General features: G+C 47.1%; 6 protein-coding genes across 21 annotated transcripts in view; 3 read left to right on the top strand and 3 right to left on the bottom strand.

Moving 5' to 3' along the window:
- Window positions 1-1427, bottom strand: part of RPLP2 (ribosomal protein lateral stalk subunit P2) — a 4873-nt gene extending 3446 nt beyond the window's left edge. The window contains exons 1-2 of the mRNA XM_082058527.1: window positions 1270-1427; window positions 609-732 (exon numbers count right to left, since the gene is read on the bottom strand). Coding sequence (XP_081914653.1) covers window positions 609-731 — 123 coding nt within the window. The 5' untranslated portion in view covers window position 732; window positions 1270-1427. The remainder of the gene's footprint in view (window positions 1-608; window positions 733-1269) is intronic.
- A 1299-nt stretch (window positions 1428-2726) lies between these two features.
- Window positions 2727-20596, top strand: PIDD1 (p53-induced death domain protein 1). Of its 3 annotated transcripts, none has more exons than XM_082057453.1 (16): window positions 2727-2832; window positions 4558-4929; window positions 6300-6713; window positions 7407-7610; window positions 8462-8516; window positions 8719-8920; window positions 9581-9706; window positions 10025-10204; window positions 11543-11690; window positions 12709-12844; window positions 13076-13226; window positions 14751-14874; window positions 16042-16160; window positions 16561-16668; window positions 17600-17805; window positions 18545-20596. In XM_082057453.1, exons 2-16 carry the CDS (start codon window positions 4656-4658, stop codon window positions 18780-18782), a joined length of 2685 nt encoding a protein of 894 aa, XP_081913579.1. In that variant the 5' UTR covers window positions 2727-2832; window positions 4558-4655; the 3' UTR covers window positions 18783-20596. The 3 variants fall into 3 exon arrangements, with proteins under 3 accessions (XP_081913579.1, XP_081913577.1, XP_081913578.1); XM_082057451.1 differs by having other exon boundaries at window positions 9578-9706; XM_082057452.1 differs by having other exon boundaries at window positions 2736-2821; window positions 9578-9706.
- Window positions 20597-29701: 9105 nt separating this feature from the next.
- Window positions 29702-85475, top strand: SLC25A22 (solute carrier family 25 member 22). Of its 7 annotated transcripts, XM_082058966.1 has the most exons (11): window positions 29708-29783; window positions 30448-30549; window positions 50828-50943; window positions 56924-57049; window positions 58748-58803; window positions 64455-64545; window positions 77604-77722; window positions 79569-79740; window positions 80555-80709; window positions 81516-81591; window positions 82452-85475. In XM_082058966.1, the coding sequence occupies exons 3-11, from the start codon at window positions 50924-50926 to the stop codon at window positions 82603-82605; spliced, it is 969 nt and encodes a 322-aa protein (XP_081915092.1). In that variant the 5' UTR covers window positions 29708-29783; window positions 30448-30549; window positions 50828-50923; the 3' UTR covers window positions 82606-85475. The 7 variants fall into 7 exon arrangements, with proteins under 7 accessions (XP_081915090.1, XP_081915092.1, XP_081915096.1 ...); XM_082058964.1 differs by lacking the exon at window positions 30448-30549 and having other exon boundaries at window positions 29702-29783; XM_082058967.1 differs by lacking the exons at window positions 29708-29783; window positions 30448-30549 and adding an exon at window positions 33415-33532.
- A 1708-nt stretch (window positions 85476-87183) lies between these two features.
- On the top strand, window positions 87184-90750 carry IRF7 (interferon regulatory factor 7). The gene is made up of 10 exons (XM_082057697.1): window positions 87184-87307; window positions 87400-87562; window positions 87698-87857; window positions 87967-88034; window positions 88224-88263; window positions 88368-88700; window positions 88828-88938; window positions 89067-89447; window positions 89544-89662; window positions 90321-90750. The coding sequence occupies exons 1-10, from the start codon at window positions 87285-87287 to the stop codon at window positions 90465-90467; spliced, it is 1545 nt and encodes a 514-aa protein (XP_081913823.1). The 5' UTR covers window positions 87184-87284; the 3' UTR covers window positions 90468-90750.
- A 140-nt stretch (window positions 90751-90890) lies between these two features.
- Window positions 90891-98876, bottom strand: LOC309442136 (malignant fibrous histiocytoma-amplified sequence 1 homolog). Of its 5 annotated transcripts, none has more exons than XR_014184550.1 (11): window positions 98808-98876; window positions 96917-97796; window positions 96027-96318; window positions 95403-95589; window positions 94043-94233; window positions 93452-93939; window positions 92680-92837; window positions 92048-92207; window positions 91534-91621; window positions 91321-91427; window positions 90891-91091 (listed from the first exon to the last, which is right to left on the bottom strand). XR_014184550.1 is itself a non-coding variant. In XM_082057693.1 (11 exons), exons 1-11 carry the CDS (start codon window positions 98824-98826, stop codon window positions 91074-91076), a joined length of 2571 nt encoding a protein of 856 aa, XP_081913819.1. In that variant the 5' UTR covers window positions 98827-98876; the 3' UTR covers window positions 90891-91073. The 5 variants fall into 5 exon arrangements, 4 of the variants coding, with proteins under 4 accessions (XP_081913819.1, XP_081913818.1, XP_081913821.1 ...); XM_082057693.1 differs by having other exon boundaries at window positions 91534-91604; XM_082057692.1 differs by lacking the exon at window positions 90891-91091 and having other exon boundaries at window positions 91100-91427; window positions 91534-91604.
- A 2058-nt stretch (window positions 98877-100934) lies between these two features.
- PHRF1 (PHD and ring finger domains 1) lies at window positions 100935-131373 on the bottom strand. 4 transcript variants are annotated; one of them, XM_082058015.1, is made up of 18 exons: window positions 131246-131373; window positions 125288-125402; window positions 124859-124963; window positions 123087-123313; window positions 122416-122499; window positions 121293-121423; window positions 117308-117405; window positions 116584-116759; window positions 113843-113972; window positions 113340-113479; window positions 112335-112522; window positions 111426-111545; window positions 109471-109625; window positions 105914-108673; window positions 105142-105218; window positions 104278-104538; window positions 103085-103213; window positions 100935-101892 (listed from the first exon to the last, which is right to left on the bottom strand). In XM_082058015.1, exons 2-18 carry the CDS (start codon window positions 125376-125378, stop codon window positions 101758-101760), a joined length of 5007 nt encoding a protein of 1668 aa, XP_081914141.1. In that variant the 5' UTR covers window positions 125379-125402; window positions 131246-131373; the 3' UTR covers window positions 100935-101757. The 4 variants fall into 4 exon arrangements, with proteins under 4 accessions (XP_081914141.1, XP_081914143.1, XP_081914142.1 ...); XM_082058017.1 differs by having other exon boundaries at window positions 113352-113479; XM_082058016.1 differs by having other exon boundaries at window positions 116584-116753.
- Window positions 131374-139203: the final 7830 nt, after the last annotated feature.

The following is a 139203-nucleotide window of genomic DNA, read 5'->3' as shown; positions in this document are numbered from 1 at the left end:
CCATTTATTTTTAATTCCAAGAAACATCCTAATTATGATACTGTCTTCTTAAAAAGCCTGTTTTTCAATATTTTTTCAGTATTTCCAAAAATTTCCTACGTATTATTACTGAATACATATATATTGAATAACTTTAACATCCATGTTATAACTTCCCTATGTTTCCTGGTAAATGAACAAATCCTTCTTTGCCGTACACTATGTAAGAATTTATTACTGAATATCAGGGCTTCAAAAGTGTTAGCTTTGAATCAATACTGACCAAAAGCCAAAATGAAACATAAACTGTAAACTAAAAATTATGTCATGACAGAACTTATTTTCAATACATACTTATCTGTAGCCACCATCCCATTGAAAATTCTTAGGCTAAGTAATCAGAAGTCAGCAACAACTGACAGATGTCTTTGCGGAGGACAGGTGTTAAATAAGAAAGCTTCTACAAATAGTTCTGACTAGTTAAACAAGGGTTTAGAAATCAAACAAGCAATGATAAGTGAACATATCAACAAAATAAGGCTAGATGACCAGCAAGGCAACTAAAGAAACAGCTGCAACGTCTGGTGCTGACTAGGACATGACTATCTGGCATTAGGAGACAATACCACCTTGTTCATACGTTCATCGTCCGTCTCAATGCCAACGCTGTCGAGGATCTTTTTCAAGTCCTTTGATGTGGGAGACTCATTGCCACCGAGGACTGCTAGAAGGTAAGCTGCAACGTAACGCATCCTGGAAAACAGGACAATTAATGGGGTCTTCGGTGTTAATGCTAATTACACGTTCAGGGAAGCTTCTCTCCTCACTGAGGGAAGCCAAACTCATCATCCCGGCTACTACTGTTTTGCTCTACTTCAGAATGAAAACCCACGACCTGCGAGGCCGCGAACCGGCCCCGCACACGGCAGCCCGTTACACACGGCGGAGCCGCAGCGACCCCCGCCCCGCGCCGGGCTTCGCTGTCTGCAGGCCCCGGCAGCCAGGCGGCCTGAAACCGCTGCCACCGCGCACCGCTCCCGGAGGAACGCGGCACCGCGACCTCCTGAACACCTCTTAGCGCCCCAGACAGCATCCCCGCCCCGGGTCCCCGCGGCGTTCGCCCGAGCCTGGGCCCAGGAGGAGAGAGCACATGGCCGCCATTTCCCCGCTCCCCTCCCGCCCAAAGTGGTCTCGCCCAAGGTCCGCTGGCGGCAGCGGGTGTGGGTGTCGGGAGCGACCATTCCCGCGGGAAAGAGGGGAGGGGGGGGGGAGGAACCTCCGCGCGCTTACTTGAGAGGAGGTGGCAGCGCGGGAGACAGGCCTAAGACGTGCGCTCGCGATGGCAGCGCGGCAGCGAAAGGGAAGGGGCAGTAAGTCGGGAACGCCTTCTTCCCGTCACCTCTCAACAACACGCGCTGCCATTGGGCCACACCGGGGACGAGCGGGCAGGCCAATGGGAAGCTGCGGGCTTTGCTGCTGCTGCTGCTGCCGCCGCGCGAACAGACGCCGCGCAGACGGTGGCGCATGCGCAGAGCGGGGCTGGCGCCGCCTCAGCGCGGGGTCTCGGTCACTCACTGTCTGTGGCTATTTTGTTGCACCCGAGCTGCGGCCTGGGCGGTGCCACTCGTTGTTCGCTGCCGGGGTCGGCGTGGCCTCCCGGGGCGCCCAGGCCTCTCCGCACAGGAGGAGTTGCGCACGGGAGGGAGCGGGTAGCCCGCCCTAGGCCGGGGAGGCCGGGGGTTAGAAGCCCAGCGGCAAGGGCTAGCTGTGGATCAACGGAGTTACAGCCCGCGTTTGGTTTGCTTGGTTTCTTCCTGGAGTAGCGGAATGAATAAAAGTGAAAAGTTAATGTTGTACCAAAATGAACTGAACCCAAACAAAGCAGAACTGTGGTGGTTTGGCTGCGAGGAGGCTTTGGCTATCGCTGCTATACTGCCCTGGGGGCTCCACGGCAGCTGCCTGCGTGGGTGAGAGCACCCTGCTGCTCCGGTCACTGCGGTGCCATCACAAAGTGACCAGGCTCGCAGTTTCAGAACTGAGGAAGTGCTTCAGAGAAGCAGTCAGCAGTTAGTGTTTGCTCCCTGTGAGAACAGACATTTCTCTTGGGGTACTGTGCAGCTTGTGTTCAGTTTTAAGCAAGGGACACTTCTCCAGGGCATTAATACAGCAGCACTGCTGTGGCATAGTGTTGTGGCACCAGCCAGAAACTCATTGTTACAGGAAAACCCGGCTTTGCTCCTCCAAGCAAAATGGAGAGCAGCACAAATGCTGTGGGGCCTCACCAGGATGCAGTGTTAGACCAAATGGTGTCCTGTGCTGCAAGGCAGCTAGCTGAAGGGCTGTGCCCTCCTGGAGCCCAGCTCTGGCAGAGCCCCATGGCTCTGGCAGGACCGAGGGCTGGATCTGCAGCACCCAGCACTGTGCCCTTCCAGCCGTGTAGCTCCAGCTTCTGCTGCATTTCTCTCCTCGAATTTGCAGTGAATGAGCATAAGACCAGGAGCTGCCTGTACCTCCTGCTCTCTGCAGGCTGAGCTCAGGTTTGAGCCCAGGGAAGCTGCACAAGGGCCAGCTAGGGTGCCAGGCAGTGTTAGGAAAATATCATTTAGTGACATTTTTGTGACACTGGGATGCCTGGGCCTGGTCACCCAGACCTGCCTGCCCCATGTCTCCCTGCGTCTGGCACCTCCTCCGGCTTGTCCCGCCCCGGCAGCGCCGCTCGCCTGCAAACTTTGCAGGAAGTGCCTGAGCTGAGCTGAGCTGAGCCGAGCTGTGCCACGCTAAGGCGAGCCAAACGGAGCACGGCCGGGCTTTCAAGACCCAGGTGTTGTGTGCCAGGGACCAGGTGCAGAGGGGGTGAGATAAGTGCAGCAGTGCTCATCAGAGCATGGTGCATGTGGCCTAGCTGCCCTACTGTCCGTCCTGCTGGGGGGCATCCTTGGGGGCTGAGCCTCGGCTTGGGGGCCGGTGTGGGTGTGGGCTAGTGGAGGCCTGGGGTCACCAGAGCTGGTGACAGGGCAGGCAAGGACAGCTGGGGTGAGTGTGTGTGTGCGTGTGCATGCCCGTGTGTCTGTGCACAAGGGTGCCTGGCTATGTCCTGTACATGTGGCTGATGCTGCATTTGTGGTCTCTGAGCCTCTCCAACCTGGCAAGTTCAGAGCTGCTCTCTGGTTTGTTCACCATCAATAGCTTTACAAAGCTATAGCAGATGGTCTTTTTGCCTACACACATCTGTAAGAAAGCTGTGTATCTGTTGTGTACAGCCTTTTTAAAATAAATGCTCACCTTTTTACTAAAGCAATAGTTTCCATTTACCTGTTCTTCCTGTCCTTACGTGTCTGTAAGATTTATGCTCTTTCAGGGAGATAGCTGTGACACCTCCCTCCAGCCTGTGCCTCAGGAACATCAGTGCTGCTGTGTTCCACAGGTTAACAGTAAAAAGTACTGCTCCTCAGAGTGTTGCAGAGGCATTAGCTTGCATCTGGCCTTAGACATTAAAACTGTTTCAAGTTTTCTGTAGTTTTGCATCACTCACTCCAAAGAAACTTCTTTTCACCTACTTGATACATGGCAGGGTTTCGAAAGAACTCCTGATATTCACACCATATGCTCGTTTAATTGCCAAGCTCAGGAAGAGTTGCAGAAGATAAAGGAAGTGGAAAGATCAGGAAATGGGTGGCTTGGAAGTATGGGACTAATGGTATAAAAACAAGCGCGGGCCTCTGTGCATGCAGTACCACTGAGCTATGATGATAGTGGCCAATTTTGAAAGTCCTAGGTGGACAGAGGCTTCTTCACACTAAGAAGGCAGAGGAATAATTAATTTCTTCAAATTCCATACCTCTGCTTCTTTAGGTTTAAATCCTTCATAGCATGCACTATGTGATATCTACTTTTCTCTTTTCTGTGGAGGGTGCTGTGAGGGGAGGAAACAAAGACTAGCTCGTATCTAGCTGGCCATGGCTTTGTGCCCAGTTTGCTGCATTAGAGCATCCTTACAGAGGCCAATCTGCAAGAGCCCCAGTCTCACTGCACAGGCCAGTGCTCCTGTCCCATGGATGTGCCTTTTCTATCCACTTCCCTGGCCCTGCCATGTTTGCTCTGCTGCCCTTTGCCTGTTTTCACCTATGCTCACTTTCATCCCATTGGCACCTGCTGTCAAAACCGTGTTCAATGAACACCCATCGCAGCCTGTAAGCAGACTCTGGGTTCTGCTTCTGGCTTGGCTCTCTCTGCCCCAGTTTCCCCCTCCACTTGTAAAGGTTCCTGCTAAGGCCCTTTAAAATCTGCAAAAGGCATAGGAATTCACATTTGTATCTTTTAAAGTTAATATTGCTGTTTATTCTGATGGTGGGTAATTGCTGTTCCCTGCTGAGTTGTTGGCTGGGAGAACTCAGAGGTTTTCCCTAGGAGGAGAAACATCCATGGCATCTGTCACCCTGCATTTCTGTGCTCTCTGCCCACAAAGCTTTCAGTAACACGCGTGTAATCCCTCCTGCCCTCTTGCTGTGATTATAAACTGCTTCCAGCTGCACTGGGCTGGGGTAGGAGGCCTTCTTCATGACTTGTATTCTCTTTCAGAGCCATCTTTCTGCCTCCTCCTTGTCCCGGCTGCATTGTGGTGCCGCCAGTGCCTGCCTGCCTGGCAAGTCAGAGCATGTCCAGACCCCGTGGACAAGATGCAGAAGATGGCAGAGCTGCTGGGGCTCGGGGACGAGTGCAGGGAGGGGACTCCGGAGGCTCCTGCTCTTGCTGGCTCCTGCCTTGCAGACAACAGACTGAACTTGGATGTTTATCCTGACGGCTGCCGCTGGTTCCTCCAGCTGTTCGAGAGGCGACGGGGAGAGGTGGTCCAGGTGGAGTTCCTCCGTCTCAGCAGCAACGATCACCTCCTTGGCACTACCCTGGGCATCCTTCCTCATCTGAAGCACCTGAAATCCCTGGTGCTCAAAGGTAAATTCTGGGGCCTGTCACCATCCGACTTTTCTAGGCTCAGCTTTTTTTTTCTTCTGTCCACATCTGCAGGACAAACTGCCCTTGGTTTTGTTTTGTCCTAGTGCCCCTCACTACAGCTTTGTCTCTTAGCCTTTCTCAGAGCTGTATGCAGATTTCAACAAGATCCAGCTTCTAGACTCTTATTTCCTTCCTTTGTTTCTACAGTTGCCTGGGGACTGGTTTTTGGAGTCTGGTTGGGCTGATGCTGCACCATTTTCTTTAGCCATCCTCTAGAAGAAGAGCATTTTCTGCACAGCGGTACAAGGAGAGGGGAATTGAAAAGTGTTGGATTTTTTTGGTAAATGTTCAGCCCCTCTTTCATTTTTGGGAGTATAATGAGGTGTCTTTGTTGCCTTTCCATCTGAATCAATCCTAGCTTAGTCCTTGCTTAGTGTCAGTGAGTGTAGGTGTAGCAGAGTTCAAGACAGACCAGAAGAGGTTGCTCAACATTTTATCAAAAGTATCCTGAAGTGCGATAAAATAGTCACTAAGATTTTCTTATGTGTGAAGTGTGATGTGTCTGTTAGTTTGATTGTTCTTATTTTTTACCATTATGCAGCATAAAAAATGTTTGGTGCCATCTGCTGTATGTGTATACAAATAGACAACAGTGGAAGGAGAGTAGGAAACGGTGAAGAAATGGAGTTTTGAAAGTTTCCTTTTGTTTGCTTCACTTATTTTCCATGGGTGCAGCCCTTTTCCTATTTCATTGTCACAGGCTGGCATGGGGGGACTTGCACCATTCCCTCTCTGTGCTGTCTGGCCTACACAGTCCTGAATTACCTGCTTTTTTTTTTTTCCCCCACATTTTCACTGCTTTCCTCATGTCTGCTCTGCAGTCTTGCAAGGGCAGGTCTCAGTCCTCAGAGCTGTTTGTCCCTCAACAGCATGGAGAAAGCCTGGAGGCTGAGGAATGTCTCCTTAGTCCAGAAAGTGTTGTGTGTTGGCCACTGGTGCTGTTGGGGGGGAGGTGGGGAAGGAGAGTGAGAGGCTTGGAGGGGTATGGGCTAACCTGCTGAAGGGTTTGTAGACGTGTGGAGTGGCCTGGCTCTTTCTGAGCTTTGACTTGAGGTGTCTTTAGCAGAGCCCTACTGGTTGACTGTAGCATCTCTTGATTTCATAACAGGTCTTCACCATTATACTCCTTTCACTGATCAGGAAACTGAGACAAGGAGCAGAAACCCCACTTGTCTACTTTGTAATCAGAACTGCTCACTATGATCAGTAGCTCCACATCTTCTGGTCTCTGTGCTAACGTGTCTCACGTGAGGCTGGTGAGGTGTCCCTGTAGCATACTGACCTCTTCCTCCACTTACCTCCACATCCAGGTGGCCATGCCAGGGATGAATTTGGTTCATGTCAGCATGGCTCCCTGACAAGCTTGCCACCAGACATTGGGAACCTGAGGTGTCTCACCCACCTGGATCTCAGCTTCAACAGTCTCTCCACCTTGCCCAGCTGCATCCTCCACCTCCCTAGCCTCTGTGTGCTCCTGGTGAGCCACAACAGCCTGGTGGCACTCCCCAAGAACTTTGGCTCTCTGAGCAAGCTGACTTTCTTCTCTGCTATGAAAAATCAGCTGAAGGACTTACCTCAGAGCATTGGGGAGCTGGCAGTGCTGCAGAACCTGGATCTCTCAGAAAATGCTTTGGAATTCCTTCCTGAAGAAGTTGGCAATCTGCACAACTGCACAGAGCTGGATCTCTCTGGGAATCACTTATCAAGCATCCCAGATTCCTTAGGTAAGTATTTTCTAGGGAAAAAGAAGGACATGGGCTTGCCGAGCTTTTGGTACAGTCTAGGATCCCTGGGGCCCTGGGTCTCTATCCCCACAATTGTTAGCACAAACCATCTAATACATTAGAGGCAAGTGGAAGGGATATCGAAAAGAAAGGTACTTGGTTCAGTCAGTCCCTTTGAGCATTAATGGCACTCCGGACCACACTTTCTGCTTCTGTGGATCGGCAAGACTGCTAAGATTTCAATAACATTTACAGTAGCCAAGCATCTGACCTGTCTCATTTTGGGTAGCACCCAGGACTGGAAACAGAATAGCTGGGGTTTAATGGGGTGCAAATCTGGACTTGAAATCATGCTGACCAGTGTGGATCAGTCAATGGAACCAGGCTCTGACTTCTGCTGCCCAGCTTCCTGGTCCTGTATTTGTGCCCAGGGTTTTCATTGATGCTGTTACAGAAGCATCTTATGTTAATTTTCATAGCTGGGTGCTGAAAAGCAGAGGACAGAGGAGGCTGCATTGCCTCTCAGCTAATTCCCTGGACCCTTTTATTTTGTGAGCTGAAGGGAGGTTGGGCTCTTGTGCTTTTCCCGTATTGTGTGTACATGTGATGAGGAGAGTGGTGGGGGAGCTTAGAGCTGATGTGCAATGCAATTAACAGCACAGATGGGGGGTCATTTATTGTTCTAACCTACAGCCAATTTGAAGTCTCTGCGGCGGCTGCATCTCCACAGCAATCTCCTGGTGACAGTCCCTGCCTCGCTTGCCAGCCTGCCCAACTTGTCTAGACTTGATCTGCAGAACAATTGCCTCCGTGCTGTCCCCCCTGAGATCCAGACCTCACCATTCGTGCACCTCCGAGGCAATCCCTTAGGAGAAACTGAGCCATCCCCACAGGCTGGTAATTGCAATGCTTCTGCTGCTGTAGGTTCTGCCCAGCTGTTCCCTCACTCAGCTCAGCATGGTGTGGATGGGTTTGGATTAGAGAAAACAAGCAGAGGGGAATCAGATCATTATTTACTTGTCTGGAATAATTATTAAGTTGTAAGGATACAGAGAGTACTAGTTCTGTTTTTATGAGCCCGAGCCCGGCCTGAAGGGATCAGTGGTCTCTGGAATTGGGCTTGCTAGGAAAAATTTTATAGTGGAAGTGAAAATGGGATTCACAGGAAATGGATCAGAAGTGGCCCCCAAAGGGTTCCAGCCTTTTTAGCAGAGGTGAGCACCAGTTCTTGGACTTGCTGCATGGCCCTGAGTCTGCGGTGGCTCATGCTAGAAGCTCAGAGAGCAATAAGAGGTTATTCTGCTGTGCAGTTACCTCCTGCTTTCCTGTGGTTCCCAGGAGCAGCTTTTTGTCCAAGATGAAGGTGATGAATGAGCAGAAATCTGAGCAGGGTTTCCCAATGGTGCCCACGTGCACAAGAGCAATCTCTGATTTCCAGGGCTGGCCCCAGGTGATCAAACATGTCCCTGAGAGCAGCAGGGGTGGCAGGTTGAAACATTTTCTAATTTTCCCTGCTTCTGAGTTTACCTGGAGAGAGTCAGCATTTCCAGTGTTTCTTGGGACCTGTAGACCTCTTCCTGTCCTCCTGCTGCTTGTTCTGAAGCCTGCTGAAGTGTGAGCAGGGTTCTGTTAGTGACTTCTGTCAGATTAGGATTAAGCCAAACCTGAAATGCAAGTTCAGCCTTTCTTGTCTACCCCCATTTAAGTAACTTCTGTATCCTCCTACCCAAACCTTCTTATTGCATCAGATGAATCCAGTGCCGGAGAGCTACGAAGACTTTTCCTTGCATCAGGAGAGGACAGGTAAACCTCTGTTAGTGAGAACATATTACAGTGGTGTAACAAGGTCCCAAACAAGATTGGGGCATAGTGGTTATTGCATGGTTGTGTAGGAGCATGTGGCCTCAACGGACCAGTCAAACACAAGGTAGGAGATTCCTCTATTGATTTTTGGAGTGCTGAAGTCATTGCACAGTGTCATACATTCATGCATTTCTTCTGGAAGCTTTACTGTCACCTCTGAAGGCTGCAAAGTGGTCCTGGCCTGTGGCATTCGTTTCTACTTTCCACCGGGGGCTGCCTCTGACCCTCTACAGATCTACTTCCGAACCCTGGCACCAGACCCTCAATGCGTAAAGCTGAGACACCATGATGTCCTGCTAAGTAGAGTCCTGGAGCTGCAGCCTCATGGGGTCAAATTCCAGCAGGTGAGGACACATCCAGGCTACCTCCTCATCAATCTGCTTCTGCAATAGCTCAGCAGAGTCTTTTGGGACTTTTGAGACAGCTATCCTAATCACTGGTGCTTTTAAGTACCTGCAGGACTGCCTTTCAAAGATGTCCTGCTGCAAAGACTCAGAAAGGACACAGCCAGTTTCCCTAGCACTGTGCTGGTTTGGCTCCTTTGCCTGCCCTACTGCTCTTGCTTGAGCTGAGCTCTAACCGTACTTGCTCACAACCCTCTTCCTGTGCCAGAGTTGTTCCAGCATGTGGTCTTAGCCTGCAAGGAGAATGGTTTGCATCCTTCTCTAAAAGTCTGACTGTGTGTTTTTTATTCAAGCTGGTGAGTACTTACACCATCAGCCCCATCATGGCTGACAGCAACTCACTGCAGAAGTTTCTTTGCCCTTACTTCCCACAAGCTGCTGAACTTTTCCTGCCGTTACACTACATAGTAGACCTGATATCTCCTGTCACCTCCCTGGAGGCTGCAGGACAGAGCAGGTTCCTATCTCCTCCTCCACTCCCTTCATACAGGCCATGCTTTGCCCTTCCCATTCTTGTCTGCACAGGAAGTCACAGAGCAGAGCTAGTCTTGGTTTTATCCTTTCTATTGGTATCTCACAGGAGTGCTTTTTTTCCAGAAGGTGCAGATCTGGATGCCATATGCCTCCCCTCAAACCCTTCACCAGCGTGAGGTGGTAGTTCGGACCTTCAGTGGGCAGAACTGGAGTGACCTGAGCACAAGAGTGAAGCAGAAGAGAAAATCAAAGGTAAGCAGATTGGAATGACCAGTGACACACATTGTTCCTGTTCCCCTCTTTGATTTTGCCCAGCCAAGTGTGAACCCATTTGAAACATCTAATGAGATGTGTTTTGAGTAGCTGCTCTAAAATGTAGTGGATTTCAGCTCCAGGTTTCCTGTGTCATGGAGGTGTGTCTCCTGAAGGTGATGAGTTGAAGCCTACCATGCTTCATCCCCATTCTAGTGCTTTCATCTGCTTGGTGGTTATTGTCACTTATTTTCCTACCTTTATTGTATTATGTTAAATGCTTATATGTTTTCTCTTCTTCTCTGTCTTCTGTGACAGAAGCACATGGCTCACTGTAGCGTCCTTCACTTCTCTTGGTTCCTCGTTGTGTCTCGACTTGTGCAAAATGAATGCAAAGTGCCAACAGAGGGGACATTGCTCTTTTCCAGTGTGGATCCAAACATCAAAGTGACCTTTCCCCCTGGAGTCACTGAAGAGACTCGCAATGTCAAGCTGCAGGTATGCATGCTTTCAAAAACAAGCTTTGGTAAGCCCTAGTGCAGCTGTTGTCCCATGCCAAGTAGTGCAGCTGAAGGTGAGATGTCCACCCTAGAATAATTAATGTCTGACATGGACGCTTCATGGGCTGACCTATTTCAGATCACCTTCTTTCTTAGCTTCCCTGCCTGCAAAATGGGCTGTGCTCCAAGCTGCCCTCTGTGGGAAAGGGATCACCTCACAGCTCTGCCAGTGCTCCCTCCAGCAGATCAGCAGGTAGCTGCTGTGAAGGGAACGCAAGGCGATTTTGCCTCTTGTTCCCTTGCAAAATCATAGAATCCTTTTGGTTGGAAGGGACCCTCAGGATCATCGAGTCCAACCATAGCCTAACTCTAGCACTAAACCATGTCCCTAAGAACCTCGTCTAAATGCCTTTTAAACACTTCCAGGGATGGTGACTCTACCACTTCCCTGGGCAGCCTGTTCCAATGCCTGACAACCCTTTCCATGATGAATTTTTTACTGATATCCAATCTAAACCTCCCCTGGTGCAACTTGAGACCATTTCCTCTTGTCCTGTCTCTTGCTACTTGGGAGAAGAGACCAACACCCTCCATGCTACAACCTCCTTTCAGGTAGTTGTAGGCAGCGATAAGGTCTCCCCTCAGCCTCCTTTTCTCCCCAGTTCCAGCCCCAGTTCCCTCAGCTGCTTCTCATAAGACTTGTGCTCCAGGCCCCTCAGCAGCTTTGTCACCCTCCTCTGCAGTCTTTCTAGTATTTCCTTATGATGAGGGTCCCAAAACTGAACACAGTGTTTAAGGTGGGGCCTCACCAGCACCAAGTACAGGGGGATCCTGCTGGCCACACTATTCCTGATGCAAGCCAGGATGCTGTTGGCCTTTTTTGCCACCTGGGCACACTGCTGGCTCATGTTCAGCCAGCTGTCAGTCAACATCCCCAGATCCTTTTCTGCCAGGCAGCTTTCCAACCACTCTTCCCTGAGCCTGTAGTGCTGCCTGGGGTTGTTGAGACCCAAAGATACTAAGCCTGAGCTCAGTGAGTGAGACTTGAGGGAGATTATTTACATGGATCTAATTCTAAAGGCACCCCACTAAAATTTGTTGTTTTGTAGAGTTGCTAGATAGTGCTAAATACTTTTTTAATACCTTGACCTGTCCAAGCTTGCCAGGTTGACACCAGTATTAGAGTAGACTTCAACCAAAGTGCACTGTGCTTCCATTTCTCACCAGGCCCTGAGCAAAGAGCAGCATTTGCCTGCTGGATGCTGGGAAACTGAGTGAGCAATGCATGAATTTGGGTGTTGACTGTTCTGCTCACCATGCTGTCTTCCACATCCAGGTGCTGCCAATCTCTGCAGAAGAGATAGAGGAAATCACAGCCGATGCAGGATGCAGAGCCAGTCCCTTGCTCTGCCTCTCCCAGGACTCCCTGGTGGATTTTCTCAGGCCAGTGAGAATTCAGCTGCCCCTCCCACCTGGGGTCACAGGTCAGTTTATTCTGATAACTGACAAAAAGAAACACCATATGTGGAAAAGCACAAATGGCAAGCTAGGAATTTTGTTTGCCTCTTCTGTTAATAATAAAGCTTGCTGCTTTACCTGCAGGAACAGCAAGGTATGTCTGCTGAGTGAGTAGTGGTGCAGGGTGCTGGAGCTGAAGGTAGTTCAGGTCCTGCAGACCAGGGCTGGGCTTCACAGGCCAGCAGCACAAGCTGGGCCTTGGCACATGGGTTTCTCTGCTGAACTGCATGTGTATTTAGACTGCTGGGGTTGGTATGATGGGTTGGAGAGGCACTCCTTCCAACTGAGGAGATATAAAAGGGATGTGATTCATGATTGGGAATAGCTTGAAGCAGGTAATGAAGATGCTGCCTCGAGGGGTCTGCCTTCTCTCTTACTTCCTTGCTCATGAATCAGGTGCTAAGACACCACAGTTAAAAGTGTGCGATCACACACTAAGCAGTCTCCCACTCTGAATACTGCAATAAACAGCCTCGGCCTTGACAGGTATTCTTCTGTTTGGGTGCTGAGTACCCTGTATCTCCTAATTCTTATTTTCTTTGACCTTTCCTGGCTTTCTTGTGAAGAAGTAACATCTTTCTGGGTAGAGCTTGGCCTTCATTGTAACACTGCCTGGTATTTGTATGTCTAAAGTACATCACGACTGGAAAGTCTGTGGCGTGTACATTTAGAAAGAGAGAGAACTTAATTAATAACCCTAGATAAGGGTAATGGGAATTGTCTAATGAATCTATTGCTGGAAATCAGCTCACTATCACTTTAAATCTGCATGTTCTGCCTGAATATCCTGGAAGCATTAGGGTAGCCTCATTCTTTTATTGCTGCTTGTGTTTCACCAAAGTTCAGTTCTGGATGAAGAGAAGGCCATGAACCTTAATTTGGTGCTTTTAAAAATTGAATCACCTGAAACTGTGGCTGGGTTTGTAAAACCATGAATAAAGGCTTCTGCTGCATATAGCGTCTCTTTATCTTTGTTGTCTTTAGGGCTAAATTTGGATCAGTCAAGGCTGCATCTTCTCCATGGCGACCTGGAGGGCAAAACCTGGGATGACATTACCAGTCAGGTGGTGCTGGAATTCACCCATCTTTATGCAGTGTTTGAAGTCACTCACTTCTCATGGTAAGTGCAGGATTGGTCCTGAGGAGAAGATGGGATGTTCCTCTGCCTTGCTTTTCCCACTCTCTGACCAGGGGTCATGCAATTAACCCTACCTGTTCCCTTTTCTCTTTGCAAGTCAGGCCCAGCTAAGCACTTTGTTTCTACTTATCATTTTTTACAGTCTTGTGGGTGTGACACTGGCTCCTCTTGCAAGGCAGGATCCCTCCTTTTTCTTAATTCCCTGTCTGCCAGGTACTGGCTGTGGTACACCACCAAGACCTACATTGGAGGCATTGCCAAGAAAGTCTATGAACGGCTGCGTATGTACCAGGTGAACTTCATTGCTCTGCAGAGGAAGAAGGACCCCGAGCAAGTCCTACTACAGTGTGTCCCCAAGCACAAGGTCTGATCTGTGTTGCATTATCTTGCTCCTGAGCTCCCAGGGCCTCCCTTTGCAAGATGTAAGGGCAACAGTGCACCAAATGGTCCTGTTCACTGCCCCAGGGTCACAGCTGGGGTATGCTGCCACCACACTGGGTTGGTAGTGTGATACTGGCTCACTGGGAGATGGGGAAGAAGGCAAACTCATTCTACGCAATGGTGGATGTCATGCAGTGCTTTCCATTCCTGCAAACCTTGAGGGCTAGGCTGCTAAAATCAGAGAAGCCGCAATAACTGGCCATGTGTGGGCTGTTAGCATCCAGCAAACATGAGGCAAAACATCTGGCTTAAACTTCAGTCAAATGTATTAAAGTTAACATGTCACTTGTCTGACGTGGGCTAGTAGTGTGGGCAGAAGCGCTACTTTGATTTCAGCTGGAGTGGTTAGAAATGGTACTCTCCCTGATGTTCCTTACTGTTTACAGTTCAAGCAGTGGAACAGAGCATATGAGTCCTCCTTAATCTGCTTCAGTGCAACATCAGATTAGTTTGTGCTATTAGTTTGAGCTAATCTGGCTGATTTTATACGGAAGGGGAGGAGAAGGAGATAGGAGGTGCTTGCGCATTCTCTTCTGCCACCTCTGCCCTAGGGGTATCAGCCTTTATCAGTGTTGCTTCAGATTTTAGCAAAATAAGCATCAATCTCTGCTTGTAGAACCTGTGTCTTGACAGATAGTGCAGCTCAATGAGGTGAGGGTGATTTTATCAGACTGCCACAACTGGGCTGTGTATCTAACTCTGCATAATCCTCTGGTCTACTTGATCCTTTTTTTCTTTATTTGTTCTCCTGTATTGAAATGACCTATGGGCATAACATCTGTAAGGATTCTATATATCTTGGGTTCTGGGCTAAAATTGTTTTCAGGATAGGCAGCAATGAGATGGAGGCTTGGGGGTGTCTGCCAGGGATGGTCATGGGGTGAGAGAGGAGGTTTACTGTTACAAATAGAAGGAAGAATAGACACCTCTGCTCTAGGCTGACTCTTGCACTGCCTCTGAGACCAGAGATCTGACAGTGTGATCACAGACTGCAAAACCAAAATGCACTTTCTGGTGTTCTCAGCTGTGTGCTATTGTAGCATGTGTTTTTTTTCAGAGAAAATGTATTTTAATGGCATACTGTGAATAGGATAAAGTAGCAAGTAAGTCCCTCCCTGTCTTTTATCTTTACTAACCTGTTAAAAAGATAGAGACGTAGCTGAAAATGCATTTTTAATGGCAGTTTTGGGATGGCCTCTCTTTTTCTGCTTATTACTCAAGAAGAGAAATAGGGAAGACACAAAACACAGAGCACCACTTCCTTGTCTGTAGTGAATGTACCTGGGATAGGAGGGGGTGTTTGTTCATTTGTTTGTATCCTTTCCATGTAAAATGGACTTTCCACGTTGAAGGTTAGTGAAAGGAACATCATGCGTGTAGGGACATGGGTCAAGGGACAGACATGCTTCACACCAAACATGGGGTCCTGTGTTGTATTCCTCATCAGGTTGATCCAGTGCTAAAGAAGCTTCAGGATCGCTATCAAGGACCTGAGCCATCCGACATGGTGGAGATGTTTGAGGGAGAGCAATTTTTTGCAGCTTTTGAGCGAGGCATCAGCATTGACATGGGTATGTTATTACTGGGCTCCTTTCTGCTCCTACCTCTTGTGCTTGTCTAGCCCTAGGGGTGTTTCTGCTGGGGGCTGTACTCCTCCATGGCACTCCTCTCTTGTCTTCAGCTTGCCCACTACTCAGAGCAGCCAGCCCATGGACTTGTCACATTTTCTGGTCACCCAACTTTTGTGCCTACTTTCCCTATTAAAGTGCTGTGTGGAGGCTGTCATTTCCTCTCATGCTGTTGTAGCCTGTAGAGGGCAATAGCCAAGTGTATTTGTTTTATGACTGATCTGCTTCTTCAGCCAGCTATGCCCTGGCATCTTAGACTGGAATGCCCGTGGTGATCTAATTAATGTTGCCCATTTCTGAGAGAACACATATAAAGATTTTGTCTTTTAAAGGTATTTCTGAAATAATCCAAAGCAAATAATTCCTCCTATTGGAGCCATTAGAAGAGAAGGAAAGAGGGAGCAGGACCAAAACTCAAGATTATGTTTTATGCCTCAATGTGTCTGCACCTGTTACAGCTGCAAACAGAGCCATTTTCTGCAAAACTTGAATGTACAGTTTTATTGGTGTAAATTAAGCGCAGCTCTATGGAGAATAATAAAGTGCACTGGTCTTTCAGTGGAGTTCATGAGGCCAGAGTCTGTCCCTCTGTCCTTAAGTTAGGCTGGACTCTAACTTCATTTCTAGATAACTACATATATGAATGTTGTACCTGATTATATTTTATGCCCTTTAGCTCTATTTGTCTTTCTGCACCCAGTGCAGAAATGGTGAAGAGATAGGTGACCTATTTTTGTGCATTATATAGGATGCTAGTGCAGCTGATTCTACCCTCCAAGAGGCAGAATGGACCAAGGATGGAAGTGCCAAGGTTGGACTTGACTCCATCTGAATGTCTTGTCCTGCCTTGCCTTCCATTCTTGAACTTGATCTCCACCTTGTGGCCATTCTTCTTTTTTACCTGTAGGACCTGCTTTCTCCACAGCCAGTGTTTTCTGCTTTCCTGTGTCACCCAGCGAGGAAGTGGGGGTTACAATCTTTGAGGCATGAGTAGAAGGAATAGATAGTATTATAGCGTGCAGGCTGTTAGTGGATGATGGGCTGTTGGCCAGGCTTGAAAAGCTGCACACTTTTATGCACAAATTGAGTGTTTGCTGCTTCTCTGCATAGATCGCCCTGATTGTGTGGATGGACGTCTCTCATTTATTTTTTACTCCCACTTGAAGAACATGAAGGAAATCTATGTGACCTCCCCTGTAGACAGGAAAGGCCAAGCTGTCAAAGGCCAGGTGAGCAAACAGTTCCACTAACTTCTTATTTCCTCCTTCATCAGGATCATTGCTCTCTGAGTGCCAGGCATGACTCTTTTTCTCACTTCTTTCCCTGGGCTTTGCATTCCACTGACTAAACTCTGAATAAACAAGAAGAGTAGTCTTGGAAGGATCACTCATCACTTAGATCTCTGACTTACATTCCTGCCATTAACTCTTTGGGTGTTGGCAGTGGGTCCAGCCTTTATGGCAGAAACTCAGTGCTCCTCTCAGTTGCACTTGAGAATCCATATTTATGGACTGAGGATAGGCCACAAATGCTAAATTCATTCTTTCCCAGATAGAAAAGGCAGAGTGCGAACAGGCTTGGCCACTGTGCTTGAATCTGAGCCTCACTGCATGCTTTCTGTTTGTAAAGGTCTCTTTCTACCGAGGGGCAGTACCCGACAGCATCCCTGAAGATGCCAGCAGGAGGAGGAAAGGACCAGACTCCCTCTGGCTCGCTACCTTGCCCATCAAACTACCTGTGAGTTGTTTTGTCCCCCAAAAAAAAAATGAATCTAGACGGAGTAAGAGCACAGCCTTCCTACTCAGCTAATTTTGTCTTCCTCCATGAGAATGGATGCAATGAATGACTGCAAGAAATGGCTGCTCCACCTCGCCACGTGGAGACTTCCTACTCCCCTGAGCTCTTCTGAAAAGAGAAACATTAATAACTGGGAGTGGTCTCCATCTCTCCTGCTTATCTAGCCAGGCTTGTTGGATGGGTGGTCAGAGAGGGTGGATCCTTTGAACAAATGAGGGATGTAGAACAGGAGGAAGCTCTCTATAATTAGAGGAAGCGTCTGTTTTGTTTATAAATTTCTTAGTCACACAGCTCACACAGCAGGAAAAAGGAAAGATCTAGGATGGGGTAGTTAGGCTGGATTTGAATACAGGTGTTGAATGTAAGTATTCTGGTGTGAGCCACTGGCCTTTAAGGCTAGGCTGTATGTTACAGTGAGAAATGCAATTTTTGTTTCTTGAATTTAATTGATTTTTGAGAAGCTTAAAACAATAAATACCTTTGTAGACTGAATGCTTCCCTTCAGATGTTCCATGATCTCACATCCCTTTCTGACACATGTAACCTCAACTACAAATCTAGACTTAAGTGCTCTCTTACAGCCGAGGCAACTATGCTTTTGGGAGGTGGCTCGTTGAAAAATGCTCTTTAAAGACAAGAAAGGGAACTTCCAGTGTGAGCTATGACTGAACACTATAATCTGATATTTTTCAGAGGCAGTGTACATTGCTAGTGTGAGTGCTCCTTGCTGATTACTGACTCTTCATCCCCAAGATCTTCCTTCCTCCCCAAGAGGAAGGAAATTTCAGTGTGGAGACTGAATGGCCAGACGCTATCTTCTACAAAAACAATTTGTTTAGCATGTTCTCTCTCTCCCTTCTCTGTGATACAGCGATTGAAACCCCGCTGGGGTGAGAACCGAGGTCCCCCAAATGGTTTCTCCTTCCCTCCCTTGAACCTGGGCAATGCTGAGACTGGCTACCTGACACAGACAAACCTGCTGAGCATTGCCAGGCGTGTAGGAGCTGACTGGCAGACCATCGGCCTGAACCTTGGCTTGACATACCAGCAGATTGAGCGCATAGGATACAATAACAGGTCAGATAGGACACAGGGATCAATAGTGATGCATTATGTCTATCTGGCTATCTATCTATCTGCAGTATAATAGTATAAATTAATGACTGACTGGTTTAAACTTTTCTCACTGGAAATTTTTCACTGCATAAAGGATGGGTGGACTATTTTTTCTTCTCAGAACATTACCTTATTTATGGAAAACTGGTTATTTTCTCAGGCCATTATAAAACAAAGCTTTATGTTTGAAAACAAAATTGGGAAATAACAAACCTGATGAGCTCTGTAGTTCAGATGAGTTGCATTCCTGTTTTGTTCTGTGTTCTGTGATCTGGATTCCTGGCCAGACGCCATCTCTAACAATGAGCAGTGGTCTATGGCATTAATTTTGAATATAATCTTTATTCGAAAAGAGCTTGTGGTATGTCATGGGACATTGCATCTGACCAAAACCCAGAGCAGTAGGAGAGAATGAGACTTGTTATGACCAAACTACTGTTCCTATGGGGAATTTACATTCAAAAGCAGACTGTTTTAATTTGATATTTCAATTAGGAAAAAAAGAAATATAGAGAGATTTTAGTGCAGAAACTGCAACTCTTGTGTGATGGGTGGGGAAAAGGCAGGCCCACTGAGTGCTTTTTGTGTCGTGATGTCTTCTTTGGGGCTCCAGTCATGGGCTAGGACTCAGGCAAGGCCTCTTTGGGTTTCCAGTCAGGAAGTGTGTGTTTGTTACTTCTGTGTTTCACTCTTTCTTTAGAGAGGACCTTGATAAGCAGATCCTGGACATGCTTTTCTCATGGGCTCAGCAAAACTCAGAGGATCCTGACTGTGTGAGCAAGTTGATTACAGCCATGAAAGAGAGTGGCCGCCAGGACATCGCTGATGAGGTTGAAACCATCATTGAGCTGGGACAGCAGAAATACAGGGAGTCCATCCGCCGTGTGGGCTTGGAGCAGGAGAGCAGCACTGAGGACTCTGCAATAGCCATGATGTAGCACCTAGCATAAAGAACTGGGTTTCGTACAGGATCCCTCTATGTACCTGGAGTGACATTGTCTTGGGGCTGCTCCCACCTCAAGGACTAGTGTCTTCCTGAGGAGCTGGACGTTGATTTAATAGTGAGCAAACTATGGAAGTCTCTTGAGTCTATACTCACATGCCATGTCTGGCAACCTCTGCCAGTTTAGAGTGCATTTATGAGCCTTTTTTGTGCTTCCGCTTCTTGACCTTGAGCTTTAGATTTCAGAAATAGAGAGAAATTCAGAGATTGAAGTGTCTGTCAGTTGAGTAGTGGCTAAAGTGGCTCTTAATGAATTAATACTTGTGTTATGTGTATTTATTTATAACTTAGCACTGAAACCGTGTTCTGCTGGAAATACTGGGTGTGAGTATTTGCATCTTTTTGTTCTCCAGTGCTTGATGGGAAAGTGGAGGTGCAGTCGTGTTATGAAGGTCTGTTGTACGGTGGGGACTATTCAGCTATTTCTGTTAATGATGTGTTTTGCTCACGTGAAAATGTGAACTATATTTCCCATGAAAATGTTTTCTATTTCCTGTCAAATCTCTTCCTGTTCCCCCAAGCCCCAAACCAAACGTAAGTATTCACGGGGGAAGAAGAAACTAATTTATAGCAAAACTGCTCTTGCTTTTTGGTTTTGCTCCAAAAGCTATTTTGGAACAAATAAAATCTCACCTTGTCCCAGGCTGCTGCACCTGCCAGGCTTTTTAGATAAGACCTACATGCTGCTGGTCTTTGACAGAGTTCCAGTTTTTTTTACAAATAAGCAAAAATCCATAACCCTGCTGTTCTGGGAGAGAGTAATTGAAGTAAAATTTCCCTTGCAGTTTCAAAGGGATATTCCTCACATCCTCCCAGTGAAATATGCCTGTGTAGTAGTGAAGGTGTGACCCCTTGTGAAGTTTGGTGGAAAGCATGACTTAAATTTGCATTTAAAAAACTGGTCTGACCAGCTGTGAAATAGACACTGTTGTGGGATTGGCATGAACTGCACTGAGCTAACCTCGCGGTTTTGCAGTCTGAACATCTCGTATAAGGCTGGAAATGTTTATTGCTTTTTAATTGCACAATCATTGACTACTGAGGTGCCCTTCTCTTCCAGTTCCCTATCTCATAATGGGCCTCAACTAATGACCCACGAATGCCAGTGGGAAATTTCATGCAAGATTTTTGAAAGACTACTGTCATCTACATAAATTCAACTCTTGAAAGACAGATTTGCATTTCAGTATATGCCACACTCTAAGCAATATTTAAAGGACTGATCTCAGTCTGGAAAACGAAAGTCTTTATGGAAATGTCAGGTTGCAAACACTCCAAGTCAACCTGCAGCTGCAGGTCTGAGAAATCCTGATGTTCCCCCTGTGAGGAATCACCTGTGGTTTCCCTGATGCTGTGTTTCAGGCCTACCATCAGTACAATTGAAAGAAAAGCATAAAATAATTATGCTTGTTTGTTTTTTGGTTTATTTGTTTTTAAGGCTATTCTAATATCTCAGGCCACAGACTGATTAGTGTCCAGTTCAGAGCACTGGACAAGGACCTGCAGACTTAAGAGCCCTGGCAACTTCCTCAGATCTGATTTCTTAGGCCGTGCTTCCCCTCAAGTCTCATGTTGTGTTCAAGTAAGCAATTCTCTATTGAATGTACGTTTTCTCTGGTAGTCTGTGTCATATGTTCTTGTCTGTAATTTTGATGTATACCAATGAGGTATGTGTTCCTTCCTTCAGTTTTGGAGAGATGCATTTGGGCATATTGCTCTCACTGGGAATAAAATAAGCACTTAACTGTTTCACGGCATAGTCTGCTAATCCATAAATGGCTTGAGGTGTTAAAGAAAGACAGGTCCCTTTAAACCTGCTGGCAGAAAGACAGAGGTGAACTTGGCCATGCTGCACAGAAATGGGAAATGTTTCGGTACTGCTGACTGCAAAGCACAGGACAGATTGCAGCTGAGTTTATATCCCTGTAGCCTGGCTTTGCTACAGTGGGGCTAAGATGGGAAACTCAACATTTGGGCATGGGTTTGACTAGCTGAGCGTGTGAGTAGAGGTCAGGTGGTGTAGGTTTAGGGAGCAACAAAGTTAGTCTAGAGGTGACAGTACATAGGCTTAGCTTGGCCCCCGGCAAAGGTGCAGGAGGCTTTTGGCTAGGCAAAGATAGGCTAAGGAAGTCTACAGGTAGCATAAGGTAGCATCCACAGCTACAACAGAATGAAGCCAAGCTGCACTTAGTTTTCTGTTTGTGATGGCCACACAACAGCTGAGTTAGGCAATGCCGAAATAAGGGTTGGTGGGCTGGACTCTATGGAAGGCTCATCCAGGTATCAGCAGAGCTACAGCTCTTCCAGATAACAGACTGGACTAGGAGAGAGGGAGGCTAGTACTAAGTTGTTTAGCTTACTCTAGGTATGGGCTACAATCAGGGCAGGTGACAGGACATGCCAAACCCTAGACAGCATCATCATTAGAACAGTTCTTCAGGATTTGGGCTGATAACTTAAAGAAAGTTAAGTAACTACCACAGACAAGTATTGTTATCTTCAGTCTTTCACTGCCTAGTGCCAGCCACTGGGCTGGGCTGCCTTTCTGGCATCTGTTTTTCTCCTTGCAGTGACATCAGAGCAAGCACCCAGCTGAGGATACAGTGGTGCTGGTGGGCAATCAGAGCAACAACATGACTGCTTTTTCCTTCAGCTGACTTGGCAGCAAATATCTGAGCTGGATGAGAGTCAATGGAAAGCATGTTATTTTTCGGGTGTGTTATCTTTATCAATAAACTCTTTGAGGCACAGTAACTCCTTTGTAAGCCTGTAGTTGCTATGGCCAGGAAACACTGATTACAGTTGCAGTAGATGGTTGAAGCAGCAAAAAACCACACAACATGGCAAATATAACCTATCAAACTGGATACAAAACTGAGGGAGCATTGGAAGATACCCTGCCAATTCAGAAGATTTTCTGCTGGTTTAGTACCCTACAGTGTCTGTACTTGACAATGTCATGCTGCTGTAGCTTTTAAAAGGGAAAGGAAATCTGATGGTCCTTAAATTCACTGTTTTCCTCCAAAAGGAGGATCAAAGCATACTTTAGACTGGTCAGCCTCACATCTGTCCCTGGGAAAGTAATGGAACAGCTTATCCTTGGTGCCATCTCAAGGCATATCAAGGATAAGAGGGTTATCAGGGGCAGTCAGCATGGTTTTACCAGGGGTAGGTCATGCTTGACCAATCTCATAGCCTTTTATGAGAATGTAACAAGGTGGATGGATGATGGCAGAGCAGTGGATGTGGTCTACCTTGACTGACTTCAGTAACGCCTTTGACACAGTCTCCCACAGCATCCTCACAGCTAAGTTGAGGAGGTGTGGTCTAGACAATAGAGTAGTGAGGTGGGTTGCAAACTGGCTTAAGGAGAGAAGCCAGAGAGTGGTAGTCAATGGTGCGGAGTCTAGTTGGAGGCCAGTATCTAGTGGAGTGCCTCAGGGGTCAGTACTGGGGCCAATATTATTCAATATATTCATTAACGATTTGGACAAGGGAATAGAGTGTACTATCAGCAAGTTTGCTGATGACACTAAGCTGGGAGGAGTGGCTGACACGCCAGAAGGCTGTGCTGCCATCCAGCGGGACCTGGACAAGCTGGAGAGTTGGGCGGGGAATAACCTGATGAAATTTAACAAGGGAAAGTGTAGAGTCCTGCATCTGGGCAGGAACAACCCCAGGTTCCAGTATAGGTTGGGAAATTACATATTAGAGAGCAGTGTAGGGGAAAGGGACCTGGGGGTCCTGGTGGACAACAGGATGACCATGAGCCAGCACTGTGCCCTTGTGGCCAGGAAGGCCAATGGCATCCTGGGGTGTATTAGAAGGGGGGTGGTTAGTAGGTTGAGAGAGGTCCTCCTTCCCCTCTACTCCGCCCTGGTGAGACCTCATCTAGAATATTGTGTCCAGTTCTGGGCCCTTCAGTTCAAGAAGGACAGGGAACTGCTGGAGAGGGTCCAGCGTAGGGCAACAAAGATGATTAAGGGAGTGGAGCACCTCCCTTATGAAGAAAGGCTGAGGGAGCTGGGTCTCTTTAGTTTGGAGAAGAGGAGACTGAGGGGTGACCTTATTAATGTTTATAAATATACAAAGGGTGAGTGCCATGAGGATGGAGCCAGGCTCTTCTCGGTGACAAACAATGATAGGACAAGGGGTAATGGGATCAAGCTGGAACACAAGAGGTTCCACTTAAATTTGAGAAAAAACTTCTTCTCAGTGAGGGTGACAGAACACTGGAACAGGCTGCCCAGGGGGGTTGTGGAGTCTCCTTCTCTGGAGACATTCAAAACCCGCCTGAACATATTCCTGTGTGACCTCACCTAGGCATTCCTGCTCCAGCAGGGGGATTGAACTAGATGATCTTTTGAGGTCCCTTCCAATCCCAAACATACTGTGATACTGTGAAAGCCAAGAGTTGTTTTCACTGGGAAAGGTGTGGGGCTGGTTTCCAGACACCAGTACATCAGAACCTCAGCCCAGGGCTGCTGCGAAGTAAGCCCACCCTGCCTATCAGTTGTTAAAATGAAAAAAAACAGCCTTTGCTACAATTGAGTGTGTGTCCATTTCCTGAACTCCGCAGAAAGAAATTGTATGTTCTTAAAGCACTGTTCTTCTGTGAATCTGTGTGGCTTGAAAATCCACAGGGAGAGTTTGGGGCTTGTTCCACTTCTCAGCTACCTTGAAGGAATTTGTTGACTTTGGGATATATGGAAACCAGGTAGGCGCCATGATGATGGAAAATTTAGCCACTACCTTTTTACAGCAGAGTATTATATCTCCTGGGAAAAGATGAAGACTGTGAATAGATGGTTGCCATCCACTGTTTCTCAACTAGGTGGCACCATATGAAATAATCCAACATCATCTGCAAATAAGAAAAAGGAATTACTTTTTTTCCCACTGCCATAGTTCTAACACTGGCTCGTTGCTGTGAGATCTGTGTTGCATTCAGAAAGTAATTGATTAAATTGGTGAGAAAAAGATCCTCTAAAAAGCAAATTAATATAGAAAGCTGGATGCATTCCCACATGGAAGGAGTGAGAGATTGGGGCTGCCTTTCTCAAGCAGGAGGTAAGATGTCAGCAACAGAGTATGTGGAGAAACAAAGCAGAGGAGGCAGATCAGACAACTCTACTTGCTTTCTTTAGAAAAGCAATGAAGTTGCAAGTTTTGCTTGCATGGGTGGGAGGTGGCTGTTGCCTGAACCCTTCCTTGGAGCCATATGTGAAGTTTTGCTCCTGGACTGAGAATTTTGGTGGTGACCCATAACAAACTAGGCAGCACGGCCCAAAGGAAGAAATGGGATTTCTACCTAGGATATGTAAAGTTTGAAAAATTCTGCTCTGCCTTGATTTCACTGCATCTCAGCAGGGAGCTGCAGCTGGAAGTATCTCTGGGCACCTCCTAGCTGGGCACAAGAAGTCCCAGGTACTGGGGCACTGTTCTCATGCACTGGGTCACCAGGGGCATCTTGGGGAAGGCCTTGTGTGCCCATCAGATGCTGGGTTGCAGGAGGCCACCAGGGAATTAGGTTTGTCACAGAGGATACGGGACAGCCTCACACGTCATGGAGAAGTTGGGAAAGTCTGATGTAGCTAACAGGACATGAGAGCTTGAGGGATGCTGTCTGCAGACATTTAGTGACTGACATGGGAAAACAGCAAGTTGATATTTCTTATCTTTTAGTTGCTCAAGCTGCCATAAGTTTCCATGCTTTCACCATCCCATCAGCCCTCTGCTTGAACCAGCAAGAGTAAACCTTGGTATTTCTAGCAAAAACACAAATAGCTTGAGAAATTTCTGAGTTTTCTTCCTTCCCAATGCAGAAAACCTTTTTTCCTGATAAAAAAGGTACCAGAGTGCTGCAGGTCCACCCGTGGGATGGCTCGAAGGCAAGCACCAAGAGCTCAGAACTTTGGGTATGAAAAAGAGATGGCAATACACAGTGATCTCAGTAACCACAGATGTGTCCCAGCCAAGCCAGCTCTGCCAGGTCTCTGCCATGGGCCAGACCTTGTCTTCTGGAGGTGTTTAGCATCACCAGGTTTTGAAACAGCAAATCTGCATGTCCAGCAGGGAGCGATGCTCATGCAGGGGGTGGCTGTAGCCCCTATGGAGTTGCCCATTTCTCCCCACCATGTCAAGAAAGGACCTGGCTGATGAACCTGGGTGATTGGGCTGCTAATTATGCTTTGCTGGGCTGATGAAGAGAAGCTTTAGATTACAGTGAGAAGTGGGACAGGAGAGCTGGCTGAGGGAAGGCAGTAACAGGATAGCTGGGGGAGGACATGAGCTTAGGTATGAATCTTCACCTTGCTGCTTCTTCAGCCCAGTCCTCGGAGGATTTTACTCCTTCTGGAAGCAGCAACGGCTCGAGACAAATGTTTTCAGTTTTCTTCCTTCCACTTTGGAGGAAAAGGAGATCCCTGTGCTTCTTAGCTTTTCCCTGAGGCCAGAGCTGAGAACAAGCACGGATTGTAATGCTGGTTGTAGATGCTCCCTCCCAAGACTGCAGGTTACTGGCTCCTGGGGCCTGGCACGTCCTTCATGTGCTGTAGGAGCATCCAGCTGAGTGACAGTCCCAGTGAGGCTTTCATCCTGGTGCATTGAGAAGAGTGAGAAAACAGTGTCTCCCCCTTAAAAATCCCTTACATGAGATGATTTGGTCACAGCCCAGGCAGGGAAAAGAAGATCCTGCTCCTTAAACAGACTATTTTGTGACAACTGCTGTGCATCAATGATGGCTGGAGGGCAGAAGCAGTCACAAATGGATCCATCACCTTTTTGCAGTCTCAAAATAACGTGGCCCTGAAGGAGCTGGCAGCAGCTTTTGGTGAAGCAGTGACCCTGGGAAGTTGTGACTCTCCCTGTGAGTCATGATGTTTCATTTTCATCCATAGCAGGATGGCATTGCCCTCGGTGTCCACTCCACCCTCCAGCCTGGCGGCATGGAGCCATCTCACCTTTCTGCTCCTAAGAAGCAGCAAAGCAGGTTAATGTGGCTGCAGATTTCCCTTAGTTGTTTGCCAGTGCTGTAAGGGCAGATGAACAAAGGAGCTGTGGAGAGTGGGGAACACTCTAAAATCCTGGAGCAAATGGCACTGTTTGGCATTGCTCAGCCGCATACTCCAGGGAAGGAGTGGTGCTCCCTGTCCTGCAATGCCCCATAAATCCAATGCCACCTCTTTATGAAGGCAGATGTGGATGGTGGGATGCTGTGGGGTAGTTTCTCCCTGGCATGAGGGGATAAGGCCTGCCAAAAGGCTCCTGTGGTGGCTGCAGCTGCAGGCTCCACACCAGCAGCTGTGCCTTAAGTGGGATCTGGAGGCCAATCTCATAGCTAAGACAGCACCATTCATCAGGACTCGATAAAAAGAAGTGCCTTGCTCTTTTATCTGGGAGATAAGCACACAGGGCATGAGATTGCTTTCCCTTGCACTTTCTGTGCCGAGCGTGGGAGCCTGTGTTGGCTGCCAAAGGACCCAGGGCACCCCAGCTGTGTGACACGCTGCAGATGGGCACACAGGAAGAGGGGCTGCTGAAGGCCGGGCAGCCCTGAGGCTGGAGCCCCATGGGTGCTAGGCATGGTAAGATGAATGCTACCGGAGCTTGCCAGCCCTGTGGGGCATGTTGCATGAGCTGGGTCATTTTGCAAGCCAGCTCATTACATATTACCTGTTAGCACTCCTGCAGCTCTAAAAGTTATTTACAAAAGAAAGAAAATGGTATTTTTATGTCTTTTTGGCTTTTGATAATCAATGATGGAAGCCTGAAAGCTTTTTTTTTTTTTTTTTTTCTTCAGAGACTAACATTGCTGAGCCTTGATTTCTCTGTTTTTGATGGAGAAAAGTGGCTGGAGAGCAGGTTTAATATCCACACTCATCAGGCACTCAGGGATTTCATTGGCATTTCACGATTTATTAAAAGAGAAAGTAACGCAAATGGGGAAGTGTTGGAGCAAATAAAGGACTCAGCATTCTGATTCAATGTGAATCACACAAAGCCATTTATTACAGAAACAAGCCTCCTTATATATGCAGTTATTTCCTGATCATGCTTCCATACTCCAAGCATGCATTAACTGATTGGACATCATCTATGTTCACGAGCTGTCCACGCACCTGAGTCTCACTGTTAATAGGTCTGTCGATTTATATCATATTGCTGTTGAATTGTTTTACTTCCACAGCAGATCCTGCTTTCAGCTTTCCAAGGTGGCCTTTGGGCCTGGCTAGTTCAATAACAAACCTCCATCTAATAGAAACCCATCCACAGGGAAGGAAGCTGAAAAAACACAGCTTTGTGAAAGCCTCTTTCTTTGCCAGCAGACTGAACTTGACCTGTGTCCTTGGCAGGGCAAGATCAGCCCACAGCCCCTCTGGTAGCCAGGCTGAAAGCAGCCCAGGATTTTGAGGCTCTTGCAGGGGGAGCTTTGTGACAAGCTGAGCACAAACCTGGTGTAATGCTCCCATGTGTACCATGATGATGACAACTTTGCCTCGTAGGTCCTGAGCTCTGCTCTTCAACTTGTGTTAGATGCAGACATTGCTGCTTTTGAAGCTCCATTTTGTACCGAATGGTTTTAAATCCATCTTGTATCTGTCAGAAGAAAAAAAAATCATGTCTGAGAGCAGAGGAAACCTTGACAACCTGGCACTCTCTGAATGCAAACTTGCTTCCTCTGCTTTTTTTTAATCCCCGCTTTTAAAGGCTGGCAGAAGAAATGGGTCCTTTGCACCATGTAAGTTGTTTTTGTGCAGTTGAAGCAAAAATAAAAGCAGGTGATCGCAGTCCTCATAAAACTCAGTACAAAGTTGGATAGCATTAACCTCTTCATTGGCAGGGGACAGTACTGTCCTACCGGCACATCTATGGGATGGCACCTTATCAGTGCAGTGAAACTCACCAAAGCCTTGGCAACATCAGGCAGAGCAGCGACCTGCCACCACCAAGGAAGGGGGTGGGAAGGAGTTTCACAGCTAGGGACTGGGAAGGGGTGACCACAGCTCCCATGTGCTCTGTTTCCCTGTTCCCCAAACTGGGGCAGCCCCATGTCAGTGCTCACCAGCATTTTCCCAAGGATGTGGTAGAGACAAGAAAATGGCTGTGGTGCAGATGTCTCCTTCCTTGGTCAGTCACCACCTTTCTGGAGTGAGATTTGTTACCTCCTGCGCTGTATTTTCTCATGCTTTGCCCAGCCCAGGATGAAAGTGCACAAGCCCTTTTTGACCTACATCCAACTCATCAGCATTGCCTCCTGATGCTTTACTGACCTCTGGTTTACATTTTCTCACCTTGGGTTAAGGGTCCCTGACTGTGATAACAAGTTCCTCTTGTTTTCAGGTGCATGCACAACTCTGATGTTTCTGGGCTGCTCATCATGACTCCATGTAATTGTTGCTCCCGTGCACACAATGTCCTCATGACACGCTCCACCATCCTTGTAGAAGCTGTTCTCTGATTATCTCTGATTCATTGCACAGGCTTGGTGCATTCATGCTCTGCTGGCTCCTGTGAGCCGTTGGTGCAGAGCTGGTAACCGCTCGCTGTGTCTGTTATAGTGTAGTGCCTGGTGCATGTGAACGGTGAGGGATGCTCTTACAGATGTATTCCCCTGGAGACCTTTCCCTTTTTCCTTGGTGGTGTCACACCTGTGGGTGTTTTCCCAAGAGGTGCTGTCCTCCTCACCTTCTTGCTTAGCTCTGAAATGGTCTCCATGGCTGTTTTTGTGCTAGGACTTGGATGCTGTTACGCACCTGAAACCACGACAGAGCCTATCCAACACAAAAGCAATGGCCACCTGTGGCCTGGAGGCTATCTAGTGGAGCAGCAGGCAACACATGATGACCCAACCTACCACAACCAGCTTTGTCTTTATTTTGAAGGGAATGACATGTTTGTGCACTTGCCGCCCAGGCGGTCAATCGTATCTTGGGCTGCATCGAAAGGAGCGTGGCCAGCAGGTCAAGGGAGGTGATTCTGCCCCTCTACTCTGCTCTGGTGAGACCCCACCTGGGGTGCTGCATCCAGAGAGTCCTTAGCACAGGGAAGACATGGACCTGTTGGAGTGGGGCAAGAGGAGGGACATGAAAATGATCAGAGTGCTGCAACAGCTCTCTTGTGAGCACAGGCTGAGAGAGTTGGGGTTGTTCAGCCTGGAGAAGGCTCCAGAGAGACCTTATTGCAGCCTTTCAGTACAGAGACCTATAATAAGAACAGGGACAGACATTTTAGAAGGGTGTGTTACGAAAGGACAAGAGTTAATGGTTTTAAACTAAAGGAAGGGAGATTCAGGCTAGACACGAGTAATAATTTTTTTTACAGTGAGGATGGTGAAACACTGCAAGGTTGCCCAGAGAGGTGGTAGATGTCCCATTCCTGGAAACATTTTGCGCCAGGCTGGACAGGGCTCTGAGCAACCTGATCTAGCTGAAGATGTTCCTCTTATTGCAGGGGGTTGGGCTAGATGACCTTTGAAGGTCCCTTCCAACTCAAACTGTTCTATGATTTATTATTTTTACCCCATTTTCACTTGTTCTGTTGTTCCCCCCCAATCCGTGTGCTGCCTCTCCAGGTGGCTGCAAGATGGCTGACAGGTGGGGTGAGGGAGAGCGCATCTCGCCCTTTCGGAGGGGAGGGCAGGACTATGGGCACAGCGGGACTCCATCCCATTCCGCCTTGGCTCTCGGCGCCCGCGGACGCTTCACCGCGGCTGTGGCCCAGGCCGGGAAAGGCCGGGGCGAGGCCCGGCCACCCCCGCCCGCGTTGCCACAGCGACGCGGCGGCCGCCCGGAGGGGTGGGCTCGGTGGCAGCTGTTCCCGCACCGAGCGCGGCCAGAGGGGGCAGAGCTGAGCCGGGCCGCGCCGCGCCGAGAGCGTCTCCCCCTGCGCCGCGCCGGCCTCCGGCCCGGAGGGAACCCGTCGCCGCCCCGGACCGGTAAGTGCGGGCGCAGCTCCTCCCCGGCCTTCGGGGGCGCCGCCGGGGGGCCCAGCACGCCTCCTGCTGCCGGGCCACGGCTCGGCTCGCCTCTCCCGGCCTAGCCCCTTTTGCACCGGCCTCTTTCTCTCTCGGACCGACCCCTCATCCCAGGGTGTCGCCGGGCCCCCTTCGTGCACCGCTGGTTCTTGGGGGCCAGCCCCTTACCCCGGGGGCAGCGGGCTCCTCTGGCCCCCCCGTGTATCCTCCCCACCCCGGGAGCAGGTTCCCCTCCTCTCCCACTTCCCGCCCCAGGGGTTGTAAGCCATCCCGGTACCCCGCCTGCCCGCTCAGCCCTGGAAGTGCTGGTTCCCCCAGCCGCTCCTGTATTCCCAGGGGGTGAGAGTTCCCCTGCCCGGATTTGGGGCTGAAGGCGCAGCTGCCCGTGTGTCAAAGCCGAGCCTGAGGGAGATCACCCCGTGTTCCCCGCGGTGCTGGGGTTGCCCTTGCCGGGCATGAGGGACCGTAGCAGCGTTGCTTTTCCTCCGCCTGCCGTGCTGGGGAAATTGCAGTGACACATGTCCGGTTTCAGCCGTGCCCCTTAGTCTCCCGGAGCTGCTGCTTTGGATAGCAAAAGTGATATTTACCTTTCTCGGGGGTTTCTAATTTCTGAGGTGATTTGTAGGATTGTGGCCTCCGGGTGCCCCAGTTACAGGGCAGGATCCTGCATCTAAACCCTTTAGAGCTCCTTCCAGGCTCTCCTAAGCCAGATCTTCGCCTCTTTGAGGTAGGTCAAGGTTAATGTACTCTTTCTCCCCGGGATGGGGAGTGTGGAAATGTGCATAGTCTGTGGGATTTCCTCAAGGTCACGCTGGGAATAGAACCTGAAGCGTCCTTTCCTCTCTTGCTGCACCCTCTGGGGCTGCTGGGCTCCTGCTGGGTGAGAGTGCAGCTGTGGAAATCGAATTTTCTAGTGTCCTGGGCCTCCTTCCTGCAGGGCTTCTCAGCTTTTAGTTTGTACACCTTGACACGCTGTCAGAGTAACAAATGTCAGAGTGTGATCCCAGCTATATGTATTTGGCCTTGTATCTTTTCAATATTAGATGTTTACAGTTAAAGACTGGGTGTTTTTACCATAGCATGTAATCTCTGAGAGTCTTGCTGCCATTCTGATCTGACCTCTCGTGATGCAGCTGCTGCTGTTGGGTTTGTATCTGCAGTGACTTTGATCACTGCAAGTCACTGTGGCTTTGCCTCTCAAGAACTCACTTCTTGGCAATGGCAAGCAGAAGGCAATTGAACTGGAGTGGTACTGATAACAACGTATTGTGTGTGACTTGGATGGTGATTGTCTTGTCCTTGCCTTGTGTTTTGCTTACCAGGCTGTTCTAAATAAAGGTATAGATGAGGTCTAATAGATGGAGTTACACTAACCTCTTCACCAAAATATAAACACCAGTATTTAATGAGGATTTTCCTTTTTGAATGTCTTGCCTGTAGGATTTTTAACTGTGTGCTACTACTTGTCACGCACACAGGTACAATTTTTCTCCTGGTGTTGTGCCCTTGGGCTCATTTATTCACTGAGTGCCTGTTGTAGTAAGGAGTGTTATGTTTTGAAGGCAATGGTGACTGTTGGTAGAGATGGATGGCCAAGTTGGAAGAGCAAATCTGTGTCATAAGTTGGAGCCCAGCATTGCTCTGGAAGAAAGTCTCTAGTCTTGTTTGATGCCCAGCAATCTTGTTAATGTCTTACTAAGATGCCAAGACCATAGCAGATCCTCCTGCTGCCATTTTAAGAAGGGTAGTGTGCTGTATTGAGTTACTGGAGTTAGATATCAGTGTCAGCTTGTCAGAGCCATTTGCTCCCCTTTTCCTGCCAAGACTTAAATTAGTGGGCAGGACAGGGGGAAATCTCAACCTGGCTGGCCAAGGTGACAGCAGGATACACACATGGAAGCAGCCCCTGCACTCTCTTGGGTGTCATGTTTTGTGTTGTAGGTCTCTAGCAGGGCAAAGGTGTGGTAGAGAAAAGGGACTGAGATGCAGTGACTGGGATTTGGTGTGTCTCACAGCCTGGGAGCTGTGAGGATTTGGAGCTGTGCTCTGATGAGGGTGTTATAATATGCAAAGTCTCACTTAGGAACTGTAAGCATTCCATGTGACTGTACTGTCGTTCTTGCATAACTGTTGTTATATTGAGAATTGTGAAACAGTCGGAGGGAGAGATTTTCTGGAGTAGGGCAGCAGCATTTTCAGGTGGGAAAGCATTGTGCTGTGTTTAGCTAGAGTAAAACACATCTAGATCCAGCATCCCTCACCAGCGGCCCAGTTTTGCACATTTCCCTAAGAACAGCTTTTCCATGAGTGGTAAAGCTGGATCTAGGAAACACCCTCATTGCAGCATATATGATGACCGTGCAATGCTGTGAAAATAGTTACTTATCCCTGGCACTCTAGTTTTTAGCTGAATAACCTGCAGCCAGGAGGCTGTAAGACAAGTGATTGATGGAGATGCTCCTTCTCCCTTGGCAAGGAGTACCTAAGTATGGTGTATCATCCCTGTTTCCAGTCCTCACCAGTCCTGGGCTTTGCGTTTTGTGCTGGGCTGGGGGTTACTTGTTTTACATTTGTTGGCAAACCTTTGGATTCTCTTTCACCCTGCTGTGAAAAGAAAATGCTCTTGGACGACAATTGCCAAATTCGCATTAGCTGCTGGAAGGTGGTATGTCCTTGTGAAATCTGTGAGGTGAAAGGCTTGTGTGGCAAGAAGAAAATTCAGCTGTGTTGAAAGTAGATGTGAATGGACACATGTCTTTTGGTGCTCTTGCAACACATCTGCCTTCTTTCTGCATGATGCTTTTCTTTGTCACTTGATTTCTGGGCTCGCCTTGGGGCAGGGAAATGCCAGTGTTTTGCCATGTCAACTTTCCAGTGCCAACAAGATGCCTTATATGGGATATATCTCATAATGGGCTGTTTCTATCTGCCTAAAATCATATTATGCTGCCATAACATATTATGCTGCCATAAAAGACCTTGAAACTAGGCCCCAAGGGGGAAAGAAAAGGGTGGGAAAATGCAAAATATTTTTGTTTGATTGTTAGGAGATTCTGCACTGGGGAGATGATGTGCAGTCAAATCAGGTTTGGAATGGCTGGGACAAATGAGTTTCCTTGTGATCCTGGGTGCTGCAGTTCATGTGTATTACAGTAGGATGCTAATGCCCTATGAAGGGTGTTTCTACAATTTCATGTTTTCTAGGCTATTTTAGAACAGAGAGGCATTTCTTCTAAGCCTTCCTTGTCCTTGGCTGTTCTTCAGAGTGGATCTTTCTCCTATGTCTTTTTGTTTTGTTTTTGTGGGGTTTTTTTGTTTGTTTGATTTGTTTTTCCCCAGAATGAAGTTTCTAGACAGCTGCTGGCAGGTCAGCAGTACCCCAGAGCTGTGCACCTTGGCCCTTGACTGAAGTAAGCTGATGTAGCTCTGCAGAGCAAATTTGGTTTGCACCAGCTGAGGCTGGGCCATCATGTGGGAGCCCTCGAGCTACAGGAAGAGCCTGGGCACACAGCCTTTTAGCTTGTCACTTACAAGTTTGTTAACATCCTGTTAAGCTTCCAGTTGGACACACTTATCTCCCAGCTGCCTCTGCTCCATTGTTTAAATCTGCAGTACTGTGTAAGGACAAGTGCCTGTGTTGCTCCTTCAGCAGCAATGCAGAATGGGGAAGGATCTGCCCAGTCACAGTATCCTGCCTTCTGCTACTGCAGGTATGTAACAACTGGTTATTATTCCTTTTGCATCTGTGTATATGTTAATCTAAATCCTTAACTGTGTTTTCAGGAAATGCAAAAGCCTGCTTTGATGCCCACATTTGCACACTTGGGCATTCTTAGAAGTACCCAAACAGCTGCACTACCAAAAGTTAGGAGAGTTGGAATTACCAATTTCTTATCATGGCAAATGAGCTGTGGATACTGCCTAAGCAAGCCAGTGCATTGCTTTTATTTTTTTACTTTTGAACATATCATACACACTGTGTGATGTTTCATTGTGCATTTCTCATAAATGGGTGTATGATGGCCTCCAGCCTTGCTGGAGCCAGTTGCCTTGTCTGCCTGTAGTGAGACAGCGAGACGTGACTGCAAGCATTTCTTCTCCTCTGCTGAAGAAGTGCCTGAGGTCTGACAGGACGGTGTGTTTTGGCTTCCCTGGCACTGTGATTTGATGAAGCCTGCCTTTTCCTGCAAGGCTGAGTCCCCTGGCCTGTGCCTGATTGGAGTGAGGATTGTCATTTGGCCATATGCAGCTAACAGCACGGCGGGTTGCTAGAGCTAACACTGTGTTGCTCCAACTAATCCTAACAGCAGATAAATAATTTTTTCATGTCCTCTTCTGTTTGCCTTCCAGTGCAGCAATAGGAGGAAGGAGGGGTGGACTGAGCTGTCCAATGCAAAACTCGGTGTTGCTTTAACCTTACAGTATTGATTGCTGGGTAGTTCCAGTTGTGAAGATAAAGTAACAGGGGGTGCAAAAACTTTAGAAAACAAGACAAAACACCACAGAAACCCAATGAAAAGACCTTGTCAGTCTGAGTGGTTTGAATTTCTGTCTGGCAGTTTCCTCTTACATATCTGCAAATATAAAAGCTTTGAATGCTTACTGTCTTAGGAGGGCTACCCTCATGGAGATTATTTGCTTGGGGAAGGGAAAGGCACCTGGGCAGCAATGCTTGGTCTGTATCAGGAGAAATGTGATGGGGTACCATTTTTTTAATTTGTGGGGTCTCTGTTGCTCCTGATTGAATGCATCCTGTGGTGAGCTGCTCACAGGAATGCAGTCTTATGTTTATTTTGTTAAACCTTTTCATAACTGGTTCTTGTTCTCATTTTGGTGGTGCTGTTGTGTGTGGGTGGCTATGTGCTGTCAAACCTCCATGTGCCCTGCTCCTTCCTTCGGTGCTGATGCTAGTGTGTGGTTTATCAAGAGAGCTGTTTGGATTTTTTTTTTTTTTCCTGGGTCTGCAACTTTTGTCCAGAGGCAGGGAGGAGAGACATTAATCTTGATCCAGCTGAGTTTCGCAAAACAGCATGAATTTGAGCAGCTAGAGATGACTGAAGTCCCATCAAAGACTCGGCGCGTCCCACCTGGAGTTTGGCTCCAAGGTTGGGGTTCATGCTCTCAATTTAAAGGCTGTCCCAGCTATGAGGAACTTCATGGACACAGTGGAGAGGAGGAAGGAGAAAAACTTCCCCTCTTATATAGTACAGTGGTGCTGCTGCACTGAGTGACTGTCTTGGAGAAGGCCATTAGGAAGAGAGAAGGTGTGTGCTTTTCTATTAGAGGACAAAGATACGGTACTTCCAGCAAGTCATTTTAGTATGAGAGAGATGCTGTGTAGGTGAGCTCTTAGTTTGGATCAAGCCAGAAGCCAGTCCAGTAGCCATGATCCTTAATTTCTGAATTCAGCTGCAGCTTCCAGTGAATCCTTTTTGCTTCAATAAGGGGCTGTGCTATGTGATGTGAAAGCTCCTAGCCAGGGTGAACACTGGCTTTGCACAGAGAAATGTGTGGAAGAAGGTGGTGGCATGTGGTGTGCTTAGTCTGGACAAGCACATCTGTCATTCTGTTGCTACTGAGTAGTGTGTCCTTGTCATTGATGTGTCTGACCCCTTCCTGCCTTTAACAGCTGTGCTGCCTGTGCGTGTTGACAAAGGAGACAGGGCAGTTCCCTGTTGACTGCTGGGTAGGAGGCGATGGAAATGCCCTCTCCAAGGCCATGTGCAGACTGGGAGCTTGTTTGGTGCCCTGTTAAGTGCTGTACTCTTTGCTCTATTACTGTTAGGGATTTATATGAAAATAAAAAATAAAGGGTGCATGTTTTAGGGTCAGGATATGTCAGGGCTAACTGTGAATTTGGGTGCTGCTTTCTCCTTTGCCACAGATTCAGAACATGACCTTGGATAAGCAGTAAAATGTCTGTTTCTGACCCTGTCCCTTACAGCTAAATAGGGACAGCAGCATTTCCAGGGTTTTCCCACATGTACGCAATAGCAGCTGTTGCACAAGGTGTGATCTAATGTAGTAAATGGTCTCTCCTTCTGGGGGCTTCATTTTCCTTTTTCATTTCATGTTGGCTTTCTCAAGGATGAGGTTAGCTTTCACTTCCATGCTCTGAGCATGGAAGCTGAGCTCTTCTCTGTAAGGCAACAGTAGTACTGTTGGTTCATCTCATCCTTTGGGAGCAGCTGTTGTTCATGAAGGCTATTTTCTAAGGGTACTATTTCTTTTAAAGGATATAAAACACATTGTGTGGGCCTGATCCCCTTCTCCTGAGCTGTCCCATTGCCTTTGTTAGCAGCTGTGTACATGAACTGAGCAGCTGTTTTCTTTTTTATGCCCCCCCCCCCTTTTTTTTTTCCTGAAACTTAGAGTGAAGATTCATTGGTGTCCCACTCTGGTTCTTCAAAACTAATGGAGAACTTGAAGGAAATATCTTGGATACTAAAACTACAGAAATGCCAGACGCTATATAAACAACTAAACTCAGCCCCCGGCCCTTCCTGAAAGAGGGGTGATTTGTAGAAATACTTCCACAAATGGTCTAAATTTGGTTTTGGAAAGGGGGGAAGAAATGCTTGGCTGCTGCTGAGCTGTGTGTAGGCGTGTGCCCAAGTGCACTGTGCGGTGTGCTGCCTGCCAGCATGCTCCTGAGGAGGCTGAGCAGGCTGCTCCCGCTGCGTCTGCGTGCTCAGGAGGCATCTGTGCGCCGCTGACTCAGTCTCTGCAGCTCTGCCAGGTCCCTGGCATGGAATGAGCTCCCACTTCCCCTGCGGTGAGGTTCAGCTGTGCCTGCTTGTTGGGCTGTTCTGGTGGAGATGAGCTGTGGCCAGTTTGCAGAGGTGCATGGTCAGCGTGTGGGTGTGCAGCTTGTGAGATGTTGCTTGGCACATTGGTGAGATTGTGGGAAGGCCCTGGCATGATCTAACACCGGCTTGTCTCTCATGCTGGTACAGTTACCTGGACCTGGGGCAGTGCAAACTGAGGTAGTCTGAAACTGGAAGCAAAGAGATCAGCCATGCAAAGGGCATGTGCTATTTGGACACACGTGTGCATATACATGAGGTGACAAACATGCTGGTAGCCTGAAAAGACATGGGATGGGAGAGGATATACATGTCATGGTCAGGGACCCTGATGAACTCTGGCAGAGCTGCCTGCTGTGGCCAGCCTTCCCTCTTCCCCTCCACTTATGAGGTTACTGCTCTTGCAGGGTAAGGAGAACATTATTTCCCCAGCTGATACCAGACCTGGGGTCCTGACATCAACCGTGACAGCAACAGAGTGCTGCAAGACCTCTTGTGTGGGCTTTGCTGCTAGACAAGCAGGTTCTCATCTCAGTAGCCACAGCTGACTCAAAAGGATGGTGGATTGGAGTGGGTGGCTCAGGATCCAGAGGATCTCTGGAACAGAGCAGTGTGTCTGGTTCCTGCGTTGCCAAACCATTGTTAGTCTCCCAACACAAAGCACCTGTTACACTGCTTGCTGGCATGACAATTTGTTGTCTTTAATGCTATTTGCCATTCCTGCCATACACTCTCTGGCAAGACAGTGTTGGTTGGTAGTTAGAGCAGGGCTGTGAGGTGTGATTATTATTCAGGGGTGATTTTTTTTTTTTGAGAACTTTCTGAAAACAGGGCAAATTCTTAAGCAATGCAATATGAATTGCTTTTCTGAGGATGCTTAATGTGTCAGGTAAATTCTTGCAGATCCGTCTGGTAGGTACCAGCATTGCATTGTGTATGCAGAGAAACCAGGTAAGACATTTAGTGTCCGGAGAATGACTTTCCAAATTTGACTTATTTCATTTTTTTCCTCTCTTTTTCCTTTCTTGTGTTATCCATCTCCTTTTGCTTTGTTTAGGTGAGCAGGACTGCATGTGATTTCATTTGCCTGTAGCCTCCTAAATATACTGTTTTCCTGCTGAGAGTGCCTTACCTGCCTTGCAGCCCACTGATTCACAGCACTCTGGGTGAGCAGGAGTGGGTGGATGGATTACGCCACAGACTCCCAAGCCATCAGATGGTGGTTTCAGTCCCCTTGAAAATTTTTCCGCTTGTCACGGAGCACGTATGAGTTTCCCTTGAGGAGCTGCTACCTTCTTTGGCAGTAACATGACCCATGTGGGGCGCTGACGTCTGTTTAGCAAAGAACCATTTTGCTGTGATCTGAACAGCTTTGGCGTAAGCAAACAGCTGAGCTGGGAGGAGAGAAATGCTGTTTGTGATGCAGGAGCAGAGCAGGTACATTCATGTACTCCCACAGCAAAGGGACTGGCAGCAGCAGTGTCCTGTGTCACCATTCCTATTGCTGAGAGGCAAGGAATATTGATTAACGTGACATTTAACTGACATTTCCTCTAGTGTCCTGGGAGCATTAGTTAAGTTTTGCTTTCAGCAGTGGGAAGTAATGAGATAAGCTTCCTTCCTTGGAAAGGTCTCTACCTGCTGTTGCAAAGTGTTTGGGAGGCTGGGAGATGTCCTGCTCTTCCTGTCTGGTCTCTTGTACAGAGGTACCTGAAATAGAGTCTTGTGTGTAGCAAGCAGTTGAGTTTGCAGCCTGTACACCAGTGATTGCACGCTTTCATGGTGGCTTCTTCTTGATACTTCTCTGTCACATTGCCTTAGGTGAAACCCAGCTCCCAACTCCAGAGGGTGACACAGGCAGGTTTACATCCTTTCAGACGCTGGGGTTCTGTTTCATTAACCTGCAATATTTTAACGTTGGCACCCACATTGGCAGCTGGCTCTCTTGAGACACCATGCCTTTGCTACAGGGGTAGAGTGGGGGGTTGCACTGGTGTTCCAGCTGGGCTTGTGCAGTCCATCTTTGGGACTCCAAGTGACAGCTATCAGTTGACGTACAGCCTCACAGGGCTCTGGATTGCCAGGTCTTTAAAATTGTTTGTTCAGGGCCTAGAAGCCGTTATCTCCCAGGCATCCCTAGAGGGATTCTTGTTCTATTTTATCATTGTTCGTTGTTTGTTTTGTTTTGTTTTTCCAGCGCCCACAGCAGTCAGGCTACAGGCTGCTGCTGAGAGTGGCAGCCCTGCTTCTCACTCCCACCTCTCCTTGTGCTGGCCAGAGCATTTGTGTGTTCACAGCTATGCATTGACCTGGGAATAGGCCTGGTCCAAAATAAGTTCCTGTAGTTGCTGTGGAAAGGAAAAACTCCCTCCTTTTTGGCAGTAGCCTGAAGTTACGCTGGACTAGTGGTTAAGTAACCACAGCCTCTGCTGGGAAACAGAATCATATGTCTTAAGAGAGGTGCAGTTTCCAGGAGCTAAAAATCCCTAATATGGTTTTCTTCATGAAAATATTTGCATCTTCTCTGCCAACCCACTGTCAAGACTGCATTGAGCCTGTACCAGTGCCTCTTTGTGCAGGACAAACTGCATTGTACTACCATTCTGCAACCTGGGGTCTTGCCTGGTGCCTGATTTTTGAGTGGGAGAGTCAGCATCATGTCTTTAAAACACCCTGCAATTCACATGGGCTAGTCCTTGCTGCCAGGGAAAGGTGGTTGCTTTTCAGGCTGCCTAAGGATGACCCTGTGTATTGCCAGTTGCATTGCAGTATGGGAAGAAGTGAAAACAGTGGAAAAAAACCCACGCCTTTTCTTTGCTCTGGCACGGTCCCCTAGTGTTCACAGGAACAAGTGCATGCTGCAGAGAGTGCTTGGTGAGCACGTGTCCTTGGAGATGCAAAGAAATACAACCGACTTCCTCCACTCTTCCTCTTCCTCTCTCTCCCTTGCATGCCAGGAGGCGGTGGCAGTGCCCAGCAGACGCCCTTATTGTGAGCACAGCTGATGCCGAGGAAGGCTCCTTGCCAGGGGTGGCAGAGGTGGGGGATCTGGTTACTCTTGAGCTGGAGAGATGGGAGGCTTCTCTCTGAGTGTATCTGAACATTGGTGGAGTTGTGTGTCTCTCTTTTCCTGCTATTCTTTTGCTTTTCCTTGCCACAGTCTGTCCCTTCCCGTTTCTGAAGGCTCCTTTCTCATTTTGACATGGGAAGTGCTCATGGTCCTACCTGCCTGCCTCCATTGCCAGGTAGGTGTATGGAGCCAGTTGGGATTTCCTAACTTGGTTGAGCTCACACTGCAGGTTCCACGTGCTGCCTGTCCGGCCGAGCTGTCCCTGGCTGACTTTGTGGATGTGGAGGAGACAGGTCCATGTGAGGAGCGGTGTGTGGCAGGATGCTGTGTGACTTGCAGCCCCTGGTGCTGCTCTGTGGCTGGAGGCTGCCAGTGCCACGTCATCCCAGTTGGGAAAGGGGGTGCCGGCGGGGTCCCAGGCTCACAGTCACTAAGCAACAGGGTGTCATCCCAAGGCCTGTGATGTGCTCTGGACCATGGAGGTGGGAAGGGACAAGCCAGCTAGCCCTTTGGAGAGGAGTCTGTCCGTGTCAGTCATTACACCAAGCGCTAGGTGAACGAGCAAAGCTTTTTGCACGTTAACCAGGCAGCGGGGCTGAGGCGAGCTGTGGGGTAAAAGCTGCAGTGCTCGTGTACTTCTCTGAAAGCCCTGTCAAGGCAAGTACTTTCCACACTCACACAGCTATTATGAAAGAGCCAGGGTTTGCTGCACCCTTCTCTCCCTTTGCCCTCAGGGCATGCTGGGCTTGTTTGAATTAATGTAATTAGCACATGCCTTATTAGCTCACTAAGGCACAAAGAACTCATGTATATTTGTAGCCAGGTTAAGCAGCTCCTATTAACTTAATAACTGTGTCCTCCTCAGTGCACAGCAACAGTTAATCACTGGTGGTGACTCAGGATCAGCCAGTATGGAGGGAATATGGGCAAGGTGTATATGTGTGCGGTTCTCTTTTATTGTGTTGTATTTTTATTAATGAGCAGAGCTGTGAAGAGAATTAGCAACAGGCGCAGTAGACAGAAGGAAGCTTTCAGGGCAGGTTTGCTAAACAGCCAGCCCTGGATATTTCCTGTGCTCTACACTATCTGTAGAAAGGATCTATATAATGTGTGATATGACACAGACTGGGAGGCAGAAATATACAGAAATAAACTTTAGGAACCTGTGCTTGAACTCTGCTCCAATTGGCTTATGAACTAGGTACTGATTATAGTTTTGCTTAGTTGTCTACCCTGTTTCCCCTCAGTGAATCCTGGGACAGAGGAAGTGGTGCTGTATTCAGGTGCTGCTTATGACTGAGACTGCGAAGTTCTCATGAAAGGACTTGAAACAGTTGCAAGCAGTTTCATTCTCTGCAGTGCTATGATCCTCAGTCCTTTTTGCTGGTCTGGTTCTTGCCACGCACAGGGATGCTGCCAGGATGCTTGCCACCAGGTGTGGTTGTGGTTTGGGGTTTTTTTGTGTGTGTGTGGGGTGGTTTCTTTTGTTTTTGTTGTGGCTTTTTTGGGTTTTGTTTGTTTGTTTGTGTGGTGGTGTTTGTTTTTTGTTTGGTTGTTTTTTTGTTGTTTGTTTTTGTTTTGTTGTTTTTTGTTTGGTTTGGTGGTTTTTTTTGTGGGCTTTTGTGTGTGTGGTATGGTTTTTGTTGTTGTTGCATTTTTCTTTTTTTCTTTTCAAAAGATTCAGGTTATGGGGGTAAGTGCCAGTTTGTGCTCCACCACCCTGGAAGGGGGCAGCCTGCAAGTCTAGGATGGTAGTGTGTCTCTTCCTGTAGTCCTGCACCTGGGATAGTAAGGTCGTGCAATGCTTCTAAAACTAGTGAGTTATGCATTTCGGGGGCTTTTTTCAGCCAAGATCACTACGTATGCAAAGGAGGCTTCCTGCTTTTCTTCTCCCCCTTCCTGTAATAATCATAGGTCATGCTCCTTGCAGTGAGCATGAGCTGGACAGAGGAGCAGAAAGAGTAGTGCTGGAAAGCAGCTGATGTGATTGCACAGTTTTGGTCAGGTTTTCTGCAGGTAGCTGTTGGAGTGAGATACGGGTATCCTGCCTGGTCCCCCTTCCTCGTTTTACTTTTCTCATTTGCTCGTTCTCCTCCTTGCCAAATAAGCTTGGGCTGTTAGGGCCTGAACTGTTCCTCGTCATCATGAGTTTGTGCAGGAATGTCATTGAGAAGAAGAGGCTGTTACAGGCAGATAGGCAAAGAAACCCTGTGAAATTGGACAGAAGTGTGTATGTGTGTGTAATAATGTACCCTATCACTGCAGCTGGTGGGGAACAAGTCAGAGAGGCTCCACCAGAGACAATGAGTTCTTCTGGCTTGTATCTGCTGAGGACCTGTCCCTCCTGGGAGGCATGGCAGGAAAATAAAAGTCTCTGTGAGATCTCCATGGGGTGACAGGGGATGCACATGAGTCGGTCTGCAGCAGGTTGGAACAGATAAATTTATTTCTTCTTCCTTAGAGCCTGTTCCTGGGACAGCCCAATGCTTGGATGAAGGAACTGCGAGTGGTTAGTGAAGTGAGGAGCTGCAATGGTACATATTGTACTGGGAAGGGGAAAAAAAAAAGTCTATGGGAAGATGGGAAGAGAAATGGTTGCTGAAGCACCTCAGATGCTTGCTGGAGGTGGGGATTTGTTTTTTGGTGGTTTTGTTTGTCTGGTTTTTCCTCTTTTTTTTTTTTTTTTCTTCCTGTTTCAGAGGCAGGGAGGGATGCTGCTTGGCTTTGGGTAGGAGGCTTTGTGTGCTGAATCACAGCAGCCTGCTGGCTCAGAGCTGTGGGCTGCTTGGCACCCACCAAGACAGGGCATTTTCCAGGCCAGCTTTTTTAGCCATTGAGGCTTTTTTTTTTTCCTCTCTATTATCATCGTCTGTTCACTGGCTGGACGAGTTTGGAGAAGGAAGGAGCAGCTTTGATGTGGTGGAGCTTAACCCAAATATTTCACTGGTCTTCCCTCGTGCTGTTCTGGTGTGTGTCTTGTTCTGCATCTGCCTGAAGGAGCATGACATGGCGAAATCAAACTTGGATTTGTGGGTTGTTTTTCTTTTCAAAAGAACAGTTTGTATTTCCCTCCTCCTCCTTTCAGAGAGAAAAAGCCTTTTCTAGGGCTGTAGGCAACATTCTGAGAAAAAACATACTCATCTTGTGACACGAAGGTGGTGGTCATCCATAACAGTTGGTGTTTGACCCAGCTGCTGCCAAACTCTCTGACTTGGGCCATCACCAGGGTCCTGGAGACCTTGAATTGCATCATGTCCATCTTGTGTGCCCCATGCTAGCCCCGGGGCAGGATGACCAGCTCCCATCAGGGGCTCACAGTGGGCACAGTACTGACCTGTGCTGGCAGTCCTTTTCCTCTGCAGCGTCAGGTTTGGCTGCAGCAAGCCAGCACCATCCCAGGAGGACGCACTTCAAGGCATCTAACAGGAACAGCTCTGTGGGTGTTTGGGTGTTGCTCTGGTGAGGTACTGCTGCAATTTGGCCTAAAAAAGTTGCTTATTCCTAACAGCAGGGCCACTGCCACTCCTTTCTTTCAGAGGAGATTGGTCTGCTGAGAGCCAGGAGCCCTGTTTTTTTGCTGCTGGGGAATGAATGGTCGCTTTCATGCCCCAAGACCTCAGCTCAGTGCTCTGTCTCATTCCTGCCAAGTGAACTAGAATCCAACCATTGCTTTCTTTTGGGTTTCTCAGTTGGCTGGTTTTAATTACTGCTTTATATGTGGTGATTATTTTAAATTGGGAAGGGGGAACCTTTTTTCTACTCTGCCGGTCTCTTGGCAGAGCACCAGAGTGAGGAATTTGCACCATTCGTTTTCTTGGTGGTAAGTCCTTCCAGATCAAAGGGTTGATCTGTCTGTCAGCATCAGTTGGCTCTGCCGTTTCTTGGCCACCACAGAGTGTTGAAGACGAAATACTGTATATAAGTTCTCGTTTGTTTTCCCAGCTCTGTCTCCCATCTGCCAGACTCCAACTTCTTTCTCCAGCTAGTGCTGCATGTCTCTGAAACTGTAATTTCATAAAGACTGGTATGGAGAACTGATCCAGAAGAGGGTGGGTTTAAAAATAGCATCACGTCAGTTCAGTGTGTGACTATATGATTTCTTAAGTGACATTTGGAAAGGGGCATCATTAACGATAAGCACCCACTTATGTTGAGCAAAGATGTCCAAGCTGCAAACTTGCTTGTACACCAGCATGATCATGTCTGGGCAGTTTTACTATCTGTCAGTTAGCCTGTGCTTTCACTGGCTCTTCAGCTGCAAAATAATGGAGGCCATTATAAACTTAATTTAAATAAGCATTTTCTCTAGAACCTGACACATATCTGTAGTTTATTGTATTTGCATATGGATTAATTGTTCTGTAGCTAGGTTTTACAGATCTTTTTGAACTGGTGCAGGGACTTCCAGGTCAGTATAGACCAAAGACTGAAGCCCACCACTTTTTTCAAGCAAAATGCTGGGCCTGAATTTCTGCTACGGCCATTTTGTGACCTCGTACACTGCATCGCTGAAGATTTTATAAGAGACATATGGAATTTCTGAGTTTTTGGCCCTCTGGCTCCAATACCTCTTGGTCCATGTTTCTGTAGAAGCCATGAAGAGCCAAGACTGAGTTTACCTTTGAGCATGAATAGTTGCCCATAGAGGTCTCCCCATCCTTGGGAAGTGGTGGAGGTGGCATTTCCAAGGTCAGTATCTGCTGTCTCTCTTTTGTTTTCTTGACTGCTGCTTGTGAAGGTAAATGAGGTCTCTGAATTTCCTGTAGTCTCAAATAAATCTTGGAAAATACAGATGCAACACTGTGCATGCAGTATCAGAATATAGGACGTAGCTGTAGTCCCAGGGGGTTGCAGGATTGCCCCTTTGTGACACTTCCACCATGGCCCTGTTGTGTCTCTGCTCCTGTCACGATATTATGGGTAAATACAGTGGTCTGGATAGGTAAAGGATGTGGTGCACAAGTACCGCTGCTAAGATGTGGGACTTCTGTTCATGTCTTGTTTTTTCCTAAGCTGGAATGTTGTAATGGGAGGGTGTGGGTGTTCCTCAGACTGCCAGTTGTGGCTGGAAATCCTGTCTGAAAGTGAGGAGTAAGTTGGTGACAAAGCTGGAATGAGAGCTGAGGAACCTTTGCTGCTGATCAGGAGTTTTGGTCCTCTTTTTTTCCCCTCTGTGGGCATATAGGTAAATCTATACTGGCACCACATGTGTTTGTGAAGCCAAGTGCCTCTATAACGTGTCCTCAGCCTGGAGACAATCCTGCACCTCCAGGGATCTTGCTTATTTGTGGCATGAGGGAGAGGTCTTGAGGCTTTCTTCTATCATCACAAGGTCTCACAACATGGAGAGTTAAGGATCTGCAGACTGAGCCCAGTTTGCAGATACAAGAGCGAAGTTTGCCTGCTGTTTTGCAAGGGTGCCAGCCCAACTGTTGTCACTGTGAATGTGCTCGGGCATTTTTGGCTGTAGATAGGAGAGTGTTGGAGGGAACGCCCATCCTGAGCAGCCAGCAGGAAGCTACACAAGGCAAAGGTGAGTCATGGAGGATGGAGGGGCCTGCAGGAGCTGAGAGCTCTTCCAAGGGGCTGTTGGGAAGGAGGGAGCGAGTGCCCTGCATGCTGGGGCTCAGTGTTCCCAGTGGCTTACAAGTTGAGTAGGCACTGTGCCATGGAGCCTGTCCCCACGGGGGTGCAAGCAGCATGTGGTACAGGCAGGTGGTGTAGCACCTCCTCAGTGAGACTTCGGCCTTTTTCCACCTGAGGCAAGGGGGAGACCTGCCCTGGGTTTGGTGCTTTCAAAGCCCAGTGTCATATGGGGGCAGTCAGACACTGGCCGTGAAGCAGTTGAGTTTGTGTCTGCAGCCCCAGGGCTTCTGCCTGATGGCAGAATGGTACAAAGAGGCCATGCTGCCCTGCTGTGCACCCGGAGAGGTGATGCTTTGTGGTGGTGGAGGAGTGTCCGCCAGTGTGTTTGAGAGCTACTTTGGTTTATTGAGAACTAATGCCCTGCCTGGTGGTGCAAGGAAATTCATAGCAGTTCCTGCTTTTGAGAGCCTAAAGGCAAGCAAGCTGCAGAGATTAACCTCCCATTGATTCCTTCCATCCCCTCTGTCCTGAAATGTTCTGAGCAGGAGAGAGCCAAGTCTATGGCTTGTCCATGGGTGAGGTGTCCTGGTGCTGACTCCCTACGGTGCTTTGTGACCAGCACACACACATCTAGAAAGCAGCTTTTCTTAGGAAATATTTGCGGTTCGGTTTGCTCTCCTTAAACCTCATTGTTGCGATGGCAGCTTTACCTCAGTCCTTAGCAAAACTTGGCAGGGTGTGCACACCTTCAAATATGTTTACACTGTGAAGAAAAACAGTGTGCTGATCCCAGGAAGTTTCTCCTGTCCCAACAGGTCCTAGTTGCTGATTGCTTCTCTGCTTGCCCACCCCTCCACTTCTCTGACTGTGAGTGGTCGCATGGATGTGTCCTTTTGACGCGGGATACTGGCATGGCTTTGCTCCTTCCTCTCACCCTCTGAGCCCTGCTTCTTGATATTGGCTTCTCTGTCTGGGGCACTGATTTTGTCTGCTCTCAAGACAAATGGAAATATGTGGAAGGGAATACTGTCTTTTCCTTCTGCTGTTTATTTTCAAATCAAGGTTGTAGTTTGAATGTTTGCTTTCAGTGACAGCTCCAGCATGTGTTGGCCTCCAGTTCTGTCTCATTCCTGCGTGACCACTCTGCACAGATGTTTGCACTGGCACGAAAGCAGGGATGGGAACACGTTTGGATGTAGGGAGGGGATGGGATTGCTTCCTTTGGCCACAGTGCCAGCTGATGTTGGCTAAAGGTCTTACGTCAAAACGGCAGCCTGCGTGTGTTCAGATAAATTGGGGTGTCTGAAGGTCTGCACCCAAGAGGCTGCGCTCAGCTGCAGAGTGGGGCTGCTGGGGAGGGGAGAGCCTGGAAATGGGAAGGCTGGCAGAGGGCAAAAGCAAAGAGATGGCCTCTGTGGGGCAGCTGCTGGCAGGATTTGGGAGAACTAGTGGACTGGCAGCCCGTGGCTAGCTTGGAGGGTGCCAGTGGTGCCTCTGGCAGAGGGAGAGCAGGAAGAGAAGTGTGCTGAGCTCTGGGGACCCCCAGGGTCAGACTGCAGGCTGAGCAGTGGCATCCAGGGGTAGAGGTGGCAACCCACAGCCTTTGGCAGTGCAGTGGCAATAAATGTGATGCGCATGGTCAAAGGGGTGTGGGTAAGCTTAACCAGTTCCTTCTTCTGTGATGTCTTCTTGTGTGGAGATGTTAGGTGCCTGTATATCCATTCAAGCTTGCCAGCAGCACACAGGGCATGTGATGAGACTGTGTGCTCCTCTCCATGCCCCAGGCTGGGCTGTGATTCTCTGGTAAGCACTTTTCCTTCAGATGATAAGGCGAGAACCAAAGGTTGTGAGTCCAGCCTTGTGCCTCAGGCTGATCAGGAGTAGGCAGGTCTGCAGGAGGTGAAGGCTGGCCATCCTGGAGAAAACCTTACTGACTGGGTCATGTAGCGGGATGACTGTCTGTGATGTGTGGTACAGCAGGGGAGCAAAATAGCCCCATTTTGCCAAGGGCTTGGGCTGTGAGGACCAGATACATCCACAGCTGGCTAGGTTTGCATTGTGGTACCCCTAGTCTGTTCTGTTCTGTTGCTTTCTGATGATGGATCTTGGTAGCTGGGAAAAGAGAGAAGCTAGGTTGAGGAAGCTCCTGGGCTGTCTGTGTGCAGCAACATGAGATTCAGGCCGTTCACACTGCGTATCCACCTAGCACAGAGGTGATTCCCCATGCTGCGGTGTGTGAGTTGCTCTGAAACTAATTTGCTTGATGATTTTAATAAATGTAGAAGGGAAATCCTGGTGTGTGAGTAATGGGGCATTAATCCATGCCTAGCTGTGTTAACAGCACTCTAGGAAGGAATTAACTCCACATAATGCATTGCCCATGCAGCTCTCACTTTCTTAATTATGGGATGTTCTATTTAGGATTCCCCTTCCATGAGGACTGCTCAGCCTTTTCAACTTTGAGGTGGGTGTCTGTCAGCTCTCACTTCCTCTTTGCTGCTCATGCCATGCAGGTTCCCAGTTCCAACAGTGCTGTTGCCTGCCAGGCCATGGAGCTTAACCATACGAAGGCTTTCTGAGGCATTGGCATCTTTTTGGTGCTGCTGGCATGTCTGCTGCCCTGGTGCAGGTGCTGATGGAGGTTTCCTGGGAAGATGCAAGCCCTGCTCCCTGATCCTGCTCCCATAGGAAGCCCTGGAGCTATATACCCTGCTTGGCTGCAGAAGTTTTGCTTGCCTGCCTTTATTTGCATTTTTAGGCTCCTGAGAGCACCGTGTTCCTGCGGGGATACATAGGTCCTTTCTTAATCTCTTTCCTTTCTAGGTGAAATGTATAATGTTGTTCTGGATTTGTTTTTTAAATATCCTATAGAATTACCAGCGTTCTCTTCCCAGCCAGTGTTTTTCCTCCTCCCAGACTGCAGGAGCTATTTTCCTGCCCTCAGAGGGACTGGGGTCTGGCTCCATGGCCAGGACACTGGAGGCTTCATCATTCACCATTTTCTAAGAGACTCAAAGTTCTGTAGATTATGGCAAAGTGCTCAGGTGGATTTTGCAGTGACTTTGGGTTTGTTTTGCAATTGGTCATTCGCTGGAGTTCTGTTTAAAGAGAGCTCAAATAAGCTTTCCACTTCAGTGCATTAAAATCCCTTAATGCATTAAAATCCCCAGCCACAGACATTCAGGCCTCTGCTGTGCCAGATGCTGTGTAAACAGTTATCAAGTGCTGGTGTCTGCTGTAAAATGATCACATTGTTCACTTCCCCTTGCTTGTCTGTGAGTTGAGTAGCTTTTGTTAGGAGAGATGATACTAGTCCTGGCATTTGCTGGCCATACAGCCAGCACTAAGGAAACCTGTAACTTTGCCCAGTTTTAAAACCAGGAAGATTTATTTATTTATTTATTTTTAAATTCCTTCCTGCTGTGCAGCTGCAGCAGTAGTATCTATACCCTGGTGGGAAGCAGCAGCAGTTTTCCAGCTGGGTCAGACAGCTGGGGAGGGCTCTGCAGTTACTGGGCAGGTGGAGAGCTGAAGCCAAAAGTCAAAAGAAAAGAAGAGAGAGCTAAATCCAATTGTCCCAAATCTCTCTTGGTGCAGCAGTATCTTCTCCAACCCCCATCATCTTACTTGTATCAGCAGGTAAGGAACAACCTTGTGATACATTTGTCTGTCTGTCTCGGTCTCTCACTCTTTTGGCTGCCTGTCAGTGGTGAATATGAGCAGCCTTGCTGTCTTCTCTTGTGTTGCCATTTGCAGTGGTGCCAGTCCCCCTGGGTGCCCCTCTGCAGGGAAGGGTGCAGCAGAGGCAAGAAGGAGGAGTTTGCCAGAGCTTGGAGTGGGGTGTAAGGACTGCTTGGTGCATGTATTTTGTCAGAGCTGCTGCCTCAAACAGAAACATCCTATTGAGTGTATAGACGTTATTGAGTAAGTTTTCATGGTTCAGGGCTTTTTTTATGCCAGGGTCATGGGCTTTCAGCAGCTATTCTCCCTGGGTTTTTTTATATTTTGGTCTTATTCTGGTTAAGTTGATAAAGAATTAGATTAACTTGAAAGAAACTACTCTTGTGAACATGCATGTGAAAGCACATGCAGCAAAAGGTGTAAGCAATTTTCACTCAGAAAGTGCAGACATAGTTGATCTGGAGATTTTCAAGGTCTGCTTCCATGGATTAGTCAAGATCAGGTTGAACTGTCTGAAGAGGAATCATGGAAGGTGTAATAGTCTAGTGTAGTGGATGAGGTTCATGGCAGAGTTTTGGAGAGGAGCCCTTTTCCTTAGTGAGCTCCATATGCTGGTCTCTCATGGTTTTGGCTGAATGTGGGACTTCAGAAAAGGTGTTTTTAGCCTCATGTTGTCCAAGTGTGGGACTGTGCGAGTGCTTTTGTGGTGCCCTGTCCTTGTCCAGGGAGGGGAATAGGGTAGTGCTGAACTCTGTGTAACCTCACCCCCTCTCCTTCCCTTACTGTTTGTACTATCACCAGCTCTTTGTGCTTTCAGGGACCTTTTATTCTCAAGAGTGCCTCTGGCCCTCAGGTTGTATCTCCAGAACAGAAATGTTAGCCTGAAAGCCACCTTGTTGGATGTGAGATTCTATGTGACTTAGGAAATTTGCAGTTAAGGGTCAAATTTCATTCCAGAGGAAAGGGGCAAAGGTATCTCCTCTGCTTCTGGCTTGCTACACAGGTGGCAGCTGGAAGGGGAGAGGGAGGAGGGTGGCTGAGTACTGCTGAGATGCCTGCTGAAAGCATGGGTAACCTGATTCCTAGGTTGGAGGGAAGCAGGAGGAAAAGGCACCTACAGAAAGCTGAAGGTTGTGGCCGCTTATGGAATTTTCTGCAGCATCCAGATTTCTTTGTGTCGTGACGTCTGCCAGCTCTCATCAAACAGTAGCAATTAGGAGTCCTGAAGAACCAATTCCTTCAGACTTGAACCTTCAGTGCTGTGCCAGTAGGAGTGGTCTGAAGGGCAGAGTCACATCAATAGCTTGGGGAGGGAGAGGCACTACTTAAAAGACAATGTTGGCACAAGACTGAGCATGGGCTCTCCATTTGGGCTGGGAAATAGAGGAAGGATTGTAACCACTGGAGGAGCAGGTTTTTGAAGACTGTCCTTTAGAAACAGCATGCATGTGTTGAAGGGAAGTGCCGAACAGGTCTTGTGATGGCACATGATTGTCTTGGAGTCGCTGGGTGAACCTGCAGAAGGTTGGGGGTCCACATAGTGCGGTATGAAATGCTCCTTGGAGTTCAAGAGAGCTGTGATGGGTAGTGCTGTCCTGGATGCTGCGCTTCCTCATGTGCTGCTGGAGCCTGATGACTCTGGCAGCTTTTCCCTCCATATATGCTGGTATATTTATATACACACACACATTTATAAGGCTCCCTCTGGAGCTCAGTCTCCTGTCTGAGGAGACAAGGTGCTCCCTTAAATCACTTGTTCCTCAGCTGGCCTAACCCTGCAGCCTGCTCAGTAGGGCCTGAGCTTCAGGAAGAGTGTGTGTGTCTCAACTTTGTCTCCTTGGTGTCTTTCTCTCCTTTCCTAGGAAGAAACTGAAGTGAAAAAGAAGTGACTGAAAAAGAAATTAAGGAACGGTTTGAAGGAACAGGTTCATTTCTTAACAAGATCAAATTTGAATTAAATGGCTGATAAACAGATCAGGTAACTGTTTTGAAATTTTTTGAGTTTTTGGTTGTACTTGAGATTTTTCTTTTAAAGTCTTTCAAACTTAATCCTTTTGTGATACAGGAGGTTGGAAGAAATCACCTGATTGTTTCTTCTGGCCTTAAACAGTTCTGATTCTTTTTCTGTTCCTTTCTTACCTGCTTTTTCTCAAGCTTCTGCTGTTTTCTGTCTTTGCCATGTTGTCATATCTCTGCTTTCTGCAGTTCTTTTTTCTCACTGCCTTTATCTTTCTGCTTTCTGGTTTTTACCCCTGTATGTGTGTTCCTTTTTGCTTCCTCTTTCAAAGGTCAGCTTGACCTGCTGACTTCAGCTTGCTGACATCAAGGGAGCAAAGCCAGATCCTTGACCAGCGTAGGATGCAGTGCTTGTAATTACAAAGTCCATGTAGATGCAGCCTTGTGCCCGTCTTCTAAAGCCAGTCAACACTTGAGTGATCACAGGAATATGAAGTACCAACAAGAGTGACACTTAAGTGCACAGCAGGAATTTAAGAGCATTAGTCCTGGCATATGGAAAATCTGGATTTGAGTCCTTCCTGGAAATGAATGGGGATACATTTTCTGGAAAGATAGAGCTGTACCCTTAGCTTCTTAAGAACTGTGTCAGGTGGATCTGCACAGTCCTGCGCATGGGTTTACCTTTCTGCTGCTTGTAAAGTTGCCCCAGATAAATGACTCCTACATGCTGTGGGATTCTTGTGGAGTTTTTTTGTGGTCCTCTTCTAACATTTTCTTTTCCAGGTTACCAGTTCAGGACAGGAGGGTGAGTGAGTGAATGAGACATGGTGAAAGAGGACCAGGACTTGGCAATGCATGAATGCTGCAGACAAGAAGGCTGCCCATTCTTAGCATTTTCAGAGATTAGGATATCTTCCTCTGAGCCTACCTTCTGCAAATGAAAACAGTCCTGAGCTGCACTGATAAAAAGACAGCATTGTGAAGTGTTCATGTGCCTAGATTTGCCTGTCATCAGTTACGCAGTTTGGAGAGCACTTGGCACTACTTACACCCCTGAAGGGCACACTGAGATTCACCTCCATGGAGCCTGATGGGTGTATGTCCCTGATAGTTTCAGCAGAGCAAAAGAACCAGATGTCTGTGGCCATTTGAAGCTTAGGATTTTGAAGGAAGGGCAGATGCATCCTCCAAGATCTTCCCTAGCCCCTCTGACTGGGATACCTTTCTCTTCCCATGTTAAACTGAGCAAATAGCTTTATTTGTATGCTAGCCTATGGCAACCCTGTTTCACTGAGTGTTGCACACCTAGGCAGTGAGAGGCTGTAGCTGTGCAGAAGCAAAATAGGACAGAGAAACTTGGCACAGTGGATTCTTATCCCATGAGAGAGCAGAGAGCACTGAGGTAAAAAGTGGGATGGCTTAGTCACAAGGCAAAAAGCTTTTGATTCAGATGCAGTGCCCTCTGTCTCAGGTTGTTCTCTGTGGTCCAAATCCCTCACCTCTCCTCCTTAGGTCATCTCCCCCATCTATGCAACCACAAGTCTGCAGTGATTACAGGCAACCAAGCCAGTGAGATCTGTTTAAGCCTGAAGGATCTTCAAGCTCTTCCCCTGTAGCGTGCATCTGCCATCCCTTAGCAAAACAAGATTGATACCAAAAGGCTAAAATCCACAGCAGTGGTTTGTGCCAAGGTGCAATCAAGGGCATTGCATTTATGCAGCAGTGCACGTGAAACTTGATCTTAGCATCTCACCAGATACTGCTGCATAGTCCGTCCTTACTGGTTTCCCTCCACGGTGCACATGGGGGGAACCTGGATGGTTGGATTCAGGTATGATGGGGGTATTGAGCAAGGGTTTCTCACCCACAGAGAGAGGGGTTCTCTGCAGCCCATGTTTCCCAAATTTTTGACTTGCCCAGGCATATCAGACTGTTCCCCTTTATTGCTGGCATCTGTGCTGAAATCTTTTGCACTTACAGTGCCAGCAGGCAAGATGTTTGCTACGTGTCTGTGTCTCTCTCCCACCTGATATAAACCTATGATGATTTCGGTGTTGGAGCGGATTTCAAGAGGCAAGTGTTTCAGGGACACTGAGTGTTTCAGGGACACTTAGAGAGGTGATGACAGTGCTGAGGCTGGAAAGGGGCAGTGGTTGTGCCTTGCAGTCTGTGACCTGCCAGCAGTGACTTTGGAGCTGAATTTGGGGAGGCTGATGTGATCCTGTCTTGAAAAACCCTCCTTCCCAGTGGTGCCTCCATCTTGACATGCTTTTGTATGGTTTTTAACTTCCTCTTTCAGTGTGACTGTGGTTTAAATAAGGAGAGAGAGATGATGCAAAGCTTACTGTTTGAAGTTTTCCCATGTCCTGAGAACAAGTTGAGCATAGAAGTTTGCAGGCAAATCTGTTCACCTCTCGAACTGTGGTGCAAAGGTCCGTGAGACAAGAGTCTTGAGCTGGTGAGATCTTGCATTCTGGCCCTTGAGTTGATCTCATGCACTGATTTGGGCCCGCCTTCCTAACATGCTGCACTTGATTTGACCTTGGTCACCACAGTCTTGTTTGGGGATGTGGGCTGAGCTCAGGTCTGTCTGCCTGTCCTTTGCACCTGTTCTTCCAGCTTTGCCAGCCCTGGGGCTGCATGTGTGTGTTGTATCAGTGTGGCTGTTGAGGAGGAAGGAACTCTGGCTGCAGGAGAGCAGAGGCTGAAAGGAGTTTCCTGGAGTGTCCAGGTCATGCTTAGCACTTGTGGGCAAAGACTTCTAATTTTTTTCCACCCCTTTTTTATCTGCTTCCAACAGGGAGACCTCAAGTTGAAAACCCTGAGTCTCCACATCCTGCCTTTCCCTGAAGCTGAGAGGCAGCTATTTCAGCATGGCCACTTGTTGATTCTCTCTGCAATTGCCTCTTGATGCACAGTGCTCTGCAATGCTGCTGGGGGAGAAGGTGTTTGCAGAACTTCACCCCACCATGCTATGGCGAGCCTCAGTGCTACTGCTTCTAGTGGGTAATGTGGTCTCTGTTCCCATCCAGAGCATCATGTCACCGTCATGAAAGGCAGCGTGTCTGTTCCCCCATAGGAGGACTCAGCCTCACTGGCTCACTCAGCTGCAGTCTAGGACTGCTGTCAGCCATCAGTTCAATATCTGAAACATCCTGTGTTCATGGAAGGAGGAGCTGGCCACTTGGGAAGAATATAAGGCTGTTGTCAGAGGGTGTAGGAAGGCAACTAGGAAAGCTAAGGCCTCCTCAGAATTAAACCTGGTGAGGGGCGTCAAGGACAACACAAAGAGCTTTTTCAAATACATGGCAGATAAAACTAACACGAGAGGCAATGTAGGCCCACTGATGAATGAGGTGGGTGCCCTGGTGACAGAAGATACAGAGAAGGCAGAGCTACTGAATGCCTTCTTTGTCTACTCTGCCGGAGGCTGTCCTGAGGAGCCCTGCACCACTGAGGCCCCAGAGGAAGTCAGGACAATGGAGGAGTTTGCCTTAGTTGATGAGGACTGGGTTAGGGAGCAGTTAGGCAATCTGGACATCCATAAATCCATGGGTCCAGATGGGATGCATCCGCGGGTGCTGAGGGAGCTGGCTGAAGTCATTGCTGGACCACTCTCCATCATCTTTGCCAAGTCTTGGGAAACGGGAGAGGTGCCTGAGGACTGAAGAAAAGCAAATGTCACTCCAGTCTTCAAAAAGGGCAAGAAGGAGGACCTGGGTAATTATAGACCGGTCAGCCTCACCTCCAGCCCTGGAAAGGTGATGGAACAACTTATCCTTGGTGCCATCTCAAGGCATATCAAGGATAAGAGGGTCATTAGGGGCAGTCAGCATGGCTTCACCAAGGGGAAGTCGTGCTTGACCAAACTCATTGACTTTTATGAGGACATAACGAGGTGGATGGATGATGGCAAAGCAGTGGATGTGGTCTACCTTGGCTTCAGTAAAGCATTTGACACAGTCTCCCACAGCATCCTTACAGCTAAACTGAGGGAGTGCAGTCTGGATGACTGGGTAGTGAGGTGGACTGTGAACTGGCTGAAGGGAAGAAGCCAGAGAGTTGTGGTCAATGGGGCAGAGTCCAGTTGGAGACCTGTATCTAGTGGAGTGCCTCAAGGGTCAGTACTGGGACCGGTATTATTCAATATATTAATCAGTGATTTGGACGAGGGAATTGAGTGTACTGTCAGCAAGTTTGCTGATGACACCAAGCTGGGAGGAGTGGCTGACACGCCAGAAGGCTGTGCTGCCATCCAGCGTGACCTGGACAAGCTGGAGAGTTGGGCGTGGAAAAATTTAATGAAATATAACAAGGGCAAGTGTAGAGTCTTATATCTGGGTAGGAGCAACCCCAGCTTCCATTATAAATTGGGGAATGACCTATTAGAGTGCAGCGTAGGGGAAAGGGACCTGGGGATCCTGGTGGACAGCAGGATGACCATGAGCCAGCACTGTGCCCTTGTGGCCAGGAAGGCCAATGGCATCCTGGGGTGTGGGGGGGGTGGTTAGTAGGTCGAGAGAGGTTCTCCTTCCCCTCTACTCTGCCCTGGTGAGACCACATCTTGAATATTGTGTCCAGTTCTGGGCCCTTCAGTTCAAGAAGGACAGGGAACTGCTGGAGAGGGTCCAGCGCAGGATAACAAAGATGATTAAGGGAGTGGAGCATCTCCCTTATGAGGAAAGGCTGAGGGAGCTGGGTCTCTTTAGCTTGGAGAAGAGGAGACTGAGGGGTGACCTTATTAGTGTTTACAAATATACAAAGGGTGAGTGTCATGAGGATGGAGCCAGGCTCTTCTCAGTGACAAACAGTGGTAGGACAAGGGGTAGTGGGTTCACATTGGAACACAAGAGGTTCCACTTACATTTGAAAAGAAACTTCTCAGTAATGGTATCAGAACACTGGAACAGGCTGCCCAGGGGGGTTGTGGAGTCTCCTTCTCTGGAGACATTCAAAACCCGCCTGGACACGTTCCTGTGTAGCCTCATCTGGGTGTTCCTGCTCCAGCAGGGGGATTGGACTAGATGATCTCTTGAGGTCCCTTCCAATTCCTAACAGTCTGTGATTCTGTGATTCAGAGAGCCATATTCTGGGCGATATTGGAGGGAGCTGACTCAAACAGGCTTCCTTTTTCTCTGTGTGTAGTGGTTTATTGAGCATATAAGTGCTGGACATTTATCATAATTGAATTTGCAGGGAACTCATATTTAGTTCATCTGGCTTTCACTCATTACCACCTGCCGAAATTCCCCGTGTGGAGCACAAGGGTGAGCAGAAAAAGCCCCACACTTCGGAAGCACGTGCTGCCAGCTAGGTTTTTATTTCTCTGAGAGGCATGAGCTCACGTCTCTTAATCTGTGGTCCTGCAGGCTGCCAGACCAGTGGTTTCGCTGGGCTATTGGTTTGTGTGTGTTCCCCTTGCCCCAGGCGGTGGGTCTGGAAAGAGTTTCCTGGAGCTGCAGCCATCTGTTCCTTGTCTGCCAGCTGGACGCTTCTGCTGGGCTTGTTCCCACATGATGGTAGCAGCTGACGTGTCACGAACCTCTCATTAGATTCATATCTGATTGCGGTGCTGAAAAGCATTTGCCAGTCAACCTGTTGGCTTGGATGCCATCAGGCCCTAAATGAAGTCTGTCCACGTTGTAGACGGACAGAGTCCAGCACTCTGTCTGCTCTCCTCTAGGGACAACAGAAATGTTTGGGTCCTGGCGAACAGGGTTTTTTCTTGCTGTTAGTGACGTGTGGCTTAGCTGTTTGGCTCCACTCATCAGCAGTTTGTCTTGATTCTATGAGCTGCTTTCCCCTCCTCCCTAGTATGTGCAGCAAGGGCAAAGTTTTGCCTTGAGGCAGAGCTGCCTTCATGCTGTGGGGAACAGCCTTGTTGCACAGTGATGTGTTAACTCAGTTTCTGCAAAACAGGTCCATTCTTTCCTCTTTCTGTCCTCTGACGTTATCCCAGTGCTAAGACATCTGTTTCTCTTCATCTCATTGCCTTACAGTTTACCTGCCAAGCTGATCAATGGAGGGATAGCTGGGCTGATTGGAGTCACCTGTGTATTTCCCATCGACCTGGCAAAAACTCGCCTGCAAAACCAGCAGAATGGCCAGCGAATGTACACCAGCATGTGAGTACCACCCACATGAGCAGCATCCCCTGGGGTTTTTGGCAGGGAATCCTTCCACTTTGTTACCTCTTTCAGGTGAGTTCAGCATTTCTAGGAACTGGGCAGTCCCCAGAAAAGCCAGGGAACAATCTTGAACCAAGCTATACTAGAGAGATCTGGGCTTTGGGGATGTCCTGCCCCAGGTATGTTATGTATTGTTTTAGTTGGCTGTTGGCTCCCTTTTTCCAGGATGAGAAAGGAGCTGGACCTGGCTCTGGCTCCATCTCACTCTGCTGCAGCTTGAGGGGCTGGGAGTGATGTGCAAGCCTTATGGTGAGGCAGCCGGGCTGCATGAGCATGGTGGGGAGAAACTCTTCCCGCTCCCCTCTCTGCTGCATCTTGTTCAAAGCAGTGCCACTGGCTTGGGGAAAACGCCTTGTCTCCAGCATTGCGGTGGGATAGGAGAAAAATGCCCAAGATTTCTGGGACTTGCAAATGTGTTGGGGGCACTGCTCCCAAGGAAATGGGCGTGTGCAAGCTGCAGGAGCTGAGGTGAGGTGTGTGAGAGAGGGGGTCCCAAAGGATGTGGGGAGTCCCAGCAGAGAGGAGAAACTCATTGCCTTGACTGGCAGCAATGCAAGATGGGCTCCTCACAAATAACGCGAGGTAGCCTAGAGCAGTCTTGTCCCAGGTCGGGCCATAAAGCCCTTGAGGAAACTCTGCATTTCCTTCTCTCTTACCTCAGCACTACTACAGAGTGGAGACGAAGTTTACTCCTTGTGTTGCCAAATCTCTTAGAAATATGTTCTTGTTTTCATCAGTTACACTTCCCTTATTACTAAGGGCCTTTTGTTCCTTAGTTACGTACACATGCATGCATGTGCACCTCTCTCCCCCTATGGCCATGGAAGTGCCAGTCCCTTCCCAAAGACCCCAGTGCCCAGGCTTCGGGCAGCTGTGGTCCAAAGTGGGAAACTGCCAGGGGATCTGTGCACTGCCTTCCTGAACTGCACATCTGGATTTGTTAGGTGTGTGTCTGTGCCTTTCAAAGGCTTTAAGCCATTCTGGCACTCTGTACAGTTTTCCCATTTGCAGTAAACGTAGTTGAAACAAAGGAGGCAACAGATTTCTGCTTGGAGTGGACCTTTGCGGCTCCCTGCCATGCTCTCCCCAGGGCAGGAGCCTGAGTGCTCCCTGTCTGCTGTGGGACCCGATGTGTTAAAAGTGTGTGCTTTAACCTGTGTGGGAGGTCACAGATGACTGATTGTTCATGTCATCTAGTGTTTGTATGCCTTGTGTCAAATTTCATGCAATAAGTCAAACAAGTCAGTACTGGGGATTTTGACCCCGCTTATTTCCCTTCCAGATCTGGATTTAAAAACATGTACCTGGGGATCTGCTTGTTAGAGCATCTCATGTACATTTGCCACAGGGGAGCCTGGATAAACAACCCTTGCAGTGACACTTCTCCCTTTTGTGTTTCCAGAAAGCAGACAGCATATGCGGGGTGAGCTGGGGGTTTCAAAGCCCCTGTGAATTAGGGGCTGAAATTGGACTCAGTCCTGAACAATGGCACATTCAGTGGCTGGCGCAGTTCCCTTCTCAGCTCAGGATTTTGCTGACAGATTGTAAATGAAAACCACTGCAAAAGATTTGATTTGTTTTTTTCTGATCTGACTCACCTTTGAGCTTTTGTGGCTTATCTCTCTGTGTTTGCAGGTCTGACTGCCTCATTAAAACAATTCGGTCGGAAGGCTACTTTGGCATGTACAGAGGTAAGTAAAGCTGAGTCAAGCACGACACAGCTTTTGCACTGGAAGCACTGGTGCGTAAGTGGGAGGAAAAGCCCATGTTCTCTGGCTTATAAATGGATAACCTAGCAATATCTTAAGAAGTTAAAAGGTGCAGCTGTTTCTGAAAATAAATTCCTGCACATCAGATGTCTGCTCAGCTCTCCACCATTGAGGGCGTGAATCATCCCTGTGGCTGTTTTGGTGTTAAACCTCACCATTTACTGAAGTTCATCTTTACTAGGAGTTTAAGTGAAGCTGCTGAACTTTGTTTCAGGACTTTATGTGTGTATTTCCCAGCTTGGGCATGGTAACTTTCATCAGGGGGGCAGTAGAAAACCTCTTGAAGTGTCTTACTTTGGGGTTGATGATTGAATTTATGTCAAAGCCCATCACCAACGTGGTCAGGCCTGCTGTCCCATCTAAATGGTAGCTTGTCTCCAAAACTAGCTGTCTCTGAAACTTACCAGAGTTCAAGTATTAAGACAAGATGCAATTAAAAAAAAATAACCTGCCCCCAGAAGAAACTCCCTTGGGATGGTAAGACAGTCAGAGGTGAAGGTTCAGCTGTTTGGCTGTTACATGCTAACCTGCTAGAAATCCCCTGGCTCTGTGGCTTAGGCTGTCTGTTGCAGCAGTGACTTCCTCAGTTGTCACTGTACCTTTTCTAGTTTAAACACAAAATCCTTGAAAGTTTTTAAAGATTTTGAGGAGAGAGGAACAGCAGACCAAATTCTGACTTAACTCCTAGCAGAAGAAAATGTGGAATGCCTTCCTGGCTTTCAGGACAGTCCGACTGGCTTAGTGGACAGTGAACTCCAATTCATTTTATATACTGGTATTCAACTGCCTGAATATGCAGTTTTTATATGAGGCATTCAGACAGCATTCTTTGTGGCACTCATTCACTGATAAAGCCTGATTAAAGTACTGCTTTAAGTGAACCCTTGCTCTTTTGTTTTTTCAAGCATGAGTCCGGAGATGGTGGCACCTTGCTGTTGGCAGCAGTAGCATCTCTTGCTGCTTCTTCTGTACCCTCTAAGGAAACACAGAGGCTGCAGCCAGCCGTCATGGGAGCAGGCACTGTCTGTTGAGGCAGTGTCTCTTGCCCAACTTGCTGGTGGGCGTTCTGGGGGAGTGCGGTGGATGCTGTGGATGGATTGGCTGCTTTGCGCCAGCTCCCGGGAAAGGGAGCAGGCAACAGGACAAATAACCCTGAGAACCCTGGCAAGCTCCATCTTCAATGCTAGCAGTGATGTGTTTCCCCTTGATTTTTCCCAAGAGCTGGCTGCTTCTGTGTGCCTAGCCGGGAATGGAGCCTGCATTAGCTTTGTCTGTAACTATGCAGTGGCAGGCTGATTGTTGGGGAGCAAAAGGAAGGAGCTGCTCCTGGAAACTTACAGGGAAGACTCTAGGACCTGTCAGGGCTTTTGGGAGAGACAGCTCAGTGCTGTGAGGCTTAGGGTGGTAGGGAGGGTGTGTATCTCCATGCCACTTTTCACTCTGAAGCAGAAATCTCAAAGGGTGTAGAGGGTTTTGCATAGTTCTTGCTTTTCCCAGCCATAGTGAGTTTAGTCAGCTTGGTCCATGTCCCGCTAACTTTCTACCCGCTCTGTTCAGGGAACTGATAGTGGCTTGAATTTACTTGTCACCTCTGACTATTAAATGAGAAGCTGGGTTTGGAGAGGGCTTTTGTGAATAGCTTCAGCTCCTTCCAGAAATTTGGAGATATTTCAGCATGGCTAGGGTGCAAAAGTGAGTCCTCCAAGTCCTGGTTTCTGTGCCTCAGTTCTGTGAGCTGACACTAGCAGGCCCTCCCCCTCAGGGAAAGGATGAGCAGGTAAAGTACATCACAAGATTCGTGAAGAACGTGAGTACTTTTCTGGGAAGAAGGTAAAGAGATGGCTCAGCCTTGCAGACAGGGGAAGATGGTAATCAGATGGTGGGATTGGTTCCTGCTCCCTCCATCTGTCCCAGTTCCCCAGCAGAAGCTGCTGTATGACTCACAAGCTTTTTATTTTCAGCCTTTAAGGTGAAATTTGGAGGATTATATGTTAATATGCTAAAGTGGCAGCTGCTGTGCCCCATGGAGGAGCCAGAATCACATCAATCATCCCTGCAGGGCACTTTGCTTCTGTCGGAGAACAGAAAGGTTCTGCTTGGGTGCAGCCATTCCTACTGTGTGACTTCAGGTTTCCTTAATGTGTGAATCATAGCTCCTCAGTGCAGACAGGAGAGAGGCTTGAACTTGTAGGGTGCATTTCTACAAATCATCTCTTAAAGGGGTGCACATGGGCAGTCCTTGTTCTGTATGAGTAGCCCGTAGTGAATTGTGTGATGTATAAGGCAATCCCAACATTTTTCTGGAGTCCTTCCCCAAAAGTTACAGGGATTCTTGGGTTTGTTTGGGGGAGGAAGAACAGGAGGTTATTTTCTCATGTTTTTTTTTCTGTAAGATCTAGGTAGCAGCAGTGCCTCAAAGCTCTGTGGTGCTGTCTAGCCCTGTCTATGCTCAAGGGATGATGGTGTGCTACCTTCAGACATGATGTCAAGTAAATGAATCCATGGTACCTGTAGGCTCCTGGAGCATGTGGACACCAGTGGAAGGGGACCTTGGAAAGGTGCTCTCACTGCTCCCTGCTACAGTCTATCCAGAAGCCACCTGTAGATCGCAGCATGTGTACTGGGAAGTTCCAATGCTGTTTACAGACCAGCCGTTTGGCCAAGCTGGTGGGAGCCAAAGGCTTAGATCAGACTGGAGAAATGCCCTTTGCTGTTGATGATGTTTGGATGGTAGCTGCAGTTTAGCTGCAGTAGTGTGGTAGTATTCCCTGGGCTCTGCTGGTAATACCTCCCATATGCAGCAGTGCTGCACTGGGGGTGACTCAGTCCTCCTGTTATGTCCTACATGCTGGTGATGTATAAGGCCTTCTGTAATAAGTGTGTTTTAATAACAAAACCCAAGGCTCAGTGACAAGAGGTTGCTTACAAGTTCAGTTGGCAAACAACTGGTTTTGCCTCTGCTCAATTTTGTTCTTTATAGTGCTTCTGTACTTATTTTCAGAATTCTGTTTTTAATGGTTGCAATTTATTTTTGCATTCTGTTTGTCTGTCATTGCTTCTGGTACACGTAGCATTATCTGTAGGCCAATGTTAGGGTTAATCTAGGAAACAGAGTCATTGGCGTAGAATATTGGCATAGCTAGAATTGAAGATTTTGTAAAAAAGTAGAAAACTCTGTGGAAAGCAAACAGCCAGCAGTTGAAGTATCTGATTTCTCCTGCTCCATTGGATTGAGGCTGTTACAGATTATTGAGGACAGGGATTATACCTTCTCTGCTAAGCAGCTTTACTGAAAATATCAAAGATGTAGGAGAAAACCCAGGTTAGTTACCTTTTTTCTGTATATTTTGTGGTTTTACCCTTTACTTTATTGGCAGTTGAAGGAGGAATTGCTGTGAAAGCGTCTTGGTTCCTGGAGGAGGTCAGCACACCTTTCTTACTTGATGGTTTGGAGTTTGTTTTCTTTCTTTCAATATATTCTTTGCACTGGCATTAGAGTAGCAGGTTTATTTTTTCTTTTTCTACTTGTTTTTCCAAGTAAATGGTTATTCATGCTGTATGTCAGTAATGTGCAAGTGTTTTACTTTCCAGCTGTTAGGAGTGGGGTTTAAGCTGTTTTCAACTTGGCATTCAAGACAACACTTCATGGGTAGCCACTTCACTAAAAAATAAGGCTGTGTGGATTTGCTTTGTAGATCCTGATATGATTGACATTAAACAGTAGAGATGGAGAAGGAGATTCATGTCCCTGTGACTTCTCATCACATGCAAGAGCCATGGCAGGGAGACATGATGTGTAGGAAGCACATCAAACTGGAGAAGAGCAATTACTGGTACACTTAGAAGTTTGCAAAAACCCAAGAGTATGAGAAGGCTGCCCTTCTGCCTGTCTAGTTAATTTGGCTTCTGTAAAAGATGATGGCATTTGTTGGATGTCATGGCCAGTGTGGAATGAATGCATTGGCTTAGTTTGCTGCTTGCAGTTCAGCATTACTCTGTATTTTCTGCAAAATCTGAACATGGCAGTTGGAAGGGGGGAAAACGTGTTGGGCTGCCCAGCCCTGCCCAGCAAAGGCTGTCTGTTTTCTTGCTGTGATTTCCCACATAATGGACATGTGTCCTCTGAGCAGAGGATGTGGAGCCAAGGATTCCTGTGTCTTGGTCCTAGAAGTCCTAGTTATGACTTTGCTTCCTAATCTGAGGAAAGTCCCCCTAAACCTATGTCTTTCTGTGTCTAATTTAAGAATTCTTTAATAATTTTTGGAGGGATTGGAGTCCATCCTGAGGAACAGAAGATTGAGTTGCCTCTCTTTAGCTGTGTTGAGCCCTTACAGATCCTGTCAACTTGTGTTCAAACCTGAAAATTAACCCTGCCACATCTTCAGAGCGTAGCATGAGTGCAGGCTTTTATGCCTGCTTCTCTTTGGAAAATTGAGCTTTGGGCCAAATTGTTTAATCTCTACAGCAAGCATAAATGCAAAAGGTATACCCTAGTGTTTGTGTTGTCCTTGCGAGCTGTTAGCAAGTCTCAAGTGAAGCTCGTCTGGAGGGCCTGGGCTCAGTAGGCTTCAGTGCAGGCAGAAAAAGCTTGCAGTCATCTGCTGGAGGACTTTCTGAGCTATAAGATTTAAAGGGAAGAGAGTATTCTAGAGCATTAATGGTGCAAACCCAATATACTCAGAAGGGACTGGCCCTCCCCTCACTCCATTTCCCCCAGGACAGCTTGAAAGCTGCCTCCAGGCTGCTGTATTGCACTAATGCTGGTGTCCGTGGCCCACAGCAGCCAGCTGGGCCACTCAGACCTTTCCCTGTCGCAGGCACAATACAACGATTTGCTATTTGCTCCTGACAAAAGGGCAATCCAGCAGGTGGTGGGGCAGTCAAGGCTTGTTTACACCCCAGGTCCCCTAGCAAGCCTTGCCACGGTGCTCAGAGGGGAATTTCTGTGTCCTGTAGCTTGTGGTGGACAAAAAGACGCTTCAGCGGTGGCCGTTCTGAGAGTGACATCCAGTGGTGATACACAAGTGAGGCCAATTAACTCCCAGGGTTAGCCTAGAGCTGGCTGAGTTCTGTGCAGATGAGCCAGTTGATTTCAGCCAGCCTCCAGGTCTTTGAAGGGGTACTAGCAAGAAGGTGGGCAGGGAACTTTAGCTTCTCAGCATCACATAATATTTGCAAAGGAGTTGGGACTGGTTATTAATCCAACTTGTACTTCTATCTTGAGGGTCTGATCTGCATCCTTCTGGATTCATAGCGGTGCATCCTTGGGTAAGAGAAGAAGATGTATGTATGCATGGTGGGAGGTAGTAGTGAAGCTAAAGAAATTGCAAAAAACATTGCAAATGGTGTAGAAACACATCAGGGGATGTTTTAAAAATCCCAATATGTTGGGAGGAAGAAATCCTATTAATTTCCAGTTGTGTTTCATGTTTCTAAACCCCTTTTTTGCACTGGGAGCTCTTCTTCATCAGTCCTTGGTTTTGAGCAGGAGTTATAACACATTCCTGAAAGATCCAGTTAACAGTTCCTTTATTCTTATTCTGCAATGTCCTTTTCCTCTTTTCCTTGTCCAGGGGCTGCAGTGAACCTGACTCTAGTGACACCAGAAAAGGCTATCAAACTGGCAGCCAATGACTTCTTCCGGCATCACCTCTCCAAAGATGGGTGAGTAGGGGGTGCAGACCTTTTGCATTCAACTTAAAAGACACCAGCTCTTGGGCTGAGTCTGGTGAGATGTCAGAGCAAAGGTGGAATGTGGTGCTGTAATGACTGAAATACAAGTTTACCTTGAACAGCTCAACAGTGATTACATTTGAGCTAATGATTTAATGTCTAAAATGAGAAGTAAAAAACACTCCACTGCATGACTGCTTTTTATTCAAGCTTCTAAAAATAGTCTGAGATCTAAGCCAAGATTAGCAGATCCAGATTTTGCAGGCAAAATATCTGAGAGGACCCAAATGCCACTGCTCACTGCTCAAACAACTGCTGAGAAGACCCTTGTTCTCAGTATCCTGTTGGATGCTGTTATGCTTTTTCTGGCTTGAACACATGGCAAATCAAGTTCTGTAGCCCTCAAACTTAGCATCCCTCTTGTCCTTTTGTAGTTTGAAAAGAGTTTTAAACAAGTGGTGAATCTGAATTGACAAAAGGCACTTGCAGTCTTGCCCAGCAGCTGCCCTGCAAATAAATGCTGAAGGAATAAAATTATCTGTTTAGCTGGCAAGTGGGGGTTGGTTCATGTGAATTAAATGTAAGTAAAGATGCTAGCTGATCAGTTGAGAGGGGCTGGACCCTGAATCTTTAATGCTGTTTTCACCAGCACTTGCAGTTCAGAGAACACTTGTGTCTCCCTTCAGACTGAGACCTTTCTCCAGAGACAGCCAGTGAAGGGCACTGTCCCCAGTCCTCAGTGACAGTAGTTAGAAAACAGGCTGCTTGTGATATGATCCTGATTTATCCCCTCAGCAGTGGTGTGATGTGGTGAAGGCTCACTGAAAATGCAAAGATCTACCACGATTACTTGGTTTAACAACTTCCCATAAAGTACCACATCAGTCTCGGCTGCTGCAGATCAGCAGCTCAACAACTTCAGAGGAGATTGTGGACTGAAACAGGTTGAGGATCTAGTTTTTTTAATGTACCTAATTTTTATGTTCTGGGGTCTTTTAAAGTAGCAACTAACAAATGCCTGTGTGATTCATTGGCTCGCAGCTGTTTGTGATTTCCTGTCTCTTCAAATAGTGCTCAGACAGTAGGAGGTAATGATGTCTTCCTTGCTCCTCGCTTCTGCCAAGCAGTGGGTCTGATCCCCGCAGCAGACAACGCAGCAGGTCGTGGCGTACTGCAGTAGACAGGAGCATAGCTAGATCTCTGCCACCACCTACAAAGTGAGGGCTTAGTAGGTCATACAGGGAAGACGAAGGGGTGCCAAGCTGCTGTGCCTTGTATTGTCACTGAGAGAGTGGCCCGTGGAAGAAATCAGACCAGCATTGCAACATATTTGTTGTTCTGTGAGAGTAATCGCTGCTGTGATGTTTCAGCTGTTAAAACATGGTATACCTGTCAGTAAATGTCCTGCACCAGGATAAATGTGTGTATCTGCCTCTAACTGCTGAGGCAGGCTTTGATCAGGTATTTGGGTAAGTGGGATGCAGCTGTTTCCATGAGCTGCTGAGGTTGTCACCCAGACCTCTTCCAGCTTGACTTCTGGGTTCTGCCTGATCCACACATGATGTGGATGATATGCTGTGCTTGATTCAGAATAAAGGAGCTAGAGAGTTTTGCCAAAAGAAGACAGTCTGTTGTCCTAAAACATATGCACTGATTGGACTGAAGCAGGAGTATGATACCACTCAGGTAGTGGGGAACCTTTGTCTTGACACAAAGCATTTTTAATTCCCTTAGAGAAAATTTGGGCCACAGTTAGGTGACGAGAGCTTGGCAGCATGTGGAATCAGTGTCACTTAACTCATTTGACCACCATGGGGTCCTGGATTAATGAAATCTGGTTAGCTCTGCTCATAAGCATAGCCAGCATCAATTGGACAGAGAGGCAGAGCCTTAGTACTGCTGTGATAGATGGTTTAAATTGTTTCTGACTATAAAAGTCACTCCAAGATAGATGAGAAAGAAAATGACTTGCAGGTTGGCTGTGGCTGGTATAGGCTGTGAACCTGGGATCTAGCTGAAAGGTCTGGTGTGTGCCTAGTACATGGGGATCAGGGGGTGATGGAAAAGGCCATGATATTACCAATGAGGATAAGGGCCCTTAGAAACTTCAGGGCAGCTGCTTATTGTGGGATACTTTTCCTTCATGCTAAGTAAATCTGAGGCCTGAGGATGGAATATGTAACCTGCCAGAGGGGTTGTACCTGGCTGTGCTGTAGTCATTGCATGGTACCTTGCCTTTGGCAGTTCACAGGATCTTTTCCCACATGCAGTACATGTGGCAAAAAGGAGTGATGGTCAGGGGCCATTTCATTGACTCACAAAGCTGCGTGTCCCCCAAGGGTTTGCCTTGATCTTGCTCCCTCTTTCCAACCTGTTTGCAGTCTGCAGGTTTCTCACTTGAGATGCTTCTATGCCCTCCTCCCCAGTTGTTTTTGTAAAACAGGATTAGCAGTGCTGGAATCCAAACACGGGTCCTACCCAGGGCAAAACAAGGTACATAACTGCTAGCAATTGCAAGGCTGGGCCACCTGTTTCACAACTCCAGTCAAAGCCTAGGTATGAACAAAAAAATAGCCCAGGGTTAGAAAGGTGAAGATTGAAGCTGCCCGGAATGTCAATGTGGTTTCATTTCTGGATATGTAGTTGCAACAGTCAAGGTGTTACATAGTGTAAAGCGCAGCTGAGGGAGTCAGGCTCAACATAAGCCTGGGGGTTAGTTTTTCGTGGTCAGCCACCAAGATCTTCATTCAGCTCCACTAAGGTCCTTCTTTGCACAAGCCAGACTATCTGCTATACATTCATAGTATGCTGTGTTCTTACACCAGCATCCCAAAGGTATCTCTGGTGCTGTTCTGCTTCAGAGCTGCAAAAGTCTTCCAGACCTGTTTGACATTTAATGCCTTTGTTGCTAAGCTTCTAGCAGTTGTCTTTCTTGAAATGTGTTGCATGAATTGGAGATCCTTCTGTGATAAAATGTGCATGTTCTGTCAGTATTTGCTGATTAAAATATGCTGAGTGTGTCCTCCATGTGCAAGTGGAAGAAGCGTGTGTAGACCAAAGAGAGTGTGGCAAATCTAGCATGACCCAAAATAGCCTAAAGTTGCACAACTTTTAGTGTGCATTTATTATTTTTTATCCTTTAAAAAACTTAGTGTTGACATGAACTTGCTTTTCAACTGTGTCATGGTTTAACCCCAGCCATCAGCTAGGATCGCACAGCTGCTTGTTCACCCATTGCTGCCAAGTGGGACTGGGGAGAGAATTGGAAAGGGAAAAGAAAAAAACTCATAGGTTGAGATAAAAACAGTTTAATAGGACAGCAAACAAAGAGAAAATGATAATAATAATTATAATAATAATAACAGAATATACAAAACAAACGTGCACAATTCATTTGCTCGCTGCCTGTAACACCAATAGTCCATACCTTCCTGAGCAGCAGTATTTCCCTCCCAGCCAACTCCAGTTTATATACCAAATATGACATCATATGGTATGGAACATCCTCTTGGCCAGCTTCAATCAACTGTCCTGGCTATGCTCCCTCTCAGTTTTTTGTGCACCTGGTAGATCATGGGAAGCCAACGTTCTTCTGGTACTAAATCCAAAACACAGCTACTAGAAAGAAAATTCACTCTATCTTGGCCCAAACCTGGACAAACTGCTAGAAAAAAAAAGTGGCTGTGCTCTTGGATGTTGCTGGAGGTAGTGCATTGGGTCAGCAGGACCTCATGTGGGATCTCGTGCTCTTGTTGGTGCACCCATATCCTTGGGCCTGAAGTTGTCTGTTCCTGCAGCCTTCTCCACCCTCGGACTAGCTCAAGGGGGCACTCTGGCCCCTGTGATGATTTTCCCATCATTTTTGTGCAGGAAGGATGTGTGCTCACAGACTAGGGGACTTGATTTCTGCTTCTTTGCCTGTTTCTATTCTGATGTTGTGACTGTTATGAGGGCCTACTGCTACAACTTCTTGTTTCATGAGGAAACAAAACTGTGTTGGTCTTCCCAAGCTGTCCTGGGCATTTACCAACAAGGAGAGGCCTGGGTGAATTGCATGAGTGCTGGAAATCCCCTTAGTATGCCGTGGAGGAAAGGAGGAAAACAAAGATACTGAAAAGCCTGAAGAGCACCCCATGTTCCTGATTGAGAAAGGCAATAAGAGTCAAACATTGTCCTGTGATGATTTTGACCTGAGGGCCTCTGCAGTTCCCAGGAGAAGAGTTGACCAACAGAAGAGTCTTCAGGCAGGTCCTTGTTCCTGTGGCACTTTGTGCTGGCTGGACCACATGGCTGGGAAGGCAGGACACAAGAAAGAGGGGAAACTTCCAGCCTTCAGGCTGCTGGAAACTGATGAGATTTTCTTTTTCCTCTGGATTTCTGAAGCTGGATGTGTTGAGAGACCCGTAAGCTCACAGCTGCTGTTAAAATAGCAGCAGCTTCATTGTCCAGAGCAGCTAATGTGAGAAGTTACTAGGGCTAAGTGAAGCACTTGGGTATGAAGGCAACCTAAATCAGTAGTACACCAGTGTGCATTTAAAGTACATTGTTGATTTTTGGATGCTCAGTGTGTGAGGTCTCTTTGATAGATGTGTTGCCTGCTTTTTATGTCCTCTTTGAATGTGGATGTTAAACACTTCTTAAAAAACAGTCCCTTTAAAGTGTCTTACAGGGTTTCATGTTTATCTCCAAAGTGCTGAGTGCCAGACAGACAGCTGTTGTGTTTGGCATATGTTTGCCAGGTTCCATTGTTTATTTTTCAGGTTCTTGGTTAAATACTCTGTCTTGGCTGTGGTAGAAGGTGTCTCATGGCTTCTTACAAAAGCGATTCCTTGCTCATAAAAACTCTGCAGTGTCCCTAGATGATTATCCGGCTGTTCTTCTCAAAGGGGTGTTATTCTTATACATGTTCTGTCCTCTTTAGTCTTGACCTTTGTTTTTTTTTGCTGTTCTGGAGCAAAGACTGGCAATTTGCTGACTTAGAAGCTCAGATTCCTAGGAAGACCAGCAAGATTGCATTAACTGTGTCCTTGCTGATGTCAGCAAATGTTCTTCCTTTTTGCTTCCTCCTTCCTTGTATTAGGTTGGTGCAAAAGTAATTGCAGTTTCCGACTGTGAATTTTAAATCATCATAACCCTTAATCAAAATAGGAACCATTACAATCAACATATTTTTGCCAACAAGAAATAAGTTTGTTTATTCCTGTAGCATAAAAATCTGTGGTTCGGGATTTGACGAACTCTTAGAATTAGTTTTCTTCATCCTGCTGCTTGTGGAAGCATTTTCCCTGCAAAAAGTTGTCGAGATGCTTGAAGAAGTGGCAGTCAGTTGGCAAGAGGTCAGGTGAATATGGCAGATGAGGCAAAACTTTGTAGCCAAATTTGTTCAACTTTTGAAGCGTTGGTTGTGCAACATGTGGTTGGGTGGTGTTGTGGAGAAGAATTGAGCCCTTTCTGTTGACCAATGCTGGTTGCAGGTGTTGCAGTTTTTGCTGTATCTCATTGATTTGCTGAGCAGACTTCTCAGATGTAATGGTTTTGCTGGGATTCGGAAAGCTGGAGTGGATCAGACCAGCAGCAGACCATTAAAACAGTGTCCATGACCTTTTTTCGGTGGAAGTTTGGCTTTGGGAAATGCTTTGGAGATTCTTCTCGGTACAGCCACTGAGCTGGTCATTGCTGGTTGTCGTATACAATCCACTTTTCATCGCATGTCACAATCTGATCGAGAAATGGTTTGCTGTTGTTGCACAGAAGAGAAGATGACACTTCAAAATGATGATTTCTTTGATTTTCGGTCAGCTCCGGAGGCACCCACTTACTGAGCTTTTTCACCTTTCCAATTTGCTTCAACTGCCAAATGACCGTAGAATGGTTGATGTTGAGTTCTTTGGCAACTTCTTGTGTAGTTGTAAGAGGATCAGCTTTGATGATTGCTCTCAGTTTGTCCCTGTTAACTTCTGATGGCCGCCACTACACTCCTCATCTTCAAGGCTCTGGTCTCCTTTGTGAAACTTGTTGAACCATCACTGACTGTATGTTCATCAGCAGTTCCTGGGCCAAACGCGTTGCTGATGTTGCAAGTTGTCTCTGCTGCTTTACGAACTCTCATAAGAAAAACACTTGAGTTTGCTTTTTGTCTACCATTATTTCCAAAGTCTAAAGTAAATATAAAATAAACAGCAAGTAATCATTAGCAAAAAAAAAATAAAGTGAGAAAGGCACATTAAAATTATGTGTAACATAACCATGTATATTTAAGAATCTATCTAATATGAAACAGCAAATTTCAACAATGCAAAAACAGCAGTTACTTTTGCACCAACCTAATAGCTTTGCTCAGAGAAGAGAAATAGCCAACTGAAATCCTGAGACAAGCAAGGCACTTATCTTTCTCTCCCATGCAGATGGGGAGACTGGAGCTTGTTCTCCATTGCCTTCTCAGCTGATGTGTCTCCCCAGGGCTCTTTCCGTCATCTACTCCTCTTTCAGACTCTCCTAAAATACTTGGACCATCTCATCTGTGGAATTTTTTTAAGTTGTTATTGCATGGCCTGGTTGATCCTTGAGCTGCAAAATGCTCATAAACAAGCTGTAAAGTGGTGCTCTGGATTTAGGAAGGAGGAATGCTACTGCTAGTCCTGGTGCTGAGCTGCTGTGTCACCTTGTGTCACCCGGTGTACTTTGATCATTCACTTGACAGGAACCCTTGTGGGCCAAGGCATCCTCTCCTGTAGCTATCTACTGGATGTCCACACACTTAATGCAGATAACCCTCATCCAGCCCACTGGTACTTGTAGGTCAATCCAGCCCTTCTGCTAGAGAAAGAGCCAGCTAAGAGTTGATGATCTCACTGTGCTCATGCAGGGATAGCTGTCGGGAGGGGGTGATTCTGTTTAGCACACAAAGGCTCAGGGAACTGCAGTGCGTTGAAGTTGTAGATATCAAAGTTCAGCCGGAAAGTAAATGCACTTCCAGCCGTTAATCTAAAGGGAGCTAGAGATGGGCTGTTTCATAGAATCACAGAATGCGAGAGATTGGAAGGGACCTTGAAAGATCATCTAGTCCAATCCCCCTGCCGGAGCAGAAACACCTAGATGAGGCTACATAGGAACGTGTCCAGGCGGGTTTTGAATGTCTCCAGAGTAGGAGACTCCACAACCTCCCTGGGCAGCCTGTTCCAGTGTTCTGTTACCCTCACTGAGAAGAAGTTTCTTCTCAAGTTTAAGTGGAACCTCTTATGTTCCAGCTTAAACCCATTACCCCTTGTCCTACCATTGTTTGTCACCGAGAAGAGCCTGGCTCCGTCCTCGTGACACTCACCCTTTGTATATTTGTAAACATTAATAAGGTCACCCCTCAGTCTTCTCTTCTCCAAACTAAAGAGACCCAGCTACCTCAGCATTTCCTTATAAGGGAGATGCTCCACTCCCTTAATCATCTTGGTTGCCCTACGCTGGACTCTCTCCAGCAGTTCCCTGTCCTTCTTGAACTGAGGAGCCCAGAACTGGACACAGTATTCAAGATGTGGTCTCACCAAGGCAGAGTAGAGGGGAAGGAGGACCTCTCTCGACCTACAACCACCCCTTCTTATACACCCCAGGATGCCATTGGCCCTCTTCGCCACAGGGGCACAGTGCTGGCTCATGGTCATCCTGCTGTCCACCAGGATCCCCAGGTCCCTTTCCCCTACACTGCTCTCTAATAGATCATTCCCCAACTTATACTGGAACCTGGGGTTGTTCCTGCCCAGATGCAATACTCTACATTTGCCCTTGTTATATTTCATTAAATTTTTCCACGCCCAGCTCTCTAGCCTGTCCAGGTCTCACTGGATGGCAGCACAGCCTTCTGGCGTGTCAGCCACTCCTCCCAGCTTAGTGTCATCAGCAAACTTGCTGATAGTACACTCTAGTCCCTCATCCAAGTAATTGATTAATGTATTGAATAGTACTGGCCCCAGTACTGACCCTTGAGGCACTCCACTAGATACAGGTCTCCAACTGGACTCTGCCCCATTGACCACAACTCTCTGGCTTCTTTTCTTCAGCCAGTTCGCAGTCCACCTCACTAACCGATCGTCCAGACCACACTTCCTCAGTTCAACTATGAGAATGCTGTGGGAGACTGTGTCAAATGCTTTACTGACGCCAAGGTAGACCACATCCACCGTTCTGCCATCATCTATCCACCTTATTATATCTTCATAAAAGTCAATGAGGTTGGTCAAGCACGACTTCCCCTTGGTGAAGCCCTGTTGACTGCCCCTAATGACCCTCTTATCCTTGATATGCCTTGAGATGGTAACAAGGATAAGCTGTTCCATTACTTTCCCAGGGCTGGAGGTGAGGCTGACTGGTCTATAATTACCCAGGTCTTCCTTCTTGCCCTTTCTGAAGACTGGAGTGACATTTGCTTTCCTCCAGTCCTCAGGCACCTCTCCCGTCTCCCGAGACTTGGCAAAGATGATGGAGAGTGGTCCAGCAATGACGTCAGCCAGCTCCCTCAGCACCCGCGGGTGCATCCCATCTGGGCCCATGGATTTGTGGATGTTCAGATTGCCTAATTGTTTATTAACCCAGTCCTCATCAACTAAGGCAAATTCTTGCACTGTCCTGACTTCCTCTGGAGCCTCAGTGGTACGGGACTCCTCAGGACAGCCTCCAGCAGAGTAGACAGAAATAAAGAAGGCATTCAGTAACTCTGCCTTCTCTGTAGCTTCTGTCACCAGGGCACCCACCCATCAGTGGGCCTACGTTGCCTCTCGTGTTAGTTTTATCTGCCACGTATTTGAAAAAGCTCTTTCTGTTGTCCTTGACCTCTCGTGCCAGCTTTAATTCTAACAAGGCCTTAGCTTTCCTAGTTGCCTCCCTACATCCCCTGACAACAGCCTTATATTCTTCCCAAGTGGCCAGCCCCTCCTTCCATGATCTATAAACTCTCCTCTTCCACCTGAGCTTACCCAGCAGTTCCCTGTTTAGCCACGCAGGTCTCCTGGCTCCCTTCCTTGACTTCCTACGTGTCGGGATGCTCTGATCTTGAGCTTGGTAGAAGAAATCCCTGAATATTAACCAACTACCTTGGGCCCCTTTACCTTCAAGCAGCCTTGCCCATGGGATTTTCTCTAGCAATTGCTTGAAAAGGCCAAAGTTTGCCCTGCTGAAGTCCAGGGTTGCAATTCTGCTTGCTACTCTGTTCCTGCCGCACAAGATCCTGAACTCCACCATTTCATGGTCGCTGCAACCAAGGCAGCCCTCAACCTTTACTGCTTCAACCAGACCCTCCTTGTTAGTGAGGATGAGATCCAGCAGTGCACCTCTCCTAGTCGGCTCCTCCACCATTTGCATAAGAAAGTTATCTTCAATGCACTGGAGGAACCTCCTGGACTGTGGCTGGCTGGCTGATCAGTCCTTCCAGCAGACATCAGGGAAGTTAAAATCCCACCATGACAACCAGGGCCTGTGATTGTGAGGCTGCTCTTAATCACAGAATACACACCTGAGAGGAGCATTGCCTTTGTTTCCATTCCTGGTGTATGTCTTGGGACAAAACACAGGTTGTGCCTGTGTTCAGTGTGCCCAGCCCTGGTGCCCTGTCCATTGTTCACTTCCTCAGACATTTGTATTGAAACAAAACACTTAGGATCTCATGCCAAGGCAAACCTGATGTAATATGTGCCCGCACAGAGTCACCATCCTTGTGATTTAGTCAAAATGTGCAACACAGAGCTCCTGCAGCCAGAGGTAGGTTGTACCGTATCTGCAGTAATGTCTGCCAGAGCGATGTTTAATCTACTTTGAGGTGGATCTGGCTTACATGAGTGCTTTGTTTTGCTTGTCTGAGGCATTTTTGAGCCGGCACTAGAAGTGAGAGGGAGTTTGTAATGGGAACTTTCTTGCTTTTATATTTCCCAGCATCATAGCTCCTGCTTTTCTGAAGTGTGATTGCAGTTCTCTCTTGGAAGATCAGGGGTTGAGTTAAAGGGACTGACTGGCAGTTTGTGTGCATGTCCCTGTGTGGCTGTGGCAGACAGGTAGCCCTCCCTTTGAAGGATGGCTTCTGTATATTGATCCCCTGATCCATATCACAGACCCACTATTTAAATTGTTTGAAAGCAGCTGACGCTGGTTTGAAACTCTTGGGGAGCTTTCTACGATCTGTTGGGTTGACAGACTGAAGGCAGAAGTTATTTTATGTGTGAGGAAGGTGACAAGCAAGCTGGTGACAGTAGCTTCTTGGGCAGCAAATAAAAACGTGGCTTTGTATGGATGTTTCCATAGTTCAAAGATTTCCCATCTTTGGAAATCTTGTCATTCTTATTCCAGAATGACTGGTTTTGGTCCCTGCCCAAGCACAGTCAATTCGTACATGGTTGAAATTTTTCAGAAACTTGAAAAAAATCCTATTCTGCTCCCATGTGACATCAATATACCGATGCTTTCAGAGATTCTGACTTTGGACTGATGCATTGCTCTTGAAAAGCCCTCCATAAACCTCTAATTCCCGCTTTTTTATTTTCTTACTTTTCAGCTCTAGTTTTAAAGTTTAATTTTGATTGAGCATGAATCGTCTCCCCTTCCCATTTGACATTGTTCATGTGTCACTAATAAATTGCATGTCAGTTAAAAAAGTGGAACAACTGATTTCTGCCAGTACAGAATTTGAGGCTGTTGTGTATATGTTATATTTAACACCCTCTTGCTGTGATAAAAGATGGTTTCTGCTTTTATAGGACCAGATCCTTGCTGGTGTTGCAGCTTTTGAAGTTAGTTGAGATGTGCCAGTTTTTAAACCACTGAGGAAAAGGCATGTGGTGCCTTAAATATTTAAACCCCTTTTTCATTTAGAGATGAACTGTTTTCAAACTCGTCTTATATGAAGACTAGTGAGATTTTGAAAAGGGAGTTTGACCCCTTTATGGCAAATTTTAAACCTGACAAAAGAGTTTCTTATCTTCGGCTATTTTTTATTGGACTCTCCCCAGTTCCCAGGATATGCAAAATACAAGCTAAAAGTTCTTGTTCTAGGTGCTTTTGATGTACCTGTTTGACATCTCTAAAATACAACCACACATATAAATCCTTTGCTGGGTCACACTGACATAGCTCCATGGAGTTCAATCAAGCCAGACTGACATTTGTTGTCTTGGATAATGGTCCACAGATAAACATGTAGGTCAAATCTTTCTGATCTTTTGAACTGGGTATCAAAGTGGTTGCCCCGAATAAAAGCTGGGAGACATACTCCAGGGATGCTCCAGGGCTCTTGCTGAAGTGGGAAATGATCTGCTCTGCTGTAGAGGGGCACTGGCAGCCAGCTCCTTTGGGTGATTTGCTTCCTTCCATGGCTGGGCTAGGGATTGTGCAGCCTTGCTGCTGACTGTATTGAGCTGTGCAGAGACTGGCACTGTGCATCAGGCTGCCCAGGACATGCAAGTGGGCCACCTCCAGGCCTCAGTGCTGGGCGGACCTCTGGATTTGCACACGCTGATACCTGCATGCCTTCAGGAAAGCTTGCTGTGCACACTTCAGTGCCCATGTGGGTAATTCCACAGGAGGGATTGTTTTTTGCAGCTTCTCATCTATGGAGGAATTTGGAAAAGGCAGACTGTAAAATGTTCCTCTGTTTAGCCTCATGGGAGAGCTCTATATTTAGTCACTGGTAATCTCTTTTGTGGCTCTGTGCCTCTAATCCCCTACTCTCATATCCTCCCTGGAGAAGATGAGAGGTGGTGAAATCAGCACAGCTGACGTGGTGGGCTGTCAGGATTACAGCACATCTCCCCTCCCTTTCCTGTAGGGCTGGCATTGAAATTTCTTCACTGGCCCACAGTGCCACAGCTGTGCTCTGTGTGTGTGCATATAAAAACCCTGGTAAGGGAGCATGGGTTGGTTTTCCAAGGGAATAGGGTATATAATTGTGGGACTGCTTTTGCCATGGCCTGGGAACTTGCCTTGAATAGGTTAAGATGAGGTATTGCTGCAGGAGCAGGGATGAGGGGAGTAAAAATAGTACTTGTATTTCAAACAGAAAAAAGAGGAGGCTGTTTCCCTCTAGATGTGTGATTTATAAATGCTTCTTTTCCCCATCCTTTTGGAAAATAGCAGATCAAAGGCATTTTTATTTTTAATCAAGTCAGTGTTTTCTGGTGCAAAGGGTTGACATATACTACAGGGTGAAAACCCCTCGGTTTCTGAAAATAGAGGCTTTTCGAGCATTTGCATCCTAAGTTCCTCTTTTTAGTCTTAGCTGGGCTGTTTCATGGCTTTGGGATGGGGGGAGCTATGAAATCCTGCGTTTCATTAGGCAAGAACATGTCACTGATAATCCCTGCTCTCTAGTGCAGAGGATGTACAAAGCTGCGTTGCTCTGGGGGTCCATCCCATCCCTTGTCCCTCAGGCAGGACCAGTTTAGTGCCAAAGCTACTTTTTAAGGTTTGGAAAGGCTGGTGAGGTGAAGAATCACCTAACCACAGGGAAGCTGCCTCCTTGACTCTCACATTTGCTGTTTGTTTATTTTGCTTTTGTCAGAGAACTCCAAAACAGCAACTCAAATGTTTTCCTCCCTTGATTTTTGCTCTGTTGTCTCTCTTTGTTTGTGGGGACGTTGACAGTGTCTAAAGGACTAGGCTGGCAGAAGGAAAGCAGCTTATGCCTCTTAATGCTCAGGTCCTCTGCTGCCCTCTGAAGCTATAGCCCCCTGACTGGGGGCAATGCCAGGCTGGAAGAGAGCTGCAGCTCTCTGTTTTGGGATGAATAGGGTTGTGTGCTCCGGGCTGGGGCTGTTCTGGCTGGGTTTGTGGCTTTTTCTGAATATTCTGTTTCTGGGGCCAAAATGGGTCTTTCCCTCCAGATCAGGTGATGCTGGCACTGGTGCCAAGCCTCGGATATGCTAAACTGTCAAGCCTAGCAGGTTTTCCCCATCCCCTGGGCTACCTCTCCTGTAACCCCCAAGGTCAGAGGTGTGCCCCACGTCCCCTTCACCTGGCTGTCCCAGTGTTACTTCAGGCCATCTCCTCTGACTGACTCTTTCACTCTTTTCTTCGGGCAGGAAAAAGCTGACACTGCTGAGGGAGATGCTGGCAGGCTGCGGCGCAGGTACCTGCCAGGTCATTGTCACCACTCCCATGGAGATGCTCAAAATCCAGCTGCAGGATGCGGGGCGAATTGGTATGTGGTTTTCTCTTCCCTGTGCAGGCAGAGGGGAAAGGGCTAGGTCTGGGCTATCAAGGCAGAGGGGGAAGGAATGAACAGAGAAAACCCTTTTTCTTCTCCCTGCTCTCCCATGTCAGAGGTATCTCAGGATGTAGCAGAAGTTTCTCCTCTTCTTCCTAGCTCATTTTCCCCCACCCTCACCTGGCTTTTGTTCTGGTTTTCGGTAGGATAGAATTAATTTTTTTTTTCCTAATAATTTCTCTTCCCTTGATGTCCTGTTAAACTGTCTTTATCTCAACCTACGAGTTTTACTTTTTTTCCATCCTCCTCCTCATCTCACTGTGGGAGAGGGCGTGTTGAGTGAGTGGCTTCATGGTGCTTAGTTGCCAGGTGGGGTTAAACCACAATGTGTTGCAGAGGCCCTTGCAGCTGCAAAAGGTGATGATTTTTTTTGCTCAAAGCAATAGGCTTGGCAAGTGAAATGGGAAATGCTGCTGGTGGACAGAGAGAGACAGGAGAGATGACTGCATGGTCAACTTGAGCGTGATTAAAACTTGTTAGTTACTGTACACCCAAGAAGGAATTGGCATCCTTCAGTGCTCTTCTGTGGTGCTTCCTCCATCTCTATGTTTTCTGATACCTATTCTCTCTCTTCTACCTGCCTGTAGCATCTCCCTAAAAGCTTCTCAAGGGGATGTGTCCTTTCCAAATGACTTATCTCCCTTCTTACTCTCCCTTTTTTTGTCTCCTGATAAAAGCAGCAGTTGTCTTGGCTGAAACAGTAGATAAAATTCTCCCAGCCTGCTGGATTTGGAAGAGGTTTGGGGTCAGGCTTTTGGGACTGTGGGCAGGAGCTGGCAAGCAGAAGCAGGAGGGAGTGTGAGCCTTTTGTCTGAAACACTGTGGGGCATATCTAGTAAGAATGGACACCAGAGTCTGTCATGGAGGGAAAGAGCAGTTTCCTGTCACCTTAATCTCTTCCAGAGGTCAGCCCCGGGTATGGTCTCATTCCCCGGGAGCCCTGCATGACACTGTTAGATACCATGTTTATGGCCCTTCCTGGAATGTGGACTGATTGGTTCTGTAATCTCTCCTTTGATGTGGCATTCCTGAATAATCACAGATTTACTTTTGCTTTCCTCTGTTTACTGTTTTTAATGCAGATTTTATCCTCTTTGTGCATATTATTTTAAAATGTTTGAAGGAATTAAGCTATGGTTTGAGGGTTCAGAAGAGGTTTTTGCTGCTCTGAACAGCCAGTTCTCTGTGTGGCAAGAGACCTGTGGTGTGCCAGTAGCAGCCAGAGGATTGCCTCCATCTTCTGGCCAAAGAGCAGAAATACATCAGTTTGGAAAGGTTGGGGGAAACGAGGTGACATTTATAAATGTGACTGAGGAACTCCCCAGTTTAATGATTGCTTTCAATGGAAAGAAACAAAGAACAGAACTGTTGAACCTCTTTCATATATGAAAATCTTTAGCTTGTCCTACGGGCAGCTCAGGGATGGAGCTGGAAGCAGGCACGTCACCTGCCTGCTCACGGTAGCTCCTTCTCTCTGCACCGCGGAGGTCATGCACAACAGGCTGCTCCTGCTTAGGTAAAACCACTCAGTAGGAGAGTTCAGCAGACAGTGTTGTGGTGTGGCAGCTGCCAGCTCTGAGACTGGGATAAGCTGGGTTGTCTCAGGCTGAGGGAGATGGACAGACTGGAAGCAACAGCTTGCAGGGCACCTGTCTGGCCTTAGTCTGTATGTTTCAATGCACCTGGAGATCTGCCTCTTCCTCCTTGTCCCGTGGCACCAGGCAGCAAGAGACTTTTGTTGAGCGTCCTGCAGACTACTGCTCTCTCTGCTCCTCCCCAGCGGCACAGAAGAAGCTGATGGCAGCACAGACCCAGCTCTCCTCTTCCTCTGCGGCGGGGTCAGCAGAGCCAGTGGTGGAAATGCGCACCACAGCAACACAGATAACAAGGGAGCTGCTGAGGACCAAAGGCATCACAGGACTCTACAAGGGCCTGGGAGCCACGCTACTAAGGTAAGGTGGCATGGGCTTGAGTGGAGGGCACCAGTGTTCCAAATCTTGAATCTAAAGCACCAGCCATCCAGGAAACAGGTCTGCAAAGGTGGTGTTGGCTTTGGGGTGTGTGGGTTTGTTTTGATTTGGTTTACGTGCACAGGTTTTATGCATTGAAGAAGGGAAGGTCAGGGAAGCAAGGAAGGCTACCTTATTGTCACTGAAAGATTTAATTCTGCTTCTTTCTGTGGAAGATTTTTGTCTCCCTAGTGGTCCGTATTTTAATGCTGTAGAGAAGTCCTTGTGAGCTAGCAAAGCAAAACTGTCAGCCTGAGTCTCCAGAGTGCGAAATGGGTTCTGGGCCATGGAGCACATTGGATGCAAGGACCAGTGCCTGCTCTGACACACTTTATCTGGGGTTTCAGAGAGTGACTCTCCTCTATCTTTAACAAAGGCAGAGCTAAAGCAATGCCCGGTGACATGTGGGGGCAAGACACAAAGCTCTTGTAATTAACAAAAGTGGACAAAAGATTGACCTCTGAATGTGCTGGGGTCTTCAGTTTGCATGTTGAAAAATGAGGGGGAAGCCACTGACTCTGCAGGGCTGCATGCCCCCTGTGGACCCATTGTACTTTGTGCAGTCAGTTTTGCCCCTGCTGAGTTTCAGCTCATGTCTGCATTGCAATCACAGACCTGGGATATCTGCATTGCATTTGGGGCTGTGCTGCCAATGTGTAATGCTGGCAGCCATTCCTTTGCTCAGTTTGCTGGTGTCGCACTCTGGCTTGGCTCATCCTTGTTCTTCGTTCTTCCCCTTCATTCCTCCCCACTGCAGGGATGTCCCGTTCTCCATTGTTTACTTCCCGCTGTTTGCAAACCTGAACAAGCTGGGCCAGAAAGACCCTAATGTCAAGGCTCCATTCTATGTGTCCTTCCTCTCCGGATGTGTGGCTGGCAGTACGGCTGCGGTGGCTGTCAATCCTTGCGATGGTGAGTCCCGAGTAGCCTGTGCTGGTGGCCTGCTGCCAAGTGGCAGGAGTCAGAGGCCCACAAGTGGGCTAGGTGAGGAGGAGGGTGACAGTGGTGGCCTCTTCACAGCATGAGCACACAGCGGGAGAGCTCTGCTGTCTGAGCTGATGCCAGTTTAGGTGATATTTCTTTCAGCTGACCTTTGGCCACAGCTTACATGGAGGTTTGCAGTACTCACTAGGTAAGTCAGGAGGAGGGCATCATTCATTTCAGTCATTCTTCACAGGAATGACTATGAATATTCCCCTGGAAAGACACGTTACCATGTGGCGTGATATCTGGGCCTTTTATTGTGCTCCACAGCACCCACCTAAAATACCACCTTGGTTTCTCTGCTTTGAAAAACACCAGAAAGTAACTTCTCTCTCCCAAATATTGCACATGCTCCAAGGTGTGAAGAAGTATAAGACCAGCACTATATATTTTAGATACTTGTTCCAGAAGGAGCTGAGTATTTGAAAATCAGTTTCTACTTTGCTGAAAGATATCTGAATTTGAAAGCATTTAAAGCTTAAGTCAGCCTTGGAAATGGTGGTCACAGTGGGGGAAGGAGGTTGTTTTTTGGGTGGCTCTCTTTTTCTTTTATTATTTTTTAAAGGAATAGGTTTGTTTTCCCATTTTGCTGATTAAGTATATGAAAATGGTCTGTGTCCTTGGTAATCTTGTTTTGGCTGTGTTTCAAAGACATTACTCTCAAGGTGGTTTTTGTCTGCTGAAGAACATGCTACATTCCCAGTGCTCACCACTGTCTCTCTCTTTCTTCACAGTGATCAAAACACGGCTGCAGTCCTTGCAGAGAGGAGTGAATGAGGACACCTACTCAGGAATCCTGGACTGCACCAAGTAAGGCTCCTTGTGAACCAGGCACCACGTCAGATGTACGACATCTACTGCTGCCCACTGCCAGCCAGTCAGTGCAGCTTCTAGACACAACCAGTAGCTTCTCTGTTGCAGGTTCTCTCTGAACCTGTGTTTTTATCTACCTGTCTATATGGATAGATACATAGATATATGACCAGATATATACTGTTCGTATATATAGCTATGTAAAAGAGAACAACGTCCTACTTTGAGCAAGATAAAGATAACGTTTATATTTAGATGCTTCTGCCCAAACCCCAGCAGTCAAAACATGGAGATTTGATTGATGCAAAGGGAGGCAATGCTGTGGTTGTTTCTCCCAGGGCCCTGTTGCTTGAAAATCCTACAGCATTAAGTCTCGTATTCCTCCCAGGACTGCTCTGAACAGTGACTGTGGGAGTGCTGTCAGAGATGGGCTGTCCCTACCTGCTCTCTCCTCTGACCCTTTGCTAAACTGTGGTCTAGCTGTGTTTCAAAACACAAGCACTTTTGTATCGCTGTTGTGGCCAGAGTCTCTTGTCAACTGGATCTGCCCTATACTGAGGGTGGAGTTGGCCCCAACTTTCAAATGGGGGGACATCTTGATGCAAGCATGGTGTCATCTTAGCTGTACATCCAGATCCAGGCCAGACATAGCGATGGGGCATGTTCCTGCATGGCCATTCGCAGAGTACATGGGGGATGGTGGATGATCTGCTGTGGAGGCTGTGCCAGGTGACAGTGCTTGCCTGGATTTAGTCTCTGTAGTGAGGCAGAAAGAAAGCCAGGGCATGGCCAGAGGCTCTCCTGGCATGGTGGAGGGGTGGAATGGACACTTACCTGTCTGTGCCATTTCTCTCCAGGAAGATCTGGCAGAAGGAAGGGCCCATGGCCTTCCTGAAAGGGGCCTACTGCCGAGCCCTGGTCATCGCTCCTCTCTTCGGCATCGCTCAAGTCGTCTACTTCATTGGCATTGCAGAGTTCCTGCTGGACATGCTCCCCAAGCACCGGGCCTAGCCCTGGTGCACCTGTGTGCACGCTCCCGCCCTCTGCAGCACTGAATTCATCCCTGTGTTTGTCATCTGTGTCAATAGATGTCAGAGGAACAGCACAAAGGGTTTGCATAGGGACACCATGGGGATGTGATCTACAGACAAGCAAATGCAGAGAGGGAGAGAGTCCCTTTTCTGTCTCAGTCTGGAACCTGTCCCCTCCTACTCCTTCCATGGATGACACCTGATTTTGCCCTTTTTTTCTTTTTTCTTTTCTTGGGGGGGTTGGTTTTTTTGTTTGGTTGGTTTTGGTTTGTTTTTAGATTGTCATTCTTAGGGACTGGTAAGCACAGACTGGGCTTGCAGACCCAGAAGTCTCCTCCCAGCCCTGGGGAAGAAGGAGGATGGGAAGGAAATAACCTGAATCCTCATCCACTGCAGTCTCCCTCTTTCTTCCTGGAGTTGCTAGCTGTCTGAGGAGGAGATGGAGGGGAAGCTGTGTCCTCTCAGCCCCTCCTTGGTTCTGTCGGCCCTAGGTTGAGAGCAGGCACTGTGTAAAGAGGCCTCATGTCATTGCCACTGGAGACGTAGCAGAGGGGATGCTGGATCTGGCAAGTTCCTTGGCCTGGAAACCTTCACCTCTCCCTTTTCACTTTCTCAAAAATGAGTTGGGCTTAAATGGACAACTTGGAGATCAGAGGAAGGGAAAGGAGATCGTTACTATTGATTTTGTAATTAAATTTTAAAACAAAGGGATGTCACTTCTAACCAGGTGTCACAGGCACATGCAGGTGAGGTGCAGAGACAAGATGTCTGCTCTATAGGGAACATGTCTGTGGGATCACATGAATGTCCAAAAGCGCTTCACTGCTTGGTGACAGGCAGGAGAAGGAGAGGAACTTGGGATCAAGTTATTTTTGTTCAGGGTTTGGTTGGTTGGTTTTGTGTTATTGGTTGATGGTGGGGGGTTTTTTGTGTGTTTTTATTTTGTGGTTTTGTTTGTTTGTTGGGTTTTTTTAAAAATACAGAGGTTGTGGGAAGGGAAAACCAATCAACAAAAAACCACTTACATTCCTTCAGCCTGCCCACCGCTGGGGTGATAAAGTGGTGCTTGCAGGTGTAGTTTAGCCGATATTTTTTTTTTTTCCTCTTATTTTTTTTTTCCCTCTCTAGCCTGGCCCGAGGTGCATGAAAGGAGGTGCCTGCTCCACTTCTGCAGTGCCCAACCTCAGGGAGCCACGCTAGAAATACTACCCCTGTGTGCTTGCCTTGCAAGGTGAAAACACAATGTCGAGTTGTGCTTAGATGTTTGACTTTTTGACTTGGGTGTGTTTGTGAGCCAGCCGGTGTTTAAGAGGCAGAGGGTTCCCGCCCCGTGTGAGGACGTGTTTCCATGTACATGGTTACGAGGTAGAGTCCTCTGGAGCACAAAACCTCATCATTCCGTTCTCCTCTGGGGTGGTGATCATTGTTGGGTAGCAGGGGGCAAATTCACACCTACAACCCACTGTCAAAGGGACACCGCCCCAGCTAACATCGCTTGTCAGAGGACTTCCTTGTTCAGTACTCTCTTGGGCTGTGTAATTAATTCTAGTTTAAGTGATCTTAAGTGTGAGATCTGGCAACCCAGCACGATCTTCTCCGTTATTTATTCCATTTGGTGCAATCCACCCAACTTTGGTGTTTAAATTAAACTAGTCAAATTAACTTTTCATTCCTTCTTTTTGCTTTGTTCTCCAGGTGCTTCCTTGGTGTTTGTGTTTCAAAAGTATATTTAAATTCATTTAAAAAAATTTCCCTGTTTTTAATGTTTAAAAGAGAACCACCTCTGCTTTAATGTTCTTGGGTTAGGTTTTTGCAAAACCTGTATGTTGAGGACCTTCTTCTCTGATGCATCCTTTTTCTCTTCAAAAACATTGTTCTGTGGTTGGTTTGTTACTTGTTACTTTGCATATGTGAATAATTTTTTTTATTTTTCTTTTTTTCTTAATGACTTCTCTGTGAATCTGGGAAGGAATATGTGCAGAGATGATGATAGATGTCTGTGCTGTGCGTAGTGCTGTGATGCTGCTCTTGGTCTGGATTTCCCTTGGGTGGATTAAAACAGACTTTTTTTTTTAAGGTGCCCCATTCCTTGCTGCTTTGTGATTTACAGGAAGGGTCTCCAAAACCAACCTTGCCAATAAAAGTAGTGGTGTTTCTGCTTGCCCTTCTGCCTGCAGGAATTGCCCCCTGAAACTGGGTAGCTTGCAGGTGCAGGTTGGTAGTGTGGGGTTGCATCTGGAGAAGAATTTGGTGCAGTCAATGGCTCTCCTTGTCCTTTTGGATGCTTTTAAAAACTTATTTGTAAAACTGACTTTTCCTCCTGAAGTCTCCAGCTCTTCTTCCACCATGTTGGAGCTGGTGGCATGAATGGGGCTGCTTTTTGGCTGCTTGGACGTGTCCCTGAGTCAAGAAGATGGGGGGAGGTGGGAGGAGATAGTGACCATGGCCCTGCAGGACCCCCGACAAACAGGCAAGATGCTGCTGGCCAAAAAAAAGTAAGAGTTCAAAACAGAATTCCTATCAATTAATCACTGATCAACAGAAAAACGGATTGCAGTATTGAGGAATAAAAATAAATAAATACACTTAGAGAAACACACCTCTGCTCCCCTCGCTGTGGGTGACACTAGTCTCAGGAGCAGGGGACAAGAGCCAGCATGGGGTCAGCTCCTTGTGCATCCTACCTTGTCCCTCTGCCATAGAGTCCTTCCCCCATCCCAGGCCCTTTTCAGTCATACCTTGTCCCATGCAGCCCTGTCCCTTCTGTCCTGACTGTGGCTCTTGTGGCTCCAGTTTTTTGGGGTTTTGTGGTGTTTACTGACCTTAAATACAATTTTTTTTTTGGTGGAAGTGATGTACACCCCTTTCACAGGTTCAGGTGGGTGTGTTGGTTTTGGCTGGTTTGATTTCCTGGAAGGCAATGAGAAAATTTCCTAAAAGCCTGGGGGAAAGTTCCTACAAAGCAAAAGGGAAAATTCATGCAAACCAATAGCGGGATTTCCAGAAAGCAAAGTGAAACCATTGTAGAAAGTTACAGTAAAATATCCTGGAAATTGAAGGGGAAATTTATTGCAAGACAGTGTAGGAATTTCCTTGAGAGCACTTGGGGGGAATTCCTCAAAAGCAAAGGGGGAAATATTCAAATGGGGCCAAGAAAGAGCGATGAGGGGCAGCACTTGGGCCACATGACCTGCCTGATATAATGGTTATTCACTAATTTTGCTCTAATTTAACGCAAAACTCCACATAACCTGCCCCACAATGGTCCAGGGCATGGGGTGACCATTTTCTATCACGGGCAGCTGTGTCTGGACCCAGGTTACTGGAAACCAGCGGTAGCCCTGGCTGCGAGCTGCTTCCCCTTTCTGGGGTGAGGGGATGTGCTGCCGCTGGGCAGTGGCCACAGGATCCTGCTCCCACCTCTCTGTCCCCTTGCTTTGGGGCCCTGGCATGGCTGGTGGCAACCCCCACCGGGTTCATCCCTGTGCAAGGGTGGTGCTGGCCCTGAAACACACATTCGGGGCCAGTGTACAACCCCAGCGTTGATTTTCCTTCTTTTTTTTCCTCCTTTTTTTTGCATAAAACCATGATGCCGCCACACTGGGCAACAGCACCAGCCAGAGGTGCTTGGGATGCCCATTAACATCCCCAGGAGCCCCCAGATCCTGCCAAGGCAGGTGCAAGGCGCAGAAACGATGTGCAGTGGCTCCCAGCCCCTCTCCTGCTGCGGTCCAGGACAGCTGGGTGCTCCGCTGCCCGCCTGTGCAGGTTCAACCAGGTGCAGTGCCAGGCAGCAGGGCCAGGCCCACGGGAGTGCTTGGCTTTACGGGAAAAGGGTGCGCCGGGAAACTGGTTCTCGGATGCAGGAAGCACAGCCAGCGCCTGCTGCCCTCCTGGATTTTGCTAGTATTTTTAACTTTTTTAATAGCAAACCTTTAGTGTGGAAACTAAGGCAGCCTGAAAGAAGAAGAATTAAAATAAATTGAAATAAATAAATAAATAGAAAAGGCACGGGAGTTTCCAGCTCCAAGGCTAAGACCTGCGTGCCTGGGCTGTTCTGTTGGTGCTGCTTGGAAAACGCCAGTGGCGGTGGGTGCAGCTGCTTTTGGGCCAAGCCCAAGTGTTTCAGAGTGTCCCTACACCTGCCTGCCCTTTGCTTGTTGCAAACCTGCATTGTTTAATTTCAGGGTGCAGACATCCTGCACCAGCACTTTTGGGGCCACAACAGCCCGTGGGGAGCAACCCAAGCGTGGGGTCATGGGCGATTTGGCCAGGGGCTGATCCTGCCCATTGCCCACCAAGGTCTGTGTCCCACGCCAGAGCAGGGCCAGGTTTACATCTGCACTGTTTTTACTTACTATGAGTAGGGGGAAGGGGCTGCGGGGGCTCCGCAGTCAGCATCCCCCGGGGGGTGGCTCAGGCTGCGGCCAGAGCACCCACCCGGCCACGCCAGTGGGACTGGGCGGGGACCGTTGCGTGCGATCCCCCGCGGCGCGGGTGGCCGCCGGCAACACTTTCACTTTCGGAAGGGTCACGTGATTTCCAGGAAACTGGGCGCGAGTGGAGGGGGCGGATAAAAGGGCCGGGCGGGAGGCGGCGCGCCCCGAGCCGATCACCCACCCGCCCCGGGACCTGCAGGGCTGGGGACGCCACGGCACCATGGCAGCGCCGCAGAGCGAAGGGTGAGCGGCACTCCGGCATCCCCCGGCCCTTCCCGGGTCTCCGTGCCCGTGTGGCCTCGGTTTGCCCCCCGCTGACGGCCCCGCGCACGCAGGGAGGCCCAGAAGCTGCGGTTCGGACCCTGGCTGGTGAACGCCGTCAGCAGCGGGAGGTACCAGGGACTGCGCTGGATCGATCCGGCCCGCAAGGCCTTCCGTATCCCCTGGAAGCACAACGCCAGGAAAGATGTCACCAGCAGCGACCTGGAGGTCTTCAAGGTCGGTGGGACGGGGGAACTGGGGAGGGTGGGGATACCAGGCAACCCTGAAACCTCCATGTTCATGGAGCCAGGGTCTCCATGTTTCCCGCACCTCCTCCCCGCCCCCGACTCACCCCCCCACACCCCCCTTCAGGCCTGGGCACAGGCGAGTGGTCGGTACGAGGACCCGGAAGACCCAGCCAAGTGGAAGACCAACTTCCGCTGTGCCCTGACAAGCACCCGCATGTTTGTGCTGCTGGAGGACCACTCCAAGTGTGGTGATGACCCACACAAGGTCTATGCCATTGCCCCAGGTAAGCCTGGCCCCACGGGGGATGGTGTTGGGGGTGGGGTAGGTGATCCCAGGGCACCGAGATTCCCCCACTCACGCTGCTCACCTCGCTCACATGGCTCTCCTTCCAGGCACCCACTGTCGAGGGGAGGAGGGAGATTTTAGCAGCCCTGACCCTGTGGTGGACCAGCAGGTGCAGGTAATGGATTGGGCACAGCAGAATAGGGGAGTCCCCACTTGCACTGCTCAGGCAATGCAATCATCCCCTATGTCCTTGGGCTGCACCCAAGCTGGACCTCAGCACCTGGCTGAAACACAGGGCAAGTGGAGGCTGGGTGTCCCTCATCCACAGTGGTAAGACTCCCCCTCATCCTGCTTCCCTTCACAGCTCAACCCCCAAGACATGGCTCCAGAAATTGCCCCCCGAGGTAGGTACTTGTCCCCCAATGTTTTTGGAAGAGGTACCCCAGTAGGCTCAGGCAGGGTTGCTTTTGAGGTTGTGAGACCTCCTACCTGCTGTGCCCCTTCTCAGGTGGCACTGACCCCACACAGCCCTTGACGATGGAGAACCTGGAGTGGGTGCTGAAACAGTGCGCCATCTCTTCCCACAACCTGGGCCCTCTGAACCCATCCTGGATACCTTCAGGTGAGACTGACACTATGGGTGGGAGACCCCAGTCTTTTCCCACCAGTGATTTCTCTGCAGAGGAAGCCCAGCACCGGGACACCCTGCTCCAGCCTCACCCAGAGCCCAGCCAAAACAACTGCATTGCCCCACCAACATTGCAGCAATGGGTGCCCATGGCAGAGCAGCCTCTCTTGACCACCTACAGCCTCCCAGGTCCCATGTTGCTGGGTGAGCAAGGTGAGTGCTGTGGGGCAGGATCCAGCCCCAGGTGTGCGCGTGCCGTAACAGAGTGGGAAGAGTCTGGGGTGCTGCCACGTGCACCCCCCTGAATCACAATGCTGATGCTGCCTGTCTCCTGCCACAGGGGCCGTGCCACCACCATGTCATGTGCCAGAGGTCACGGTCCCTGTGCCGTCCCCAGGGGAGGTGATGCTCTTCAGCCCCACTGCACTGCCGCCACTGGAGGATAACTCAGGTGAGTGTTATTATTAATAGCTATAAATTATTATATATAATTGTTAATAGTTACTAATGCTTGGGGGGGGTGGGAGGGGGGAGCATTTGGGTTTGGGGAATGCAGCTGCTGATCACTACCTGGTGCAGGTGGTATCATCCCCAACCTCGATGTCAGCATCTACTACCGGGGGAGGCTCTTCCACCAGGAGGAGGTGGTGAACAGCCGGTGCCTGCTGGTGTACCAGCCCTTCGACCCAGCGGTGGCTGGGTGCCCTGGGCACCTGGTGCGCTTTCCCAGCCCCGCTGAGCTGGCTGATGGCCGGCAGCGGCATTACACTGAGGAGCTGCTGGATGGCGTGGGTCTGCAGCTGGAGCAACGTGCTTGTAAGCTCTTTGCCACCCGCCTGAAGAAGTGCAAGGTCTTCTGGGCGCTGTCCCGGCAGCTTGAGGGCACCGAGGAACCCTCAACCAACCTGCTCTGCCGGGACCAGGAAACCCCCATCTTTGATTTCAATACGTTTTGCACAGGTGGGCAAGGGCATGGGGGAGGACGGGGGGAGTCTCTCACAAGCATCTGAAGTCTCCCAGGCTCACCCCAAAACTGAGCCCTGTCTCCCCTTGCAGAGCTGAGGGACTTCCGCAACAGACAAAGGAAGCGGTCCCCTGACTTCACCATCTACCTCTGCTTTGGGCAGTCCTTCTGTAATGCCAAGCCCAAGGAGTCCAAGCTCATCTTGGTCAAGGTGCAGGAATCAACACTCACCACTGCTGCCCAAGGAGGGGCAGACTTTAGGGGCCCAGGGGAGATAGGGATCTGAGTACTCAAGGTGGGGTGGGGGGGTGGTCCCTCAGGGTCTGAGAGAGATAGGGGGTCTGGGTACATCAGGAGGGGTGGATCCTTGCAGGCCAGGGGAAGATGTGTGTCTGGTAGCCCAAGGAGGAGAACCCTGTGTGTCCAGGGATATGGGGATCTGGATACCCAAGGAGGGGATACTTTGGGGTCTGGAAGAAATGAAAGAACTGAGAGACAGGGGAGATGGCAGGGGCTGGGTGCCAAAGGAGCAGGACCCTGAGTGGCTTGGGGATGTGGGAGGGGCTGGGTGCCAAGAGAGGGGAACTCTTGGGGAGTAGGGGAATAGGGAGGGCCAGGTGCCTGGGGAGGAGACCCCTTGGGGACAGGAGTCCAGGAAGGGCCAACCTAGGCAGGGAGCAGCTGCCTGGCTGAGGAGACAGGGTGGTGTGAGAGGCAGCTGCCCAGGGATGGGGACCCTCAGGGGCTGGGAGAGGTACAGGGTGCCATGCACACTTTCTCTGCTCCAGGAGGGTGGGGCTGTGCAGGCATTGCAGTCACATCAAGCAGCTGTCCCTAACCCTGCTGTCCCCTGTGGTTTGCTGCCACAGCTGGTGCCCAAGTTCTGCGAGTACTGGTGTGAGCAGGTGCTGCGGGAGGGAGCCTCCTCCCTTGACAGTGGCACCATCAGCCTGCAGCTGTCGGACTCCTTCAGCCTCTTCGAGCTCATCGAGCAGTACAACATGCAGATGGACTGAGCCCCCCACTCCGCCCTGCTCCCTGTGGCTGCACCAGCTTGCAGGGAACCACTGGGCATTGGGGGCTGTGCAAACCGGCATCCCCCCAGCAACACTGTTGTGGGATGCTGATAGTGGGGACCTTTCCTCCCTGGCTCCCTGCACCTCCACCTTCTGGTCCAGGAGCTCACACATTGCTTTTTCCCTCCATCAGCTGCTAAAGTGGGTTTGGGGAATGCGGTCATTCTACAGATTTATTTTCTTAAGTTTTCTAAGTTTAAATATATATATGTATAGAAAGGTGCTTCCTGCTTGCTGATGTTGCCTGGACATCTGCTCCCACTATCAGTCCAAGACATTCACCATTCACTCCCCCATCCCCCAGAACCTTGGGGATGTGTCCCAGCAAAGCCCCTGCTGGCAGCAGGCTTGTACCAGAGCACTCATCAGCACATTTCTCCCCTTACATTTGTGTAAATAGGTGACTAGCCATGCATGAAGGGATGTATTTATTTCTGTGCCTTAAGGCTATAAACATGCAAGCAAAGCGTGTTGAGGACAGCTAGGCTTTGGCTAAGCAAAAATAATTCTTCTTTCTTCAGCAAGTGCTTCCCCACTGGCCCAGAGTTACTCACTTGAAATGTTCTGGAAAAATAAGGCAGGAGCTACAGTATGAATGACCCAGAGCTTGGCTCTGGGCCACAGAGGTAGTGGTATCTCAGGGAGGAGCATGGTAACCAGAGCTTTGCTGAAAGATGGGGTGTCCCTCCCCAGGCTGGAAGTAGCTGCCCTCCTCATTTCAGGAACAAGGGGAGAGGATGAGCCTGGCCACCAGTGTTGCACCCTGGGCAAGGGGAGGTGGCAGCCTCCTTACCTGCTGATTGACGTGGATGCTGCTGTGCCCAAAGGTTGTGGTCCCATAGCTTGTCACATAATAATGAGCAGAAGTCTGCACCGGGGGCTCCTCCAGCTTCCTGGGCACTGGGGGGATGGGATGACACCATGAGCACCTCAGCCCCATGAAACCCTTAGCCCTTTTCCCACCCTGAGCACTGTTGCAGCATAAACCCAGGACCACTGGGCTAACCTTTGGGCAGGAGCAGCTCTGTACCAAAGCGGTGCCTGCATGTCCCACAGGTTTTAACATCTTCCTTTGTCCTGTGGAGGAAAAAGCCCTGAGAAGTAGAAGGAGCAGGAGCTGCCCTCAGCACTTCCCATGGAAGATGATACCAAGATGACAGAAGATTCTTTCCACCCTGACATGAGGTCCTGCCATTAGTGGGACAGCTGCTGCCTTCCCTGGTGCCTGAGCATATGAGATAGGGAACATGTGGGTACCTTGCCAGAATGGATACCACATGCCTGTCCCCGAGTTTCAACTTTTTTTTCACCTTTCTTTCCATGCTCAAATTTCCCACACAATTAAATGCTAACACCATGTGGGACAAGGGCTGCTGTTGTCAGTAGAAAGGAAACATGGGTGACCAGCAAGTTTCACAACTAATTTCACATGGCTTTTAGAAGCTGGCCAGCCCCACCAGCATTACAGTAGCACCACCCAGCTCCAGTCCTCGGCTTGAAGGGGCATGACATATACATACACGGCATTTGTGCCATCCATGTCTGGCCAGATGAGCTCCGCAGGACAGCCAGCTGTTCGGCATGGGCTCTTCATGCACACATGCAGCCCTGGCCACTCCTCGGCAAGCTTCTGGACGATGAACACAACTGCCATGAGGAAGTCCCAGGCAACCTGGAAACCTTCCAGGCAAAAGAAGAATGTCTTGCTTACTCACAACCACCTGACTGTGGCAGCCCAGGAGATGCTATGGTGATGCATCACTTCCAGCCCACCAGACCACAGCCAGAATGGTTTGACCAGCTCCATTTCTGAAAGCTCACTGGCCTCCAAAAGAAATTAAAAGATAAGTGAGGTCCACAACTTGGAAGGCCTTTTTGCCTGTCACTTGGAGACCCAGCCTGAGACTGTACTCTGCTAGGACCTTATGGGAAAAGATGACCCATTTGCTCCATGAGAAGACTGAAAACTTGACTTTTCTCTTTCATGACTTTCTCTTTCCTTGAGAGGAAGCCTGAACTGCTGGTGGACCCTGGCTGGACCAGAACATATGTCAGAGGCTTCTGGGATGCTCTGCTCAGAGGAGTAGATGTGACAGGGGAGCTAAGGAGAGACGTGATTGGGAGTCATGAAATAAGGATCAGGGATCCATACCCATCCTTTCTGCTGGCTTTCTGCAGCGAAGCTCCAGGTAGCTGTAGGCCCTCTGGTTGTTCTCTTTGATCAGCAGAGGTTTGCCGTTGCATATGAGTAAGCAGGTCACCTTGGCCACCCAGTGTGTGGAGTAAAAGGAGCAAGCTTTCACCAAGAGCCTGAAAGGAGAGTGCCCGCAGCTTTCACCACCATCTTGCCTGCTTATCTCTTAATGCTGGGAGAAAGTGTGGCACCAGGTAGACTTGAAAAATATGAACCAAATTTCAGTAGAAACAGAGGCAGACACTAAATGAGGACCCTGCCCTACTAAAAGCTCAAGCAGCAGGAGCTGCCTCTTAAGCCAAAAGTCGCTTCTGGAGTTGGCTGTCAGATAAAACTCTTCATGTAAGTTGAGAAACCCACAAGGATGGGATACATTCCAGAAACTGGAACGGTCCCAGCACGTGTAGAAACTGGACGATCCTCAGGTGGGACTGGGAGGCCTCTGACTGCCTGGATGGGTATGGACTAGCCAAAAACCACCCCAGATGAAAGGTGAACCAGAAGGAGCATGGTCCTTGCTCAAGTCCAGGCAGTGAACATTGAAATGGCTCATCCAGGGCTTCACACTCTGTGGCAGAGCTGAGAAGCTGCCCTGGTCTCCTGAGTCCCAGCTTCATGGCTCAGCTGGTATGGTCTCAAGAGCCAAGGGCTTGCTGATAGTCATACTGGCATTGCACTGTGCACACCCTGAACCACACAACATCATTGAGGGCTGGAAACCACCACTTACCTCTGGAAGAAACCCTCAGGTATTTCAGGTGAGAAGTAGGCACGGATGTGGAGGTCCTCAGGGTGATCTCCTCCCCACACCTCGGAGACCTCTTCAGTCTGGTTCAGATAGGTTGGGAACAAGTACCAGGACTCGCCTTGGCCTCGTGTTGTCTCCCATGGCTTTCCAGGAACAAACTCACTGGCATGTGGGTTGAGAACTTCGGCGTGCCTTACCTCCAGGCAGAGCTCAAAGTGCTCAAGGAGGCTGAAGAGCTTCCCTCTCCCTCTGTGGGGCTTGTATCCCATTATTTCCTCAAAGACATCCCGCATCCCTTCTGAAGAGAGCTGGTGCTTCACCAAGGCACGCACAGCCCGGTGGCACAGCATTGCCTTTGACTTGAAGGTCCACACCCAGTTGGACCTGTCTCTGATGGTGGCATGTTCCCCAATCAGCGTGTCCACAGGGATGCTTTCAAGCTGCTGAGCTAGGCAGTACCTCACAAGGAGCTGGGTGGGAAGAGAAGGAGAGACAAGACAGCAAAGAGAGTAGCCCAGTAAAGCTGCAGAGCTTGGGTCCTGCAGAGAAAATCATCCTGATCTGTACGCTCACCTTGAACATAGTTATTAGGAAGGTAGGCTGGAGAAAAACAGTGCTTTCCAGGTGCTTGATTTCCTCATACCACACAACAAGCCCAATGCGGTGGAGGTACCGCAAGATGTCCTGAAGAAGCTCTCTGCCCAGGCTGGCCAGGTGCTTACACTGGGAGAGTTTACTGAGCAGGTACTGGAGGTCCATCATACCTAGAGGGAGATGTGGGAGCTCAGCGCACATCTCTCACACACCAGCATTCCAAAGCAGATACCTCAGAGAGCCAATAAACACCAGCAGCACCCAGCTTCACCCGTGCCATTCCTGGGGAGGCAGTTGGGACCAGCACAGTGCTCAGTGGCTATGGCCAAAAATGCTTTTCCCATCCTCAGCTGTCCCACTGCCACCGTGCAGCTCCCATAGTCTTCCTTTGCCTCAGTGATATCAGCAGCCTGCCAGGACCTCAATGGAGCAGCTGAAAAACAAAGCTAATACTGTGTGTGTTTGTTTGTTTTCTTCATTGTTTGAGACCAGGTTTGTTTCCAGCCAGAAAACCTCAGATTATCATTGTCCTGGTTTCAGCTGGGACAGAGTTAATGTTCTTCCTAGTAGCTGGTATAGTGCTGTGGTTTGGATTTAGTATGAGAAGAAGGTTGATGATACACGTCTTGGTTGTTGCTAAACAATGTTTATACCAAGTCAAGGACTATTCAGTGAGGAGGCTGGAGATGCATAAGAAGCTGGGAAGGAGACACAGCCAGGACAGCTGATGTAAGCGGGCCAAAGGGATCCCAGAATGGTTGGGTTTGGAAGGGATGTCTGGAGATCATCTAGTCCACCTGCTTTAGCTACATAAACAAGGGGCCAGGCCTGCCTACTTGTCCTGCTAAAGTCACAGGAGACACAGGGAGAGGCTAGCTAGGGTAGGGGCCATCAAATTAAGTTAGCAGGACAAACATTTGGAAACCACACAGAAGCATTAAAGATGGGGAGCTCCTTCCTGCAAGACTTTTTAATTGCTTGTATAGGGCAAAGGGGAGAAAAGAAAAACGTTACTGGAAAGAAACAAACCAGACAATGTGGCCAGCTCAGGGTACCTCCAGCCATTGGCTGGAAAATGTTGGCAAAGCCTCTGGTGAAGACGCACCTGGGCTTTTCCTATGCTTTTCCATAAGCACCTGCCTTGAGCCCAGATGCTTGTAATAACAGAGCTGGGTAGTAGCAGTAAATGGTCCAGCAGTAGCACTGGAAGGTCTTCAACAGTGACCCTGAACACCACATGAGCAGGGCCAGAAGGTGCAGCAAGCACTGGGGAGCCTGTCCCAACCACAGGGCAGCAGGTCCTCCCAGGAAGGCGCAGCAGGGGTGATGGATCACTCACCATGGTTTGCCATTTCCTCACTCTGTGTGATATCTATGATGGCAGCTTCCACCTGCCTGTAGATAGGTGGCAGCACTCGGACAACCTCAGGGAAGAGCTCTTCATTCTTCACATGCTCCAGAATAGTGGCCTCAAGCTTTCTGATATCATAGTGGTTCGTGCAGTTGACAGCAACTAAGTTTAAGACCTGGAAGACAGAAAGCACACACCTGCCAAAATCACATCCAGAAGAATCTTTTAGCCTGTGACGTAAAGGGCGGACATAATGCCAAGGAGGTCACCAAGAATGGGGTGCACTGCTGGCTCAGCTTTAGAGGGTGTTTCCCTCACACCTTTGCTCTTCCAGCAGTTCCTGGAAAATCACCTGTGAATGGTAAATTATTTCCCCCCACTCCTCCCCAGGTACTTGCTGCAAACCACAGGAGGAGATGCCCATCACCGAGCAGGGACAAGGACCCAGCAGGTCACAGCCAGAGGTTATCATGTCCACCCCAGCCCTGGGGAGCAGCTGCAGCAGCAGCCTGATGCATTAGCACCAGGTCACCATCACCAGTGGCACACTGGGCCACCAGAGACAACACAGTGGTCACAAACAGCAAAGAACCATGATAATCTCAGTCTTACCGTTAATGTACGGCTCTCCATCTCCTTCAGCTTCTCCCACTGGTCCACATAAACCTCAGGCTCCTCACTGGCCTCCAGATTATTGATGAAGTGAGCAAGGTTCCTTTTTCTCTCCGCCAGCATGGCCGAGATCTTGGTCATGATGTCGTGCCTTTTCTCCTCCACCTCCTCCTCCTCACAGCAGTCCACATGGGTTCCCACAGGAAGCACCACTGAGTTTGGAACTCTCATGGACAGGTTGTTGATCCAGAAACCAACGAGCTCCTTAAAAGTCTTCTCATTAGTTTGGTACCTGGGGAGGGAGAGAAAGACAATCCCAAATTCATGTCTAACCCTCCAGATCTGCAGCCAGCTTCCACCAGCACATGCCTGACCATGCACCCCGTGCTGTCCCAGGGGCTTACTGGGGAGCTCACATCTCTTAAGCCATCATGGGCCATAGCCAATCTCATATTTAAATTTCGCATCCTTACTTAACCTAAGCCAGTTAAAGGTATGGGGTGCAGTGGAGTGTGTCTGCTGTGGGTGGGAGCATCCCTCTTTACCACAAAGCCCAAGCCTGATGATCCCTCCACATTTAGGGAGCACCACAGAATACAGGAGGGCTCACAGAGGTATTTCCAAGGCAAAAAGGAAAGCTGTTTGTCATGTAAGGAGTTAATGCTCATCTAACCCCTCAAAACAAAGGACTTTGGTAAGGTGATGACAGATCTAGTGGCTTAATTAGAAGAGTGATCCTCAAAAAGGGAGAGAGGGAGAGCTAGCTACTCCAGTGATGAGAAGACCAGGCATTGAAGTCCAATGGAAATGGTGTGGACCCACACAGGGCTTCATCACCCTCTTTTTTCTTCTTTCACTCCACTTTGAATCAAAACCAGCTCAGTACTTACATGTGGAGATTGATGACAAGGATGACAAGTGCCTGTGGGGTTATGAACACATGGTGAGTCATGTAGTACTCTAGCTGGCCAGCAAAGTCCCAGAAGAGAAACGTGAAGTCCTCAATCTGAAACTCGCTGATCTCTATACCAACTGTTCGCTCTTCCTTGGGCACTAGTTTGGTTTGCCCTTGCTTCAGGCTTTTGCAGATAGTGGACTTCCCTGCCAGCGAGGCCCCCAGGAACATGGCCTTGACCCTCTTGTCCTCCTGCCCAGAACTGTATTGAAGGTGGCTGAAGTAATTACGGATCTGCTGGATGCCACCAGCACAAACTTCACTAGGTGGCTCCCGGAGGGGGTTCCCATTTGCCTTGAACATTTTCAGGGATTGCCCCTGGAAGAGCTCCTTGGGGAGCTGACGAAGGGCATTATTCTGAACATAGAGCTCTTGTAAGTGTCCCAGATGCAGAACAGGCCGGGGGAAGGTCCGGAACAGGTTGTTGGAGAAGTTGAGGTACTGGAGGCTGCCTTGACAAGCTGCCAGGTCGCTAGGGAGGGCACTGAGACGGTTGTTGTTCAGCCGCAAGTGTTTAAGCCTGGGGAGATGGGCAAAAACTCCCTCCGGGATGACCCGGATTTGGTTCTGATTCAGCTCAAGCTTCTCTAAACAGACAAGGCTCCGGATTTCACTGGGAAAGTCCACAATCTCATTCTTGGAGAGCATCAGCTTCTTCAGATTGCAAAGTTTAGAGATGCCAGTGATGCTCCTGAGCTTGTTTCTGTCGAGGTCAAGGCTCTCCAGTGCAGGGTTGCTCAGGACTGCTGAAGGCAGCACACGCAGCCTCTGGGTAGAGAGAGTCACGTCACGCAAATTGTCGTCCTGCTCCTGACCTGGTCGCATGGGACAGGGAAGGTGTTTAAGAGACACTTTCAATCTTTGGATTGCAGACCATTTTTTCCCTTGAGCTCAGCATGACTTTGGGATCATTTCAGCCAGCAAGGAAAAGCAGATGCAAAACACAGGAGCTGGTTGAACAGCATGACCACAGCTGCTGCTTGAGCAGATCCTGTGCCCTCTCAAGAGAGGAAGGACATAAGGATCTTGGCTGGGCCTGAAGACACAGGAAGAAATGGTGCCCACCAAATGTTGCCCAAGCACCCCATTAACAGCTTTGTTCCCCTTAAAGCACTGCAAGAGCTCCAGCCACAGATGCATCTACTTGGAAACTGGCAGATTTCTAATCCCAGCAGTGGGCTGGCAGGGCAGAGCCCATGTTAGGAGGAGTACTGCTCTCCAAATAACTTGTCTAGCCTGCCCTCAGCTCTCGACCACAGCTAGGGAGATGTGTTGAGACCAGGGCTACTGAGTTCAGACAAGACACTTCCTCTCTCACATCCTCCCACATCGCCAGATGGACGCTGCAATTCCCACAGAGAAGCTCCCAGCCTCCGAAGACATGGGGAATAACGCAGGGGCAGTGGGATCCCTTGCAGAACAGGGCACACAAGGAGGTACTTGGTGATGACCAAGAACATCCCCAAAAGAAGGGTGTTTAGAGCAGAGAGGTTCGCAGGCAAGAAGAACACCAGGAGGACGTGGGATGGGGATCACACGATACTAGAAAAACCATGGTCAGATTTGCTTTCCTTTCCCTCTTTTCACTTCCTCACCAGACACCACCAAGCGCAACATTCCCTTGTGCAAGCCACCCTGCTCAGGACCAACTCATCATCAGTTCTCAGCATCACCACCTAAGCCTGGGACATGCATGAGACCAGCAGGAAAGCTTTCACCCTCCCCCACATGCCTGGTCTCTCTTCCAGCACCATCAGAGAGACAAACCAAAGGGCTCCCACCACCACTCTCATTCAGAGCAGCAAAGAGCTGGGGCAGCTACTCACAGGCTCTGGGCTGGGTCATGGCCCTGCAGCAAGGCACCAGCTGGATCCTCCTGGTCGCTCAGCCTCCCCCTTTCACTTCCTCCTGTCGTTCCGCTCTCCACCTCCCCAAGTTCTGCCCAGGAACCCCACCCTCTCTTCATCCATCCTCAGAGCAGCTCTCAACAACCCAAGCACCTTTAACGAGATACAAGGGCCACAGGCATGTCCCAAAAGCAGCTCTGGAGGTCACCTCTGAGACAAGGTGGCAGAATAGCTCCTGAGTCAACTTCTTACAGCAGCATCCCTGTCTTTGATAAAGGGGCTTTTAGGGTTACCACTGTTGCAGAGGAGGGAAAGGACACTAACAAGAGGTTATTCTAGTACCAAAGTACTGCACCTGTTGAATAAATAAAATTTCTTACCTTTAAACAGGTGGCAGCATCTGATCCCAGAGGGACAATCAGAATGAAAAACAACAACAAAATGACAAGTAGTACACACAGTATACTAGAAAACTGCTTCCTAGAACATGCCAGAAGAGGCATTTTTAGGTATGCTTGTCACTGCCTCTCCCAAGGGGCAGCTTAGAATTCAATGGATTATTTTTTTAATGGTAGACAGAATGAAAAGAACCAGGATTCTTGTTCACGTAACTTCAGGGGAAGGCAGATGTGGAAGTTATTGTCTTCAGCTTCATCACTCCTCCAGGCAAGAGCAGGTACAGAGGTAACTGAGAATTAACTGTCCTTGCAGTACATGCACTCCTAAGATACCTTGCAACAGGCTGTTACATTTACTGCTCATTTACAGCTAACACCAGCCAAAAATTTAAAGCAGTGAATCAGTCAGAGGAACAAACCAGATTGACATTGTCTTCCTGGTCAACAGTGTAGTCACTTCTATTATTTGGTCAAGCTTTGTTTTTCACATCACCTACCCTTTTTCACTCATGCAGGCAGCTTATTCCAGAATTGTTCCTCTGATACCTCCAAAGGTGTCCAATTGCTAGCCTAAGTGTATTCACAACTAGATAACGTTATCTCGTTCTTGTGCCAATAGTGCCATAAGTTTCTGAACTTTATTTTTTAAGAAATCTATCAGCAGTGTTCACATTTACAACCCCACACCCATCTGCTAGGTATATACTCTAGCTACAAGTTCAGCTTTTAAACTAAAGCTTCTCTTCCAGCTATTCTTTTGCAGTCTTAGTGAGCCTTTGTTCCAAAATCTTCAAAGAAAGGCCAAAGTTATCAGTCCCTGATACTCCATCCAGGCTGCACTTTCATATAGGAAGCAAGCAGAGACAAGGAAGATCAACTCCAAAATGCTCAGGGCTCACCCATAACCACTTCTGTAGGATGGTGAATGAGCATTTTGCCACCAGTCCAGACAGTACTGGTATATGGGCTTGTTTAAAAAAAACAGTCCCCAAACCAGCTAAAATTACAGTATGCAACTCAAAATCTTATGATCAAAATTAGAGTTCACTGAGAAGTTAGGAACATCACCAAGAGATCAATGAGCTTGTTATCTGCGAGTTTGCCTATGGTCACCAGGAAAAAAAAAAAAAAAAAAGAGATGCAGTTACTTGCTTTATAAAACTCATCCCAGAGAGCCTGTTTTCTCTTTGAAGGCAGTCTTATTGCTTGGCAGTTTCCAAGTGCACTCTGAGAGGTTAGGAAAGCCCTCACTAAGATGTATTGCTGCCATCTGGTCCAACATGTACATTCAGTTCCCATCGAAGGGAAAGTCAGTTTCTAAGTTGTAACTTACTGGTTTTCTCTTCAGCTTCTCTGTTAAATGTCTTCTCCCTATCATGATCAGATGGGGAAATGATGCTTTTTGTCAGGTCCAAGGGTGCTAAATATATTTGTAAGCCTTAAAAGACTGGTTGCTCTGCAGTACACGTGAACAACAAATTCTTTTAAAGAAAGCAAGATGACATCAGCATGTGTGCTGGACTCCCTTGCTTCTTGATAGGAAAAATAGTCCTCCTCCTACAGAGGAGGAGGAAAAATTATTAAACTCCAACCCTCTTCTAGAAACACAGTACTCCTTACACAAGAGTCAAGTGTGCAGGTTTATACAGAGTAGCCAGAGCAAAAAGCAGCTATAAGACAAACAAATGACACCAGTTTTAGGACTAAAACCATTCAAAATAACTTTATAAATTCTGTCACATTTCTGCTTTGTACATCAGTTCAACCGTATACCCCCAGCTTGTTACTGGGAATTCACAATGCTTGCTTTTTGGGTGTTTTTTTTGCCTGAAAGGCAGACAAAACCAGCCATCAGTGCATTATTTACAGAAGTGCAACAGAGTCTCCCACCCCAAAATTAAACTTTTCACTAACAAGATACTTCCAACAGAATGCAAATAAACACCACAGCTTGAGCAGTGTTTCTGAAGTCAATTTATAAAGGTTAGCTCATTTCTGCAATCCCCAAATGACAGAGTGAGTAAAGCTTCGCTCACCATCAAATGGGCTAAAAATACAACGTTTCAAGTATTAAATCAGAAGTTTCTAAAGACAATCTATGTTTCGATAAATAAACACAAGGGAAACAATATACAGCTCTCAACATACTGCATATGAAAAGTGGTGTCCAGTTTCAAACTTTCAGCAACACAGGTGCACAGCCCAAAAATGTGATCAAAGTAACCCTGAAAACTGTAGCAACCTGGGAGTCCCAAATATTAATCTCTACAGCATTTCCCCTCAAATCACTCTGCTGGTCTGAGGCATTTGATTGTTATTTAGTTCTACATCTGTAGGTAATCCAAAAAAGCTCAAGTTCATTCCCATATGGTAAAAATTCAAAAGAAGGTTCCGCAAATACGTCCTATTATACTCTTGCTTCTCTGCACTTCATTTTCGATGAGATGCAACTGCAGATCTGTTATTCCCTCTGACATAGTGTTCATAGCCAAAATAAGTCCAGTCCAAGTCATGCAGGTTGTGGCTTGCTTTCAGTTTTCTACTTCATGTGTATCGTCACCATCAGATTTCTTATGTTTCCTCATATGTTTGTATTTTTCCACGTATGCCTTCACCAGATTAGCTACCTTCATAGGGTTGATCTCTCCACTTTTGCTATGGCAAATCTACAAGGGATTAGAAAAGGCATTTGGTCAGTTAACAGTATTACAGCACTTCAGGCAGGCAACTGACAAAATGACAGAGAAGCACTAAGCTTCCCAGGAGAATTGATTCCTGCATAGGCCCTTGAGTCTCATAGCAGGATACATAAAGCAGAAAACTCAACAGGGTAAGAGTAGTAGTCTACTTCAAGTATTCCAGAAATGGCCTGTGGCTTATCTACTGAGCACTAACTGAATGCAGAAGGACCTCTGAAAGCAGAATTATTCATTTTTACTACAGGCTTTTCCATCCAGCTTTGCACAATACATACTAACCAAGGAAGTGTTAATTTCCCATTTTTCTGATAATTTTCAGGAAGCGATTCTAAGATTAAAAGAATCTGGGAGTTCTGAGGGCCCGTTTTGAGATGCAGGAAAGAGAATGGACACTACAAATAATTTTATCAGTGTTCAGAGAATAGTTCATGTGACTTCAGCAGCAATTTGTGTTGCTCAACTCTCCTACAAACCACACATGAGGTTCATATGGATCACGTAGAAGATGTGAAATTGCAGCCATTATCTAAGGAATTTGATTTATAATGGAATTTCTCAGTAACAGCAAGAATGCAGAGCAGGGAGAGAATACAGTTCCCCAGGGTACCATTTGACTGCCTTGACCGCAAGGGCATTACTTCCCCAAGACGACACTTGCCAATCAGGTGTTTTTTTTAGCCACGATCTGGTCAGCGCTAAGATTTGAGATAAAAGTCAACATCAGTCAAATTGCAAAGCCCTCTTCCAAAGTTCACAGACACCAAAGGTGCTCAAGGAATTACTGCACAAAGTGTTTTCTCACTTTATCAGAAACAGCTTGATGATTTGGGCTGAAGTTCTTAATGAGAGAGATTTGACCATCCTCACCCAAGGCATGAACATTTCAGCTCAGGCAGCTTACTTTAGCAATATTCCAGACCACTGAAAACATGATCTTCTAAAAGGAATGGTGTGACCATTCTCATCAGTGGCACCACTCAGTCCTGCTTACAGCAACTACTGCTTCACCACAAGACTGCACAGTATGAGTCAGAGTCCAAAGATCTGCTGCTCAGTTATAGCATGTAATTGCTGAAGATGGTAGGTAAGTGCAATCCAAAGTACTGCCACTTATTTCATGATCTGCCCAGCTCCTCATCTTCATTTCACTGTCACTTACCTTTTGCACTGCTTTTCGAACAATGTTCTTGTACTCCTCCTTTGTAATCTCCCTCTTCTGGTAAAAAGGCTTAATAGCAAGTTTCACTTCTTCCACAGCCCTTTCCTGCATGTGAAGCTTCTTCATGTACTGCACAGCAAAAAGAAGTTCATTACCTTGTGCTCTCTTGGGAATGGTTTCTGAGTCTATTTTTCTTAGAAATGGTCTAACAATGAAAAAGCTCATTACACAGTTTCAATGGCCCAAGTGAGAGCTAGCCTCAAAGTGAGATCCTTTATTGTAAATTGCAGTCTTGAAACAAAACAGGTGGCAGTACAAGGAACCCTTGTTTTATGTAACACTTATTCTATATTTTACAGAATACGTTTTAACCAAGTGATTACAATGTCCACTTATCAATTTTGGTCTCCTCCTTCCATTCCAACAGCTCTGAAGTAAACATACATCCATCAAAAGGCATCAGATTCTAAAAGCAGCAAGTCATAGCTGTGAATATAAAGCTTCAGGTAGTTCTAAAGGCATTCTGAAAATCATGGAGTTGCCTATAAAGTAAGGACTACAGATGACATCAGAACATACTCTATGAAAACAAATTCATAAAAACTGCTGCTTATAAATGGAGTTTCAGTGGGAAAAGTATATTACTGCTTTGTTTTGTGGTACAAAGTAAAATAATTGGCTAAGAAGTTTTTGTTCTTGTGTTAATGTCTCCATTAATACATCTCCAAAGTATTTAACTATCTCAGCATTTTCAGTGCTGATGAGCAGCAAGATACAGTCCTACCTCTCTATAGGACTGCTATGAGAATTGACATGAATTTCAGAGTTGGAGGGGAAAGGAGAAAACCAGTTGTTCAGAGAAATTTGAACATCACGGTATTTGGAAAGTCCCAAACATTCATGCAAGAAAATTTCAGAACCTTAAAAATGTATTTTAGATGCTTTAATCCTTCTCTGTGATATTGAAACTAAGCAAGAGAAAGTGGAACCAGCAAATGGAGTCAATCCCAAAAGAGTTCAAAGAAAGGATTGCCTGCTGCTCCTGGGATAGCACATTAAGTGACCAAAACCAGAACTGACAATAGGGGTTGGGAGAATACAGTACAGAGAAAGTTAAATACCCTCAAATTGTAAAAGTTCAAATAAACAGCTCATTAATGTTATGCATTTACTACTTGATAGCATTCACTCACTTCTTCATTTTTCATTTTATCCACTGGAGGTCTGGGTGCTTTGATCTTTTCCTCTGTGTTGCCAACAGAAGCAGTTTGGATTCCTGGTTCAGATGCAGTGGCCAGGGTACCCGGCTCTGGAGTCAGGCTCTGTCCTGCCATGCAGCTAAGTGCTGGAAGACTACTCTGCATGATAAACTGAATCGTGGAAAGGTTGAAAGGCGTCAAGGTTGTAAGGCTTGAGGGCAGAAGTGATCTCATAGGTACCTTTTGACAGTACACCTGTAAAACAGGTAAAATTTTGTAAATGCTTGCACTTACAAGACAGATATTAGCATTTTCAGAGCACCTTCTATCCACTCAAACAGTCAAGCAATTACTAGTTCAAATGAGGGGGGCTAATATCCCAGCCCTCAACTAGGTCTCTGTGCACCAAGAGCTAGCACCAGCCCCACTCACAACTGGTGGGCAGCACAGACTGATGGTACAGATCAATGCCATCAGGCCAATTTTTACAGCCTGATCACAATCAGGGAGAAGCTCACAGCTTCTCAAACAGCACCATCTTTCCACAAATTACTGCTGAAAACAAAGCTGCATGTATACAGCAGAGCTGAAAGAAAATGTGCTTCTTCAACTGCAAGGACCACCTGAGAGATTAAATGACTAGGAGACTGCTGAGGTGTATGTGCTATATGAAATGTACCACACGCAGAGGAAGGCAAACTCTGCCATGAGAGGATGTTGCACAAGGGCACAGATGAGGTGGGATGCCTTCCATGATACTCAGCTGCCAGAATAGGAACCAACCTGAGAAGAATCTAGATCAGGAAACATAGGCTCAGGAATCATATAATTGGTTGGAGGAGGCTCATTTAACTGCACCTGATTTAATGTTTGGTTCGAGTCCTCTGCTTTCCAGTCCCCGTCTTTTGCTTGCTGAAGTTTGTAAAATGGCATCCCTAGGTTCACCAAGAGAAAGAAAACATTTAAGAACAAAAAACTAACTGGCCAAAGATTCAAAGCCAATTATATTTAAAAAAATAAAAAGGATCTAACAACAAGACTAGCTATAAAGGGATTTTGTTTAGCAGTCATCAACATTTTAAAGCCTCTGATAACAGAGGACTTCTCATCCCCTTCAGCAATTGCTTTTTACTGGGTTTTCATAAGAACCAATACGAACAACACAAGCAACTCTGTCAACACACATAGCACAGGGTCCCAAGCCAGGCTGTTTCTAGCAGCTTTGGCTTGGCAGACCTCACAGGAGCAAGCTACAGAGATTTATCATGCTCCTTGGTTCTGAGTAATATTTATAAATTCTGAAGGCAAAGCAACCATTCTAGTTAACAGCAGAAAGCGTGGAATGCAGGCTGCCAGTTCAGAGATTGGGTTGCAATATGTACTTCATGGCTGAACAAGCTGCTGCTGGCTGGCTAAGTGGTGCTGACAGCATGTCCTCTCTGATTCATTAACACAACTCACCTCATGATTTCAACAAGTGCAAAATGCTAGCTCTCACTGGAAACCACAGGATCACCCCAGCTCAGATGACAGAGCTGTTACACTACAGACAGGTTTAGCTAAGCACCAAAACCCTAAGCCTTATACAACCTGCTCTAACTGCTGTTTGTTTTCCAAGAGAGATACATACTTGGAACTTTTGCAGGAGACAACATGCCGCTTTCTTCCTCTTGAAGATTCCAGGTAACTCTTTTCACTGGTGCTTTTGATTTCAATGCAGGACCCTGAGGTACCACCTCCAGTTCAGGCTTACTGAAATTACTCGTTTCCTCATTTGACACAAGGCACTCTTGTTTAACTTCCTTCACACAATCTGTTATTTCGCTTTTGGACAAGTGCTGAATTGGTGCAGCCTCAGTCGGAGCGTACATGATAACTTCTTCCTTTGAAGGTTGTTCCATCAGAGATGGACATAATGCAGAATTTTCTATTTTAACTGTAATCTCAAGGTTTGTATTGCTACAGCTACCAAGTGCTGCTGGATCACTATCATTCATTAATTCCGTTTCAGCAAAAGAATCCACATTGCCAACTGGAACACAAATGTTTGTGATCTCTGGCACAGGGAACGCAGTTTCACTGGTCACTTCCTGACAGATGGGCTCTACTTTTATTGTTTCTTGGGCCTCTCCCATTTGAGCTGGGGTCTCAGCCTGTATTTCCTCAAGTTTGACATTTGGTTGGATGACTATGGAAAGCTCTTCCAGTACTAGCTCCTCCTTTGGCTCTTGGTTAAAGGAATGGGGTTGCTCCAGACACCTGGACACATGTTCAGCTGAAGGTTTTTGATTCTTTTCTGATGGAGGAGGAAGTGAGGTCTCTCTTGATCTGTATTTTCTTTCTTTGGAATGTGATCTCGATCGTGGTCTTTTTTCCTTTGATTTGCTGCTTTTGCGTTCCTGGGACCCAGATGCAGACTGAGACCGAGACCTCCACCTTCTTCTCCCCCGAGACCTGGATCTTGATCTTTTTCTCTCCCTTGACCTTATGCTACTATCTTTATCATACCTCTCATAGCTTTTGTCTCTCCTGTGTTTCTGCCTTTTAGTTCTCTCAATGCTACTTGATCGGGAACGTTCCCTCCATCTTGATCTCGATGGAGACTGTTTCTTCCTTTTCCTGTTTTCATAAAACTCGGAAGTACTTCCAGGACTACCTGAACGTGACCTAGATTTCCTTCTCTCCCTACGCCAAGAAGTTTTTGCCTTTTTATCCTTGGTTTTATCCTTCATTTTCTTTTTTTTAGATCGTTCATGACTGCTAGAACGGTCAGTAGAAGACCTCCTGCGTTTGGGTTTCAATGTGTGTGTTTTGCTATGCTCTTCTCCACCTGACCAAGATGTAGATCTGGAGCTTCGGTCCCTTGAGCGTCCTCTATCCCTAGACCCTGAATGGGATCTCTTGTGCCGTTTGACAAGTGCCTTCTTCCTTTTCATCTTCTTGCTTTGGGAGCTGGAGTTTGAAGAGGATCTGGAACGTGACTGCCTCTCTGTTTCTTCTACCTTTTGGACGTTCTGCTGCCCATAATTCTTTGAGGGACCATCTGGTTCTAGTTTCACATTAATATTAGGTCTAATCAATTCTTCAGCATTAAAGAACACATCAGGGCTCTCTCTGCTTTCCTCCTTTAAGCACTCTGCATTAGAAATTTGCTTAACAGCAGATGAAGTGCAAGGACTGCTTAGAAAGTCTTCCTCATCCATATTGTCTCGTTCCTCTGTATCAGAGATCTGTTCAACAATCCTGCTTTCTACTGTCGTGTTATCATGAGACTCTGTGTTACTAGATGGTACATCAGAGTCAGCTCCAGATCCAAATACATTTCCTACCATGTAAGGGGTGAAACGACGGACAGTTTGAAACGTCTGAACTTTTGGATTTTCAATGGAAATAGTCCTGGTAATATTAGTTAGCTGGATTCCTGAGCCAAGCCTTTCAGGACTGCTGCTTGCTGAACTTGAGTCTGATCCTGTTGGCTCAAAGGGATCATACATTTCACTTTTGACTTGCTTTTTCTTAACTAAGAGAAGAGGTGAAGGACTCTCTTTCTGTTGTGCTTTGTCATCCACAGGGCGGAAGGTATTACAAAATCCTGGGTTAGACAGTCTGCTGGAATGCCCCGCATTTCCAGGTATATTGATTTTAAAACTCTCGAAAGAGCTTGGGCCTTTGCTCCTCGAAGTGCCCAGCAGCGATGAACTGCTATACACACCTGTACTGGCAGAAGATTGCTGAGATTCCTTGGCATTTGACTTCTGACTTTCTACCTTGCTACCCCTTCCCAGCTGAGGAGTGCTCTCTTTGCCTGTCAGCTGGGTTATACAGGAGCTGGGGATATCACAGTTTTGGCTTCCTGCAGGTTCTGGCTCCACCCACTTGCTGCTGGCTTCCTTTTTAATCTTTGGTATCCTGGGAAGCTCAAAGATGTCAATTCTCTTGGGAGGTGGCTGTAATGGCTGCCACACAGTTACAGCTTTTGAGCCAGAATTCAAGTTACAGCTCTGGGGCTTTGCAGGTGAGTCAGTCGGTGCAAAGTTTTTAGAGTTTCCACTAAATCTAGGCATTTCATCTAAATTTGAGCTGTGCCTGCTCAGAGCAGCTATATTCTGACTCTGAACAGATCTAGGTGTTATTGAATATTCTGATTTTACAGATGCCTCTTCTGATGCACTCTGTGCAGGCTTTGCTGCAGGCTCAATCCTGCTCAGTGAGGGTGAAGGTGATGAAAACATGCTTGAGGTGGAGGGTCTAGTACTCAGCCCCGGGGAAACTGAAGGTCCAGCAATGGAGCTGCTTGCTGTGGTCCCTGAGTGCACTGTACTCAGTTGGGTGTTATGTTCTGAACCATCATCCACTCTTGAGTCACATGCTGATTTTCTGTAAGGTGGAGCTATGGCATACAACCAAACAATTAAGCTTTTCAGTATATATGTGGACATTTTCCCCCAACATTAAAAGAAATACTGAGCTAACTATTTTTAGTTCCACTTCGGTTTACAGACATACCACACAGTGATAAATGTAAATGATAATGTTAAGGAACTAAATTTTTCTGTTCTGCAGATATCACCATATTTGTATTTATTATCCTGTAGCCACTGACTGATAAAAATGCCTGTAACAGAGGACGTTATATATACTTATTTTAAGAATAAAGCTCTAAACTACAGTTTGAAGAGATTCTTACCAAATAATACCACACCAAGGGAAGACAGCTGAAGATGCTAGCACATATTCTAGAGCTTTACTTTTGCAAAGAAACTTCTTGCTGAGGCCCTCATCACTGCTTTTCAAACCAAAATACAGTTCACAGGCATGGCAGCAATACATGAGAAACGCCAGAAGAACTGGATACTAAGATATCTCTGCTCTATCCAATCCTCTATTTTTTATAACAAAGCATGAAACTACACTGCAGTACTTTTGAAAGAAGAAAACTGCCTGTTAAAACCAAAATCCTCCAGTAACATCTTGGCTCTGCAATTAGAACAAAGACAAGTAACACTGTTTCAGAGCGTATGTAAGAATTTGATTAGATGGACTACTGCTGGCAATAACTGTATCTGTCCTACATATTCAAATGCTCAATAGAGTATCTCTGTGTTTGAAGCTATGTAGCTTGTAGGACCAGTGCAGACATGGAGGAAACAAACAGGCTACCTGCACTGTGAAGTGCCAAACCCTTACCTGCTGCCTTTGCCATCAGCGAACCATCTCTGTTGATGACCACATCTGAACTACTCATCATGAGAAAGCTCTGTCCAGACAGGATACTTCCCAACAGATCAGGCACAGGAGCACCTTCTGCTTCTTGATCAGGACTCAAGGCAGGTACACTGCTTCTGCATGTTCAGAGGGGTTATATTTCCTTTACTCTTACAGCACTTGTTCTATACACACACATTACATCAAAAAGAAACCAAAATCAATGCCATAAACAGAGGTCAGCCAGGGAAGTTCACTTTAGTTTTGTTTTCACTAGAGCAAGTCAGTCCCCATTCTCCCTCTGACAAAGAGAAGGTGAAGCTTTTACTGACTTCCTACAGGAACACAACAGGATAGGAAAGCATGTAATCATACCAGAGACCTTGCCATGCTCACTGTGTTGTGTATCAAGATTCACTTTCCAGTGCATATTAGAGGCATTTTTGAGGCATAAACCATTGTTCAGCTCTTCAGAAGTATTTCTGTCCCAGCTACCTCTCTTGCTCCCACCAAATCACAATCACAGATGTATTCTTCAGGCTGACACTGCTATCTGAAAAAACTGATGCTGCTTGAACCAGTATTTAGCATCAGTCAGAATACACGTAAATGGCTACTTGCAGGGTAGCCAAGAGCATGGCATAGAAAGAATTACACTGAAAAAAAGCCAACAATGCTTCCACACATGGGACAACAAAAACACTCCCTTTTTTTGCATTACTCAATCATATGAAAATGGTTTAATTATAAGCGCTCTGTTCTTGAAATATGGGCCAAAAAGGTTTGAGTGTTTTTGGTGCTGGGCTGTGGCCTTTTTTGTCTTCTTTCTTTGCTTTTGTGTTGGTGTGATTTTTAAAAAACAAAACAAAACCAACAACCTCAAAAGGGACCAACAGACCTAGCTCTTCGAGGGAGCTACATTTCATTTCTGTATGAGAACAAAGCAATGTACACCAAAAACCTGCGATAACACACAAGAGAAAGACAAAATGGGAAGAATAAAAGAATTAGCCACCCAGGCCAGACCAGGAAACTCACTGCAGTCCAGGCAAAACAAGCCTTTAAAAAGCTGAATTTCAGTTAAACGGTTCTACCTTCCAAACGATGTGTTACTTGCATAACTCAGAGGACAAGAAAAGCTTCCTAGAAGGTTTCCTTCAGGACTGAGATGGGCAAGGTAGAGAAATATTCCAAGTTATAGCAATATACTACCTTAATCCGGAGAAACCAACCTCTGCCATAAGGCAGGTGGGTTAGAGGACAGGTTATGTAAACTTCTCACACCTTTAATAATTTAAGCTGAGCTCTGTCTATTTCTCCTAGTCTTCAGCTCTCTCAGCCTTGCAGTTTTCTGTGACTTGGTTGGTACCTGCCTCAGTCACTTTCCCCATCCCTTTTCTTCTCATTATGCTCCTGCTCCTTGTGTCCTACCCCTCTGCACTGCATCCTATCCTAGACCCCAGTCCTGAAAACCCACAGCAGCTGCCAGTGGGAAGCACGCAGTAACACTTCCTGGCCATGGCAGGCACAGGGGCACACAATTTGCACACACAGAGACATCTGTCAGACAGCTAAGCAACTGTTAAAAATTGCTGGATCAAACAATGTTTTCTGTACATTTTCTGAGCTTCAACAAATGGCAGAGGAATTGGGTGAAGTGGGTACATCCCTCATCTCCTCTGGATGTGCAGCTAGATTTCCCAGCCCTCTCAAATAAGCAAGTGGGTTTTTTTAAAGGTTAATGAGACAGGGATTTCTGCATGAAATGCTGTGATTATTTATCTACACATGTGCAAGCATGTGTGCATACACACACACACTTTCAAAATACACAGGGTAAGAAAACAGTTAAACCAGGATGATCACCTAGGTCACTCTTCTGTTAGGTTCATTAGACAATTAAAAAAAAAAAAAATAATAATTTGATAGATTTTTACCTGGGCAATCCCACAGAAATGGGTCTAGCTACAGGACGGTGAGACCTCAGTGCTGACTGGGAGAGAACTCTTCTTTTGGCACTCACTGGTGAATCTGGATTTGTTGAAACCTCTTCGTTACTGTGGGTAAAACACACACACCCTGAAATTGTCTGAATGTTTTTCATGTCAAATAAATGAAGTAGATAATACTACTAGGACACATATGGTTAGGGAGCATCGCTTGTTTTATTATGATACATTATAAAAAAGATTTGTGCAATACACTTATTTTCTGTGGCTACATAAATAGAACAGCCACCAGAGATTCAAATGTAGATTTATTTTTTAAATATTAAATGAGTAATTTCCTTTTATTAAAGGATCAACAAGACTTATTCAGCGGAAAATTAAATTTCACCAATGATACTTTGAGATGCCACTTCCCAAAATCCAAAGCTTAAGAGGGACACAAACTATGGCATAGTAAGATTCCTCCTTAATTTAATGTGTCTAGAAAAGTGAAGATGGGAAAAGGAGAAACATGGAAGATTTCACAGGTCCACCCAATTCTATATGAAGCCACTCTATTGTATACCAAATATGCTAGCTATCTTCACTTAAATAGAAAATGACTGATTAGGAGCCAGCTTCTTCAGACTCTAGCCTTTCAATAACCTCATAGATCTTATTAAAGGTTTTCACGAGGCTTATTATTTCAGTAAACCTCTTTAAAGAAGGCTGATTCTTTAAGAGCTCAGCAACTCTACCAAGAAGGAAAGAAAGAACAGGGCAATATTTTATGACAAGCTGTGTATCTGAAGCTGCCTTCAGGTGTGAGCTCTACACTATGCAAAAAGTTATATGTACAAACAACCCAACAATTATGAAAATTACCAGGTCCCTGATAATGATCCAGAGATATCTTACCTTTCGTAAGGATCCAATGCATATGGATCTCCAAACACAGACAGAGAAGGTGCACCAATATCTGCTCTCATCAGACCAAGAGAGGGCTCCGTTGGTTTGTACACAGAAGGCAGTGAGGCCCCACGCACAGGTTTACTAAGACCAAGAGTTTTTGCAATACGGGAGCGAGTAGTAGCCCCATTTTTCATCTGGACAGATAAAGAGATTGGGTTATTTTATGTTAGGGCAAGTATATATCCAGGGTTTAAAGCCCCAATTTCCTCACTTCAGCTAAGTACAGTCATCGGGTTACTACTGTTGGTAGTAGAAGTGGTGTGCATTTATTGTCTATACTTGTTTTAAAGCATTTATTAAACTTCTAACTATGGCCTACATGTCACTTCATACAGAGACTACACATCAGATTTAAGTGACCAGGTAAGTTTCTAAAAATCCCTAATAACGTCATTCAAAATGGTCAATTCTTTATTATAGGCTGGAGGGACAGTTACAGCTGTAGGACGTAAACTCTAGTTAAGGTAGCTGAAGAGAAAAGTCAAGCTGGTGCAGAGTGCTCAGTACAGTTCACATGCGAATCCTATCCACAACTGAGAGGGATTTCGAGAGTCTTTAGGACTGATTACCTGGGTTTGCAACAGCACAAACATCCATAGCCTATTAAAAGGAATAGGTGGTGGCAATTTTAACTGCGCTTGCATCAGTATCAGATAAACACTACAGCTGAATGGCAAGGCATAACCTTGTGTCCTGCAAGGCATGCTTTAAAGTATAATGCCTGCAGTTCGGGTAACGCGATTTGCCAACAAACCCAGCAGGCCTGCCTGGAAGTTTCAACTCGTTTCCACATACAGCATCTTTCTGGAGTACACATCCTGCACATACTCCCATGAGAAAAAAAAAGTTAGCTGCTATCATAAGATGCTATTTCTTCCACTGAATGCCATGTTATGATACTTTTACAGATGGCTGAAAAATGACAAGATACTGACACTGGCAAAAACTTACATGTGGTCTTACTCTCATCTTTTTTCCCCGTCTCTTCCTTATCAGATGCTTGCGTCTCTTCAGCTGTACCCCTGAACTCTTCTTCCCAGCAGAAGACCTTGACTGAGTTCTTTTTTTGCCTCCTACTTTCCGTCTCCTACCTGATGGGAAAAAGACAAGTATCTGGCTGTGTGCTGGCACTGCATTTTACCCTGTTCTCCCCTTTTCATTCCCCCATGGCACACAAAGCAGCTCAAAGAGACCTACAGAGTGCTGGAACAGCAAAAACAGCAGAGCTGAAAAAGTGAAATCACTAGGATTAGGATTTATTTAAAAGCAACCTTCAAGAGACTTCTGGGCAGAGATGGCAGAGGGAAAGAAGAAAATGCAAGTGGTATACTTCTGTAGCTGCACAGGTGTAGCAGCATACTGCTAATTTAGAGTATTTTGTATGATTCAGACTTATTTTCCCAAAGCTTTTATTCTTGCAGATGGGAACCACAGAATGTGTCTGATTCCCTTACCTGTTTTTCTTCTATGCCTCGTAGGAGCTCGTGGTGTAACAGGACGCTGGTAGACGGCTGTGCTTAGGCCTGCTACAACTTCCTCAATTGTTTCATCCAGAGGAGAGGGCATGAGGTGCCCTGGCATGTGCTGCATGGAGGATTAGAAGGTACATGATATAGATATCTAAAGATCCACAACAAGTTAGTTATAAAAGCATTTGGTGAAAAATGGATTTGAGATTCAAATGAGACGCACTCGTGTCACCAAGCTGCCAGTTAAGCAATTATGTCACTTATCTCACCTACTGACTGTCATATTAAAGAGAACATGACCTTGCTCTTCAGCCTTCCTCAGTATTACAAGTCATCGCTAGCCTAACTCTGATTCTTTAAATAAGAACAATTTCCAAGACTGACATTTCCTCAATGAAAAAGTTAACTTAAAAACCTTCCCAAATCCAGCTAACTGTTCTCTGGTTCATGACGCAGCAAAATGCATGGAGCAAAAACTGAAAAGCCAACACAGTACAGGTTCCCTGTTTTAAACTCCTTATTATTTAGGTCAGATTTACCTAATGCTTTGAAACGTGTTCAGAGACAGCATTTCAAATGCACACCTTGGGGAACTCAATGAAATGGCAGGTGTGAGTTCCCCTCCAGAGCCTCACTTCACCAAGATAAGCAGGGGCTGCTCCTACAAAATTCAAATTCATCTTCCTCTCTATACTCAAGAGTCAACCACATTTGAAGCATTTGGATTCTGAATCACCAGCCTCAGAATGTGAACTCAAAGCCTTCTTGCCGGACTTTCTGTTGGAAAGATGTTAAGAGCAGATTTCTCTCAACAGCCGTGTTAAGTTGGCCATGGCCACACCAACCATATTCCCAAAATGTCACAGAATCATAAAATGGTTTAGGTTGGAAGGGACCTTTAATGGTACTTAGCCCAACACCCCTGCCATAGGCAGGGACATCTTCCCTATCCCCTCTCCTTTCTTCAAGGAACTACAATGCATCAAGAATTGATAAAGTTTCATTTGAGGGTAGCAGATGCAAAGACGCCACTGACATTACAGATTATTCACTACATGTACATTCTACCAGAGCATATTCATCAGATCCTTGTACATCTACAAAATGTATATGTGGCACAAACACTAGAGGAAAATGGCTTTAGAGTATCTTGCACTGGCAAAAAAGCTTCAAACCACAAAATGTTTGAAAATACAATACACCAACGGAAATACATGTCAATTCATCTTACTACGGAAGTAATTTTGCCAGGTTTCTGTGTGTCACAAATACATGCTCCAAACTATATTACTGAGCTATTTTTATTGGAACGCCATTGTTTTAAGTATCGTGGGTTCCAATAAATCTTACGTAAGGTTCTCTGATTTGTAAGAGAACGGGATGGAGTAAGGAAAGCCCTGAACATTAGTCTAAACATATTTATTTTCTAGAAGGACCTAACACAGTGCATTTAGTTAACCACCACTAGTTTAGGCACCTACAAAACAACAGATGAATTACAAAACAAACTGCCCCACGCCCCCGCCTCGAACACTAAAGCCTTCCAAGCATCTGAAATCAACATCTCTCTATGCTTTGAGGACAAGAGCTTATATATTTCTTCACCATTGGAATTAAACTTCAGTAAACTCAAGGTACAAGCTAGTGTGCATCTTAGATGCACTTTTATTCAGAGACAAAGGGATTAAGTAATAGTGGTTTTCTAGGTATAGTTTGTAATAATTTTTCTAGGTATAGTTTGTAATAACTATTTTCCTTCTGTCAAGTCAGATCTTCCTCTTCCTTTCAAAAGTGGTAGAATTTCACACATTTTTATCAAATTCAATGGCAGCACTAATGAAGAACCAATTAACCTATTACTAGACCCATGGAGGTTATTTATAGGTTCTGCTTTCACACTAAGTCACCATATGCTCCTGTGCAATTTAAGAATCTTTATAATTACGCAAGTAACAGGCAGAGTGCTCTGGCTAAAGCCAGAGGGCAAAGCAGGCAAGAGGTTCCCAAGTTTGAAAGCTCTCAGTTTGAAGCATACCAGTTATTAACTAAAGGATCATAATTATCCCAGCCAGTAGAAATATCACAAAATATCTCAGCAGTCACCTTTAGTAAACAGTTCAACGAGTAAAGGATTTGAGGGACCCTGGGTATTTGGGATACTTTCTCGCACAGATTCTCTGGTACCTGTTAATGTGGTTAAACTCACAGTGCCACATCACTGAGAACAGTGGCATAGGGGTTTTTTCTCTTAAATAAGAGGCTGATTTTCACAAACATGGAAACCTTAAAAATATATTTTTCTCTTCAGTTCGGCTGAAGGTGGCCAACAGGTTCTACCGCTATGGGAAGTGGGGGTAGGAGGACAAACAAGCAAATACACAAATGTCAAATAAACATGCCGTGTCCCTGCAAAAAAACATGATAAAAAAAACAGTAGTGGTGCATAAATGTGCATTAACAGCCACTGGGAATACAATTTTGCTCACAGCTCAGGTGATAAAAATGCAGATTAAGAGAGGAAGCTAAAGCAGATTTCAAAATAGAGTGTCTTGGTCATGTGCTGCACTCAATTTGCACATGTTCTACATCTTAATTTAAAAGAACTCCACAACTGTTAACCATTGTGCTATGGACAGTCAGAGATATCTGAGCTACTTAAGGGCAGACTTATTGCAACTCTTCTACAAGGTTCTTCAAGAGTCTCATTAGCAAATACTCCTAAATACCTGAATTTGCTGTGCTGTTGTTATCCGGTTTCTGTTCACTGTTTCCCTAACTCGTTCGCTCTGCCGAGTTCTGGCTATAGCTCGGGTTCGGACTTGAGGGCGTGGCCTACTGGTGGTAGGAACGTCATCATCCTCTACAAGGGCAGCAACCTCCTCTTCACTGACATGACCTGTATCTTGAAAGAAAACATGTCGACGTCACTTTTCTTTTTATAGGTGAAAGCATTTCAAGAATTTTGGACAATAACAACAAAAATCAGTATTACATTTCTTAAACCAATCACCTTCAAAGGCAGACATTATCCTCTCAAAAGGAAATGAGCAGAAACCACTGCTTCAGACTGTTACACAGAAATATGATTTTCTAGATAACAGGAATTTCTGCTACCTTGGCAATCTGAGGTCAGGATACTAATAAATTCTTTCCAATGTAATACAATGCAGTCACACTGAAGTGCTGGGCTTGCCTCAGAAAGGTTAAAGAATGCTTGTAATAAGCAGCTCCACAGCTTGTAACTGTAGATGAAAACCTTAATAAACAAGATCCTCTTATCAGTCAAGAGTTCAAGTCAACTCTTGAGGTTCAAGAGAGAATGCCTATTAAAACAATTATTTAAAACAGATAAAACCAGGGGTTAAACATCTCTTCAAAACAACACATGCTTCACATCATATAAGTCAGGAGAAAAATATTTACTTTGACTGGATACCACAAAACCCTTACCTGCAGCCACACCGATTTCCATGGGGACACAGACTGGACAGAACCATTCATCCACAGGGACTTCACTCAGAGGTGGATTAAGGCATTCCATGTGATACCTTGATAAAATAAGAGGGAAAAAAATAAAAAAATCAAACTATGTGCTCCTTACAAAGGGAAGAGAGCCTTTTACCTCTATCCACACGCTACATTAAGGCATGTATTTTCTTAAACTTGAAACTATGATCTATGCACCAGCTTCTACTAATCTCCAGAAAGACAATGCCACCTGATAGCTATATAAGGGTCTTCAATTCTAGATGCTATTTCTATCACTTCAGGCTCAAAAAAAGCTCAGAAAAGTGAGTGTTTTTCCCTCACTGTGTGGTATTTTGCTTGCCATTTGAACCCAGGCTGTGAAATGTGCAGAGCCAAAACTGATGGTGGCAAAGAGAAAGGAAACAAGTATTGAGGTGCTGGGAAGACAGGCAATCAGGAAACATCAGCTTCCTGCAAACCAACATAGTATTATCATTACTGGCACTCACAAATATTTTATTTTGCATGACTAGACACAGGTCAAGTACAATGCCTTGTTACATCGAATAAACGCATTGCATCCCACATATACGTGGCCTGATTAAGGCAACTGGTGGTAAGGATTTCTGCATGACTGCACAAGGTAGGTTGCAGAGCACTGGTCAGTCACTGACTCCATACAGCTGCTTGCAGGACTGGAGACTAACAACACTTGACTTCCAAACGCCACCCGACTGAAAACCGTGCTTGCCTGTGTCAAATCTCGAAAGGGAAAGAAGAGACTTACAGAGAAGCTACCCATGAAAGCCTTTCAGCATTACCCAACTTGGTTTCCGTAATTCATTCAGCTTCATTTTCAGCAATTAAAACCCAGCCAAAGTGACATGCTAGTAGTACAGAATTTTTGAAGCAACTCATGTTCATGTTACACTAAAACAGATTTCCCAAGTAAATGAGATGCTTTCCATGAAAATTAAGTACTTAGACCAAGTTCCCTAGACAAGGAACACAGGGAGACCACAGCCTTTGAGTTTTCAGCTTCAAATTAGCAACATTTCTATGACCAATTCTGTTCTTCTTCTAAAAGGGGAAACCCTACTGTGATTTCTGATGTAGTACAGTGTTTAACTCTGAAATAAGTAAAGGAAAAAGACTGAAGCTCTCTGTTTCACCTTCCCATGCCAAAATTTACTGCCTGATAATACATCTCAGTGCCTGGCCACAGAGTAAGTAAAGGGAAGGAGCATCCATCTGATGCTCTAACCCCATTTTTAACAATACAAAAAGCCCCAGAGACTACAGCTGTTAGTCTATCTTTCACCCATCACTCCAACTTCAGATTGTGTCTTACAAACCTGTTCCCAACCATGCTGTGATAAACTAAATTTGCAGCTGAACTGTCAAATCCACCAATATTATGTTTACACTAAAATATATTGTCATTACAAAATAGAATATCACGTCCTTCTTGCATGAAAGATTACCACTCAGCAGATGGGACTTTACGCTCTTTCAGAAACTTAAGATGTTGAAAACAATGTTTGCAACAAATCATTACTTTAAAATTAGAGTAGCAAAGCATTTTCCTTCACCAGAAAAGAAGAGTTCATTCTTCAACTGCTAGCTATCAGGAATGAGATAATTTCCTCAGAGCAGTATCCTGACAAGTAACATTGTTAGCTTCAGACCAAAGTCATAACAAAAGTACTTATAGCAAGAACTTCACTACATACCGTTCAAATTATCTCTGGCAGTTCTGAAGTCACATTATGACCTGCCTGATAAGCAAGGACTTTCAGCCCTAAAACTTTGGACACTGGAGAGCCTATTGCAACAGCTATCTAGAGTCCCCTGGACAGGGAAAGAAATTCATCGCACAGGAAATCATCATAACAAAACTCAATGCCATATCTTATAGAAGGATAAGGTGATACTTGTTTTACACACACACGCACACACAAACAAAACAACCAACCAACCAAAAAAAAAAAAACCAAAAAACCCCAAACCCTCAAACACTCAGGAGTAAATTGATTTTATTAACACTTATTTTCCCAGGTTCATTTAATTGCACTCTTGCACCCAACCACACACAAGCACAAAGACTCTGTGTGCCAAAGCAGTCTGGCCACGATTATTTGTGTGCAATGCAGAGCGCAAGAGACACTGGCCATCAAGTCCTCAGCACAGCTCTTGGGCTCTGTGACTGGCAGTGAAGAACTGATTTCAGACTTCTTTCTTGTACCTTTAAAGAATGAATGGACACTTTTGGGACCTTCTGCCTCATTATTTTGTCTCAGTCCTCACAAACAATGGGAGAAATTAGAGCTATGAAATTAAGGAATTTTGGTCATGGATGTATCCCCGTTCTTCATCTTCTTGATGCCTATCTGTATATCAGTGTTACTCTCTTCTTGCTATTTGATAACCTGAATGAAGTCACACATTAATGTGCCATGCCATTAATGCAATTAACAGTTTTTCTACTGTTTGTTCAACTGTCTAGACATGCGCACTTTTGTATTCATACCAAACTTAGTGCTATTGTTACACAGTTCAGACAGTTATCTTGTCACATTCCAATAAGTCTTACCTGAAAATGGTTTAAATGGAAAAAGATTTGATTACTTAAACCATAACTTAAAGCAATAAAATAATAGCATTATACCACACATTTTAAACATTGTGTCTAGCTAAAAGAAATGGAAGTACAGGATGACTCCACTGACTTAAGAATTGTTGGCAAAAAAACCTGAAAATTTTCACTCCTAGTGTCAGGTGACACAGAAAATGTAGAGGAATAAAACTAGGATTTGAAGAAATCTATTCTACATTTTTCTAGAGTTAATGTCAGCCACAGAGAGACAGTAAAGACTAAGTTCTTTCTTCTGGAAGTGCTAACTCCAGAAGTCACACATTTATAAAGAACTTATTTTAGAAAAAATATAATAAAAATCAAAAATACTGTATCAGACTTGGGGAAAAAAAATATCAGAGGAACTACTGAGAGACCACAAAGGAAAATCTGAAGCAATACCCTGAGTTCAGATAAGGCTTATGAAAGTTCAGGAAAACTGAAAGACATGACTTCAGATAAGACCTATGAAACACTGGTTTTGGTTAAGTATTTTAAACTTAGTTTTCTGATGACATGCTTAACAATATTTAGTGTCCCTGATTTTGTCTCTTCTCCAGAAGGTAAATCAGTGTATAGGGACACTACAGAACAGAACAAAGACAAAACTAGACTTAGCAGATGTCTAGTTAGCTTGCTAGAAGTAATTTTTGAAAGATCATTTTACATATTTATTGCAGGCAAGTATCCCTCTTTGTTCAATGGGTAACTTTTGACATCATCAAATTGACAATGCTGCAAGACTGATTAAACAGTAAAAGAGCTTTAAATTCTAGCAGAAGAATGTAGGCCCAAAGTTGTGTTCAAGTATCTTGATGCCTCTACTTAAACACTTATTTTATTAATCTAAGAGGGGGAAAAAATGTTAGAGACAGAAATGAGCAAGAGTAAGGGAATAATTTAATAGCTCTGTCTATAAAGAAAAGACCTCAAAACAAGCACTGCTCCCACATAGTACTAATGCTCAGTCATTTGGGACAAGTCATGCACCCTCTCAAGGAGACATAAAGGGTATATACTTTTCACCCTTCTTGCACTCAGATGTTGCATGGATGAGCACAAACAACTTCATCACCTGTTCAGTGGACTGCAGCACTGATATGTGCAGGACTTTCCACACAGATGCTGCTACGTGACCAGAAAAGGTTCTATCACATCACAGGGATGTCTGCACTATAAGGACATGGATACAAATCTGGCCACATGATGAACCTGAAAAGAGCTGTGAGGGGCAGCCTACAAACCAGATAGTGCCTGTGGACCAAACACTGGCCAGCCCCGCAGTGCCATCTGCAATGATTCAGGTGCTGCATTCATTTCAACCTTTCTTACCCTGCATCACAGCCATCACACAGCAGCAGGCGATCCTCACGGTCACTTCTGCCACACACCTCACAGAAGGTTGGATCATCCTCCTCATCATCATCATAATAACTCTGAGTATTCGTGTTCTCAGCAGGAATCTAAATAAGAGGGATTCACATTTTATACAGAACATGGCACTTTCTAAAATCCATTGTCACATCAACAGCACCTGCAACGAAATCTAAAAGTGAATGAACCAAACTTGCTGTTAAATACCAGAGCCTTCATTTAGTTCTTTCAGAACATCAAGGACCAAATGCTTGACAATATCTACTGAACTTGTCTACTCTCAGACACCAACTACAGAGAACTACATTTTAAGAAAAAGTGAAACCAAAATTAAACCAAAAATAAGATCTAAAGTAGTCAGACAAAAAAGAAAACCCTGAAAACAAGAGAGAGCAAAATTAGCACTTTTTTCCCACCTAAACATATGATTTAAATGATAATTTGCACTTCTTTTAAAATGCAAACACTTAAAAATAAACCATCAGTTTATGAAAACAGAGCATCAAACTCCATGATGTCCGCTGAAAACCAACATGTTCCTGATACTAATAAAAAGCAATGACAGCTCTTCAATATTCTTTTGTGAGAGACTACTGGCACACTCAACCTGTGCCTTCAAGAGCTCTACTATTGCCTTGCGTCTCTCTCCCCTTACAAATCCAACTGCTACACAGTGTAGCTGATTGCAAGACATAAGGAAGAGATAATGCATAACCTTGATTATTCCTATTCTTATTATAACAGCACGTGCAGTATACAGGGCAAGTTCCCCCATGTGGACAGGCTTTTAAATGCAGAACAGCTTAGACTCAAACATCCACTATGCAAAAGAGGCAGTTATGAAATCCACCTTTTTGCCATCAGAAACAATGCCAGACTTCAATCCACACACAATACTGCAGGAAACATGATTAAAGAGGAAGAAAAATTGTAACAGTTCCTTAAAAGGCCATCTCAAAATAGTTAAGAAATAATCCATCAAGATGCCAAATATCAGATAAACATGCTAGAAGTATAAACACTTCGAATGCGTATTTTAAATTTTAATTTGCCTTGTTGCTTGGTAGAGTAGAAAGCTTACCTTTTCTAAGATTTTACCACCAAAATGTGCCCGAATGATAATGTAGTTAAAACGGATTCGATCCACTGGACAGGAATTTGCATTCTAGAAAGAAAAAAAAAAACCACCCCACACCATTCAGTTAATTAACACCTCTCTTGATTTCATTTTTTAATGGAAATATTAAATTATTACTGTAATAAGTTATTTAATTATTCAATTGCCAAAGCAACAAAGTTCTTCCAAACATTGCCTTGAAATAGTGCTCATGTTTTATGGCGTTTTCATTCTTTTGGGCAAATATATTTAGTAAGAGCGATATTTTTTTCAATTTAACTGCTGGTACTGTGGCACGTTTAAATGATCACTGTCACAAGACCCCCATCCAACAGCCACAACACAGAACTCAACTAGACATAAACATAGATATACAGAGAAATATATACACAGAGAAAACCACTTGCTTATGACATTGCAGCTTTCAGAAAACAGAACAGATCAGAATGGGTACAAGAAAAACAGATCCACACTTCACAAACATGAGTCCTGCCAAATAGAGCAGTAACCCAGGTCTGTGTAAAAAAGCTTAAGCAAGCAAATATAAATATTACAGTTCTCATTACAGCATGATCAGAGGGAAGACAGCAAAGCACAGCAGAAGGCCACATGACATCAGGGACAAAACAGCTCACCTTAGACCACTCCACAATGCAGTCCAAGCAGAAGAAATGGGAACAGTTCTCAGGAGTTCCAACAGCCTGATCCGTAAACGTGTTGAGGCAAATGGGGCAGGTTTCACCATCCTCATCAGAGGAAACGCCCACTCTCCTTACATGTGTCTCTAATTTCTGAGAATCAGCCAATCCCTTCACAGTGGCCTCAGTTTCTTCCTCCTCTTCATCATCATCATCTTCAAAATCTTAAAAAGTGAGACAAACAGCTGTTGTGTGCTGCAGGGCTTCAGCAGCAAGGGCAGAGGGGGTGGGCAGGATGGGGTACCACGTTCACAGAAAATTCCAAGTAAACTTATTTTATGGGTCTACAAGGGCAAAGCACAACCTCCCCAATTTGAGGCAATATTTTTTGCCGTTTTCTTTTTTCTAAATCCCTTCACTCAAAAGGAATGGACTACTCTGACAGAAAATAAAGCCTGATAATGTGATTAATCTTGCAAGAGATTTAAAGGACAGACAGCAGAAAAACAAACAGATTATCAAAACAAGAAGAGAGTAGGATATGTCAGGCTACCACTGAAGTAAAAAAAATAAAGTTATACAAGAGCTATTATCTATCCAGTTTTTTGCTTGTTTGGTTGGTTTGTTTTTGTTTGGTTGTTTTTTTTCAATAGACACTCCAAAGAACAAGCAGCAGCAACATGCTCACTTGCAGAAGAACAGGTTAGAGATAGCAACAGTAAATCATTATTTTGATAATCAAGGGATTTGGGTGCCCAGCTGAAGATTGCATAAATAAGCTTGGTTTTGAGTAAAATTATTTTAAACACCCAACACACATTGCTGAAAGGTGTTTTTATTCTTGGTACGAAATACAGAAACGTCTTAGTCTTTCCCTAAAACCTGTGAAATACATTGACATTTTCAAGAAGCAGTGAAAAGTTATCTATGAAAACCTCCCACTTATTTGTTTTTTGTTTGTTTGACTTTTGGAGGGGTGGAGGGCAGCTTTATTTTTTTAATAATGAAAATGGGGTCCTTGTCTTTTGTTTTTTCTGTTGAATTCTCCTGTTTGGACACAGCAGAGAATACTCTAAATGATGGGTCAATAAAGCTTTTTGGCACCTGGCATCAACCTTTTAGTCTGTGTTCAAATCAGTCTAACTAGTAACTTGGAAAACTGTGCTCTTGGCTTCCCAACAAGCTTTGAGATGTGACAAAAAACTGTTTTTTTTTCTATCTGAATAATAATTTGAGTGTAGCAGTTTCAGAAGTACATGCATCTACAGAGTATGGTTTCAGTAAAATGAAAAAATCCAAGTAACATCCACACTCCTTTTTCAAAGAAAAATCAATCAAGTCTTCTTCCCTCCTCCCTAGGCTTAACAGTAATAGTGATTTATTTCCAAAACTCCCCATCACAATATTCATTTTAGAGCCCCATGCCAAAGCAAACAAACATACATGCTTTTTTGAAGTGAAAATACAGCATGAGCCCTTGCTGTGATTTTGACTTTTCTTCCACTCATGCTGGGGCAGGTTCTCTCCTACTGACTATAACTACATCACTTTGGCTAGCAGATGGTCTTCAAAAATACAAATGATTTATAAACCTAGAAACTGGGAAATATTCCTTGTTTGTTTATTACTGTACTGTTTGTTTATTACAGGGCACTGGCCTGACACAGCAGCATCTGTGGATTTACATTTCACGGTTAATTTCTGGAGGAAAGCTTTCATCCAACTATTAAAAAAAAAAAAAGCCTGTTAATGCACATTAGCAGACCTACCTAGGTCTTCATCTTCACTTTCTCCATCGTCGTCCTCACCTCCCTCTTCCTCAGTGTCATCTTCTTCCTCTTCACTTCCGGTATCATCTTCTGAACTACTGCTCTCTTAAAAAGAAAAGAGGAAAATATCTATTTGATGCAGATAGACCAGCAGAACAGTGAAGGACACACCAGTATTCCTACACAGGATGTTATATATGAAGTGAAAGCCCAAATTTCCTCAGTGGTATCAAAGCTGCCTGTTCTAAGAAATTCCACAGAAGCATGCCAGCAGTCTGAGATACAGAATTTATAAAGCACTCAAAAAAAGAAAAAATCTCAGAGAAAAAGAAATAAATGGTCACAAATATATCTTTACTTCTCTTTGGAGGTTAAACCAATAGGTTCTCCCAACCTAGAAGTGTGCACACACAGAGAGGCTGCATTTACCTGTTTCACTGAGGAGCACAAAACTTGGTCTTCTGCCCTTGCTTAGAGCAGCATTCTTGTTGATCAGTTCATCCTGGCTGTCATCATCCATGGCAAGACATTGGGAATCTCCTCCCTGCAAGAAGGCAGACTTCAGTGAGGTAGTGCACCACCTACACACGCAGAGCAGGCATCAGCCTGGCAAAGAGTATCCAATGCATCTGTGGAGATGCAAATGGTAGAAGGGACATTGCTCTACAGCAAAGGATCCTCACACCGAGTAGTTTTCTCAGTTTCAAGTCAGAGGTGTCTACAGGTAAGCAGTTATCGTTACCTCAAGTTTCACAGCCCTGTTGAGCTAGATGAAACCAGCTGCTTGTGAAACTTGGTTTAGGTGAAAGACTCAGCTTTATCTTGGGTTCCTAGGTGACACAAAAATATATAACCAGAACTCTCCACTGAAAATAGGAATAGAAAACCAAAACCATCCTGTGGACTAGCAATAAAATGCAAAAATGAAAGGCAACCGAAACCTTTTGACCAAGGCCTAACAGCATGACAGAGTATTTTGATTTGAAACACATACTATCTTGCTCACCTTAAAAGAAAAAAGAAGAAACATTACGTATTTTAAGTCTTTTGAAAAAAAGGCCTTTTCACAGCTCTGTCACAAAATAGAGAAATCTCAGACCTCACCACCATTATTCTACAGGAAGGAGATGACTTGATTTGGTGCATATTAATTATGCAATCACATTAATTACTGTGAATTAGCACAGACTGGCAATAAAACTGACAGATACTGACAGATGTCTCATGAGCTGAATTCAAGACAATCAAACCAGAGTTTATAATATATAACACTACAAAGCATTAAGAAAGAGATCCCTGCAAACTTCTATGAGCAACTCATGGGAAAACGTAATTAATTGACACTTAAAGCTAGATGGCATATCACAATTAAAAAAAATAAAAAAAAAAAAGAAGGATTATTCTACAAGCATGCCAAAAAAGTTTCAATCTGGAGTTCTTATCCCACTCTCCCTGCTCCACATTATATAGCTTGCATATTAAGAGAATTTTTGGAACAAACCAGGTTTTATTCAAGTGCTCTTGATGTGTACCTTTACTTGCATGGTCTGGTTTTGAGCCATATAGCACAGCTCTGCACTTAAGACCCTTAAAAATGCAGGTTTCGCTAAAGTAGACTAGACTAGACTGCAAATGGAGTCTTCATTAAATGCTCAGGGTAAAAAAAAAAATTAAAAAAAAAAAGCTAAGAAGAAAAAACAATTGAGCCCCAACACTATCAAGTTTTTGGTAAAGATTTCTCCTAACTTCAGTAAGAATCTTGCCTAGAGGTTTAAATCTTTAGCTAAATTTGTGGCTGTTAACAGTATTGTGTTTAAAAACATTTTATGTTGGCTGAAACCACAGAAACTCATCAAAAGCCAATCACTCCATAAGGTAACTGAAAAAAAATAGGAGGAATGCTATTTTTCAAGTTTCAGCAGTGTGTGCGTATGAATTATTCAAACAAATTCAATTATATAATATCCTCCCAAAAGCTAAGTTAACCACACAAAACTTGTGGTGACATTAGAGCCAGGATACATGAGGGCAAAGACTGGCTGCACCATGCCCAGAGCAGGGCAGCAGCAGGCCTATTATGTACATAGCAGGAATTTAAACAGTGTATTTAGATTTTATGCAGAACCTCTGCCTGTATCACTTCTCCACTGGCAGGCTGTGGGAACAGAGCGGGTTCCTGCCCGGCTGTCACTGCCACATCCACCCAGAGACAGCATTCTGAGGCCAACCACAGCTGCTGTGGGGGTAAACCAGGGATGAGCCTCCACTTTGTTGCTACAATGACCTTAATTCCCCTGCTCCCTAGTTCTCCTTAAAGCAAAGCAATAAAAAGATCCTTTCCTGACTGTGCTTATTTTTAAAAGTGACTCCCACAAACCACAGTTCTGAACAACTTATACTAAATCACTGCTGTGCAAACAGCATGCATGTCTTCACTGCTGTGGAATAAAACAACTACTCATGTTATTTTCACCCTGCTACCCCACAGAAGGATATCGTTTAAGCACAGAGGCAAACAAATCACCACTTGTGACGTGACAATCTAAACTGACATATTTATGCTGCAAATGCAGGCTTCTACTTTGCTCGGAGGCAAAACTCAGAGTTAAGGAAAATCTGGTATTGCAGCAAAAAATCAAATTTTCAAATCCTGTCAGTGAAAAAAAAAAAAGCCTCTTTTGAGGACAGTTGGGAAGAGTCAAGGAGAAACAAAGCAAAATGAAGTGAATTTGAGATTTGAAGCACATCATAAATCTTACTTTAGGAAAAACCTTTTCCAAACTGGGCAGCTCCTCTTAAAAAGCAAAACAAATAAAACAAAAAACAACAACAAAAAAAGGAAACCAAAGTTGACCTAATGAGAGCTTTTTCTCTTATTTTTTAAGAACAATAAACAGCATTTCCAAAGTTTTTTGTTTGTGTTTGTTTGTTTGTTTTGTTTGGTTGGGTTTTTTTTTCCTTATGGAAGGCAAAACACAAACACATTTATTATAAACTTCAGAAAGCTCACCCACCTACCTATACAAAAGCCCAGATTTTCTTCCAGCACTTACCACATCAGAATTTTTCTAAGTCCTACCGAGCCAGAACCAGCAGATATAAAATAGATAAGAAGCATTTTTATTACTATTAGGTAAACCAAGAAGTTTGCTTAGAAGGAGACTGTAGTCATTCCTCTGAGGCAAACCTTAACTACACACTTCCATAACATAAAAGCCCAGACTGCTGAAAAGCAACTTGTTATCCCTGTTCCAGAGGTACCAAGGACCTACCCTCACCACTGTAACCAACCCCTCTCTGCTTGCTCACTTGGAAAATCTCGTGATGTGCAGAACTCCCTTTGGCAGTGGAGGCTCTCCCATCTGCTGATCCTCTCCTCTGCATCCCACTTAAAGGACTCTATTCAGAGTAATTAAGGTGCTTCCCCACCAGGCAGCTCGCAAACGCAGATGCAGGGTAACCTGGCTGGAGATCCCCTGTCTTTCGGCTCAAAACCACTAATAAAAGGTGTCACCGCTTACAGCAAAGCCCATTTCAGTTCCCTGAGCAGGTGAATCATTTACACATCGGTAGTCTGCGCACAGCACATCCAGTATTTGAATTACAGGTTGCACACTAGGTCTGCCAAAGGCAGACATCGTACTCCTTAACGTCTGTCTGTTTTCAAATTCTCATTTAAAAGAACCTCACAATATTTTACTAAAATACCAAACCACATAAGCAATGAGTGTGTGACAGGTGTTCAATCACTTTACACGTTCAAGCACATCTTCCCCAGCCCTAGGTTCCCTGTGCAAGGGCACAACCTCACAAGGGCCAAGCTGGATTTGCCCTGAGCACTGTGCGCCTACTGCAGCACAGCTGCTGCAATATAAATTGTAAGCCTGGGCTTTGCTATTAAGACAGATTACATTTTTACAACGAGCTACCTTAAGTCATTTTAATTGTACAAATAGCAATTACAAATACTTTCTTCAAGCCATATTAGCAATAGGGTTTTCTGTTGGCTTTAAGAACAAAGATGATTATTTCCTCCAGAATAAGCATTTATCAAACAAGCTCTTCAGTAAACACATAGTTTTTTTGAACCAAGATCTTTACGCATTACCACAAATCAGTATTTTAATGTATTTTGAGTATGTTCCAGCTAGAAGGGAAGTGCAGGTTTCTAACCAAAAGAGAAGACATGGTCTGCAAAACACACTCAAGCTCCATCTCATTCTGACATGAAGCTGACAGACCCACCTAAAACAGGGAGTGACTCTGAGTCAAACGCACCTTTCCACCACCGATTCCCTTCATCACCAACTTCTTACCATAGTTTCTAGTTTTCAGAAACAGAAGAGCTACTAGACAAGGCATTTATTTTAATCTGCTTGGGTAACATTCAGGGTAATGCTCCTCCTGCTCTACTCTGCTCTGGTGAGGCCACATCTGGAGTACCGCATCCAGTTCTGAGCTCCCCAGTTTAAGAAGGACAAGGAATTACTGGAGGGAGTCCAGCAGCGGGCTACAAAGATTATTAGGGGCCTGGAGCATCTGAATATGGTGTGACTAGTATCTGCTGCCACCACCACATTCCAAAGGTAAAAGAGGAACTAGTCAGAAAAGTGTTCAAATTTACAAGAAGCTCCTACAGCCTAAAGTCACACAATGCAAATCTAGTGTGCACAGGAAGCTTTAAAAAAGCCCTCAAATCTGAATTTAGATCCAACTGTCCCCTGTTTAAATCATAAAAATATTAATTCTTACATACCACTATCAGAACTCTCCATGTAATTATTTAAATAATGGAAGTGCCTAAGAACTTAACAAATAAGGCACAGAAAATTAATCCCAGGGTAGGTAAGGGGGTACTTACCATTCCCCCATCCTGGTCCTGCCGTAAATTTAGCCACCCTAAATTCCAGGCCCAAAACTGTCCACCAAAGCCATCCCAGAAGCTGACACTGCACCCATCAGGGAGTTTGTAACACAAACAAAGCAACACATGGGTTTTGCAAAGGCACTCTTGAAGTGTGGCATCTTACCCAGAGGAGCAGCTGAGCGTTTTGTACCTCTGTATTCAAAACAGCAGCCAAGCTTTATGCAGCTCCCAGCCTGCAATTCCCTGAAACCACTGGCTCCATCTCCAGCTGTGAACCAAACACTCTCTAACGCTGCACATCCTCCTCTTTCCTAACAGGGTTATTTTCTTAGAAAGAGTCACCCTTACTAGTGAGTTCTCGTTCAGCATCAGTCTTTAACACCATTCCCATCTTTAAAGTACAGTTTTCCCTGCTGTTTATGGGCACAGCTGGAAGAAAACAAAACAAAACAAACAAACAAAACCCCAACAAAACAAAAACCCCAACAACAAACACAACAAAAAACCCCAAAGCCACAACTAAACCCAAACGAAACCAAACATAAACTACCACCACAATACAAAAAAAAAAAAAAAAAAAGCCACAAAACCAAACACCCCCCCCTACTTAAACGACCTTTTTTTCTGGCCATAACAAAGGAAACAAGATCTACTGACCTAAAGGAAATAACACAGCTAACGCCTCTGCAACGCATCAGCAACGCATGCATGCAACAACCGGCAGGGGACTCGATGGTCTTTGTGGGTCCCTTCCAATTCAGGACATTCTATTCTGTTGTGAAGACGCACACCCACCCCATTGTTACACAGCTTAAAAACCCGTCAGGAAGGCACAAGGCCCTCAAGGAAGTTTTCAAGCCCAAACACTCTTTTGCAATAGGCTAATGGGTGTTAAAAAACGCAGGAAAACCTCGTTTCTACTTGTTAGCCCTTGGCCACCAAGACCCATTGAAGAAAGCCGAAATAGCTTTTAACTTCTAACGCGCTCACCTGTGAACGGCAAACAACAGGAGGAGGGGTGGACGGCGAAGCCAATGAAGCTGCCTGCGCCGCCGCGCCGGATCGCTCCCCAGGCCGGCGCCGTTAACGGCGCGCACAGAGACGCCTCCGCGCGCTTGGCAACGGCGCCTCCGCGCGCTCGGCAACGGTACCGCCGCGAGGCCGCTGTCCCGGGAAACGCGGCTCTGGACGGCCCCGAACACTCCCCGGGCAGGGGCAGCCCCCCCCAGCAGCGGCGCCGCTCCGCCGCACATCCCGACAGCCGCCAGGCAGCTGCCGCCAGCGATTACTCAGAGAATAAATGAATAAATACGTTTATAGCAACAAAACTGTATAAACAATCCCGAGCGCGGCGGGACAGTTTCCCTCCGGAGCTGGCAGCCCGCCGCGGCGGGGAACGGCCGCTCCGCGCAACTCGGGCCCTCGGCCCGCTGCCGCCGCCCGGCCCGGCCTGGCCCGGCCCGCCGCCGCCCCCCTCCACCAAGCAGGCCCCGGTAGCCGCCCCATCCCTGGGCACTCACGTGAGGAGAAGGGCACAGCGCTCACATAACCGGACCCCGTAGCAGGTTGCCTAGGCAGAAACCCCCTTGCCCCGGCAGTGCTGCCGCCACACTTCCGGGTCACGAAAGCGCCGGTGGCAGCAGGACTGAACCACTACGCGAGCGTCGGCAGGGACGCTCGGGAAGAGGAGAGGCAACAGGATAAACCATTCGCGGGAGGGGGGAGAGCGGCCGAAAGAGTGAACCATTGGAGGAGGGGTGCACCGGGTTGTACCACTGCGGAGCCGCGACAGGGCGGGGCCGCACCGCCCTGAGGGGAGGGAGCTCAGACCTAGCGGGCAGCGCCGCGCAGCGCGGCTGCGGGGGTGGGTGTGTCTGTCTCCCACCAGCACCTCCTCATTGCCCCTCAGAAGCAGGCCTGAGAGGGGCCCTGACATCCCAAGGGGGCTCGCTGGCCCTTCGGCCGGTGGCCTCGGGCTTTGGGGTGGGGGGAGGGGGCGCAAAGGCCACCGAGCCGGACAGGTGTCGAGGCCGCGAGGACAGCGGGGGGCTGGGCCCGTGTGGCTGCCTGCGCCCCGCCCGGCCCCGTGTGTCCCGAGATGGGTCACTGCTCACGGAGCTCAGCTCGGCAGCCCGCGCGGGCGGTGGCCGTGCCCCGCGGTGGCACCTCAGGCTGAAGGCTGGGCTGCCGTCGTACCAGGGAAAGCCGCAGGAAGGTCGGCGGACGGTGCTTTCCCAGCTCCTGGCGGCGGCAGCGCGGCAGGGCGGGCGCAGCCGGGCACACGCTGCTCTCCGGGAGGGAAATCGTGCGGTCTGTGAGGACACGGATCACTTCTAAATATCTCTTTAAAGCGGCACAGATCGCGGGTGATTTTTTTTCCCCCTCTAACTACGCGTAGCTGATCCCAACCCAATGTTCCCGTTCCTCATGATGACCGCACGCACGTAGCGGAGGAGGGGGTGTTTTTCCCCTGGCAGCGTTTCCTGGGCTGTGGTTCTCTGCCCAGGCTCGGCTGTCCGCCGGCAAGGGGAGCACAGGCGGACGTGACGTAACGCCTGTGTCCTCGCAGACACTCAGGTCATTGTCAGAAATCGGAGTCGGGGGGGCAAAATAAGGTCCTTTTCCTGAAAACGGGACCATGTGCCAGCCATACTGCTGGCTGCCCGCTCGGGGCTGTGGGAGAGGGGTGAAGCGGGACGGCTGGGGTGAGAACCCTGGTGAAGCCGCAGCCAGGAAACACGAAGTGCCTCGTGTTTGAAAAGGCAACGTCTGCGCTGTTAAGAGACGACTTTCTAATTGCACGTTAGTTGATACGGCATTTGCCGGCCCCCGGGGGTAGCACGGCGCCTCCCGCACGGCGGCACCGGCGTCGCGCTAGGGCGTGCCAGCAGGGCCGGCGGCGGAGGGCGGGCAGGCGGGGCGGAGGGGCAGCCCGCGGCACTCTTCCGTCAGCAGACGCCGTTTTCTCTCACCGCGCACATCGGGGCTCTGGCAGCGCCGCACCGCCGCGGGGACTGAAAGGCTGTTGGGAACAAAGAGAAGAGCTTCAGGGCCGGGATGAGCGGAGGCTCTGCCCGGAGCAGCCCCGGCCGTGTCAGCAGGAAGTTTCATCCCGGAGATTAAGGGCTGAGACAGGAGCTCGTTCGGAGCTGGAGCAGGGGCTGAGGGCCAAGAGCACACACCGGGATTGCTGGAAAGCTCCCTGTCCCGGCGCCTCGCCAGGGTGATGCCAGGCCATCCTCTGAGCCTGGGGGTTCTTGCTGTTTGTTTAAAGACATGCACGATGGTACCTCCAGAGCAAGCACCCATTGCACCCTTCACTTGGGCTGCGGGAGAGAGCTTTGCTGTCCGCCTGCCCACCCGTTGTACTGCTCAGCTGGCACCTCTCCAGCCCCGTTCTGTGCCGGATGGTTTAATACATCGCCCAGGGAGGTCCAACCAACATGCGCAGCCTGACTATGCAGGCAGCCAGCTGTACAAGCAGTGCATCAAAACACGCTCTTTCCCTGTGCGCTTACAGTCAGAGAAGAATGATTTTATTTATTTATATTTTAATATAAAACCTGAAATGTAAGGCACCACCTGGAAGACGAGACGAGGGACTTGGCAGAGCAAAGCAGCCGACGACAAGCATGCCCCGTGGAGCAGCCCAGCAGAAGCAGCAGTGTGGGCAGGGAGGTGTGGGGGCAGTACCCAGCCATGTTACTCCACACAAAACACCTATTTTTAGACAAAGCGAGTATTTTCCATGGCCGTGTCTTGCTTTTTGTGTTGGCTCACTCCGGCGTGCTCCATGGCAGATTTCGCTCCAATCTGAGTGCAAACCCTGTGCTGGGGACATAAAAGACGTGATTTTTTTTCCCTACAGCTGCTGAGTGAAAACAAAAAAAAAAACCCACATGGCGTGCACGCAAAACAACAACAGAAGCTGTCATTGTGCGGGCTGTCACGCAGAAGAGGGGTGACCCCTGCCCTCCCTCCCCTGCCCCAGCGACGGGAGAGCAGAGACACGGGTGACTGGTAAGCACTCCAGCAGAACACGCAGGGAAATCCTTTCGATGGGGAATTGCCACTAGCTATCAGCAGAACACATAGGAAAATCCTTTTGGTGGGAAATTGCCACCAGCTATCAGGGAACCCACGGTGGGTTTTGCTTCCAAATCTTGGACCACACCTTGCAGGAGGAGCACCAGATTGCATAATACCTGTTAGAGCCACAACAGCTGGTGCTCAGGAAGTTTTCACAAGAGATGATCAGAGCTCATACCTTTTGCTAGAAAGTGTGCAATATCAGTTCAGCAGAGATGTGGTGTCTGCCTACTGTTTGGTCAGTGGCCACATTTCCACACAAAGTGTTTTTTTCCTGAACATAAGTAGTATGGATGAAGCAGGGGTCCCACCAAACGTGCCTACTTCCTCAGATGGGAGCCAGCCTGCCAGCTCCATGTCCGACTCTGTGTCTCCAAACAAGGCTCTTCTGCTGGACAGTGCTATGCCATTCCATAAAGCATTACCTTTAGTGCTTAGCAGATCCTCCAGGTGCCCTAAAATTTTCAGCATTTTGACCTTGCTTGGCTGCTGGCTTGCAGGTTGATGGGCAAGAGCAAGCTCTCCCAATATGAAGATCTGCACTGTTAACTGAGAACACACAGGCAGCCTTCAGCTGCCCATCCTTTTTTGGGGGAAGTTGCTGGAAGAAGACTCCCGGGGTGTCTGGGCTCTTGTCACTTGAGGCCACCCCAGCACAGTGGGACCTTCCAGGCTGCGGTACCCCTGTAGCACTCTTTGGTCCACCCCTCCACACACACAACCCGGTGGGGAGCAACGGGGAAAAAAAATACTAAAAAACCTAATATAGCAACGTAAAATTTAATACCATAAAGTGCAAATCAGCAGCTGAGGCCGGAGGCCAACCGGCGACTCCCCGCCCCTCCCAACCGCGGTAGTGGCCCCGCGTGCGGCCAACCACCCCCCCTCCCCCCGCACCGCCTACGTGCGCCCCGACACTGCCCTGATGGCACGGCCCTGGCGGACCGTACCATGGCCGGTCTGCGGTGGGGGCGGGAAGGGGACGAGAGGGAATGGGGGAGAGAAGAGAGTGGGCAACGGGGCTCCAGAGCGAAAGGGGTTCTCCGCCTGCTGCGGCGGCATATGGGGGTACCGCTAGCGGCCACCGGCGTGAGGCGTAGCAGCGAGGGCGGGGAGGGGTTCGGCGGGGCGGGGTGAATGGGAGGCGGGCGGTGTTTCAACAGGTACAAATGGTTCCTCCCCGCAGCAGCGACGTGCAGAAGTGAACGCGCCGCGCCCGCCGCTGTCAATGCCGAGGGGGCGGGGGGGGCTGCATGGCTCGCCCTGCCCCGCCTCACCGCCGCGGCTGGCGGGCGGTGATGGAGCCGCCATTGGCCACTGCGGTGCGGGGGCGGGGCCGACAGGAGGGCGGGCGGGGTCGCCATTGGCGGACCCGGCTGAGTGGGCGGGGCGGGGGGGGTCGCGGCGTGGGCCGGGCCGGAGCAGTGCGAGAAGTTGGCAGCGGTGGCGGCGGGGGCAACGCGGAGCAGTGGGAGCGCAGGTGAGCAGCGGCCGTGACGGGGAGAGACCCCCCCCCCCCCACCCCACCCCGGCCCGGCAACGGAGGGGGTGCCGCCGGCCCCAGGGCGGCACGAGGGAGCATATCCCGCGGGTGGGTGCGTGGAATTGCAGCCCTCCGTGCCGAGGCGCGCCTGGGAGCCCGGGCACGGCGCGACCCCCCCGCCCCATCACTCACGCTGCCCGGTGTCTCCTGTGCTGCAGGTGGGCCCCGCCGCCCCCCGTCACCCTCCAGGAGCAGGTGAGCCACTGACTAACGCACATTGTGCTCTCGGCGACTCCACTGTGCGTGTGACAGCGGCTAACCTGCTCCTCGGACATCGCTGTGCGGCCGCCTCGCCTCCGCGGAGCCACGCCTCGACGCTACGGTGCCCCGCTGCCCAGGTGAGGGGCTCCGGCATGCAAAGGACTCGCCCCCCATCCAGCGCCACTGTCCTGCCTCCAGCGGCTTTCCATCCTTGGCCTGACGGACCCCCGACGTGCAGTCAGTAGCGCCGTGCTGCACGGTGGAATGTGAAAAGATTGAACGCTTCTTGTGGTGGGTCTCGGTGTGTCTGGCAGCAACGGAGGTGAGCGAGTGGGCTGTGGTGACTCGCGGACGTGAAGAGTTGGTGGTAAAGTTGCGTAGGAGGGATGGCTTGCCCCTCTCTCTCCTTCTCTGCTCTTCTCCAAAGTGCATAAGTGCTGGTGGACTCTGTAGCAAGTTAGAGACGCTTCATGCTGGCTGCTGATGTCTTGATACCCAGTCAGTAACTAACTGAACTGCTATTGCCAAGGGTGTGTTAACAGAAGAAGCCATGCCTGGTATTGCCCTGGATGAGTCACCTTTAAAGAGAGACTCCCTAGTCTGTTAAATGAAAAGCAAAAATGAGCCTCACTTTCCTTTTTGTTGCTGTTTTGTTTCCCATCCCTCATCTTTGCTTGCTGCTTTCTACTTCTTGTGCCAGGGCTCTATTGGACCCTCAGTCCTGGCCAGATGCTGGCAGAGCTGCCTTATGCGATCGTGCTGTGATGTCACTGGGGACTCTGGCTTCATGGTACCGAGGAACAGGAAGGCAAGCTGGGCAGGGATTCCTCCAGCTGCCCAGGGTGGCTCTCACTAGAAACGGAGGAAGTGACGAAGCAGATTGCTTCTCTTACAAAGTGTTTTCTTGTGATTTTTGGGCTGGTGAAGAAGCTGGGTAGTTGAAAAGTGTCTTGTTTTGAAGTGTAGCATAACTTTATCAGCAGCTTAAGCTCATAATAATGAGATAGGATTCTCTGCAGCTTGCCAAGGTTCCCTGAAAGGGCTTAGGTAGTCTCCCTCTTGCTTGTGCTGCTCACATATAGCCCTGGACTGTTGTAAAGGCTTGATCTGAAGGAATCAGCAGTGCTTTGGTCAGTAAGTAGTTAATTACATGTGAGGCAGAGAAACGTCCTCTGCACAGAGAAATTTTGCCTGTCCCCATCTTTCCTGGCTGTGGTCTTTTGTCATTTCTCCCTCTGGGTCCCAGAGGAGCTCTCCCACAAGAAAAATCAGCGCCCTCTGTGCCTCACGCAGACTGCTTGAGTCCAGGGTGCTCAAACACGCTGGAAAGAAAGGAAAAATGCCTGAATTTACTGACGCTTCTATCACACTTGTTCAGAAGCCAAATGGGTCTTTTTTCAATGGGGGGAGAACAAGTTCACAGCTTTCCCCTCCCTAGCTACACCAACAGCATCTTCTGTTGCTGGTCCAGAGCAGGCAGGAGCATAGTGTAGCCATGTGGAGAGCAGGGAACCTGGTGCAGAACACACCTGTGTATGAGTGTGTCTGCAAGCTAAAGCTGAAGCTCTGCAGTCCCCTTACCACACTGTTTCATAGGTGACTGCACAGGTAACAAACATGTATCTGAAAATGAAGGCACTTTGTTTCTCTTTGCTTGGGACTGTGCTGCCTGATGACTAACCCCTGGAGATGCCACTGGCAGAAGCAGCTCTGTGGGTCACCTGGCAAGACTTGTCCCAGTTCTGGTGAGCAGCACTGTGGTATGACCACTTCCAGCTTCCCACTACCTAAGGAATCATCCTGTTCAGTAAGCAAAGGCAAGGGGTTGAAGTGAAGTTTGTTTGGTTTTGCCTTTTTTTTTTTTTTTTTTGTGTCTCCAGTAAGTGGGGGGAGAGAGGGCAGGGAACATACAGCTCAATTCCTGTTTTTAACATTCTTGTGGCATGATTCAAAGCTAACCTGCTGTGCTGTCACCTGAAGTCCTCAATAAATAGTGCAAAACCAGTGTTTGGGTGCTTATTACTGTAATCCAGGGCACCAGACCTGCTGAAGAGGAAGACTGTGCCTTCTCAGTGACATATCTGACATGCGTGGCATGCCCCATTCCTCCCATCTCTTGCCTCTGTAGCCAGTGAAGGTGGCTTGCAAAGGAGAGCAGAGGGGCATGACCTGCTTATCCCGCAAGCAGAACCTCCAGCATCAGTGCCTTCACCCCTGCCCTAGCCCAAGAGCCATGGAGTGCTCCCAAGTTAGGAGAAAATGCACCAGGGCTAATACGGCCCCTAATTTCATGTTCTTCAGTAGCTAATAAACAGATTTGTAAGGTGATAGTTAACCGGGTAACAAGAGGAGCTAGAGTGCTAAAAGCTCTTGTTCAGAACTGGTGCCGTAACATTTTTGGGGAGAGGCAGGGGTGGGCCTTACAGGAGGGGAAGATGCTGAATGTCAAGCCTGTTAAGCTGAAAAGACTTTCTGTGCTCCTCAAAGATTTTGTTCTCTTGTTTCAGTGCTTCGCAGAGGGAAGTAAACAGGCCTAATGCTTCAAGCATCGTACTAGGAAGTGCCTATCGTGTTCTGTCTATAATGTGTGCCAGTGGCAGGTCCTATGTGGTGAACCTTGCTGAAGGAGCAGGCTGGCCTGTGAGAAATAGGAGTACATAAATTGTTTAAGAGGAAGGCAGTTAGTTAAATGCAAGTGGGGACTTACATAATACATCCTAAAAAAAAAAATTCTGCTGGCAGGAGGTTCCGTTGGGAGAGAAACTTGCTCATCCATAAACAAGAAAATTTCCCGGCCTCCTCTAGTGCTTTATGATTTTTTTTTTTCCAGGGTAAGGTAGAGTGTGCTCACTCTTTACCCTGAGACAGAGAAAGGGAAATCATCATAGGGAAAGCAGACAATGCTCCTGCACAGACATGCATGCCAGTTCAAATAGTTTATGTTCTCCATCTGCAGTGAACTACCCTTGCAGGAGCTGTGCGCCCAGGAGCAAGCAGCAGAGCATCTGTACACCACTTGGAGAGCAAAACCAACAGGCATTTTCTCCTCCAGTCATTCACACGTTTCCTTATGTAACTGGTGCTGAAGCTGCTTGCCAAATCCAGGGGCTGGTAGACAGCACAAATGCTTCTAGCACTCTAGGTGAAGTTTAGGGGGGGAGAAACCAAACCCAAACACGGAAGAACTTGTACAAATCCATGACTGCAAACTGGGAATGTTTCAAGTGTATGCAGCTGTGCTGCCCTTGAGAACCCATACTAGCCTGGGGAAGCAGTGGTGCCCTGACTACCATCTGCAAAGGATGCTTGGCCTAACGAGCTGACGCAGTCCAGGGTAGAGAAGCTGGGAGCTATTTTTCTTATGAAATATTAAGAAAACAAGGGTAGTACAGAGAGAAGAGCCCCTGGGAGGCTGGAGGTGGCTGGATTACTCCCCTGAATAGTGTCTTGTGCTGACAGAGCCTGCAGGTAGCTTGCAGATTTCTGGATGCTGGGACTATTCATGAGTGAAAAACAGATCAGGTATATATTCTCTGCTTTGTATTTTCTGGGTGGCACTGGAGCTGGCAGTGAGAAGCATCCAAGGAGGGAGAAGGCCTGAGGCCCATTCCCACTCACTGCAGGGAAAGAAGCTGCACCCACAGT

This window comes from Streptopelia decaocto (genome assembly GCF_964273445.1).
Source record: "Streptopelia decaocto genome assembly, chromosome: 7".
Classification (NCBI taxonomy): domain Eukaryota; kingdom Metazoa; phylum Chordata; class Aves; order Columbiformes; family Columbidae; genus Streptopelia; species Streptopelia decaocto.
Note: the sequence above shows the minus strand (reverse complement) of the source record. Positions and strands in the feature narration are given on the sequence as shown.

Excerpts from the sequence above, each read along its gene's own strand:
- PIDD1 (XM_082057451.1), top strand. The coding sequence starts at position 4,656 with ATGCAGAAGATGGCAGAGCTGCTGGGGCTCGGGGACGAGTGCAGGGAG. Across the intron at positions 4,930-6,299 it reads GAAATCCCTGGTGCTCAAAG|GTGGCCATGCCAGGGATGAA; the intron begins GTAAATTCTGGG and ends CTCCACATCCAG. Across the intron at positions 8,517-8,718 it reads CTTGCATCAGGAGAGGACAG|CTTTACTGTCACCTCTGAAG; the intron begins GTAAACCTCTGT and ends TTCTTCTGGAAG.
- PHRF1 (XM_082058015.1), bottom strand. The coding sequence starts at position 125,378 with ATGGATGATGACAGCCAGGATGAACTGATCAACAAGAATGCTGCTCTA. Across the intron at positions 123,314-124,858 it reads AAGTGAAGATGAAGACCTAG|ATTTTGAAGATGATGATGAT; the intron begins GTAGGTCTGCTA and ends TCACTTTTTAAG. Across the intron at positions 122,500-123,086 it reads GCATTGTGGAGTGGTCTAAG|AATGCAAATTCCTGTCCAGT; the intron begins GTGAGCTGTTTT and ends TTTTCTTTCTAG.
- IRF7 (XM_082057697.1), top strand. The coding sequence starts at position 87,285 with ATGGCAGCGCCGCAGAGCGAAGG. Across the intron at positions 88,035-88,223 it reads TGGTGGACCAGCAGGTGCAG|CTCAACCCCCAAGACATGGC; the intron begins GTAATGGATTGG and ends TTCCCTTCACAG. Across the intron at positions 89,448-89,543 it reads TTTCAATACGTTTTGCACAG|AGCTGAGGGACTTCCGCAAC; the intron begins GTGGGCAAGGGC and ends CTCCCCTTGCAG.
- SLC25A22 (XM_082058964.1), top strand. The coding sequence starts at position 50,924 with ATGGCTGATAAACAGATCAG. Across the intron at positions 50,944-56,923 it reads ATGGCTGATAAACAGATCAG|TTTACCTGCCAAGCTGATCA; the intron begins GTAACTGTTTTG and ends ATTGCCTTACAG. Across the intron at positions 81,592-82,451 it reads GGAATCCTGGACTGCACCAA|GAAGATCTGGCAGAAGGAAG; the intron begins GTAAGGCTCCTT and ends ATTTCTCTCCAG.
- LOC309442136 (XM_082057692.1), bottom strand. Across the intron at positions 96,319-96,916 it reads CTTGTCATCAATCTCCACAT|GTACCAAACTAATGAGAAGA; the intron begins GTAAGTACTGAG and ends CTCCCTCCCCAG. Across the intron at positions 92,838-93,451 it reads CCTGAGGGTTTCTTCCAGAG|GCTCTTGGTGAAAGCTTGCT; the intron begins GTAAGTGGTGGT and ends CTCTCCTTTCAG.